Genomic DNA, 124,445 nt, shown 5'->3' on the forward strand with positions numbered 1-124,445 from the left:
AATCGTAATTTAAAGACTAAAAGGCAATGCACAAATCACCAGATATTAAATCATTGGATGACATAAAATTTTAAGATAATAGGTGATGGTCCAACAATAGTTTAATTTCGATATGCCCCCTACTGAAAAAAAATGATAACAACCATAACCAGTAATACAATCTGTTAGGCCTCTCAAGGTTTATATTAGAAGGAACAGAAGGATGTGTCATAGGAAAAAAAGGCAGCAAGCACAGCAAAGCAAAACAGTTATAGAATTGCAACATGGCTATTTTGGATTGGTGGAGAAAAGAATAAAAGGGGAAGGTGTGGAGAGTATGGGGAGGAGGAGAATACTATTCCAAGAAGTTCTGGGCAGCTATAGCTGAATTAGAAAGAGTGTCTAGCCTCTTGAAAGCTAGGAATTCAGGGAGAAATTAAATTGAGTTCTATAATTTTCTTTGTTGTGTACCGGGAGGGAATTGTTATTCTTGTAAACACATTAACATTCAACTATCATCTCTGGTTTTTTTTTTTTCAATTTCTAGAATTAATTGGTTGAGAATCGGAACAGTACAGGAATCTAACAAATTGATACTAGAGTCATTTTGATCTCTGAAGATGGGAAAATTTGACATGGTGCAAGATGAAATTGGGAATGGATTATGGTCCAATGATTTAAGGAAGAGGAGATTCAAGCTAAGCAGGTGGAGGGGATGTGTCTTGGTTGTGAAAAGGAATTTGGACTGAATCATCATTGCATATTCAAGTCCTTGGTTGTCTTGATCGAATGTGAGGACAGATTGAACGATTGTGACATCCTGATCAAAGGTGGAATTTCAAGAAAGAATGATGTAAATTGGACATACCATAGACAGTATATTAAACATCGTAACATATCAATGAAATGAATAGACAATAAAAGACCAACCTCAGGTGCAAGATAACAGAGCCTTCTTCCTCCAGTATCAAAAAAGAATGAGAAATCTGATGGGTCATCATAAGGAATGTATGTGGGTTTAAATGACGCAAAGTCAGCAAGATAAAGCCAATTCCAGGAAGTGACCAGCACATTCTCACACTTTATATCCCCTAGAAAAATAAAGTTCATCACCAATCTACCATCACAATAACATCATATAAATTTCCCCAACCAAACTCACCATGACAAATCCCCTTCTCATGGCACTGTTTTACTGCAATAAGTAACTGCATAATGATGAAAATGCAGGATTTTCAGTGGAATTGTGCTACTAATAGTCATAACTAACAAAGAAAGTGAGAGAAAAAACAGGTGATAAGTACCTGAAAAGCCAACCATTTCTTCTCTACATGAGTGAGAAAAGGTCTAGTGCTTAACCGATCATGAAGATTATTAAAAAAATACTGTCTCAGTAAGTACGCAGCTTTATCTGTTTCTTGCCAAAACTGCAAGAGCACACTAATTATAAGAAATTTAAACAAATATACTCCATTCAATTTTGCCTACAATAGACAATAACATGAATATCCACTAACTTATAGAATAAATAAAAAAAATAAAAGCAAGCAGCTATACTAATTCTTTAATTATTCATCAAATACTCTTAAAATTCTACTATCTTGGCTACACGCCGGTTCCACCAAGGCCTTGAAGTCAACAAAAGTAAAGTCTTTCAGTGCCACAGCCACAAATCTAAGATCCATAATACTTGACATGGCTCTTTTCTGAGTTCTTTTCAGAAACCAAACATAAAATTAAAAAGCTCTAGTTTAAAACTAGCACCATTACTCGACAGAATTTGCGAAAAAAAAGTTACCCAAAACCAAACAAAGTTAAATTAAATCCTCGTATTCTTTTTTCCTACGTTATCTCGGCAGAAAAATCAAACAGAGTGTTTTATTCCAAAACAAAAAGCAATAGATGCCAAAGAATTGGACCTGGAAGGGCCACACATGAGGGTGGTCAATAACACGGAAAGTTTCCCTGATGTAAGACAGCCGGCGTTCGTACTCTCTCAGATCGATGTAGTCACCACGCTTGAAATACACCTTCACCAGGACCAACCCTTCATCGTGCTTGCACAGAATCGACTTAAAGAATCGGCCACGTCCCAGCACCTCTTTCAGAACCAAATTGTATGAGGACGGCAGGTCGTGCAGGTAATACTCCGACGCCGATACTTGCGTCGTTCGCGCAATTTTGTTGCCCATTGTTTTTTTATTTTTTTTTCCCTCGATTAAATTTACATTTGCTTGCTTTCGTGTTTGAATCTTGTAAGGACTCGTCTGTCGAAAGAAAGACAAAGGGAAGCCTTTTGTGAAAACAGAAACGAATATCTAATTCCTTGTGGTTATTTACGAGATATTAACCAATATGAATATTTTCAAGAAAATTAATTATTATTTTACTCAATCTTTTTTACCTGTATTTTTTTTACTTACAATTTCAACCAAAAATTCACCTTTTAAGTGAACACATATTTTACATAACATTATTCTATGTATCATTTTTTATACTCAATTTATATATATATAGATAATATATTATTATATTATTATGTGTTATTTTATTTTTAATTTAAAATAAATTAATTATATGATAATACATCAATTATATATACAAATTATATAACAAATATAAGTACACATAATTTTATTATATTTTATATAGATAAAATCGTTATTTACATATACGTCTTCACCTCTGACAAAGATGGATGCTAGAGATAAGTTGACTATTGATAGTTCCAGGGGAAAATGTGATTCGTCATTAAAGGGAAGCTAACCCTCATAAGCGAAGAAGTGAAAATTTAAGAAAAAAATATAATTTTTTAAAATTTAATTATAAAAAAATAACATAAAATTTTATTTTATTTTATATATTATTAATTAAATAACTATTTTATCTTACTGATTTTATTAATTAATTTTATTAATTTTAATTATTTATAAGTAAAAATTTAATTTTTTAATAATTTGAGGATACCTGTTTGGGATTTCAACAAACCCTGCTGAGAGTTCAGCCAGAGGAGAAGGTAAAAGTTTTGTTTTATTTAACATTTTGTCGTTGTGCACCATGCTAACTTTTCAAGAGCATTCCTAGGTCCCCTAAAAACTTGTGCACTTATAAAGAAACTGTTGGAAATAATTAAACATATCATGATTAAATTCTATGAATTCTGTAAATAAAGATTTACGTACCCAAAGTAATTTTTGATAAAGTTTCTTCGTATATGACGTAAGGTATAGATGTTAGTCTATTTCCACGACGCCATTTGCCACGTATTGATTTTCAATTAGGGAGACAAAATTTGTGCATTATATTGGTAGGAGAAGAGGGGAGAGTTCTTTTCTCTGGAAAAATAATGTTATTCTCTTATAGGGAGGCAGTTTGGACAATTTATATATGTTCAACTATCTCTTATAACTGCCCTTGACAGTTATATTAAACCGGATCAGGTCAACCCGTCATAAGTAGACCCGGATCCAATAGAAACTATTCCGTTAGTGCCTAATGCTTTTGTATAAGCATGACCATTGTAGCTGGAAACTTGTTTTATTAATTAATTTGACATACCACTTTTGCTAAATGAGTTGAATTTCTACAGTCCCCCTAGCTTGAGTTATATTCTATGATTCTTTCTTTTAAGCTCTGCTAGCATGCTAGGGTTAGGGCAATTATTATGTGCCTTGAAGCTGTTAGTGGCATTAATATGTAAGTCTACAACCTTTTCAAGTTAATGAGCATAGCTTTAGTAACATTATGTTCCGAGTAACCTTTAGAAGAGGCAAATGTAGAATGTATATGATGATGTTGACTTGTAGTTTTTATATGACTTGAAAGCTTGAACAAAAAGAGAATTGGATATTTTGAATTGAAGTTATGTGCGAAATGCAAGCTGGGTTCTTTTCCAGATTGATTTATTGCATTTGTCTCTTCAAATTTTTTAGTAGATGTAGCTAATAATAAAAATGGGGTCATTTAGAACGTATCATATTGTTTTTCTTTGTTGGCAGGGGGAAAGCTTTTATAATCCATATATTCCTGGGGTGATTGAGGCATTGACGGAGCTAGGATTAGTTGAAGAAAGTCAGGGTGCTCCTGTGGTCTTTATTGATTGAAGGGGTCATCATCAAAGGCCGTGTCCTGTTTTCTGTTTTTGTGGTTTTCATGCATGTTGTCAAAAGACTCAAAGCTCTTCCCTTTTCCCCCCATTATTGAACCTCTAATGTTCTTTTGAGGCTAATTTCCTTAAGTGGTTGTCAGTTAAATTACATACTAGGAAACATTTCCTTGCAAAAAATTGTGGAGTGGTGCAAATAGCATTCTGTAATGGAATCATAAGGCAATACATGCCCATGATTCTATATTCAGGCCGCCAAACGTGCTGGTTGGCTTCCATCTGATGGTAGTACATATCCTAAAGCTAGCCATGTCGGTTTTGGCCTTGTTCTTGGAGAAGATGGCAAGCGTTTTCGGACTCGTAGCGGTGAAGTAGTTCGGTTAGTTGATTTACTTGATGAAGCCAAGAGTCGCAGTCAAACAGCCCTTATTGAGCGTGGTACAATATTGAATGATCTATTTTCTTTCTTTTTTTTTTTTCCCTGTAAGATAACATTGAATTTCATGTGCTTCTGTGAGGTACCTTTCAATTTCACAAAAGTGTGAAAATATTTCGTCCATCCCTGACCAGGTAAAGCTGAAGAATGGACTGAGGAGGAGCAGGAGCAAACAGCTGAGGCAGTGGGTTATGGCCCTACCCATTTTAATATTAATTCATCGTATAGTTGAATAGTTATATATGATTAATATATTACAACAATAGATTTTAGAACAGGGACATTTTAGGCATAGTCATAATTAAAGTTATTATAAATAATATATGAATATTTGTTATTTACTCTATCTACTCTAAAACAATGATTTTATTGCGCAGTTGAAATTAAATTTTATGACAAATAAATAAATAAATCTATAATTATAAATTCTCAATTTAAAAGATAATTAAATAATTTTTAAATGCCTTGGGTAAAAAAAATATTTATTATTTAAAAAAAAATTGTGAAATTAAGAGTAATTAACAATTGAGTGATGAATGAGGTGGTGGTGGGAAGGAAATATAATAGGTGGTTTCATGTGGTCTCAAGAAGAAGACCATAGGGGTAAGACATATGTCATTCTTACCCCTTTAAAGCCTATGGTTTCAAATTGTCATATATTTTGAAATTTTGAGTATTCATCTTCTGAAGTATGGGGGTTACTGGATTTGAAATTACTGCATGCTTATCATAATGTACAAGAAGTATAATGCACAGGAATATTCATTAGTTGGATGGCAAATAAGCAGTCAATATATTACTGCTGTGTAAGGGTGCAATTGAGTATAGCTAATTCTCGTTGGGCTTGAGCTTAGCTTAATTGAGTTTATGCAAGGTTCGAGTTTAAGATAGGAATTGTTAACTTAAGCTCGATTCAAAAAATTATAATTAAACTTTGTAGTTTATATAGTTATCAATTACTTTTCCATATTCAAAATTCATTGTTAGGTTAAATGTGTAAATTTAAAAAAAAAAATTGAGAAATCCAAAAAAAATTTTCATACAACTTTAGTGGTAAATATATGATTTTAGAGTGTAAATATAATATTTTAAATTTTTAGAAGTTTACTGATATTATATTTGAATGTTCATCGAATAGAGAAACAATTAACTCTAGTTCTAGTTCAATTTTGAGCTCGATTCAATAATAATTGAATTGAGTTTTACTAGCTATGAGTAGCCTACAAGTGGCCCAGTTTGTCAGCAGCTCTAATGTTGTTTATTCGTGCAGTTTTATTCTAAAATAAGATGGGAAAATTGTTCGCTGGCTATCTCATCATAATTGTTGAATAAAAAGAAATGGTTCAGCCATCTTTGTCAGCCAAAATAACTAAGCATAGAGGTTATTAGATGGCCCTTCTCAATTTATTATGATTGCAGCCATAAATTGATGTCTTGCTAGATGAAGATGTACTTAAAATTTACATGAATATTGTGGAAATGACTTTTGAAATTTCCGATTATGTAACTTCATTTTATTGAAAATTGGCAGAGGTTGTTGGGTCAGCTGAGGAAACCAGCAGACTTTTACTTTGTGAAGCAACAGCAACAATTATGAGGAAATGCTTTTATCTTCTTGGAATTGAATCTGTCTACAAGATATGACATTTTACTGTTTTGATTTCTGAACCGTTTGGAATTCCTTTGACTTCTGTATTACAGGTCATCCAGATGAACATACAAGAGGGGGATCCGCAGACAGATTGTGCAGGAGCTGAAAATAAATCAGGCGTCGCAAGCTCCAATGCTGTAGTTTGCAAGTTCTTTCTCCTCATCTATTTAGCCCTGAGGACTGCATTAGTAATTAATTAATTTCAATTTCAAGATCCAATATAAGCAGAAGAAGGCTACCAAGATTTTGAATTAACTTGTCTCACAGTTGAATGATTAAAGCACATAGAATTTGATATAATGTTTGCCATTATCGATTACTGATACACAGCTAAATTCATATTACAATCTAAATATTACTATAAGACAGACTAGACTACCTTGGAAAATTAACAGGAGGTTCCAAGCTACACCAACCAAAATGCCAAGATCAATGTCCTTGTCTTCAAACTTTCTGATAAATGGGTGACTCTGAAAGCACAAAAAATCATGCATATGAGACTCAACTCTTTCTTAAGAGAGAAAACCCATGACTTACAAAACAAGAATATGTAAACTGTACATTACAGTGAACCTGACTACTTACCAGGAGGTCCAGTGATGATGGCCTATCTCGAGGATCCTTCTGTATGCTGAAAGTGCAAAAGAAACTGGCAGTCAAAACACATAACTAAAAAATTCTGGTCCTGCGACAAATATTATACATATAATAGAATGATAATTATCAAGCCAATTCATGTTATTTTGTTTTTCCGAAGACAAACTGCAATGATTCAACAAAAGTTTCAGAAGGATTGAGAAACTTATTTAATCCATCATTCTGACTATTTCAACTCAATGACAAAGTGGCAGTAGATATAATTGTATAATTTATCAGGGTCTTCATATTTCAGAAGCAAACCTGTAGAAGTAAACTCAGGTTATGACACTCAAATTTCAATTGACTGAAACTGAATAATGGTATATCATCAGACCGAAATCCACAGGCTTACGCATCAGATCTTCTTGATGTGGTCCAAAAGGAAAAATATAATAATGGATTGGTAGCTAAAACTCTTAGCATAGATAATGACCGAAAAAGAAAAAGAAAAAGAAAAAGGAAACAAACAACTAAAAGAAAAGGACAACACATTTAGACAGTATTAATAAATGTAACAGGCATATGTTAAAGTTACCAGGATGATACAAATGAACAGAACTCCGGTGAGAATTGATCTGGCGGGGCAGTTGGTTGCGGGCTCTCCACAATTGCTTCCAACAGCTCATAAAAGCTAGGCCAGCTTTGCTGATCTTCAGATTGCATATAAGGGAAACGTCCAATAGCACACTCAAGTACTACCATGCCCAAACTCCATATATCACTGCTATAGTCATAAGTGCTCCGGCTAATTCTTTCTGGCTAGACAAGAGAAAATAAAGATTTCAAGTCAATATTCTGAATGAAACTTTACTGCATATGTGGTTGGATGGTTTTATGTCCCTGTGTATTATGTGTCTTTCATTGTGCAAATACACGAGACCTTGCAAAACCTGGATTATATACAAGAGTGAATATCCTATTTAGTATCAAACAGGGAACTTTTATACATATTGCATCTGAATTTTGTTCGGTCGGACAAGCTGTGGAACATTAAATTAAGAAGAAGGAAGCTAATAGACCTGCTTACACACAACAGCAAGATATGGTTCAAGAATTGTTTTAAGTTGTCGGATCACATCTGCCAGAGAACCACGATCCATATACTCTAGCACAAGAGAAATAACTCCATTGTGATAAAAGAGTGGCGACTCCTGATTTATTTTCAGTTCCTGCACAATTTGTTTGCGGATCTCCTCTTGTATGTTCATCTGGATGACCTGAAATACAGAAGTCAAAGGAATTCCAAATAATTCAGAAATCAAAATTCCTGATCCGCAGCAGTGACGCCTCACCAATTTGACATCTTTATGCATTGAGATTCTGTGAAGTAAAAAACTTGCAAATACCAACCGCAATAGTAAGACTTTTTTTGGGAAGATGTCACAAAGTTAAAACACCATAGGACCTCTTATTCCTTTAGAACCGAATAAGGAAAAATAGAAAGATACTAATGATCAGTACAAATAATTTTTGAACTCTTAATCAAGCAAATTGTTGAAGAATATATGTTAAATTACGAACGCAAACATGTCAATAGAGTTTATATATACAAGCCCAAAAGAAACCAAAAGCATATTAGGTTCTATTTTATAATGACTTTCAATGCAAAAAATCTACCAATCCATTTGTGGCGAACAAGTTGTACTACAACGCCACTTCCCTTTCCAATCACTTTAATTGTCTCGAGATCTTCTAAAGAGAACTCAAAATCAAGATCCTTGCAATCGGAAGCCTGTTCAAATTACAATGAAAAACGAAACTTGAGTCTTAAAGACATAAAATTCGAGAAAAAATATTCTGGACGTGGATAAAAATCTGATGTACATGCAAAAAGAGTTTGAAACATAAAAGATGAGAAGATCAATCATCGGGGATGTAGCGATTAATGTTTCCTATAAGCAGACGATTTTTAAGGACAACTTGTAGTTTACAGAGAATCCTTAAAATTCAAGAATGGCCAAACTTATATCTTTAACCTGAACAAGAAGCAAGATAAAATCCAGAATTAAATTCAAGAACTTACACGGGATTCTTTTTCTACAGAAATGAGGCGTAAACCTTTCTGATTCAAAAGCAAATCGCCGTCATGAAACGTGCCACTCGCAGTCCTGACAACACACAATCCAAAAAGATTCAGGGCGTTTCAATTTAATCTCATCAAATTAACCAAGAAAACTAACAATGAAACACCAGAGATAAAAAGTTTTCCTGCACTTGAATTGATAGGCAAAAACTGAAGACCCAAAACCCAATCAAGAAATATAAGCATAAATTAAAATCTTAAGATAATATACTTACAAGAAGGAAGTGATAGGAGTTTCCTGAACTGGAACTGCAAGCGTGAGTTGTTTCAATGGCTTCTTGGTCTTCATTGTACGTTATAGGGTTTTTAAGAGATTAAGAGAGCTGTTCTGGTTCTAGGGTTTAAATGGTGAGGGTGAGGGAGATTTGATTATTCTTCAATGGACAAAGTGAGCCGTTAACGTAAGATAAATTCAAAAGAGGAAGACCAGGGAATGTCATGTAATAATCAGATGTTTGCGCACGTGAAGTGCTACGGTGGAGTCACCAATCAAAATGGGGTGTTACTTGACAGACTACCGACCGCTAACGTCCATAACATATATTTCTAGAAATTTTTTGGGTGCTTCAAATGGCCAAAGAACTATTTCCCACCCAAGTTTTAATTCAAATGTAAAATGCACACCAACAGGATTTTAAAAACTCAAATATCCACCTATAAGTAAATTTTTGATAAAATTTTCTATTATGATTAAGGGTAAAATAATCATTTTAACCATAATATTAAAAAATAATAATTTTATGTCATTTTCTTTCCAAGATTTTAAAAACTAACAACTTTACCTTTACTTAAATATTTTCAATTTTGAAAAGTGTTTATTTCTTTCATCCCTGGTTTCTTTTCTCCCATTTTTGGCGACCTCTCCTTTTTCCTCTATCCAAATGGTTGTCACTCATTGTCGAAATGGTTGGCCGATATGTGTGTCTTTCTAAACATTACATGTCATTATCGTCAGAAGGTAGTTCGAGCACCAAAGAGAAGCAAAGGTCGACGTCGGCTCAATTAATGGAAGAAAAGGTTGTAGAAGTAATTTGAAGTTGAAGAAGGGGGTTAAACTAAAGTTTTCAAATGTTTGGTGGCAGCTGAAATGGGAAAAAGATGAAAACCTTAGGTATGAGAAGAAAATATAACTTTTCAAAGTTATAAAAACTTTAGATAGGGGTAAAATTGTTAGTTTTTAAAATTTGGAGGAGAAAATTTAATAAATTATATTTTTTTAATAATATTATTAAAATAACAGTTTTATATTTCACTTTAACTGAAAATATAATGAAATTTGACTAATAGAAATATGTTTGAGTTTTTTAAACTCTAAAGATATGTATTTGTCTTTGCATTGAAACATAAGTGGGAAACAGTTCTTTCTTCAAATTGGGTTTGATTTTTTTAAAGGCCAAACGACTATTTCCCACCCAAGGTTTAGCGTTTTCTCAAAAGTCCCCCCTTTAACTATGGAAACACCAAACACCCACCCATGGCCAGTTAAATTTAACCAAACCCTAACGGCTGAAAATTTTATCTCCTTTTGCCCCCCTAAACTTTAAAAACTGAAATTTTCCCCCCGCCTAAGTTTTAAAAAATGGCAGTTTCACCCTAGGGTTTGGTTTTGAAATCTCCGACGACCTCTCCGGCTCCGTTGCCGACGGCCGCTCCCTCCGGAAGCAACCTCTCCTTCCGACGATCTCTTTCCTCCCATTTGGAGGTCCGATCGACACCCGGAGACGCCGTAGGAGACGAAGTTCTTCGTCTTCCCAGACGAAGCCGACGCCGTCGTCTTCGTCTGGGAAGACGATCGTCTTCCCAGAAGAAGACCTCTGGGAAGACGACCGTCTTCCCAGACGAGGACGACGGCATCGGCTTCGTCTGGGAAGACGAAGAACTTCGTCTTCCCGACGAAGTCTTCGTCTCCCACGGCGTCTCTGGACGCCGATCGGACCTCCAAATGGGAGGAAAGAGATCGCCGAAGGAGAGTTGCTTCCGGAGGGAGCGGCCGTCGGCAACGGAGCGGAGAGGTCGCCGGAGATTTCAAAACCAAACCCTAGGGTGAAACTGTCATTTTTTAAAACTTAGGCGGGGGGAAAATTTCAGTTTTTAAAGTTTAGGGGGGCAAAAGGAGATAAAATTTTCAGCCGTTAGGGTTTGGTTAAATCTAACCGGCCATGGGTGGGTGTTTGGTGTTTCCATAGTTAAAGGGGGGACTTTTGAGAAAACGCTAAACCTTGGGTGGGAAATAGTCGTTTGGCCTTTTTTAAAGCCAAATGACTAGGTACAACCCAAAGTTTGATGAACTACTGATTTTTATGTTAAATTTGAAAAAACTAATTTTTCATTCATCTATTAAAGTCAATGATAGATTTTCATCTGTTAAAATTTAAAAAAACTAATTTTCCACTCATATTTTAACGGTTAAAGGTTTTCATTTCATTTTTTTCATATATTATAATTAAAATATATTGTAAGGTGTCCATGTTTTTTTTTTTTTTAATTTACATCAGCAAATGAATATTTCTCTATCTTTTTTTAGAAAGTATAATATTTATCTCATATATTTTAAAATTATAATATAATCTCAATAATTTATAATATAACATTACATCTTTATTTATTGTATATTTTAAAGATGTAATTGTCAATTTTGAACTATTAACAGAGGTATTTAAAATTTTAAAAAATCAAAAAACACCCCAAATTTGTTTCAAATTACAAAAATCCTTAAATTTTTCATTAATACATAATGTTTTAAAAAATTATAATGTATCCTCAAACATATGATTATATGTCATTAACACTCTTATCTATATTAGTATTAATAATTTTTTATTGTTTTTAATTGAAATTAGTATAAATTAAAATATAAAATTATTTATAAAATTTTGAAAGTAAAATGTTATTTAGTTCTAAGATTTTTTTAATCTTTTTAATAATTTTATAAAAAAGTTAATAAATTTTATTAAAAAATTTAATAGTGAAAAATTGATTTTTTTTTCAAATTTAATGAGTAGAAATATATCATTTTAGATAAGATAAGATTTGAACCAAATTGAATTTAAACTTATCTAAGTTTCAACTCAATTTGATTTGCATGAAACTGAACTAAAGCTCGATTTATTTTAAAAGAGTTAAATTTGAGTTCGGTTTGAATTTGAGTTATTATTTTAAAACATATTAAGCAAAACAATATTTTTTTATATTAAAATTTTTAAACTCGTGAGTTTAACGAATCAAACATATATAAAACTTAAGTTCAAGCTAAAAAATATTTAACTTTTGGATTTAAACTTATTTGAGTTAAATTTATTTAAATTAGATTTAAATTTAAATAAATTCAATTCAAATTTAACCTAATTTTAAGACTCTTAAATTATCAAACATGAAATTTCACAATTTATATCTCATTGTTCTTAGGGCTGAATTCGAGCAGAGCTGAGCTTGAGCTTGCTTGAGCTTGTTTGAGCTCGGTTCACATAGAGTTGACTTGAGTTCGAGCTCAAGCTCGATGGAGCTCAAGCTCGATGGAGCTCAAGCTCGATGGAGCTCAGTTAAGGCCAACTTAAATTCAGCTTAAATTTAAAATTCGATTCATTTTTCGTTATCAAAACGATATCGTTTTAATATATATTGATCAAAATGATGTCGTTTTGTATCAAAAATTTTAATTAAAAAATCTGACGAGTAGCTAAAAGTCAAGATCAACTAAGATCGACTCATTTCGGGTTTAAACTCAAACTTGAACTGATTCAATTTGAGTCTACGCCTAATTGTTTTTCACATAAAATTTAATAACATTAAGTTAATAAATAAATTTAAAGAATTTGGAAGGACAGGACAGAGATGCCAAAAAGCAATGATCAATCAAATGATAAAAAATGGCGCGTTTTGGTGCTTTATCGACAACAAGGACCGTTAAAACGGGTCATCCAGTATAAATAGTGGAAACAGACACGCTTACGCGCGGAATCCAGGCGCACTCTTTACTCTATTTAATTTAAATCGTTCTGAAATCCGGGCCGAGACCTGTCACTAAAACTGACGCCTGACGCACCAGCGAGCTCCCACAGAAGAAAAATCCAACGATATAAGGACACACACAGAGACAAGTTACTCTTCACTGGAAGAAAGTTGTAACTTCAAAAGCTCTGCAAGTGCAAGAGTAAAGTGAAGGTGAGTTGAAGATAAAAGCTTGTCTCTGAGAGAAGGGCGTTCTTAAGCAATGGCTGGAGGATTTCGTCTCAGTTTTGCCATTTCTTTGTTACTTCTGCTTTTGGGTATGTGTGTTTTTCCTTTATTATGTTTCTCTCCAACTTATTTTCTCTCCAACTGTTTGTACATCCATTTTTTCTTCCACTGCTGCTTGAGTTTTGTTTCTTTCTTTCTTTTTTCTTTTTAATCCCTTCATCTGACAAGATCTTTATTTTATGGGGCCTTTGATTTTGAAGAGTAACATCCTTTTCAATACTCAAATCCATGTGCCTTAAAGTGCTTTTCTTCTTTCTTTCTTTCTTTTTTTTTCAACCTCCCTCATTTTCTCTTATCTTTTTTTCCTACTTAATCTTCTTCTGTAATGCATTACAAATTGTTTTCTGGATTGGTGTTACATTTCTTCACTCTTTAACATGCTACCAAACGATAATACACTTCTTTTTCCAAAGAAAAAAACAGGTTGAAGTCGAAATGCAATGCGGCTAGAAGTTTCCTGCCATTAATTTGGTCAATGATTTTTTCTAAACATTGTACATGCATTTATTGTCATACCTATCTGTGGTAGATGGAGTTTCAAATTCAATATGATGGACAGCTAGATTGAAATAATCTAGCTTGTGGACCCTCTTGGGATTTTGTTTGATATATATGTTTTACTTACAACATTGTGATATGCTCTTCGACTTCACGTGTGTGATTCTAGTTATTGTAAGAGCAGTATGGTCTTTTACAAGCTTTTGTATTTCTAAAAGATTGAATGTATAACTCATTGTTTTAAAAACCAGATTGGATCAATTGGTTCGACCATGAACCGGTGACAACTCAGGTCTGTGTCATGGCTATAACCATTTTAACCGGTGGACCGAGATCGGTCCCAGTTCAACTGTAAGGAATGTTCGTTATGATGACATCAACATGACTAAATCCCTTATTGAGGACGAAGTGACTTGAATCAGGGTGCCCATGTATCTATTAGCATGAATGCTTCTTTGCTGGATGTTTGACAATTTTTGCCCCCAAAACCTTGCCACTTTACTCAAAATCCCTTCCCTTCTTCTCCTCTTCACATACACATGGGTTCTAACGGGCAACAAGGGCAATCACTTTGTACCTATCATTAAAATTGTAAATCACATCTTGTAGTTGCACAAATGAGAACTTTTCACATGTTGTCTTGTTAGTGTATGTGTGTGTATGCGTGCGTGCTTGTGTTTGCTTGTTTAAATTTCATCAACAGTTTAATCAGGATTATAAGTCTTCATATTGTGGCAGGTTTTTGCAGAGGGAGTACCATTGGAGTTTGCTATGGAAGAAATGCAGATGACCTCCCAACACCTGATAAAGTAGCACAGCTGGTTCAACAACATAACATAAAATATCTAAGGATCTATGACTCTAATATCCAGGTACTCAAAGCTTTTGAAGGGACTGGAGTTGAGCTCATGATAGGAGTTCCAAATTCAGATTTATTGCCTTTTTCCCAGTTCCAATCCAACGCAGACACCTGGCTAAAGAACAGCGTCCTTCCTTACTATCCGGCCACTAAGATCACATACATAATTGTCGGTGCTGAAGTCACAGAAATCCCGGGTAATACCTCTGCACTAGTTGTGCCTGCAATGCAAAATGTCCTCATGGCATTGAAAAAAGCTGGTCTGCATAAAAGGATTAAAGTCTCAACTACCCATTCCCTCGGGGTTTTGTCTCGATCATTCCCACCCTCTGCAGGGGCCTTTAATAGCAGCTTTGCATTTTTCCTGAAGCCTGTGCTGGAATTCCTTGCTGAGAACCAGTCACCTTTTATGGCAAATATATATCCATACTACGCATATAGAGATTCTGTCACCAATGTGTCTCTAGATTATGCTCTATTTCGGTCATCCTCAGAAGTCATAGATCCGAACACTGGCTTGCTTTACACAAACATGTTTGATGCACAGATTGATGCACTTTACTCTGCACTCATGGCTCTGAACTTTCGAACCATCAAGGTTATGGTAACTGAAACTGGCTGGCCCTCTAAGGGTTCACCAAAAGAGACAGCTGCAACCCCTGATAACGCACAGACTTATAACACCAATCTGATCCGACATGTCATCAATGACACAGGCACTCCTGCAAAGCCAGGAGAGGAGCTAGATGTGTACATTTTCTCATTGTTCAACGAGAACAGGAAACCAGGGTTGGAATCCGAGAGAAATTGGGGATTATTTTATCCGGACCAGACATCTGTCTATAACCTGGATTTTACTGGAAAAAGTGCTGTTGATATAACACCAGATTCAAATGTCAGTAGCCTGAATGGATCTACATGGTGCATAGCTTCTACTAAGGCTTCTGAAATGGATTTGCAGAGTGCATTAGATTGGGCATGCGGCCCTGGGAATGTCGACTGCTCTGCTATTCAGCCTAGTCAGCCTTGTTTTGAACCAGACACTCTACTCTCTCATGCATCTTACGCATTCAACAGTTATTACCAACAGAATGGAGCTTCTGATATTGCTTGCAGTTTTGGAGGAAACGGGGTCAAAGTCGACGAAAATCCAAGTATGTAATTCATCTTCCAACTTATTTATTCTTCAATAGTGTTTGGAGCCTCTTCTATCAAGTAATGTGCAATTTTTTCTATGCAGGCTATGACAATTGCTTGTATATGACTGCTGGGTAAGTTGAGCACCCGAGGGCTGCCTTATGTTTCAAATTTTGTGTTAATTCTATGACTGTTTTTCATGCGCCATGGACTAAACTTGTTTCACAATAATCTTACAGGGCAAACAAAACTGCAGCCAGTAATGCAAGAGCTATATCGACAACCTCTTCCTCTGCAGTTAATCTGGCCTTCGCATGGACTACAAGTTTTCTACTTGTGGCTTTTCTGTCAATCCTCTTGAACATAGAAGAATCTGTGAAGAGTTTGACATGGATATGAGAGTGGTGCCTTTTTGAGATATGCGGGGGAAGAGAAATACTGATCTGGAAAATCTGTGTTGAAGTTTAAAGGGAGAAAATGTAACTACTGTGGAGGGGCTTGGCCTCCGGTTTTGTATGATATTGTATGTTTTTGTACAAATCTCGCATAATTTGATTGTTGTATATTTTGCTTGTGTTGAAGGGACTGCAGTTGCAAGTATGCTGTTTCAGATTCAACAAAATCTAATGCTTTCTTAGGCCAACTGGAGTGGTTTTTATACGGGTGATTAGGATAGTGGTAACTGGGATTCTTCTTCAAAACCAAATCATTAGACATTTGAATTCTTCTTATCTTTCCAGTGCAGGGGCTATGATTGTTTCTTACTTGTCCGCCTGCCACTGCCAAAAAACGACTATTTTGTTAATGGGAGGTTATTTTGACCAATAAAAAAATTAATCATTGGCTCTTAAAAGCAGCCAGCCAGCCACCTATATTTACTCATTCTCATTTGTCGTGTATATATTAATTGGCGTTTCTTAAATCTTTAGAACTTAGGATTTGGGTTCAATTGTCATGTAATTTTTTATTTATCTGATATACTGATGTAGAGACTGTAAAATTAATCCTAAATTCAAAATTTTATTTGATTGTTATAATTAATTTGATTTCAAAAAAATAATCCAATTCGAATGAGATGTCATCACACAAAAAAATAAAAGAAAAAACTATGAAAAGGTGCCACTGATGTTTTGAGCTTCCGGTATTGCAGCCCATTCCGAAAATCTAAATATTTGTCTAATTGACAAAGTGCCACTATTCACTTTCATCATCTCCTTTAGCTTCTCCACGATAACAACTCAATAGTTCCTCAGCCTTTGTCCTAACAACCACTTGGAAATTTCCTCTATCTTCCGTTTCCTAAGAATACTGAGGATCTGAATCCGTTGAAATGGGCTCTGCTTTAAACAGAAGAAAAGATAGGAACCATTGTTCATGACCCAAAACATAAGGGTCAGTAAATATAACAAAGAAACGTTAAACATTCAACATGACAGTGGGTATCCAATCAAAATAAACACCTTGAAATGGAAATGCAAATTCCCAGGACCAAGATATATAGAAATAGAAAACAAGAATACTTGAAAATTTTATGACAATCAAATCAACACATCCCACTATAATGTTCATAAGGTAACTCACTTGACAACCACAATAATACATCAAAGTCAGCCATCATAACCATTAATTTCACAGGTACCAAACTATTTCATTCCACACAATAGTTCACATGACCTTGAATCCTCCTATAGTATATTTGCAGATCAAAAGATGCATAGTTTGTCGAGAAGCCAACAAGAATTGAAACAAATAACAGACATTCAAAACAACTAAAGACCTTGTTCCACAAGATAATCACCAAGCCTTTCGACAATCATGTTGCACTGTCCAGGAGTCATTGGCTCATCATAGATACCAATGACAAAGGCCATGCTGGTCTTTTTGACAGTAACACCACCAGGTCCCTGAAATTGCAGTGAAACAAAACCAAATGTCAGAGGCAGCTTATCGTTCCAACATAACAGCATCAGGTGAGAAAGAATCATTCTTCACCAAACTGTCTTTTTCTAGATTATTGTACTTCTAGGAAAAATGTGGTTCATGGTAGGCACAAGCTGATTACTCAAAAATCAAAACTCACTCATTTGGTTGCTTGGAATTATAAAAGTTTTAAAGAACTTGCAACTGCACATTAAGGCTTTCAGAAGCATTTTGAGGTGAACAAAGGAAAAAAAGATCAGATACAAGTTCACTACCTTCTTTCCTCGAATGACAGCTCCTGGCTCCCCTTGGATCACCATATACTTCGTACCACCAAGATATAGTCCAGTTGGTGCAAGTGTACCAGGTTCATTGAAGTCATTATTGATGCCAGTAACTTCTTCAGGCTTCAACTATAACAACATCAACACAAAAACAGTAAGTATTGGGTTTCTATGAAAACAGCAACATGCATAGCATTTTAAGCATACGATTCATCATGAGCTATTTTGAGCCCCTTTGGAGTCTTAAAAGCAAGCTTTAAAGATAAAAAAACAAAATAATGAATTATTGCGGAAATCACCGAATTAAACAGTAACAGCAAGATCTCTAACCCAATCAACTGACAATATTTTGGAAATTCCCCAGAATAAATATAGCATCAAAACAATGGAAACTAAATCCAATCAAGAATGGACACAATATTTATCTCATGAAAAAATCTCCTCAATCCAAGAAGACGAATAAATCATGCCAATTAATCTTTGACTATCACCCAAAATTATACACAACCAAGTTTCTCTCCAGATAAACCAGAAACATTTGCCAACAACTATTAATCAAACAATATCGGAAAAAGAAAAACAAGAGTTGTACAAGACAAAGGAAATATTACACCAAAACAATGGATTAATTTCAGGCTCAATATCTCTCCGTCCAAAACTCCAATATAGATCTTCACCATTTAGAATGAAGCACAATGAATCAAACATTCACATTAAATTTCAGCTCAATCAAACCACGGATCAATCTTGATCAGAGCAATTGATCATAATTGGTTGGAGCGCAAAAACCAATAAATTTTTTGCCTCCTTTTCCTTTTTGTCTTTCAAGTTCTTCACATTAATAAACCCAAAATAACTCTTAAACTTTTCCATATTCATGAACTAAATCTATATATGAGAGTTTTTGAAGAGCAGAAAGTTTTTGATAGGATGTTTGAAGGAAGAAGATAAAAAGGGCAACAAATATATTTTTGTTAAATTCAAATAAAATCTCTTGTTTTTTTTTTGTTTCATCCAACATATGGGTGGTGGGACCACCTCAACAAATCTCCCTTTCATGGCCAAATGAGGGAATCAACCATACCTACAACTCTTTTATAAACAACGAGCTTTTTCATATGTAAAGTCTTAGTCATTATACTGAATCCATTGTCATCAATATATATCTTTTCAATATAAAACTCCTTCACATCCAATGCATCTCAAATCCAATGATACCTCACCTCAATATGATTGGACATGATGTGGCACGTTGAGTTCTTGCTAAGATGGATGACACTTTGACTATCATAATACATGAGATACTTCAATTGCTAAATACCTAGCTTTTATAGGAAACTCTTAATCCACAAGAGCTTTTTGCCAACTTCAATATTTGTTACATATTTGGCCTCAGTGGAAGATAGAGAAAGCAATACATGTTTGCAACTTTGATTGCCAACACACAACTCTCCCCAGTAAAAGTCATCAAGACCCAGAAGTTGATTTTCTAGTATCAAAATCACCAACCATATTTGCACTTGTGTATCCCTCCAACACATGTTTACCATAACCAGAGCATAAACAAATTTTAGAAGTGCCTCTAAGATATCTAAGAATCCACTATAGCCCATTGTTCCCTACCCAAATATAAAAGAAACTGGCTCACTACACTAAGCTAGAGGCGCTTTATAATTAAAAAACAGGGAACAAGCTAGGAGTTTCATATTGAAAAGATCAAAATTGATGACAACGACTCCATTATGATAACTAAGATTTTACCAATTAAAAAGCTCATTGTTTGCAGAGGAATTACGTGTATGGTTAATTCCCCCACTTGAGGGTGAAGGAGAGATTGTTGAGGTGTACCACCTAAATTTTAGGACCTCTATGTTGGATGAAATTAAAAAAAAAAAAGGATAAAATTTTGAATATAACAAACTCTTATTTGCAGATTCACAAATTTGTTTTAAGGAGAAGTTTAAGAGTTATTCTAGGTTTCTTGATATGAAGAAATTGAAAGACTAAGAAGAAAAAATTTTATGGGTTTTAAAGCTCTGACCAATTTTAAGTAAATGCTCTGATCGAGATTGCTTCGTGGTTTGATTGAGTTGAATATGTGGATGTTCCTGACTCATTGTTCTTCATTCTAAATGGTGTAGATCTAGATCTTCTTTTGTTAAGATTGTTTGATTAAGAGTTGTTGATCAATGTTTTGTAGTTTATCTAGAAGGAAACTTGGTTGTTTATCATTGCCGGTGATAGTGGAAGATTGATTGTCGTGGTTTTTTCATCCCCTCAAATTAAGAAGATGTTTCCATGAGATAAATATTGTGTCCATTCTCAATTGTGTTTAATTTCCATTATTTTAATGTTGTACTTATTATTGTGGTGAAATTTAAAAACACTCACTTGATTTAGTTAGAGATCCTGCTATTGAGAATTTAATTGGTTGATCTCCACAGCATGAATAATAGTTACCATCAAAAGCAGTAGAAATCATCTTAAAAAAACCTCAAACAGGTATGCAGATTGCAGTTGCTTAAAAAAAGGGCAAGAAAGAAATATAATGACCTTAAAAAAGAGCATCTTTATTTCCTCATCGTTTAGAATAATTATCTTGTGCAATTAGGTAAGATCGATCTTAACGCATGAATCCATTTCATAACCTTCAAACCAGGAAGATACAAAGCACATCCTCCACAACTAAATCTACATGTTACTAGCTCAATCTTATACAAAAACACAAACATGCAGTACTCATTTCCATCAACTACGACCCTATTTTTGACAGGGCAACAAGAAACATGTTGATTAAATCAGCAAACATCATTGTCAAATAACCTAAAACAAGACCAAATCTGGATTCACCATTACTTAACATCGGGGATCCAATCAAAATCAATAATCAACATAGATCGGTAAACAGAAACAAGAAAGAAAGACAGAAAGAAAACAAATAAAGTAAACAAAGAGTGAATAAGATCAGACCCACAAAGAAAACCGAAAAAAATCAAAATCGAATTCTGAAAGTTGATAAACCTGAGGGAAGTTGGCGCTCTGGGCCCAAACGCTGCCGTCCTGGCCGAGGATGGCAGCAGCAGCGAGGTGGTTGCCCTCAATATCGCACATCAGATGGTCATCGACGTAAGCTTGCCAGGACATCTTCTTCTTTGGGAGTTTCCTAAATTTGATAGTTGAAGCTTTAATAAGCTACGTGTCGCGGCGGTGTGTTTGTTTGTTTGGTGACAAAAGACTGGCACCGCAGACGCATTTGATGTAGCGTTGAAACAAGAGCATGTGCTTCTGGTGAAGTGTTTTAATAAAATTAAAATTTGGTAATATTACGCCATTTTTTTAATTATTATTTTATTTTTAGCAACAATTATTTCTTCTTTTTTTGTTGATCATCGACCCTCACTTTGAAATAATAATAATAAATTATTATAAATAATATTTTTATTTTAATGGCTAATTATTTATATTTGTATTAAAATTAAATAAATTTATTAAAATAATATTTTTTTTCACTAAAAAATTTACCTATCTTTAAAATTACAATAAAATTATGTCAATATTTAAATGGTATTAAGAAAGGAACCAATAAACGATAACTATAAGGTGCAGATTTCTTAATCAATAAAATTATGTATATAGTTTTAATTATATAAAATAGATATATAGATGATATATTATTATATCATTAGATAATTTTAAATTAAAAATAAAATAAAAATCAATCATATGATGATATATCATTTATGTATCAATTTTGTGTACTTAAAATGTGTATGTGTAACATTGCTCAAAACCCCACCATGAATAAGCAAAAGTGGGAAAAAAACAAAAAATCTGACATAGTCAGGTAAATTCAAGTCAAACAGAACAATAAAACACCAAACAACCATTTAATCCTCACATGGTTACTGTCTGCATCTTAAGCAGAAGATGCAAACTTGGAACCAGAGAGTCCACAAAAATGGAAAAAAGAAAAAAAAGAGAGAGAGAGAGAGATTGTAATCTGAAAGAAATGCTAGAATAATTGATTGATAGACCTATGTCTACAGGCCCTGATCAATGAGGTAATCTCCCAACCTTTCCACAATCATGTTGCACTGCCCTGGAGTCACTGGTTCTTCATAGATCCCAAACACCAGAGCTTGACCTGTCTTCTTTATGGTGACCCCTCCAGATCCCTGCAACACCAAAAAAATGACCAAATGTTAGTAGCAGGATTGTTCTTGTGACTGTGACCTCTAACTCTTATGGCACGTCAGGGAGCTATGGTGAAGGAGTGGAGTAGGTGTAGTGCTGTAAAATGCAAATAGCAAATTACGGAAATAAGTTTTGGATGCCTTTATTCGAATAACCAGAACCCAGACATATAGGCTTACAAACATGAAAAGCTCAGCTAACTGCCCCTGTTAACTAGGTTCTAATAGGAAGATTATTAACAAACAAATAGATAATTCTTTGACCAGTTCTTTTGGCAAATTTGTTGGCCTTGATTTGGACGCCATATCGTAGCACCAAAGAAAATATGAATTACTACCTTTAGATTAGACAAAGAAAATAAGAAAAATCATGACTTGAAATTTGAAGTTTCAGATTTGCCAAACATTAAATGTTTATGGGTGTTAGCTTAAAAGCAAGAATTGTAAATTATACTGAATCCTAAAATGGGAAAAGAGACGCTTAGACACGTAAAAATGAATGAAAGGTAAATGCTCAATCATAATTCAATGCCATAATCTTAATACATCAATATAGATCATCACCTTCTTTCCACGAATGACAGCTCCAGGTTCTCCCTGGATCACCATGTACTTTGCTTCCCCTAGAAATAAGCCAGTTGGGGCAAGGTGACCCGGGTCTTCGAATTCTTTGTTGATATTTGTGATTTCGTCAGGCTTGCACTGCAAAACCCAAACAAAAACCATACAATTCAGCAAATCTCTGGAATCTGAAATTGAAAACACCAATAAAAAAAGAGTAACAAGGGAATCGTAAATAACAAAGAAGGAGATACCTTGGGGAAGGAAGAGCTCTGGGCCCAAACACTACCATCATGGCCAATGATAGCAGCAGCAGTGAGGTGCTGGCCGCCTCCGATGTCACACATCAAATGGTCATCTACGTAAGTTTGCCACGACATTTTGTGCTATTTTTCTCACTGAATGTTTGATTAAGATTGGTTTGAGATAGAAATAAAAGAGAGCAAGGCATGCGGATGATAGATGGATTTATTAATAGAATAGGCGTCTGTTAAGGTCTATTTGAGAAGTGTCATGCACATGCCATTCACTTCCGCATCCTACTCTTTTACCGTGCCTCGCAACCTGCACCACATTTTCTGTTAACCATTTTACGTCCCAACTTTTCCCACGGTCAAACCATTATTTTATGGCCAAAGGACTATTTCCCGTCTAAACTATATTGTTATTTCAAGTTTCCAACTGTTAATTTTGAAAATCTCATTTACTCACCTATAAACAATTAAAATTAATCATTTAAAGGGTAAAATCATTATTTACCTATAATATTAAAAATAAATTAAAATTTAATTTATTTTCCCTTCTAACTCCTAAATATTAACTATTTTCCCTTAGGCCAGGTTTTAAAAAATAACATTTCCCCCTTAGAATTTAGTTTTCAATTCTCGACATCAAATCCGACGTCATTGCCGACAATGAAACTTTTCCGACACGTCACCATACTCTGGTGGTCTCTCTTCCATCTTTTAGAACGTCAATTGACCGAAATCTAGCCTAAAAAGTCAAAGAGCTTTGTCGGGAGACAAAGACGAGGAGCTTCGTCTCTTTGACTTTCCAAGTCAAATCTTGGTTGATCAGGGTTCTAGAGGAGGGAAAAGAGACCATCGAAAGACGATGATGCGTTGAAAAAGATTCGTCGTTGACGATAGCACTGGGAATTGAAAACTAAACCCTAAGGGAAAATGTTATTTTCTAAAACTTGATCTAGAGAAAAAAATAGTTAGTTTTTAGGTGTTGAGAGAGGAAAAGAGATAAAATTTTAAGAGGTTAAAGTTTTGTTAATTTTAACCATTCATGAGTAGGTAAATAAGATTTTCAAAGTTAAAAGAGAAAACTTTGAGATAATAGCATACTTTGGGTGGGAATAAATCCTTTGGCCTTATTTTATAATCACCTCCTCCCTCTTGCCCCATCACATATAATATTTTTCATTATTATATTTATAATTACAAGTAGTCTTGGCCACGGTTCATGAACTGGCGAAACCACCGGTTCACGGTTCAAAAAATAAGGACCCTGAACCGAAACCGTAATAGGACGATTCGAAACCGACAATGAACCGTCAATTCTAATATATGATCTTGATTTAATACATTGAACCTCTACATATTGACTTTCACTTTTTGTATTAAAAAATCATCTATAAATTAATTTTCATTCACATTTGATATATGTGAATATTGACTAAATCTCCTATTACCAGAAGAATTTCTACTACTTGTCATTTTTTAATAATAAATAAAATTAATTATATAAATAAATTATATGATTAATTATGAAAGATAATAAAAAAATAATAAATAAAATTAATTATAAAAATAAATTCTATAATTAATTATGAATTGTATAATAAAAATAGAAATTAGAATTAATAAAAAATTAAGAAAGAATTTAATTAAATTTAAGAGAATTTGATTGAATTGAAAGATTGAGCGAGTATTAAGAGTTGAAAGAATGAGAATGATAGTTTGAAGGATTGAGTGAGAGAGTTGAGAGATTGAAATTTGAATGGGTATATATATAGAAAAAAATATTTAAAAATAGGGGGGTGAATTGTGATTTTAAAAATTGCAGGGGGAAGCTCCCCTGCAATTTTCTTCTGCAAGCCAATGGTTCCCTAGGGAACCGTTGGCTGTTTAATAAATTTTAAAAAAATAACAAAAATTCAAAAATTTTCGATTCAGTATAATAAACCACCGGTTTACCTGTCGATTCATAAACCGGATATGAACCGACGATTTTACGGTTCAAAATTAGCTAAACCAGAACCGAACCGCTAAAATCTAGTTTCAGTTCTGGTTTCATTCGGACCGGTTTCGGTCCGGTTCACGGGCCAAACCGGCCCGTGGCCAGGCTAATTACAAGCAATATTATACGTATTTATTTTTGAGTGTATAAATAAATAAATAAATAAATAAATATATATATATATATATATATATATATATATATATATATATATATATCATAATATAATTGTATATTAATTTATCTTTCATGTAAAATTATTCAATCATTTGATAATATACATAAATTATATATTTATTTATATACTTAATATAAATACGTATAGTTTTAATATATAATCACAAATAATTCCTTACAAAATGTACAACAATTTGTAAAAATTTAAAAAAGAAGTCAATACTTACAACTAATATTAGTGAAAAAAAAATCAGCCCACCCAAAATAATTTCAATTCCCAATATTGCATTATATTGTATTAAAGGGTGTTTGATTTAAATCTGTTAATCTATATTTTATTATTGATATTAATTTATTTAATTTATTTTTATTATTAATGATAATATCTTTATTAATTTTTTAAAATAAAAATACCTATTTCAAAATTATTATAGTAAAATAATATTTTTTATTATTCCGTCAAAAAAACAGAAATTTAACACGAGTGCTATCCATTGTCGGCTCTTGTTCCGTCGAAAATTTATTCCATTTGTTAGTAGGATCATCTTTGAAAAATTGGGAAGAGAGTTGCCATAGAATGTCAATATTCCGGTTCACTATGCGATTACTGAAAGTAACAACCATTGTGATTACCCATTAAGTCTGCAGTTTCTTCCCCTGAAGGCCACACCGGTTGTCCTTTCAGGCTGGGCAGTAGGCTGACCACGGTTGGTGGATGGAGCTCCGATTCTCCACCTTGCAACAAGTTTACGTCTATAAAAGGTAAGAAATAGCAGCAATCAACAAACATTATGCACTTGCGAATTATTTTTAGCTTTGCAGAGAGAATTATGAGATTATTGTAAGTTAATGGCCACAGGAAAAAAAAAATACGGGTAGCTGATTCACAGTCTCATTATGAACGGGAAAGAAACTTCGAATAATAAAATTTTGAAAATATGTTGTATGGTTATGCATGAGATAAATGGATTAGTGTTGGTAACTCTTCAGGTAATGACAGAAATAATTTTGCTAGTGCAGCAGAAAAGATGAGGCTGAATGTCCATGACTGCAACAATTCCCGTGGTGCAGTGGAAAAAGATTAGCAGAAACAAAAGATTGATAAACTGTGTGTGCAGGGTGTGGGCGTAAGAAAGAGATAAGATGGCTTTCATGATGGTTTCACATTCAGCAACATATGCTAAATAATACTCGAAACTGCATAACTTTTCACCCTAAGAAACCATGCAAAGTAAGGATACACACATTTTGGAGTCTTCAATAAGTTATTTCCAGTTGCAAGTGGATTCAATACTGTCAGAAAGAAATATAGATGTCCTGCAATGATTCCCAGCAGATCTGGTATCAGAGGTGTGCCAAAACATCCAAAGCCAGCATTGCCCAGGGTAGATAAAAGGCCTAAAAGTAATGAAAAATGAATATGGCATGCTTCAGATCAGTAAGGAGCTGGCCAAGCTAGCTTGTAAAACAAAAACAAGAAACCACTCCATTACATTTACCGTCAATACTATAGCCCAAATACCTTAAGTTCCACGAGGCCATATATATTAATTGGGGCATTTGGAAATTCTCTACTCCAGACATAGACAAGCATAAAAAAAAGGGATGTCCCTAAATACCCTGACTGAAATATAGGGATTGCTGACAACACCTTGAATCCAGAAGACAAGTACCACCAAAGAACGGTGTTAGAAAAGCAAAATAGTCAAAGATGCTCAGAATTGATAAAATACAAAGTCACACAAAGGCTGATCATTAAAATTACAGTCACCATATGTTCAAATTGTTCACACTAAACGCAAAAGATTAGAAAGGCATAGAATTCTTCCTTTTCTTGAAAAAAAGGTACTTATTTTTTTAGAACAAAAAATTATAATGATCACACAAAGGCTGATCATTACAATTACAGTCACCATATGATCATTAATTTTTTCTTTTTTGAAAAAATGGTATTTATATTTTTTGTTTTAGAACAAAAAATTTCAAGGCTTCCTAGCTCCTTTGAGCTTGTGCAACTTACCTAATAGGTCATCCACATAGTAAATCATCTTTAAGGAAAAAGAACACTTAAAACATTAAATCAGAAAGCTGACCAAGATGAAGGCACACATCAGCAATGATAAGGCTCCAAATATCATCATCTACAAAAAGTCTGCTGTAGGTCTGTCAAAAGGTCCCTTCTCTAGGTTAACTCCATATCTAGCTCTGTAAAGTTATTAAGAATTACCACAAGAGTTAATGCCAAGGAGAAAACTTAAAAGTCAACACACATGTTATCAAATTAGCCCATGGTTGTCACAGCAGAAAGCCATGGGAGTCGCACAATAAAAGGATTAAACTAATAAAAACTTGTCACTGAAACAATTTCAATTCTTAAAACAAAAATTATGTTAAAAAAACCCAGACCACCAACTCAAATGCATAGAAAGCAAAGGCCAAGAGCCCTGATATTTCATATACCGTCAGGCAAGTTAAGCACTGAACTAGAGGTTAACATCAGAGCACGCAGTATAGTTGAGATTCTGCACCACAGCAAGATATATTGTTCGATAAGGATATTCTTTTTGTATAGGCTTAGTCATTTCTTATTTTGTTTCTTTGGTTTTGCAATAACATTGAAGCAAGCAAACAATCACAAGTTCACTAAAAATTTTACATACAGAAAGCCATGTTTGTCAGCTTATCTGCCGCACCGCAAACTTATCTACCAACTGCAACGCTTTACTTAGACTTGCATAAGTAGAAACAAACACAAACAAAGCTGTAGTGTGAAGTTACCCAAGTCTATGTTGCAAAGCGGGGTTTAAGTCTTAGAATTAACTACATAGTAAAACAATAACGCTTGAATTTGAATCGGCGGTCCCTCAATTACAACCATTCTACAGCCAAATACCATAAACCATGTTTGAACTTCAGCATTAAATTAGGCAATGAATTATCCCCAAAAAAAAAAAAAAAGAATTATGAAAAAAAGAACCAAGTAAATAGTATTAATAAGGAGAGGAGAAGAGAAGAGTAGTAACCAGCAGGTGTAGACATTATCGGAACCGGAGGAAGCTAACTTAGCTGAACCCAGTTTCAGATCCTCCCTTTCAATTAAGCGGCGTTAATGGATTCCTTAACAGACATTGGACCTTGCTATGGAAAGTTTTTGGTCATTTTCTGATTGGGCCTTTGTGATGATGTGGAACTTACTGAATAAACCCCACAACTTTCTAAGTGCACAACATCCGAACAAAGTATGGAAGCCACCTGTCAGTGATTTCCCTCGGGTTTTCGGCGTGGGTAGATGGAAAATATTCATGTCGAAAATTACAGTAAATAAAAAGGTTTACAAGCCTGACTGATGATTAGATGGCGTGGTTTAGGAATGATTAGGAGGATTATAATGAAAAAGAAGCATAATAATAATACCGAAATCCATTGCATTTGCCTCGCCTGTCCGCCAACTTCATGTTTGCGTCAGCTCGGCGTTTACTTTTTGGCTTGCCTCAGATTCCTTATCCATACCATCAAGTAGAAAACTTTTCACCACACAAATAAGGATAAAACCGTAATTTTCTGTATAAATAAAGATGAATAATTTTATCGTTAAATATATTTTTTTGGATGAATCTAATTTATTTATTAAAAAATTCATATTAAAAAATATTTTTTTTTTATAATAAAACACCATTTCATTTATAATAATTGATTATTAAAGACTTTTTTTTGTGGGTATAACGCTTTAGTAACATATATTTTTTAAAATTTTGATATTTTGTCACAATTAACTTTTTGAAATGATTATTTTTATAACAAAAATATTATATTTATTTACTAATTTACTCTATATATATATTGTTAGATATATAAATAAAGTATATAATTTTATATATATTATATAAATAATTTTATACATAAATAATGTTATATCGTTATATATTTAAATAATTTTAAATTAAAAATAAAATAATATCTAATTATATAATAATATATTATTATTTATATACATAATTTTATTAAAAACATATTAATCTATTATATTTTAAGTCTTCCTTTTGTAACTTCATCATTAAATTTATTAATTTTCTCAAAATTTTAACATGTTTGAACATTTACAAATACATTTTACTGAAAAATGAAAAAAAATTTCCCATCAAATCATATTATAAATATATATCAAACAAATAAATTTATATCAGTTATTAATATTTAGGGAAAAAAAAAAAAACAAAGCCTGTAAACTGTCGGGACTGAATTGAGACATTGATGTAACATGTCTGACTTGGAAATGCTGAGGGTCCATCATTACACAGTGGCATGTTGCACATATCAACTTCAATATATTAATTTCCATTTCTTAGTAATAACCACTTTTTTTAATAAATATTTTTTTAGAAAAATAAAGAGAAAAGGGAAAAAAAAAATTTTAAAAGAAAATGACGATTCTCTACTACCATCCCAGTACCGTAAATAGGACAAAAGGGGGATGAAGGTTAAAGTATTGGATTTGGACACTTACTTGTCCGGTTATCATCTCTAGATGTGACCTAATTACTCATCAATTGTTGTAAATTGTAAAACCTATGCCTTTCATCGATCTCCCCAAAGAAATTGGAGAAAGCAAAGCACGTACGTAACTTCACTTTAGTTCTTTACTACCAATCAATTTGGAATCACCAACAGTAACAGAACAGTTACGTTCTTACGTCTGACTGCCAATCACATCACTCCACCTCACGTACGTACCATGCATGCATGCATGCATGTATCCTTCCCATCTTACATGGCCAACAAATTTACCTACCAACCCTTGTCCCACAGTAGCCACTAAATCACTTTCATCAATTAACTAATTATAATAGCTTTCCGTTTTCTCTTTTCTATTTATTGACTATAAATATTTAATTAAATAATTAAGGCAATAATAGAGGGCGTAAAGTGAGCGTCATGGGTTGGATTGACCTCGGTTTGAAATCAGAGTCTTCTGCAAAAAGTGTTTGGTAGCGTAGAAACCAAACAAACATAATGTCTGTAAATAAGATTTCGCAAGCAATAGGGATGGCCAGCCTACACGCTTGCTCCCCACGCTCCCGTCAATGTTAAATGGACGGCCAGGGTCCCCCCTTCCTGTGAACATTTCTACGCCTTCCCTGTTTAAAAGGTTCAAATAAATTTGATCCAAATCTAATTTTAATGAAACATTAGTTATGTTTCTGGATGGGTTTGTAGACTGCATGCATGTCTTCTTAATTCGCAAGAAGTGAAAAAGGAAGAAAAGTAGTTAACTGAACCAGATTAGGAAGGCGTCAACTAATGTCATGTCTGTTGTTCTTGTATTTGGAAACTTAGCAAAAATTCTCATCCAACCCAATCCAACTCCAGCTACTCACAGAACGTGCTGACAACCTTAACACAGCTGTACCCCTCCCCACTGTAGGACCCATCCTAAATACCATTTTAAACCCGGATAATATTTCGAAATGATAGTAGGATAAATTATTTAATTAAGAATTTCATCTGTTTGATATGATTGATTTAGTTTAGAAAACAGGGTAAGATAGCTGAGCCCATGCTCAATTTAGTCCATGAAGATAGATGTTTGTTTCTGAAGCTCCCCCGTCTTTCTCATAAACTCGTTACTCTTGTATTGTTTTTAAATCAAAACATACAGTCAACTGCTGCAATCACCAATGGATCCCTGCCCGTTCGTACGTTTGATTGTCGAATCTTTGGCTCTCAAGCTCCCACTCGCCGCCGCTAAACCTGCCGGTTCCGGGGTTCACCCATCGGCCACTCCATGTTTCTGCAAGCTAAAGATCAAGAATTTCCCTTCACAAACTGCTCTCTTACCTCTCTCCACCTCTCCCAATGATGCTCCACCCGAATCTTCCACCTGCGCCTTGGGTTTCCACCTCGACGCTGCTGCCATCCGCCGCCTCTCAGCCAAGCCCGTCACTCTTCGCGTCTCTGTCTACACGGGTCGCAATGGCAGCACGTGCGGAGTCAAATCCGGCAAGCAGCTAGGGCATGTGCATGTAATTATCGACCTTTCAGGAGCCGAATCTAAGCCAATTGTGTTCCGTAATGGGTGGCTGAAACTGGGCAGTGAGCCCCAAAAGCCTTCCACCAGGCTTCACTTACTGGTCCGGTCTGAGCCAGACCCCCGGTTCGTCTTCCAGTTCGGCGGCGAACCAGAGTGTAGCCCTGTGGTCTTTCAGATTCAAGGGAATAACAACATCAGGCAGCCTGTATTCAGCTGCAAATTCAGTTCTGACCGAAACTCAAGATCCAGGTAACAATTCTTTCTCAATATTTTCAGGTTATTAATACATAACTGTCTATAGATTGGCTTCTGGTGGTGATCTTCAGGAATCATTACTTCACTGAATTCTTTTTTTTTTTTTTTCTGAGAAATTATTGTTTGTCGCATTGATTCTGAGTGACAAGATAATTCCGTATTTGGATATGCTTTTTAGTCAAGTATGAATAATGTGGGCTGTCAATTATCTTTGCTTCGCTGGTATCTCGCATCACATGTCTTATTATGCTAAGTTGGCCAAAACCACCCCCTTATCCATCATTACTTTTTATTGTATTCGTTTGTTTGTTGTGTCACATCATTTCAACACTAGTCTTATTCGAACGAGAACCGAATTAAAAATTCTTAATCTTAACTTAAATATTTAATATTTGAATTTACTTGACTCAGTTAATTCAAAATTATTTATTATTTTCATTATTATATATATTTTTAACGTTGTGTTTTTTTTTTACTAAATAACTCTAATATATTATAAGGAAAACACACCATAGGTCATTTGTCTAATTTACAAATGGTCTAAAAATTATATACCAAAATCTTTCAAATTTGTCAATAATTTTAATGACTAAATCACATTCCCATTAACAAATAATAAAATAAAATAAAATATTTAAATAAAAATAAAAATAATATAGGTAATTACATTTATATGAAGATAATTATATGCAATAAGTAATATTTTTCTAAATATTTGAGTTATTTTGGATTAGTTCAAATTATTTTTGTATCAACTTCAATACTATTTAATTTTGTTTGAATAGTATGGGTTAATTTAAAATAAATTTTGTGGTAAAAGATCTGAACTCAAACCTTATTTTTCTGGTGTTGTGCCATGTGAGAAAGGGATAGCGATGAAAATTGGCCGCCTAAGTTTGGTCTAACCAACAGAAGTTGAAATCTATTTTTTATGTCTATCAGAAAACTACTTTTGATTTCGGCCATGTGCGAGGATATTTGGTCGTTACGTACTTCATGTTAATTTATTTTCCTGTCAACTGCTGCCATTTCTATGTTTGAAGTCAGCTGGGTTTTAAGATTTTGTTGTTTTTGATTGGTGAAACTAGATCTCTGCTATCAGATTACACCACCAATGACACCAACAATCGACGATGGATGAGAACATTTTCCGGCGAAAGAGAGCGACAAGGAAGAGTGAGGGAGCGAAAAGGGTGGATGATAATGATACACGATTTATCGGGCTCTCCCGTGGCAGCCGCCTCAATGATAACTCCATTTGTTCCTTCACCAGGATCCGACCGTGTCTCCCGTTCAAACCACGGCGCATGGCTGATCCTCCGCCCTCACGGGTTCTCCGTAAGCAGTTGGAAACCCTGGGGCCGTCTCGAAGCGTGGCGTGAGAGAGGCCCCATTGATGGGTTAGGTTACAAGTTTGAGCTCGTTACAGATGGTGGCCCCAGCAACGGAATCTCCATTGCTGAAGGGACGATGAATGTCAAAATGGGAGGCCAGTTTTGCATTGATAGTAGAATTATAAGGGATTCTTTGGGGAGTTTAAGGTCTCCGGTTAAAGGATTCGTCATGGGTTCAACTGTAGAAGGCGAAGGAAAGATTAGCAAACCAGTGGTTCAAGTTGGGGTACAGCACGTCACTTGCATGGCTGATGCTGCATTGTTTATAGCTCTTTCGGCTGCCATTGATCTCAGCATGGATGCTTGCAGACTCTTCTCACATAAACTTCGAAAAGAGCTTTGCCCAGATGAACAAGATGTCTTCTCTTAAAACTGATTCTTTCATGTGCAGTGATAACCAGTTATGAGTAAAGCACTAATGGTTGGAGCATAGAAGATATGTCTTCTGGATTTTGGGAGAGACTCTTCCCCATGATCTTGGTCCTTTTAAGTTTGATATATAAATTCATAAGTTTATGGTATGTACACACTTTTGGTATGCAATTAGGGATACAGATGATGAATCATTATATGATTGGATATTACTTAATCTTTAATTTAAAATTATCCAATCAAATAATGACGTATCATTTATGTATTTAGATTTTGATTTTGAAATTAGTTTTGGGTTTTGTCAGACGATTAATTTACAGAGGTTTTGCTCTTATTACTCCACGTTTCTGAGTTTATGCTAAGAAATTGGAAGTTTAAACTGTACAGAAAATCAAAGGAGAATGTTTGCTGCAATTTTTTAATGAAATTTTAATTGGTTTATTATGTATATATTAAGTAATTAGCGAATTACGATTTTGCCATTTGCTGCCCTGATTTATTTTTTATTTTTGAAGATTCAGTAACTTATTTAGATATTGGGGAGGTTTGTTTGAAGCCTTCATCTTGATCGGCTTTAAGCTCCAAAAGTTCTTAAGAATTTGGGAATCCTATTCATTCTCAGGAGCGATGTCACAACGGGCTTGTGTGGTGAGTGTATGGACAATTTGTTGTCACAGGCTGGCCGTTCCGTCGTCAAACCTGCACGTCAGGTAGTGGTAATACTCGAAATCAGCTGGTCAAGTGTTGTATGCTTGAATGAAAGGTTGTACGAGGTCTTTATATAAAAAGGTTTTACAAACGTGATAAAAATTCACATTAAAAATTCTAATAATCCATCTGTTTTACTAATAATCCCTCTTTTTCTAACATTTTTATTATATTTTTGTTAAATACTTTAAATCAAGGTTTTATAATTACAGCGGATTGGAATTCAAACTTTTCTCTAAAAAATCTACTTTAAATTAAATGGTTTTCCCTTCCCAATGCCCAACTAACTTTGACTGGTTGTTCAAGGTGATAGAGGATAAAGATTCATGTTACAAGTGGCTGTCACAACCATTGGAATCCTTTGGCTTTACTTGTTGGAATATTGTAGAATTGGGTTGAAACTTTGGTTGTTTTCTCCTTCGGCTTGGACCCTTCCTTGGCTGCTGGAAATTGGGCTGAACACAACCCATTGCTGCAGCATACATGCTAGAACCTGGGTTGGACTAGCGTTCACATTGTTGGGTGCCTGCGAGTTGCGTCGCGACCCGCTGTCACGCTCGCACCTATCAGCTTATGACATCATTTCCCATACAAGTGGATAACTCATACTTGTTAGGTACCAATAATTTGGAATCGCTATGAGGACTAAGCTAAAGATATCATTCAGTCGCTAGATGTTGGGTTTTCGTCCAAATGATAAATGACAAGGCATGTTGTCAGGATGAGTAATATCCCAAAGTTTATGGATGCGAGCTCTAATTTGCGTGCATCAAGTAAGGAATTCTCACCTCAAATAATTAGAAAGTTCGGCTGCTCGATGTGGCCACGAAACCCCAGTTGACTAATATGCTTGAGTTGCCACTTGTTCATTTATCGAGAAAGGGTTGTCACCGTGATGATTTTGTGCACCACATCGCAATAAAAAGAAATGCCTAAAGGCAAGCCTATGAAAGGAGGTCACACCATGAAAGGAGAATATTTTTCTTTCAACCTTTGTGGTAATCTTTTATGATCTGACTCTCATAAAACACTCTTTAGGATAATTCTAAACAAGAAAGTAATATCATTACAATCAACATAGGTATTACCTAAACAATCTAATCATTTAATTTTTATTTTTTAACCAAAAGATTTACTCAAATATATTTTTTCTAATTTTTAAAAATTCAAACATTCATTTATCACTAAACTTTTGTTAAAATTTTTTATTATGATTAAGGATAAAATTATTATTTTACCAATAATATTAAAAAAAATTGTAATTTTATTCTTTTTTCTCTCAGATTTGGAAAACTAATAATTTCACCTCATTTTCAAAACTTTTTCAGTTTTGAAAAGTAGCGTCCTCCCAATCCCTAGGTTTCATCCCTCCCTCTTTGGTCACCATTTGATGATGACAGCAGCTAAGAAGAGATGACGAAGACGCGTCAACAAAGAGATGAAGAGATGTCTGTTGATGTCTCTTTTCAATAATCGTCATGTCAAATGGTTGCCGAAGAAGGAGGGAAGAAACCTTGGGATTTAGGGGTGAAAAAATTACTTTTCAAAACTAGAAAAGTTTTGAAAATTAGATGAAATTGTTAGTTTTCAAAATCTAGAAAGGAAAAAAAATGAAATTATATATTTTTTAATATTACTGATAAAATGATAATTTTACCTTTAATTCTAAGAACAAATTCTAATAGAAGTTTGAGTGTTTGGAGTTTAAAAAATTGGCAAGTATGTGTTTGAAATTTCACTATACCTTGGGTGGGAACAAGTGTTTTGGCCTTTTTTTTTTTTTTCTCCACTAATGATTGAATGTTTTGTGTTTCATACCTCGGAGGACTTTTTTAATTACAATTTCATCACATTCGCAGGTAACATGTCCAGATAACTTCATCATCATGTTGGTATAAATTCATACATAAAACGTATCAAGAAGATTAAAAAGAAAAATCAATCAGAATGGAAACTTGGCATGTAGCACGTATTTAATTAGTTTAAATTAAAAAAAAAAAAAACACTACCGCCTAGCTATACCTATCATTAAAGACACAGAGAAGGGGGAAAAGCTAGAAAGGCCGTCCCCCCATGGATTTCCGCCTGGCTATACCCATCAACCATGGGCTTTCGATAACAATGTGAATGTCTCAGATGATGGAAGGGACTCTTTTGGATATCGATGAGACCTTTCTCTCTATCTTGTCTTACTATAAGCCCAATGGATTCAGCTTGACGTGTTTTTGCTTGTCGATTTAAATATTAGGTCGAGTGCAAATGATTAGTAACCGACTGAGCAATTATCAAATGGGTGCTCTACCTCATTGTAACTTCTGGTTGGTGATCGTAGATTTTAATGGAGTATACGTTTTGGTTTGCACCTATCTTTAGTATTTATAGTGTTGAAATAATATGAGCACACATTGATTAAATTTTTTTAATTATTTAATAAAACCAAATGAATATTTAGTATAGAAAAAAAAATTTTTATAAATCTGATATGATCATTCAGATATGAGTTAATACACTTCATATTGTGATTATTAATTTGAATCTTACGTATGAGTCAATAAAAGTTATTGGGTTTTTAATAAAAAAACCCAATTAATATTTTTAATTGAAATATAAAGAAAGGGTCAGGTCCCTTTTCGACTTAAAACGTGAAAATTTTTTATATTTTATCCTGCAACGTATTCTATAAATTATAATTTCTGCATCAATTCTCTATAACAAAATGGTACAAACAGGTTTGTTTATATCCTTAATATTCAAATTACAGTGTTTTATACCAATTGTGATTAAATCAAGATTGAGCAAAATTGTTGTGGCCTGTAATTGGCAATGGGGTGTGTGATTTTGATTTTGCTTACATAAAGGAGTGTTTTGACTTTACGTGGATGGCAAAACAGTGCATGTGCATTTATATTGAAATCATTGACCGAGTCCCCCTAAGAGTTGTCCAATTGGAAGCCCATCAGCTTTAATGGCGGATCCTTTCCAAGACTTGTTTCTATACATGAACATGTATACGGGTAGCTAGTAGGATGTGAGTTGATCTCTTACCAGGTTCTTTTTGGGCATTAAATATTGAATTATTCGCTTTGTTATACAAATCTTAAACTATAGGAAGAACTTTGTACACAAGTAATTAAATTTGTTTGTTTTCTTAACCTATTATTTACATCCCTAGTTATGAAGTGCCGATACATAATTTAGGGGTACACTGGTTAAAACAGTTACAATATAAGAAACAAACCGGTCTTACTCCAATTCTAAGTATGCTATTTCAATTTAAAACCAATAGTAATTTAAGTAATAAAAAAGTAAGATTTCAAATATAAAAATAAGGGTTTAAATCTTGTTCGATGATATTTCAAAATTAATGTCATTTTTCTTTGAAAAATGACCTAAAAGGCCAACGCCAATTTACCCAATAATTTCAAATAAATCCTAATCTGCTCATGTTTATGTCATTGAGCTTTTGAAAAGCAAAGAGCAGTTGCAGGCATGAAATTTACCTGGGTAGTTCTGGGACAGACCAAGTGTAAGTGGTCAACCTACGACTTTACCTCTATTGAAAAACAGGCTTATCTTCCGATGAGCGACAATGGAATTCATCATAAATTATATAAAGCAAACAATGTCCAAATGGGCAACTATGTTGACATAATCGAATTTCTAAGTAGAGGTGACAATTACTGGGATCTGGGTTGAGTCAACTAGAACAATGTAGCACAAAATTACAACCACAAAGATGGCCGAAAGACTTGTTCCCACCCAAGGATATGTGTAATCATAAACTCATACTCTTTAACTTTTAAAAATCCAAACTCTCACTCACAAGTAAAATTTTGTTAAAAAATTCAGTTAATGTTAAGGGCAAAATTATCAATAAACAAAAAAAATTTAAAAAACTCAAGTTTTATTGTATTTTCTCTCTTCAATTTAAAAATATAAATTTCCCCTACCCAAACTTTGAAAAGTAGCAATTTCAACCCTAGGATTCTGAAATCATCATCGGATACGGTGAAGTTCATCATCTCTGGCCACGTTAGCTCTCTCTCCCAGCTTATCTCCTCTTGCCGACTTGTTCCAACCCACAGATGATAGGGATTTCCTCCGACGAAAACAAAATTGTTTTTGTTGAAATGTCTTCATCCAAGATCATCTTCGTCTTGAACGAGACAAAATCGTTTTCATCCAAGATGAAAACACTCCGACAAAAACGATTTTATCTTCATTGGAGTTAATCACTTTAATTGGTGGGTGGGATCAAGTCTGCATGGAGAGATAACCCAGGGAGGAGGACGAACACGAGTGAAACTGTTACTTTTCAAACTTTTGATGCGGAGAAATTGTTTGATTTTCAAACTAAGGAGGAAAATGTGGTAAAATTTTAATTTTTAAAATTATTTTGTTAAATGACAGTTTTACCTTTAACTTTATATAAGAATTTTAATAGAATTTTATTTATAGGTAAAATTTTAGATTTTTGAAAATTAAAAGATAGGAGTTTGATATTACACCTAACATTGGGTGGGAACAAGTCTTTTGGCCCCACAAAGATTGATCACACTCAGAGGTCATGTCATAGCTAGCGAAACCATATTAATGACTTCTGATTAAATTAGGACACGTGGAAGGTGAGATTGGAATCTTGTTCTTACCTATCGATCCTGTTGTCATCATTCTTGCATTATCATCAACCAATCTTGCAATTTTTATCCACCCAATATTAGTATCAATGTCGTCAATTTGAACGACCTCTTAATGTGTCGTTAAATCTCAATCCTTTGATTGTTATGCAGTTACAATACCCATATCTACTATTAGTTGCTTCTAAATATGGTTGTCGGTTGGCATTTTTTCCCAACTCATTGATATGAGAAGCAAAGTGTTGTATGGAGAAATCAAAATCTCGACATAAGCCAAGAGGCAAATCTTATGCCACTCCACTTGGTTGTATAGAACATGCATGCATCCTGGCTCTCGAGACTTTCATAGATTCTAACGATTTCCCCCACTCCTCTTAAGACATAATACTATTATATAAGAAACACCCAACTCTTACTCCAATAAAGAGTATGACTCGTCTTTCCTTTAATCCATAGCTCCTGTCATATGTTTAGAAGCTATCACTTTCTGATACGTTGGCTCCAATCTTGAGTGTTTTTTTATGACTAAGAAATGAGAAATGAGAAGAAAGGGAAAAAAATATAAAATAAATAGGGTAGAAATATAATTTGTTTTTACTATTTCGGATGCAAGTATATCACCGATATTATATATTGTATAAAGTAGTAAAAAAAATCATTGGAAAGTAAAAAAATAATGTCTAACTTTAATGAATGAGTAGGAAAATAAAATTTTCTAATTTAGAAAGAAAAAAATGTTATTTCATCAAAGTTTGGATGAAAAATTTGTGATTTTTCTTTTTTTTTTTAACGAAGAATCAATCTGAATCAAACTGTGTTTTTAGAGTTAATCCAATCACATCAAATAGAATAATTCTGAATCTAATAATTGATTTTACAACTATTATTAAGATATATCAAAAGTTTAATTTTAATATTTAATTAAAAAAAAGCTTAATCCTAAACTACAGCAATTTGGGGTTAACCATTTGGGTTGTGAGTACTTCTGCTGTCATTTCTGGGCGTGTAATCACTGCTGAAAGCATTAATAATGATGACTTACAGAGTCCATAAGAAATTAAATTAAGAAGCTACAAAATCGTAAATTCTATATTAATTAAAGACAGCCATGACCATTCTGTTATACAATACAGCTGAAAGTAACTCTCTCTCTCTCTCTCTCTCTGGGGCGTTCATGGAGTTTGATGAGCTGAGTTACCAAGTAATGACCCACAAACAAGAGGCTGTACAGAAGGAACTCTCAGACAGCTCAGTCCTCCTCCAGGAATGGAGGAGCAGTCTGGCTGAGGTCTCTGCAGGTCTCTTCCAGGAATGCAATTTGATGCAAAATCAAACCCCACATTTCTGAAAAACAATTTGGCACATTGCTGGCTAAACCCAGAAAAGAAATTGAAAGCCACCGTCAGATTCATCAGGCTTTTAAGAGAACAAACTAAGTCCGGCAGTTCTCCAGAAAGCTCATTGTGAGCCAAATTAAGAACCTCAATCCCATTTAAACAAGATATAGAATCTGGCAAATGACCCATCAATGAGTTATAACTTACATCAAAAACTTGCAAATCAGAAAACAGCCCAATTCCCTGTGGAATGCAACCTGTTAACTGGTTATTGAGCAACAGAATCTCCTTTAATCTGGAATTGGTGAAGGCAAGACCAGCTGGGATACTTCCAGTGAACCTGTTATTGGCTAAATTGATGACAGAGGCAGGGGAACTAGGCAAATTTTGTGGAAGCTCACCAGTAAATTGGTTATTGTTGACAAAGATTGCATCAAGTCCCTTGGTGAAGAGATCTTCAGGGAGATTTCCAGAGAAGCTATTGAATCTAAGGTCTAGATAAACAAGGTTTGGCATGTAGAGAGTGACAGTAGGAAAAAAACCAGAGAAATTGTTATTACTGATGTCTAATTCCTGGAGAGATGTGAGATCTTTGAAAGTTTCAGGAATTGTGCCTGAAAATCTATTGCTATTGAGGTGAAGCAAAGTCATGTCTGTGAGTACAGAGAGTTCATTGACAAGAGTACCTTGAAGATTTGCATGATTGAGATCTATTCCTGAGACAAATTGGGTAGGTGTTGCTGAACAAAATACTCCTTTGTAAGAACAAACATCTGAGCCAACCCATGTCTGCAGAATCCCGAATGGGTCATCAACAATTGCAGATTTCCATGCCTGGAGAGCAGTGTAAGCAGCATTGAGATCACTTGAACCACTTGGGCTTGCAGTACCAATCCAAACGCCTGTTCCTCCGCCGCCGCCGCCGCCGCCACCAGCATTGCCAAAACCGATGCCAATACCAACGCCAACACCAAAGCCAGCTTCTGTGGAGATCAGCTGGAGCAGGAGAAAAGCTAGCACCCAGCTTTTCTCCATTTTTTGTAGCTTAACTATGAGTGTGGTTTTTTGATGGGCTTGTTTGTTTACTTGTCCAAAACAAGGCTTCTACCACTTCAATGGCAAAAATGGTGGGGTCTGTGGCCCCCTTCGGCTCTATTGTTATTATTATTATTATTATTATTATTATTATTTATAATTAAATTATTCATATCAAATAAAATAAATTTTAAATTTAATAATTAATTTAATAATTAATAAATCAAAATTTTAATTTTAATATATCATCTATTAAGATTCAAACTCATACCCTATAGGAATTATTCTTTTGTCATCCAAAGTTACTTGATTCCTTTGGGTCCTATTATTATTATTGTTACAGTTAACTTTCTTTACTGCACATGTTGACTTGTGTGAACAAAATGTTCACGGTGGATCAGACGGGTTGGTGGGTTGGGAATTAATTACTCACCAAACCTACAGCTGCCTCTGGATGAATAATATAAAAGCTCTGCAACTTCAATACATTTCTCATTGGCCTTTCATATTCATTTACTACTAAAACAAAACTGAAACGCTTTGAAAGTGACTCTTGAATAAGTTTCTGTATCTCAAGTTTTAATTGATTTAATCCGAAGAAATAATCTAACTCAAATGGAGTTATTGTTTGAAAAAAAAAAAAAACTTTTAAATGAGATTAATATACCAGTGAAGCCACAAAAATCATAACCAATGCAAATGATTCTAAACTGTTCCAATCGAATGCAAAGATTAGTGAGGTAGCTGATACTATTTTACCTTTTGATGAAAAATAAAGAAAAATAGAAGTGAAGAATGTAGCTTGAATCTTTCATAAGGAACTGTATAATTAACATATGATCGAAATTGGAATCTCAGAATCAGAAACACAGAGAAAAGAAAAGAGGAACCTTGTTGCTGGACAGTAATTGTGAATAAATATAGGGAAGGAGTACATTAAAATTGGGGATTGCTTTTGTAGTACAAAAAGGTGGAACTAGAATTTTTGTTAAGAATGGGTCTCTATAGTAGAGTTGAATTATCTCAAACTTAATCTACATTTAGCTTGAATAGGTTGAACTCAATTTGGATATCTAGCTTGACAGTTTGGCTCGAATTTGAATGAGACTAAATTCAAACTTGAGTTTGATACTATAAATTTAAAGCGAGCTCGAATCAACCTTTGTTTGGGTTTGACTTAGTTCGAATTCGCCTTTACCTTTGAAACATCCCTATTACTTATCAATCAACACATATATTGCTTTGGTGTTTTGATGTAATTTTGAATTAGGGAACCTTTTGTTTCATTACCTTATGTATGTTAGACATAGGATTGATTTTGTTTAAATTTCAGGTTTTATGCAAGTTTGTACATCTGTGTTGATGATGAACGCAATCCAATTAGTGATCCAAGGTTTCAATGTTAGTCATTTCCATAATGCAATTGGCATTCCGACACTACCATTCTATTTTGCATAATCTAAAAGACATGGTTTCTGTGTTTTGGTTCCAGAGAGAAAAAGAAAAAACTCTTCTTCTATAAATTATGTTTACATATTTTAAAAAGATAATTTTTGAATATATTTATAAGTGTTTAACTGTTTTTCAATTAATTATTCTTGGCAATTTAATGAATCTAAATTGGGTCGATATGTTATAAGTAGACTTAAACCCGATAATAGAAAACCAGTTTTTTTTAAAATCAAAATTAATTGATGGTGTTTGGTTTTGGGTGAAAAGATATTGTTATACCGATTGGAGGTAAAAAAATGTTCTTCGGTCAAATCTTGGGTGGGAAAATGTTATCTACTCATTCTAGAATGATGAGTGGGGGGGAGGGTCAGCAGTGGAATGTCTTGGAGCGATTGCCGAAGAATCATGTGAGTAACGTGCAATGTTCCCGAATCTCAATGAAGGTAAAAGGCTCCATCTATTTAAAGGAAAAACAGAAGCAGAAGCCTCATGTGAACATTTCACGAATAAAGGTAAATAAGGGTAAGGATAGAATATAATATAATATGTATTATTTTGTTATTAAATAATTAAAAATTAAATAATATTTAATTATTTATATATAAAATTATATATAAATATTATACACATAAATTTATTATAAAGGTCATACCATGTGCGCATGCAATATTACTTTGATGTATCAATTGGATGGCACCACTAGCTAAAACCATTGCTTTTGCCTGTCCTCTTTTCAGCAAAAACTTGAAAAAGACTCCGCTTGTGTCAAAATTTAAAAGAAAAAAAAAAAATCAATTTTAAAAAACAGAAATAGATTCCTCGTCATTCCTCTGTTCTTATAATCAATTTAATTGCCTCTAAAAAGTAATTTGAATTACAATAGAAGATATTCAATTATAAGAGAGTAAAAGTTTATAATTCTTCTAATTATATTTTAAAATTAAAATTTTAAATTATTTAATATAATAATTATGAGATTGATTATTAAATCTATAATTTTATTTGTTTAATATCATCGTATTTACTTCAAAAACATTATATTACTCAAATAGAGTTTTCTAAAAAAAAAAAAGGAAAAAGACTATTTTCCATCAATTTTTTAGGCCAATCTCAAACTTATACCTATGGGAGATCAAAAACTTTTTTTCTCACCAATGACCGAACTGTCATCCAATTTTTCAGTTAGGGGCAGGGGTAAAATCGATATTTTATTTTTTAAAACTTTAAAATTTCACCATTTCCCCCCTCCAGGTTTTAAAAACTAACAACTAACCTATCTTCAAAGTTTGAAACGTTAGATTTCACCCCTAGGATTTGCTTCCTTCTCCGGCCACCACCGATGACCAATGTATTCGACCGATCTCCTATCTTTGACTACAAAGAACGACGAAGGACGATCCTTCGTCACCCAGATCTAGACGATGAAGTCTTTTTATTGCACCACCATCGTCGCACTAAGAGAAGGAAGAGGTCAGTGATGACGTCGGAAGATGAAGTTAAAGAATGGAGGTGAAATTGCTAGTTTTGAAAGTTATGGGGGGGTGACTGCATTTTGAAAAATATGAAAACCCTAGGTTTGGGGGTGAAAATGTTAGTTTTCAAAGTTTAAAAACTTTAGATAAAGGTGAAATGTTAGTTTTTAAAACTTAAGAGGGGTGAAAAGTAATAAATTTTATAACTTTTTAATATAAACAATAAAATAATGATTTTACCCCTATCTCTAACTAAAAAATTGGACGATAGTTTGGTCATAGGTGAAAAAAAAAGTTTTTGATCTTTTGTGGGTATAGGTTTGCGAATGGCCTAAACAATGGGTGGGACATAGTGCTTCTCCCAAAAAAAACAATCAATTGCCCACCAGACGATAAGTGGCAGTCCACTAAGCCCTTCAATTAGCAAAGGTTTCCATAATTTTAGTTGCCCATCTACAAATGCTTAATTTGCTATCCACCCAAACCCACTTAAATTTCTTTTCGAAAAATAAAATAAATTAGAATTGGGGATGCATAAGATATAGATGTCAAACATGGGTTTTGACCCTCGTAACTGATAGATTAAATGATTAAACGTAGAATCTTCATATACTCTTAAAAGAGTTTAGATTTAAGATTCGTAAACATTATATTAAGATCAAAATTTTGAATTATCCAATACAACTAGACTCAAGGTTTTATTTACTTAATATAATTAATTCAGTTTTAAAAAGATAATTGAATTCGAATAAGATTTTTTCGGTTATAAAAAATAAATATATATGAGTTTTGATGCAATTGCTTTAGATGATGAGGATAGAAGTGGCATTAAGAAAAAAAACAAATGCATGTGACTTCAATCACTGTCGATCGTTTGTGCTGGTACTGCACCAAATAAATAAAATATTATTATTTATTACCACTGGGCAGAAAAACCACAAAAGGCATTCAATATGTGTTGAAAAATAAAAGTGAAAAGGACTCCTACTTCTTTAACTTAATCATATCCTCCCAAGGTGGACCATTTTCACAACCAACGGTCCTTTCATTCCTATAATAAATATCACCACATATTAATTGCTCTATTAAATCCTGATCCCCCCACTAATTACTCTAATCTATTAATTTGAAATGATATAATAGAATATAAAGTTTTTTCACAAATTGCAACATGACATTTTCCTAATTGGTTTAGTAAATAATTTTTTTTATCCAGTTTGGTTCCATTTTTACCCCTCAACAACTTTCATCCATTCACTGTTAATGGTTAAAAGCAATGATTTTAAAAATGAATTGGATTGGCCGGTTCAACTAATTGAATCAAGAATCAACTCTACACTCAATCTGGTTAATATAAAAAGTTGATTTTATTATTAACTCGATCAAATATGATAAAAAACCTAGTTTGAACAGATTTTATCTTTAATTCAAAATTATTCAATCAATTAATTATACACATCAAATGTATACTTATTTAGTATACTCAAAATAAGCACGTATGGTTTTATTGTTATAAATAAGGTTGAAGAAACCTAAATTGAAATAGTAAATTGAGACAAAGTATACATACAAACTAGCAAGAAAACCAATTTTTTCAAAGGTCCTTCCTATATTTGTAATATTATGAACTGATCCTCCTAAATATACCTAATAAATTAATGGTTCAACTCCAAGGGGTAGTTTGAGTAACAACTGAAGGGCTTTATGTATAAAATAATATGAGTTCAAATCTCTCATGTTTTAAAATGAAACTTTACATTTATTTGATACAGTGGTTAAAAGATTAGATTTGAAATTTTATTTGTTTGATGTAATCATTTTGATCAAATCACAATTTGGTTGAGTAAGAAAGGAGATGGGGATGGTTAAAGAGCATGAAAGAGTAAGCTTCCACATTTAAGCCTCTTAATTCAAATAGGCCCATAAGTGTATGGTTATCACCATGCTAGTTGAATTTCATATTGTGTATCAGAAATTTAATTTTTTGTGTATCCTTTATTGTATTGTAAAATACGCCTTTTAAAATAAAAAATTTTAATTGATACGTCATTATTTTGAAAACTATCACAAACATCTTTAAAAATTTATAATTCCCATATACACTTCTTTAATATCCCAATTTTCTCTAAAAAGAAATATTAATTCATATCAATAATGATATATTTATTGTATCGTATTAATTCAATACACTTTAAAATATATATTATTTTTCATTTATATCTATCGTATCGTAAGATACAAATAACCGTGATCATCACTCACTATTCCAACATAAGGTTTTGTAAAGTTTCACTCAAATCTTTTCTCTCATTTTTCATCTAAAGAACCACTAAAACCCTCATATATGTAGATCTACTTATTCAACAAATGAAAATTCAAAAGCCAAAAGAGGTAAAATAAAATAAAATCTAAATCTAAATTGTTGTCCCATTTTCATATCCAGTCGTCCCTTAGACCTATTTCAAAATTTCTGTTGCATTTTTGAAAGTCTTCTGCCTTATTTCTCTTAATAGCTCTCTTTCTATACACACACATCAATAACATGCACTTAAAATAACTTTACCTTACTCTAAAAACTCAAAACTCCTTCATAACACTCAAACTCAAAAAACCCATAAACCTCAAAAGCCCAATTAGGGATGGCAATGGGGAGGGGATATCAATCCCCGTCCTCGTCCCGTCCCCATAAGGGATATCAATCATCGTCTTTGGCTCGTCCTTGTTATGGGGATAATAAAGAATCTCCGTCCCCTCTCCGATTACGGGGAGGGGAGAGGCGGGGACATATGTATCCTCATCCCCGGTCTATCTCGATTACAGAGATTTTTTAAATCCCCATCCTGACCCTTTTCCCCTTTTTTTTGGGGAATCCTCTCCCCGTTAGGGTTGGAGCCTCTAAAATCGAGCCCAAATTGTTATCCCTAAGCCCAATTATACCTTATTATTAGTCACTATCTATTGGTGTTTATATATTTTAGGTAACACAACATGAAACAAAACAATTTACGAGAGAAAGTCTTCTTACAAATCTAGTAAACAAACAAAGTGGGATAAAGATTCGAGAAAATATTTTAGTAAATACTCCGACAACTTGAATCCTTAACCAATTTGATAGCTTTTACACACTTAATTTGTTTATCAATCTTCTTTCATGATAGAATTTGAGTGTCTTTTATCTCCAGTCATCCCTCGAATTGAGTATTCATTAATCATATAATTGTGATTGTTAATCCTTTTTTTTCCTCAAAAAATCACACTATCATTCTTATACATTTTACATGAATCACTTTGTCTAATCATAATGTATGTATACCCATGAGAAACTACCCTAAAACAATTAAATTATAGTTAGAACTCTGTGCATACCTCACAAGTGGAGGAGTCTTAACATCGCTAAAGACCATTGGGTCTTGTTTAAAAAAAACGTTTGTGTTTGTACCATTACTCTCGTAATTGAAATTTCACTTTTTAATCTTTGATTAATATTATATCTTTAATTTAAAATCATTCAATTATTTTATACTACATATAAGTATATATATTTTTGTATACGTAAAATAGATCCACATAATTTTATTATTTACAAATTATACGTTATATCACTCTTCAATAAATATTATAAACAATAAAATTATATATACTCATTTTGAATATATAAATATGTATAAATTTATATATATTTTTATATGATTAAATAATTTTAAATTAAAAATAAAATTATATCAATTATATAATAATATATATAAATATATCTATAATTATTTATTTAAAATATATATATATATAATATCTGTAAATCAATCACATTTGTCTAGCCACCGAGCAGACAACAACCAATTGAATCCAACCTAAATGGGCCCGTCTAATCTTTGTTTAAAATTTTCATATTATTTGAAGTTTTCAAAGTAAAATGAAAACTTCTGCCAAGGATTCTGAGTTTCTTTCAGATGAAGAAATTGCATTCGTGTGTGGGTTATTTTATTTCTCCTTTTTACAAAAACACAAATTGAATCCATAGATACTTAATTCATCAGAAATATATTCTATTAGTCTTGAAGATGACTGCAATCCCCTCGAATTTTAATTTCTAACGTTGGACCTAACTCCTACCATATCTACCTCTGTGTTGTGTTTCAATTTCATTGACTATTGGGTTTCACAAAAGTCTTCATAATCTATCTCCCTCAGCTTCACTCTCCACTCCCAAAATCCCTACTATTGCTTCCAGTTTTATGTGCTCCTCCTTCCCCTTCCTTCCAATACCCATTCTTCTAATTTTGGAAATTTACAGAGATTTGAGATGAAGATCGAGGAATTGGACGACGTGGGTTTTGAGCGAAACGACGATGCTTGTAAGAGAAAGCAGATTGCGGGGGTTGACGCCAAGAGAGCGTTGGTGGGAGCGGGTGCTCGGATCCTCTTTTATCCGACCCTTTTGTATAATGTATTTCGTAACAAAATTCAGGCTGAATTCAGATGGTGGGACGAAGTTGATCAGGTCACTTTTATATTTCTTTTTCAATTTTTATTACTTTCATTTAGGTTGTTTTACTTGTTTCGTCAATACGACTTTTATTGTTATTTCAGTTTGTTCTGTTGGGTGCGGTTCCGTTCCCTAAGGACGTTCCCCGGTTGAAGCAACTGGGTGTTGGTGGAGTCATCACTCTCAATGAACCTTATGAAACTCTCGTTCCCACGTCCTTGTATCATGTCAGTGAATTTTAATTTGTTTTAATTTTATATGCCTATGTTGTAAAAAAAATCTTTTTTGCTGGTTGCTTGTATGGCGTTTGAATGGCTTGAGTCCTTGTTTATGATGAATTAAAAGTGAAGCAATTTGTTTACCAGTTTGAAGAATGTTTTATTGTTTACAGGCCCATGGGATTGACCACCTAGTAATTCCTACAAGAGATTATCTCTTTGCTCCTTCGATTGTCGATATTAGGAGAGCTGTTGATTTCATTCACAGTAAGTATATAAGCTTTGTTGGTCTCTGATATTTTGGCTCTTCTGAGTATATATAAATTGTGTTGTAATTCCACTGTTGTTGTTCTCTCCTTTTCATTTGGGTTCAGGGAATTCATCTTCTGGTAGAACTACTTATGTTCATTGTAAAGCTGGCCGAGGAAGAAGTACCACCATTGTGCTTTGCTATTTGGTAAGGTTTTGTTTTGTTGATGCAAGGTTATTCGTCTATTTGAAATGTGAGGTTTTCAATTAGCGTAAGATTTCTTTATCTTTCATTTAATCTCCACTTCACCCCTTATAGTACTGAAGAATTCGGTCAGTATATCTTCTGCAGGTAGAGTGTAAGCACATGACACCAGCTGCTGCCTTGGAATACGTACGATCTAGAAGACCTAGAGTGTTGCTGGCCCCATCACAGTGGAAGGTAAGAAATCATTGGTGTGAATTTTTTAATTGAGAAGAAAAAATATAACCTTTCAAAAGTTTTAATTGTATTATGTTTCTTTAACCCGCTATATGAATGGTAAACATGAGGTTAGACAGTTTGGTTGTACTTACTCTTTCCATGGATAGCATTCTTTGTAGGTTTGTGAATGCTTTCACCTCTCTCGGATTACACGCTTTGTGGGGCTAAGAACTTAGAATAATTTATCCTCGGTTTTAAATAACACAGAACTGTTCTTGCAAATAGTAAATTGGTCTCTTCATGGTAATGCTTCTTTTGTCCTTTGGAACATGACATTATTTTGGTCTCCAACTAGTAATTGAAGTTTCCCTACTGATTACATGCTTGCACTTATGGTCTCTGGCTAGAAAATGCATTATTGTGTTAAATGCATAAAAGCGTTCGTTTGAACTGTTATTCCGCTATTTCTTCCTGTGACAGTACTTGCTATTCTCTAACAACCCTTGCTTGTTGCTTGTGGATGATTATAATAAGCAGGCAGTTCAGGAATTCAGCAGGCAAAGACCTACTGCTACCGCATATTCTACCTCAGGTGATGCAGTTCTAATAACAAAAGCAGATCTTGAGGGGTATCATGGCCCTTCTGATAATAATGATCGAAAGGAGCTGGTCGTTGTATCCAGAACAACGAGGACGCGGCCCATGATGACTATATTGTCATGCCTCTTTGCATCTTGGAAAGTTTCTGCTGTTAGTGGACCTGTCACTGGGAGGCGGCCTGAGACACGCGTTTACTAAATGCCCAATCCTTTGCCAGATCCTATGAAGTTGTTCGTACAGGAAAGTACTAGGAAATAAAGTTCAGAGCTCTGATCATTACCCTGTATTCAGGTAACTTTGTGTTCATGAAAGAGGCAAGGAAAATGAAAAGTAAGAGAGATGGGAGAGTTTTTCATTGTGTATAATCTATTTCTGTATCCGCGTGTCATTCTATGGTATATATTTATGCCTAAAAGGATATTTTACTCTCTAATTGCATCTCCTGGTTGAGCCATTATATTCTTGTCACTGAATGTGGCCTTTGTCCAGGCTAAGGCTAATACTCATATTGGTGGGTTTGGGCAACTGTTCCTGCAATTCATGTGAATAGCCTTTTCTCTCTATGGGTCTCTGGGTAGCACGGCTGGCAGATGTGGATGTACAGTTCAAAGATTTCTAGTCGTTTGCCAAAAAACGACTGGTAAGTATGAATTATGCGACACAGCACTTTTATCAACTGGTGGTTTGATCTGCAGTAACTAGTTTACTTACCAACTGTGTATTCCAAACAGGGCTTACCATCCACTTCATGCAATAACCCATTAACAAAAAAAGGCTTCTTAGAGTGTTGTTTTTATACTTGAGCAATTATTGCTTTTGTGACTGTTAGTTATGGACAAGTATTTGTATATCAAAGGTAAGATATTGACAAATTAATCAATTAAAATTCGTGTCACAAAGTATTTCAAAGTTAATGCAAGTTCAAATCTGGAAAAAAGAGAGAGAGAGAGAGAGAGAGAGAGAGAGAGAGAGATCAAAATTTATGATAAAAAAAATGTGTCGGCTTCTTTTGTCTCCATGGATGATAGACCTCTGAAAAGAAAAGTGATAAGATGATGAGAAAATTCAAAAAACAGTGGCGAGTATTGTCTACTCATTCGGTAAGCAGGTTAGCTTTATTATTTTATTCATGGGATTAAGATAACTTAATATTCATCTTGACTTATTCAAGATGAAATCTGATAATATCAATTAAAATAATTAGACGGCGACCGGTTAACAAATTTGATAAATAATCAAAAACCTTTTAAAAAGATGTTTGATTTAAGTTTTTATTATATTTATAAAATTTTGATTTATTTAATATAATAATTATGAATTTGATTATTGTATTTTAGTTTATCTGTTTAATTAATATAGTCAAATTTACCCCCAAAAAAATCATCCTAATAATATCATTTAATAATTGGATGGCGTTTAATCTTGAATGGAAAGAGGTGGGTGAAGCGGTGGACGGGGCCATCTGACCCCTTCCAACGGAAGCAAGAATCGAAGTGGTTCTTTAGTTCACCAACTCGTGGTAGAAGCCCAGATGGCAAAAAAGGCCAAAATTTATATATACTTATTGGATTATTCGGGTTATAATTCTTTTCTCATTTCTTTCTTAATTTGTATGTTATTTTAAAAATATATTGACTGAAATGAAATTTGTAATAATAACATGGAAAGCTTCAATGCTATACATATCTATTTATATAATTTATTTATACGTATAATCAAAATCTATTGTATGCTCAATAAGCAGGGGAATGTTCACCAAATTCTGCCAGCCACAAAGCAAAACGAACTTCAAAGAAGAATAGTTGGCTCCACGAAGTTTCCGCCATGGCCAATACTCACCAGGCGATGTTATATGTATTCCATCACAAAAATTAGAAAATAAGAAAATAAAGATCTGGGTGGAGAATTTCAATTTATTAATTTACTTCTTTCACGATTTTCATAGGAAGGAAAGCAAACAATTAAAATGGAGGGATATTTTAACAACTTTCTTTCGTATTTATTAATTTCTTATAATATATAATATATATCTTATAATATAATATGATATAGATAAAAAATAATATATAATATATAATATAAGATATATTGAATTAATATAATACAATAAACGTATTGTATAATATGATGCATATCTTATGATATAATATATTTTATTAATATAAATCAATTCAGTTGAATTTTTTTCCTCAAAAATCTGAATGGTGATTGGACAAGCAATTACCGAGCCTCATCTTGGCTTGAAACCATCATTTTGGTTCTCTCCATCTCTTTAGCTAGACTTATTGTTATAACCATATGTATTAATATTTTATGATATATAATACGTATTTAAAGATATGATATGATATATATTAAAACATATATGTATTATAAAGTATATCGAATTAATACAATATAATGAATGTATCATACGATACGATATATATTACTGATACAAATTGTTATATCTTATTAAAAAAGTGATGACGTAACATAGATGAATCTAAAATATTTTTAAATTTTAGATAATGTTTGTAATATTTTCTAAGATGATGATACGATATTTAGAATATTTATTATTTAATTATTATTTTTAATGTGTATCCTATGATATTCAATACAAAAAATTAGATTTTTAATATTAAATACTATACATGATTCGACTATCAGAAATAATTTGATTTGACTTAATTCTCGATAAAATACTAAAGGAATCAATAGTAAAATCTTCTAAGAGTATGTACAAAATTTGCATGAATTTTGGTGAGTAAAATGAGAGGTGGGCTAATATGTTTGTGAGAATAAGGAGAGACTTTGAAGAATCTTAAAAAGGTGGGGGTATGGCCATGTTGTAAGATTCGCCATTGCACTACACAATTCCTTCTGCAACTTCTTTATGGGACCAAATCTCTCAACGCTAAGAGAAACCCTAAATTTGCTAACTAATAGTACTTTAAAGTAAAGCATCCAAAATATTCCATTAAGTGAAAGAATTGAATATCACCTTTTAGCTAGGTTGAACAAGACATCTGGAAAGAGACACCTCCCCTCCCATATACCAATATCTCTACAACAGTGTTTAGATTCTCTTGCTAACTCCATTTTTAAATTTACCAAAACCCCTTTCAATTTTCTGTGCATTTGTTGAAGAGTTTATACCACACCTGCAAATCATAACTTAACTATGAAGTTTCCAGCATCTACAAAAGGGTATTCTCTGAATCTCCTCTTAAGATTATAGCAACTAGCTTTGTCTGTTTATCGTCGTACAAACCAAATTATTAGCAGCAGATCTAGTCCTGATCTGAGAATTTAGATAATTCCTTTCTGATGAAAAATTCAGGTTCTCTCTCAGTTATGTCTGCTGTATTTATAATTATTCAGAAAGCTGATAAATCCTAGTCAGACTCTTGAATCTATTATAGTAAAAACTTTGATAGGCCTTCCAGAGAGGGTAACTTTTGTTTTTGCTGAATTGAATTGGTTGCAACCTAGTAAAGTATTCTACGGTACGATCGGATTTTACTTTCTTATTAACTTGTGGCTTTTTATATAGAGTTTCGCTATCTCTACTATTTCGACAGAGATGAGCGTAGGTTATTTTCTAGAGTTTCTTGTTTCGAAACCTCATTTTTGTTTCTTTTATTAATACATACTTTCCCAAGAAAAAAAAAAGTTTTATAGAGGGTATGAGATCTATCGATATTACGTATGGAAGTAAGAATATCTAATAAATATATTAAATGGAAAGTTGGAAGTGTCCTACCCAAACTTAAAGGTTATTCTTGTCTGCTTATTCTTTCTTCCGTCTTTATTCTCTGAGAAACTACTCTGAAGCTGCCTAATTTATCTTTATTTCATGCATGTCCCATGATAGCCTGCACGTTACTCTTTCCCTTTCCCTTCATGGGATAAGTTCAGATCTCTACTCTCTATATACATTTGTAACTGCAGAAAAAGCTCGAATCTGGAAAACAAATAAAGCAATAAAGAAGTTTCCTGACAAACAAAGACGCCCAAACTTTAAATATTAGTAAATTTGCTAGTCACTACTATAGAAGATTCCATAATTCCAATCAGAGATACATCTTGATCATGGTAGCTCGCTTCGTTTTCATTTGATAGCTAAATCCAAGAAACAGTCAATCATGGATGGTGATATATATGTATATTGATAAGTTTACGCAGAAACTAAGGGTATGAATTTAGTTCATATGGCAAAGTTAGCTAGTTGTCATTTATTTGATACTTTTTAGAGAGTTTTAACCTCCTCGATATACAGGTGGCCACAGGAGGCTTCGGGGAAATCACTTCACTTGGTAAGTAGTGAGGACCCATCAAATTACAAATTTATTTCTTTCCAACAACTTATCAAAAGTATGTTTCCTTTTCATTGCAGAAACATCGAACTACTCATATACGAAGCACTCCCATCACTCCATTATTAAAGCTAAGGATTCTACATATAATGTGATACCTTACGTAAATCTTATATTGTTAAAATATAAAAGAGAGGTTAGATTTATATATTTATCTTATATCGTTTGGAAATATTAAAATAAGACTGATTAAATAATTTATAAACTTCTTAACATAATAAAATGTGTTTTGTGATATCCTTAGACTTATCTCATATTGACAAAACACGAAATAAATACTCATACTGGACATATGCACATCCCACATCACTTAGGGATGAAAAGATATATCTGGTTAAATAATCTGTGAGTTCTTTAAAATATCAAGAACTATAATAGACTATGTATTCAAGTGGATAATATTTTAATAATGAGTCAGATTATTAGATGTGCAAAAAATTAAACAATTATAAGTCACAATGAATACGGTGTATAGTTTTATATATGTATGTGTGTGTCTCTATTCTATAATCTATGTCAAGATGAATTATGACTATATAAAGTTAATATCAAAATTTGGATTGAAAAGACAATACATCAGCACAAACCTACCAAGAGAATTTTATAAGGAAGAAAAGAAACCTGTGTATTTCTTAATAATATATAGGTGCTATATTTAGATATACATGTATGAATTGCTTCAGAAAGATTCAAATAGTTATTTGTTTCTCCCATAATTTCACATACTGAACATATTCAATGATCATAATTAGAAATAGCAATACTATGTATACACACTTTGGATATATAAATGTATATACACTCATATGTGTCATCATATGATTGGTTATTGTTTTATTCTTAATTCGTAATCATCCAATCACATAATGACACATATAAATATGTATATATTTATGTACCTAAAGTGGGTACATATAGTTTTATTGAATTAGAAAACATCTAAATAAAACTCTCCTTCAGTTACATAAAGAATGTTAAATTAATATCATATTTTTCATAAAGGGGTCTGGAAAATTGATCTGATGATCTTGCGATTAGGACTGTGATAAAATTGTTAATCAAATTAACTAAAGTCATTAACAGATTTTACACCTTTTGAACCAGAAAAAAATGGATAATTATTTCAATAATAAGACAAGGAAAGTTCATATTTTTAATAAAATTATGGGAACCTATTTAAAGTACACAAATGAATCTACACTTGTTGTACACTTTTTTTTTTTAATTTTTTGAAGTGAGGAAAACACAGAATGAAAGTAAATGAACAATTGGACAATACATAATTTAACGGGAAATCATCATATAATTATATATTTTAGTTAATAAAGTGAATACAAACTACAAACATCACAATTAACAAAGCTTTCTTTGCAATTTGCGCAGACTCTTGGGTATTTTTCTTTCAAAGAACAGTAAAAAAAGAAGAAAAAAATATACAACCACCTTGAAATAATAAAATAATAAGAATAGGCATATGTAAAGACGATATTACAATGACGATGGGCATGATTTCCACGCATGATTATCGATGGATTTACTTTGTGTCTTTGGTTTTCCTTCCATTTTGTCAGTAGAGAGCAGCCTTTTTTGGCTTCTTCTTTTTTCCTCTTTTTCCTTTCTTCTTTTTCTCTTCTCTCTTTCAACAGTTAGTTCAGTTTGAGAGTGAGAGCCATCAAACATAAGCCAGGGAGACACTCCAAAGAAAAGAAAGAAAGGAAAAAGCAAAAGTATAGATGGAAACTCCTGGTTTCTTCTAAATAACAACTTCAGAAAGGGCTTCAAAGTACTAATGATGGTGATAATCATGCTGTCTGTAATGGTATCTTTTGATTATTTTTATTTATATTTGCTCCTACCCATGATGATCCTGGTTGTCAGGATCAGGCCAGAAGGAAGAGTACTTCAGCCATTCAGCTTCTTGCGGGTTTGTGATTGATGACTCCTGCAATAGGGCACAGCCATGTGAACAAAATATTAGCTAGGGTTAGGGTTAGGGTTCAAACATACACATAAAAGTTGCCTCTTTTTCCCTTTTAACCTCCCCACAATCAAATTGTCTGATAATGTGTTTTTCCTCTTCATCCCACGCATGAAAAAAGATTTTATGCGCTATCATCCAATTCCCTTTCAAACCCCTTAAATATTGTTATTAGTTTCCTATAATATAATACGATACTGATGAAAAACGATATATATTCTAAGTAATATTAAATTAATGCAATATTATAGACATATTATATAATACAATATGTATCCTATAATACAATACATATTATTGATACGAATCCATATATAAAAATTAGTATGAGTGTATGTGAAAATTTTTAAATTTTTAGGTGTATATATATATATATATGTGTCTGTGTGCGCGAGGGAGAATCATATATTCAAAATTCTCTTTCTGCATATTATTGTAACAAAACACACTACTATTAGCAGTCAGGAAAAAGGGATTTAGCCCTTCATAAATTCTTGTTGGAGAATAGTTTTAAATAAAAGTTGGTGAGAAGAAAGTTTTGGGGTTTGTCTTAGATTCCTGTTGTCGTTCAAAAGAGGAAGAAAAAAAAAATGATTTTACTTCTACAATTGGGACTTCTGGTTTCACATTACTCCATTCAGATTCTTATATTTGCTGATCCAATAAAAAATTATACCAGTTTGAAATACAAAACCATCTGTCAATTTGTTGAAAGAAAAAAATATAAAAGAGAGAAAAAAGAAGAAGAAGAAGAAAAATAAAGTAAATGTTCAAAAGCAAAATCTGGTTGTCGTTTATTTGATTTTATTTGTGAGGAAACCAAAAGACAGTAGAGTGTAGACATGATAGATATATATCTACACTTCTTTACAGGATACTGTCTGGAATATTAATATCATACAAAATCACAGAAACTTAAAAATGAAAAAGAAGAACAAAAGAGATAAAGAGAAAAAAAAAAAAAAGAAAAGGTTTCTGATTTCTCTCTTTAATTTAAATCAATAATAATATATAGTAATAAAGAAGAATTTGATATACTAAAACTTTAGTCCTTCTAAATACTTAGAGAGTCGTGGATTTCAGGGTCAAAAAGTTCATACTCACTTCTTTGATATCACTTGAGGTACAACCCATTATGAGTTCCTCCAAACCAGACGCAGACCTTCCTCCCAATTTATGATGTTGCTGCTGCTGCTGTTTTATAAGATTGACCAAAATGATTAGAGAAAAAATACTAATCATCATGTTTTCAACAAGGATTAAAAGCTCAAAAGACCATTTCATTGTTCCCAACTTAGCTGGCACTAATTAACATGACATGTTAACGATTTCCTCCTTTCTTTTTCGGGTTTGTATGATAAAATATATATACTTCAGAAACTAAAGAGAAGAGATATCGGTCACTAATCTAGCGTGGTAATGTTTATTTCTGGTAACAATGAATGAATGGGGCTTAGATTAGCTTCTGAATTCACCTGGAAATTATCATTTTGAAGCATTATTCTGGGAACATGGTAAGAGTCATCGTCAAGAATGAGAGAAGTGTGATGGAGTGGAGGTGGGGAGATGATGGTAGAGATGGGATGTGAAGGCCTGGCGATGTGGAAGGCTGTGGTGGCAATATTCTGATGATGATGCACATGGTGTTGGTGGTGTTGTTGGTGGTGGTGTTGCTGTTGTTGACGGTGATGATCATGGGCCACATGATGTGGCTGCCGCTGCTGCTCCGTTATGTCCTCGCACGTGCCTGGTGGAGCTTCACTTGCAGTTGAAGCTTCTCCTATCCCCACCTGCATGCAATAGACATATCCATGAAGCGGTTTGATAGCTAGCTAGTCGATTTTCAACATTGTTTAATTAGCTTTAATATCTTTTTCTTTTATTATTGAATTTCCTTTGTTTACCTATCGGTTTTAATATTAATATTAATTTTAATTCCTGCTAGCGGGTAAACGAAGTTTAGTTAGATGACAAAGATAATCAAGTGAGGTCCATATATAGAGTCTGCATGCCGTATCTGCAAGCAACCCTAGAACTTTTTCGAGTCCTTCCTTTATCTTATCTATTTAAATTTCAAACAGTTAAATTATTACGTTTTAAGCAGAAAGTTAATTTGTAATTTAAATACAGATGGATTTGGTAGACAAATTATCCGTAAGAAAAAAGATTTGCTAAAACAGACAAATTTTTTTCGTTCATAAAACTTTTAATGACAAAAAATAGATTTTTAATAACTATTTTTCTTTTGTTAAAATCATAAATAATTAATAATTAAAATCATTAAAATAATATTTATAACAAATAAATTATTGTCCTCTCACTTATGCCAATTTTTTTTAATTGACGGTAAAACATGGGATTATATAGAATTTCATGCCATCTACAAAATGTTCATATCTCTACTAATGTATGAAGAATTGGTTAGTGAAATGAACGAACAAGAAGATATGTGGAATTTGAAGATATAGATATACCTCATCGAAGCTTTTCTTAAATGGGTCGAAGCTGAAATGGTGATCATGAGACTTTAACTGTGGCATATCCATAGCAACAAAACTTGACATTGCAGCAGCAACCACAGGTGCAGGCATTTCATCCCTAAGTGGAATTAATTCTTTTGATGAACAACTTCCACTTCCATGGTCTCTTCTACTATTAGGATCACTGCTTCCTTCACCAGTTGTTACACTTCTATCGGACCAGTTACATTGCCGTGGCTGCGTCTGGTAGAATATCTTTGAAACCGCAAGCTCTCCTTCTTTCTCTTCTTCATTCTGCCCAAGGTGGTATTGGTGCATGACCCAGTTGGTCTTTTCGGGTTTTCGGTTCTTGCCAAAATTTGTATAGAGCACCAAGATTTTCTTGCACCCTTTTTGCTTACCATTCACCATAACTGGTCTTGTCTTACCAGTTTTATGCCATCTTGTTTCTCCACCTTGCAAGTCACATTCGGTTTGAATTTTCCTCCTCTTTCTTGTGCCAGTGGTGTAAGCCTTTGAAGGCCTGTGGAAGAAGTGTCTACTCAAGCCATCTCTTGTAACCCCTGAAAGTAAGAAACGTGAAGAGAAGCCATTATCCCCATATTCAAAGTTAGGTTGACTTAGGTGTAACAAACAGAAAGACTAATGAAGTTCATAGCTTTTACTCAAGACTGGAAATTTATAAGATGAGAGATAAAAAGTAAAACCAGGAAGTTTCTCAGGATGGGTATAACAAATCCCATCTTCCCCTTCAATAGTAGGAATAAATTCATCTATCAAAGGGTGAGATTTCATGTCTTTGGCTTCTACTTTTGCTTCCAGGTGCTCTATCAGTTCTGGGTCCGTTGGATCAAATTTCACCCCTGCTGGTAGACCTAACCAATCCTGCAAAGTACAATCAAATTCAAATGGTTTTTTTCTTTTTGAAATGCTATTAGATAATATTGGCACCCAGAATAAAACAGGAAGAATAAAAAGATTCTACTTTTGATTAAGAAAATGATTTTGTTATGGAAGAGCTAAGAATATTGGGGTACTATGCGTCCCCTACCGGCTTTGCTTCTAGTTTATGTCCGCAGCTAGGGCACTGTTTAGATCCACACAACTGATGTTCTTCAAGCTTGGCGTCAATGAGATCAGAGCTGCGGATATTGGAGCTTAAATTACTCGTATTCATGGCTTATTTGGCGGCGAAAGGGGATGCTATCTTCTTCCTCTCAAACTCTGCAAATATTCTTTGAAATTATACACTCTATATAGCACCCACCTACTCATTTCTTATCATATCCAGTTAACTCTCTGCACAACACATATCATCAGTCTGTTTGAGATCCCAGCTTCAGCCCTCAAAAAATTGACCCAAAAAAAATAATTAATCAATCAGAAAGCACAGATCACTCGAAAAAATTGTAGAAATACATAAAATTTGATCTAAGTCTTATACAAGTTTGTACCAAATGAAATCTAAAAAGAAAGAAAATTGAGGGAAGCCCAGATGAGAAATAAGAAATAACTGAAAGACGAGATATAGATGACAAATATTAACTGTTAAAATGATGGAGAGAAGAGAGAAGGGGGAGGAGACAAAGAGAAACAAGAAGGAGGAAAAAAGAAAACTGTGACAGTAGGATTGAACTATAAACCTGCTTTAACCCAAGAAAACACCAGAATTTGCTCCCTTAGTTTACTTTAACTGAAGCCACTGAAGAAAAAGGAAAAGTTGCCCTCAACCATATATACCACTTTTAAGCCACAGCTTCCACAAGCAAGCGGTTTATATTTGAGAAAGAGAAAGAAAACAGGATAGAAAGGGAAAAAAATCTCCCAGTTGGTTTTTCTGTCTTTCTTTCTCTTTCTAAGGCAAGGTGAAGCTGTTGTCTACAAAAGCAAAAGCGATGAAAGGCCTGTTACTTAAGGTTCACATTCAAAAACATAGCAAACAAACACAAACACGAAACACCCATCTCAATAAAAAAATATTTATAGTTATAGAGAACTGCAGCCATAGAAAAGTGGTGGTTAGGTTAGAAATTTTGATAGTGAAAAGGTGGTGATATACGAATGAAAGTGAGAAAATAATCTTGAGGTTGGACGTGGCAGTAAGAAACTTTGAGTAATGAAGACGATAAGGGAGGAAATTACAGTTTTTGCACAAGAAATTCTGGTTAAAAGGCAGAATTTTTCTGAAAGAGTGAGATAGAGAGAGAGAGAAGGAAGAGATTGTGGAAAAAATACAATTAACAAACAGAGAGAGAAGTGAAAAAAATTGTCACAAACTCACATGGGTTTTGAGCTGGAGTGGTGATCATGATACTTTTGCCATGAATGAATGTTAGAGAGAGAGAGAGAGAGATGGAATTAAGAAATTGCTTGATAAGCAAGGCAAATGAGCAGTGTGCATGATGGACCACCACCATTGTAATATATTTTTACAATTGGGTGCTTTTGGCCGGGAGTACTTTGTTTGGTTTGTTGCTTAATAAATAATAAAATTATAATTTTATTCTTAAATAATAATATATTATCGTATAATTAAATGTTATTTTAATTATAATTATTAATATCTTATAATATATGATATAATATGATATAGCTAGACAATGATATATATCATAATGTGTATCAAATTAATATGATACAATAGATGTATCATACAATACAATACATATTATTGATACAGATCAATATATTTTTTAAAGAAAATAATGATATAGTAGGATTTTATATATATATATATGAGAAATCTTAAGTTTTCAATGGTGTTTATGATATTTTAAAAAAAAATAATATGTCACTTATATTTTTTATTTTATTTTTTAAAAATTATATTATACGATACGATACGATGCTCGATACATAATATAGAAAATTAGATTTTCGATATATGATATGATACGTGATTCAATTACCATAGTTCTTCCTCTAATTTAAAATTATCTAACACATAGTGGCATATCATTATTTATGCACAAAGTTGTATACATTATTTATGCACATAATATTACTATTTAATAAAAGATTTGGTTTACTAATGGTAATATGTCAGTTAATAAAAATTAATCTAATTATCCTTCATCTTATATATTAAAAAATTATTAAAGTAATACTGATTTTATTACAATTATATTTTTACTTATTAACTTTATAAGATAAAAATACCTTATTTTTAATTAATATAATAAAGAATATAAAGAATAGTTTTAAATAATTATATCAATGGACATTTAACTAAAATAATTTCTTAGTATTCGTTTTTTACACCAAACTAAACATAATAATTATTATACCTACTCATTTTTATTAAATATAGTAATAATTTATATATAATAATTTTATAAATAATCTATTTTTATATTAATTTTAATAATAAAAAAACTCAAATCAAATGCACCTTAATACCTACAAATATCTTGGGAAAAAAATTTCAACAATGATATTTCATAACTAAACTCTTAATCTATCTAATCTAGTGGTTGTGGAATTGATCACTGAATTCAAAATTTCGCTTACTTGGATTAGCGGATTCTTGCCCTAGTATAAATCCAACCCTAATAAAATAAATCTGTACTAAACTTCAAGAACAAGCAGCACAGGCATTATTATGAATAAAAGATAAAACAGTCGTTTTCTTTCAATTACCAATATCTTTTTGCCTTCTCTTTTGCTCTACTAAGGGGGAAATCTATTGTGTGTGTCGTTCGTACAATTATGTGGTGCACTGGACCCACCTAATATGTGGGCCCAGATTGTAACATGAAGCATATTGATGAGTGATGGCTTGTGTCCACATTCATAACATTACATGGAGGAGTCAAGATTGTAAATGATGAAGGTTCCTTTTGCACAACACATAGATACATAGATGGCTATGCAGCTATGTCCACATGTATCTCTTTTTTTTTTGGGCAATTGAGATCGGATTTTTTTTTTTTAATTTTAATATTTCATTAATTTTATTAATTTTTAGAATTTTTCACATATTATTTAAGTTAAATTGTGAACAAACTTTGATCAGGGTTCTCTTGTCCTATCCATAAGAATAAAATTTATCAAATCTATCCAATTTTTTTTTTTTTTTGTATGACACTTTCCCACCCTCAAACTTAAAAAACAAAAATTTCCCACCTTCCATAAACGTTATTGACCAACTTTGTTAAATTTTAGGGTAAAAACATGAAATAGAAATACTCTAAGTAGTTACTTTTGAGGTCCAAATATTAACGTTAGAAGTTTCGTTACTTATCACATTAATATTTAAATCTTAATTCGACTTTTATTCCATTTCCATTTCTGTCCTAAATCTTTATCTTTTATTAAGATCTCGTTTCCTGTTGTGGCTTCAATGATCCTGTCAAAAATCTCCAATCAGACACATCGCTTCAATGACCACATACTTTCCCCACAACCTCCAATGAACGTCCCTGCAATGCTTCGTTTCCTCCAAAATGTCTCATATCGTTTGTTTGGGTTGAGTATCTTGGCTAGTAAAGTGGAGCCATCTAATTATGTTCAAGAGTGAGATTTGCACATAAGGCTTTTCATTGGTTTCAGAGGTTGAATTCTGAGAAACACTTGGCTTCGACTTGAATCTTGAGCTATAAAAGTATAAATATTAGGTTAAGATTGCGGCTTATTGTCAAATTCAATGAAATCCACATCTGGAGTTTGGCTTCAAATTTAAATAAGGGTAAGTGTTGAAGCAATTTATGAGGAATCAAAACTAGAAGCTTGTGAACTTAAACAATAATCGTACACAAAAGTCGAACCTACATATTCGGCTTCGTGTATCCATTGATTAATAATAAAATTCTAGTTAACACAAAATTTCAAGAGCGACACCTAAACAAACACTCCAATCAACATAATCAAAACAACCCAAACACACAAAATAGGGTATATATCAAAATAGGAAATGTGTAAGAGATGCACAACGGTGGTGCATTGTTGGCTTGTTTTGAAAAATGAAAATAATCAAAATTGGGATCATACTTTCATTTATATCAAGGCCAATGGACTATTTTTCATCCAAATTTTAATGCAAAGACAAATATACATATGTAATATTTCAAAAATCTAAATATCCACTCATAAGCTAATTTTCGTTAAAATTTTCAGTTAAGGTGAAGGATGAAATCGTCATTTTAATAATATTATTAAAAATTTAGTTGGCCCCCAAACTTTTGAAAACTTCAGTTTATCCTCTTCTTTAACTTTAGATTACTTCAATGGCCTCTCCCTCTGTCGACCAAACCAATGTTAACCTTTGCTTCTCTCTGACGCTTGAGCTACCCTTTGGCCACAACGCGACACAATGGCTGGGAGATGGGTGGAGATTCTTCATCTCTGCAAAGAGACAATCTCTTCATCGATGAAGAGATGTGGAGATCTCCACCCGTGTCTCTTCATCACTGGCCAACTATTTTGATTATGAGAGACAGTCGATTGAATAGAGGAAAAAGGAGGAATCATTGGATACATGTAGTGACCAGAGAGGGAGAAAAAAAAATAGGGATGGGTGGAAATAGACAATTTTCAAAACTGAAAATGTTTAGATAGTAGTGAAATTATTAACTTCTAAAATTTTGGGGAAAGAGAAAATGAGGTGAAATTATTAATTTCTAAAATTTTGGGGAAGGAGAAAATGAGATAAAATTATATAGTTTTTAATATTATTGTTAAAATGATAATCTTAACATTAACCATAAAAGAAAATTTTAATGAAAATTAACTCATGGATGGGTATTTAGATTTTTGAAACCCATGGATGTATATTTGCCTTTATATTAAAACTTATATGGAAAATAGTCTTTGCCCTTATATCAATATTAAACGTAAAAAAGTACTATAAATGGAGATGCAATAAGGGATTATTAAAGGGTGGATGCGTCCAATAACAATAAAATTATACATACATTTTTTTATATAATTTAAATATATATATATATCATATGTTTTCATATAATTAAAAAATTATAAATTAAAGATAAAATAATATTTATTTATATGATAATATATCATCTGTTATTATATAATTAAAAAATTATAAATTAAAAATAAAATAATATTTATTTATATAATAATATGTCATTAATATGTTTAAATTATATATCAAAATTATATATATATATATACACACACACACGCACACTCTTGCTCGCCGGGTAATATATTAGTGGTGGTGAGAAAGTCTGTGATGTCGGTGACGTAGACTAGTAATCAGACATGTAATGGAACCAGCGTATGCATATCTTAATTAAGACTACTCTGGATTCTCACCATGTGACACATAAATTTCTTGGCATTTTGCGATCTTATTTATATTATATTTATTTCTTTATCTATTGATGTTGTTCTTTTCATATATATATATATATATGGGAAAAAAGTTATGGCTTATCAGCTTATAGCTCTATCTGGCTGCAAGGAGTGAAATTCTGTAGTACTTGCAGAAATATTCCTCTGTTTAAAACTTAATTGGTAGGTGCAATGAGAGAAGCATCTTTCTCTTATAATTTATCCATGTATCAGAATATGTCTTACTGGGACATAAAATTTTTTTTTTTTCTAGTAAGTGGGATCCTGCCTATCTTGATTACATCAGATCCGTAATAACTCGAACTTAAACCTTTTTTCTGACACTTACAATATTTTATCAGTTTTACTAACCCTTGAGTCAGGGTATAAAAATTTTATCATCCTTGGTTTATTTATTTCAGATAATTAAGCTGCTTAGGGCTTCTGGAATCCCCAGCATCCTTTGGAATTTATTATATAATAATATATAGAATTCTTTCTTGAATTTTGGATCTTTAAAAAGATATGGAATATGGATCCTAAGTCCTCTGTTAGAGAATATCATAGTGGCAAACTGCTGTTGATTTTCAGAGAATTTTTAATCTCAATACACCACTCATTTGTTTTAAGGTGTAAATAAGTTAAAGTAATTGTGGGGGTTCTAAATCCAATAAGAAACTAAATGACATTGCATCTTGACTTTCAGTGACTGGGATTTATCTTAATATTCAGGAATTAGATTGTGAAGGATTTTAAATTATCATTTTGTTATCTGTAATTTTAGTTATTATCATACAAGAAAGTTCAGTCGCCAACCAAACTTGAGAAGATATGGGCCTGAGAAAAAAAGAGTTGGTCAACTAAGAATTGTGGAAATTTGTATCTTCCATCCATGGTACAATTAATATAGAACCTTAATCCTACACAAAATATATATATATATGGTCTTCATAACAAGGAATACACATACCGTACTAATAAATAATTTGAGTGATAAAAAAGAGATCCATATGAAAAAGAGAGTAGATTCAAGCCTCCTCCAACCGAAGTTTAACCTGTTTCCTATGAGTTTCTCATTATTTAAAAAAAAAAAAGTCTTAAATACACTAAAGATCCAATTTTATAAACTGAATTATTGTTTCTAATATTCATTATTATGCATAACAATATTAACTAGATTTAATTTTGAATTTAAAATCATGTATTTACATACTTAATGGGGTACTCATGATAGTTTTATTATACAAGGAAAACCCCAATGTTTCAAAAGTGAGAACTGATTTGCCTATTAGCTTTGATAATCACACCATACAGCCACCAATTAATCCACAAATTACATTAAAATAAGCCACAAGAAAGCTGTCTTTACTCTCAACAAGTCTTCAGTGGTTCATCCAGAATACAAGGCGATGAGGAAGTCAAAACTAGCCTTGATCTTGGCATGGTAAACAACATAATTAATGAAATAAATTATGCAAGAGGAACATTAACCGCAATTCCATCAACTTCTGCCGCCATTCAAAAATTTGTTTTGTCTACCAGCCATATGAAATTATTTCCCATTTGGGGTTAATTGTAGAACCAACCTACAAAAAGAATATGAGCTTCGACAATAATGGACACACCAACATACATCAAAATGATCTGATTGCTCCATGCTTAGCACACCAAATTATTCAAAAAAAAAAAAAAAAATGGGAATGTCTAAAATTTCTCTTATTGTCAACTGCATTGGCCATAAAGTGCTTCAAGGTATGCAGATGCAAAGTATTATAGACAACAGGTATGGTGCCTGCCTGGTTCAATACAGGAAGCAATTTAATTTATGACTTGAACTTGTTGCTGACAGAATCATAGCTTGGGACATTAATAACTGCAAAACAAGAGAACAAAAAATATAGATAATCACGCAAGGAAAACCAATCAACCAGAATAGAGTACTTTGAATAAACCCATAAAATACCGTCTCCATATGATGCCATTGTCAGTGGGGATGAAAGAAGCTTCTGGGCAATTGAAGTAATATCCTTCATTGTGATATCATCCACAGCCTTCAAGAAATGGTCCAGGGGTTTCCTAATAAACAATTAATTTAAGAGGAAAACATCATATTACAGTCCCATGTGAAGAAAATGGAATATTAATCAAAGAAAAGGTGTTAAGACTGAAGTCAGTCATTATCGTAACAAAGGCTAAAGCAAAAATCAGTCCGCTCCTTTGGTCATCAACAGATAGAAAATATCTTTCTAATCAAATGTTCCTACATCTACTGGGTTCTGCTTAGAGATAAAATGAACATGGATTACAGAATTTCATCAGCTATGAACCGAAAGCAACAGAGGAAGCTGCAAATACACACTATCGACATTGAAAAGTCGGAAAAGTTCATTGTCTAAACTAGACCTTCTTTTAAATTTGAGACTGTAGCCCTTACATTACACTTATGAAAACTGTCATAACCTGTACAAAGCAACATTCTTATGCCCTCACAAGTTTCAAAAAGTTTCTCTAACACTGACATGATCACATAATCGATAATAAATGACATCTCATGTGCCGATTCCCTGAATTCTCCTCCTCATAGTTAATGTCAGGTAAAATATATCTTACCGATCTCTCTCGCAGATGCTGAATACTGCCTATCAATATACATGATGAAGTACATGACACATACAAGAGAGAGGTAATATGCAAAACAGATCCTTGTGTGTTTATTGTATTAGTTTATCACAGCATATACCCAAGTCAACAAAAAATTTATATCATGACTTTAGTCGTACCTGTCACCATATGTCAAAACTTGTCTGCCTATATCTTCAGATACAACCATCTGCAGAATAAGAAAAAAGAAAAAGAAAAGAACTTCAGAATCTTGAGAAGAATGAAATCAACTAAAAATGTACGATTTATATCCAAAATTAAGAACTGAAGAAAAAATTAGAATACTCTGGATTCCAAATTCATCAAAATTGCAGACTTGGTTGATTGTTTAGCACGATCTAGTTGTACTTGATCAACTTCACCGAAAAGAGAATGCAAAAGTATGTCAGTATTGGGCTAATGAATCAAATGTTTTAGTAAGAAATTTTATGGAACAAGATAAAGGTTGGCAAGAAACCTTCTCCAGGAGTGGCGACTGCAATAAGCTCCTTCACTGCTATGTCAATGGCTTTTGATACAAAATCAGAACCCTGAATCCAGAGACAAGCGTCTTTAACTGAAATGGCTTATCCAAAACAAATTTCATGACTAAACAATGATGTAAAATTCCTAGAGCTTAAATTTTGATAAGTTTAACAATCACTGGGTGCTTTCATATCCCCATTCTGGAGAAAGGGATGATTTGGTGTCTTCCCCCTTCCCTCTCCTCTGTAATTAGGTCCCTAGGCTAGTGGTTAGCATAATACAAGTTCATAGAGAGATAGGAGGATAGCTGTAAAAAAGTTTGGCATAATGTTGAAGTAAATAAATAAACCAAAATAGTTGAAGTTCAGAATAGTGGCTTACAGTGGTAGCCTGAATACCAAATATGCCAGTATGATTGTAGATGTTGTTGAATGCCGAAAATGACTGAACTTGTGTATACTCATTCAAGACACGAAGATCTGCCCATCAGATTTAGCACAAATGATTATATGTGAATGACATAGTTGCAGATGCGTGACTCAACTGTCATATAATCGAAGTGCTGCTCATATGAAAAACTCCAACTAACAGAAGTAAACAATATTCCTTAAAAATAACATTTTTCTTTGTAACAAATTATAGAAGTGTAGTAATAAAAAAGAGGTATAAGAAAGCAAACAAGCCGAATACTGAAACGCACACCAAACATAACTTCAAATTTATGCATCCCATTGTTGCTACTTAAAATCCAATAGTACAATGATAAGGGATAAAGGATAATAGGAACAACTTACATAGCCTTGAGTACATTCCTTTTCCAGGCCCCCCTGCTGAGAATGATCCACCTCCTCCCATTAGCATCTACAATACATTATATTTAACATTGCTTGTAGACTTAAATTTTTAAAATAAGCATCATGAAAGATATAGATGCAAATGAAAGGAACCACCATGATAACAAAACCCTAAACATGTGCTTGTTAATGTTCAAAAGTTATGAAAGGCAAATTCACTAAGATTAAATGATATGGAAGTCCACTATCAAAACCTGAAGAACAGTCAAAGTCATAGCTTCCTTCTCATTATGCCAACCACCAGGAAGTTCAAATGCAAGAGCAAAATGGGTTCTCTGGTCCTGGAAGGCAAAATCACACTTAAAAACGTTGTAGAAGGCTAAATAAATTCAGAAGAATAAGTTTTAATGCGTGATATCTACAATATATACCCCTGAGCCTGCTTGACAACGATAATCACCTCCAATGTACACAGATTTTGGTTCTTGTGGACAAGGAACACTGGGTAGGTCAGATAAAAGAGGTTCAGCTACAGATAGCAGCTGCTCATGTTCAACACCAGAAGCTGCGAGTACCAACCGAGGAGCAGTATAATTTTCCTGAAATTCTCATGCATAACCTCAGAGTAAGAATGCAAAAAGTTGCAATCTAATGGAAATTACAATAAACTCAAACAAATAAAATTTGCATGATAAATATCTTATTCGCATTTTAGACTTACAGCAACAAATTCCTCCAAAATTGTACTATTCAATCTATTTATGGCAGATTCTGGGGCTAGAAGAGGATTAGCCAATGCACCAGAATAACCAGTAGAGTGAATTGCTTCCAAAAGCAAGCCTTGGGGATTGTTGGAAGCATCGCTGATCTCAGATTTCACCTTCAGCAGCTGCAGAAGGAAAATATCACTTTAGAGCAGGTAAAAATCTAAATTGGCATAAGAAATTTAAGAAAGTACAAACAAAAAAGGAAAATACCTGCTCATTAACCTCCCAATCCAAGAAAACAGGGTTCCTCACACAGTCAATAAGCAACTCTACCATTTCAGGAACATAAGTTTTCAGAGCATCAAAAGTGTATCCCATCTGTTCTCTAGAGGCTGAGGCTTGGACATTGCCACCGATTGCCTCCACTTCCCGCACAACACGCAGCTGGCTCCGGTTTCTTGTGCTTCTAAAGGCCATACGCTCAAGTAAGTGTGTGGCCCCAAAAGAGACCGGTGACTCATAGATAGAGCCACAATCAACATATAAACCTATTGAGGCAGCAGGGCTCTGATAGGCAAAGAAAAAAATATTATCTTGATAAAATGTAAAATAATTTCCTTCAAGAACATAGGGCCTTAAAGAAGAAAACAAGTTGTCCATGAAAAGGTATTTGCATACATACCACTGATGCTTCTGAGGCAATTTTGACACCATTCGGGAGAGTTGTAATCTTGGTTTTAGCTGGTTCAACATAATCCGGTAATGAAGGGGGAAGAGAGACACCTGGAAGTGGAAAATCCAGAGGAGGTGTAGAATTGGATCGCAGCCCAGTCAACCAGCCAAAGAGGCCACCTGAAGAGTATGAACTTGTGGCAACAGCGCTAGAACTGGCAAATCTTGTGGCTGCAGGTATCCTACTACACACATGACCCTATTTTCACAGTTTAGTGTAACATTAAACATTTCCACCAAGTAAGATAACCATCATATGTTGATCTACACAAGTGTGTAGCCTTGGATAAACCATGATTGAAAGAGAAAATCCATTTAAAATGATTTCACATGCAACTAAAACACCCTACATGAAACTATCCTGTTACAATGGTACTTTTCCATTACAATATCTCTTCTAAAATTATTGAGTCACTTCAGATAAAAGTTTAATGTTACAATTCCTTAATTTTCAATCTATTTCCCACCAGGAAGCAAGAAGCAAATATTTACCCTACATTGTTATTACAAATTTATCTAAATTCCTAATAAAGCGCGCAAGGAAATATGCCTAATAGCAACCAATTTCATCACAATATATATGTATATGAACAGCGATCAAATTACTGGATCCTCCAATTTCAGTTCCAGTTCTTCCATTAGTTGATTTACTGATACATAATGTAACATAATATACAATTCACACAGTTAGACCGTGAGGAAAGTAATGTGTTTTCATTTCATGGAAACAAAAATTTAGCGTGAATATACTTTCTTTCACAAAAGCTAGTAAATTTTCCAATTTTTCACATTTCGCCAAAGACAAAACTCACAAATAACATAACTATTATAACAGGAAAGAAGCATAAAATTCCAGCGACTTACGCACAGATCTACCAGCTAAACATACGAGCAAACATAGATTCAACTATCAATTAACATACAAGCAGCGAATCCAAGTAGCTTTTACTCCAATACGATGAGTGATGAAAATGAATTTAAAATGCAACCAATGGGTTTAATTAAGGTCTCAGAAGGATCGGTAAGCGAGTATTGACCTTGAGAGAGCGAACGCGAGAGGCAGCTGTTCTGTACATTGTGATTGTCGATCACTGTGAAACCCTAGTTCGTACGGACGAGTGATGAACACTGATTGGCTCAACAGAAAGAGGGAGTCTCGGCAGTATTAGGGTTAAGGAGCCGAGAGACGTAATTACCCGATGAAATGATAGACCTGTGTGACGTAGTCCGTCTAATTGTTGTGTTGCCTGATTTAACCTTAGCCTTTTAATTCATTATAGTCTTCTCCTTCCTCTCTCTCTCTCTCTCTCTCTCTCTTTTTTCCCTCCAAATGACTAATTTTCACTCTAGGTTTGGTATAACTTCAACTTTTATGCGTTAATTTTCAAAAATTTAAAATTTCACCTATCAACAATAAAAATTAATGCAATCAATTAATTTTCTTTTAAATTACTAATTTATCCATGTTAAAACTTATATACAAATACCCATAGAAAATAAGAATTTTGAAGGAGCATGTTATTTAGAAAAATGACATTTTTTTCCCTTTTTTAAGGTTTCATCTCTTTTCAAAATTTTTATTTACTGCAGTTACCTCTCGAAGTTTAAAAATATCACACTTGCATCCTTTTTTCACCATTAGTAAAATAATTACTGTTTATATTATATATCACATTATCACTAATAATAAAATATTATTAGAATTTGTTATTATTTATAAATAAAACAAAGTAAGATAATTAATAAAAGATATATTAACAAATTAATATTTTTCCATCCCTAATCAAACGCGCTCTTAAAGTTAAAACTTTTTAAACATCAGTTCATATGCTAGAATGTTGGAAGATATTGCACTAGTGGCTTAACAATGCACACTAGATGTAGTATGTTTGAATTAAACTGTCAAGTTGAAAATCATAATTCACCAGATGGAATTAAAACTAGTAAGAAAGAATAGTACCAAGGCCAACATCTCTTGAAGGATAGCAACTGGAGAAAATCCACAAGCCTCTGCAACTGCAATCACAAATTATAACAGAATAAGTATTTCAAAATGGAATATTAAAATCCGGAAAATGCTAAATATTCCCTTATAAACAACATGCTACAAACTGATAGGTGTAGAGGGAGTCCATGTTGTGGTGACATGAAGAGAATTATTCTCATCCTCCTGCAACAGGTATCTGGGTGACCAAATCTTTGTTCTACATCTCTTTCTTTCGAGCTACTTGTGCTGTTGGATGCTTATTCCCTTCAAATATTCACCCAATATATATTCATTGTGTATATGCCGACGGAACAGAGTCACTCATAATTTGTTTTTAACAGCAAAGATGATGGCATTGGCAACAGTGTTGGATGGCTCAAGGGTGGCAGGATGTTATTGCCGGAGTTATGTAAGGGACGCTAGAATGCCATGCCCAAAAGCCTTTGCTTTCTCAAGGCTGTCAAAAGGTATGTAATGTTCAAGCTAAGCGATCATCATGCTATATTAGGATTGTCTTAAGGGGCGTTTGCTGAGAAAGTAATAAAAAGTTGCTCTGTCAACCTATTTTTTATTATTTATATTATTTTATTTTATTTAAAGTTAATAAACTATTCTAATAATATTTTATTATCAATAATAATATAATAAGCAAAATAGAGAATAATCAAATTATCATTTCATCTTAAATGTTAAAATATTAATAAAATTATTTATAATTATTTTAAATAAACAAATAAATATATATTTAATATATATCATTATAAGATTGAGTAACAATTATTTATGAGTAATTATTTACTTTTATAATAATCTTACATTTTTGTACAGGTTTCTCGCACAAGTCCTTGATGTCGCCCACGCCATTTCTTGGGGTTGGCTGTATCATCAAGAAAAGGGGTATTAATGTTGTGTCACCAGACGTGTCAACACAGAATTTGGCTCCGGAATTTCTTTGCGCAAGCGATGATGAATACGATGGAATTGTTGTTGACCCAGAAAGCTTACCTTCCAGTGCAAATGCATTTGTGTCTGCTCTTCGTGCTTCTCTGTGCAATTGGAAACTGCAGGTTTGAGCAAACAGACATTCTTTTAACTATCCCAGATGTGAATTCACAGCTCAAAATATGTGTAAATTTTCTGCGGAATGCAGGGGAAGAAGGGAGTGTGGCTCAAGATACTAGCACAGCAAGCTGATCTTGTACCAATAGCAATTCGGGTAAATATTCTAAGTTTTCTCAAGAAAGTTTCCTTTGTAATTGTATGATACGTTTAGGCAAACCTTACATTGGTAAAACATGAAAAAGATGTTAGTTATGTGTGTTCATCTTACATCGCTTGAATATGTTAAGATATAAATAGATAAATAGATCATGAACTCTTTAAATTGTCAGCAAACGTTTTAGCTTATAAAACCCAGAAATAAAATTATGATGGATTGAGTGTCTAAAATAAATAATATCTTAATAGTATATTAGATTTTTGGAATAGGAATGCACAACACATAAAAGGTATGAATATGATACCCTAAACAAATCTCATTCTCCCCCAAGGGGAGAGTCGAAGTGGGCAAATCCCTACACTCTCATAATGGGAGATTTGAAGCACATGATGGATGAATGTGTGTTTAAAATAGATAATATTTTGATAGTAAACCAGTCAATTCGACCAATGATATTACATACTGAAGGGAGCTTTTTTTTTTTTTTTGTCTTTTTCAATCTCTTGAAATTTTAATTAGCCAAAACTAATTTTTCAGGAAGGTTTTTCATACCACCATGCTGAACCAAGCTACGTAATGTTAACATACTGGATTCCTGATGAGCCATGCATGCTTCCTGCTACTCCTTCGCATCAAATTGGCGTGGCAGGATTCGTGATGAATGACAAAAGAGAGGTTCTCTATCAACAGCAATTTGTCATATTTCTTTTTCCCTATTTGTTCAACTCATAAGCCATCTCTTTTTTTCCCAAATTTACAACATTTAGGTCCTTGCGGTTAAAGAAAAATGTCCATGCAGTTGCTCCGGATTGTGGAAGCTGCCCACTGGTTATATCAATAAGGTGATAGCTCTGAAGTTTCATCTATTATGTAGTGTGTCAATTCTTTAGCCTATTATGTTGAAATTTAATATTTCCTTCTCTTGGTTTGCATCAGTCTGAAGATATATTCTCAGGGGCTATAAGAGAAGTGAAGGAAGAAACCGGTGTAAGAAAACAGGAATAATTATCATTTTCGGTATTTCTGGTAGTATTAATTGCATAAATTCATCCACAATATCCATGTAATTAATCAATTGAATCATAGTTACATAATTCTTAAGCATACATATAATAAAATACTAGACATTAAAAATTGTAAGGATTCAGACAAACTTAATACGTCATAATTGACCCATAATCTATTTCAAATTCGATCAATTATTGAAATAATAAAACCAATCTTTTTTTATCATATGCTTTCAAAATAATGATATTTTAATGAGTGTTAAAGAGAATCTAACCGTTTTTATAAAAGTTTATTAAACCCCCTCATACAAAATCTAAATAAACTCAATAATCAACACTCTTATCATCATAACCCAGATTTTATTTATAAAAATACATGAGGCATTTAACAAAACTGATCATACACCCACAAAATATAATTCACTAGAATATATATTTACTTGAGTTTTATTAAATTAAAATAATATTAATATTTGCCCACGTTCGAAAAATTTTCTAGCATCTCTAGCCTGATTTGCCCACTTTTAAATTGAATTCTCTCTGTGCAGGTTGACACAATTTTTCTGGAAATGGTTGCTTTTCGGTAAAGTATTCATAAATCACCTCAATATAAACATTAACAAACTAAATATCCATTGAAATTTGATTTTAACTCTTATCTTCTTCTGTTTCTGTGTGTGCGAGGGACTTGATAGACACGCTCACCTTGTAGCTTTTGAGAAGTCAGATATACTCTTCATGTGCATGCTGAAGCCAGTGTCCTCTGCAATCACCATTGATGAAAAGGAGCTTCAAGCTGCGAAGGTAAACTCGGGGCTCAGTTTCAAACCTGCTTTCTCCATTGATGGTGATGTTTTCTTTCTGTAGCTGACTGTCTTGCCTTCAGTGGATGCCCATTGATGAATTTGTGGAGCAGCCATTTTATCTGGAAGACCAAATGTCCAGAAAAGTCATCGACATCTGCATTAAAGCGCACGAAGATCAGTACAAGGGATTTATTGCTCGTCAATTGAACTCTAAATTAGATGGAAAATTATCATACTTGTATTACAATGAACTTAACAATATTTCGCCTATTGTTATGTAAGCTTTAATCTGTTACAAAAATAAAAATTAAAACTATAATAACAATACTTCGGACTTTGAATTCCTCAGCGAATTAAAAAATTGAACTCAAGCAAACCAATTCAAATTTATTTTGACTCGAAGGGTAATGTTAGGATCTAAGTATAAAGTATAAGACTTAAATCTCATATTAGAAAGTATGAACTTCTAATATAGAGTTTATACAACTTTAGGCTCTGCAATCTTAATAGTTAGCTTTTAAAATTTGTTTTTCCTAAGGTTCATGTTATTTGGTATTAGAGTTATCACTATATCTCTCAATTACAATGCATTTAATATGGGTAATGACTCTGACGTTGCATTGTCCCCCCCGGGGCTAAACATTCTTGAGGCGTGGTTTTCTCAAATTTTGTATCAAGTAACTTGACTAATAGTAGAAAAGATTATAAATTTGGTGTAATTGTTGGACTTGTTTAAATAAAGTTTTCAAAATCTAAATATATTTTAATAAATATAAAACTGAGAAAAACTCCCAACTAGCATATTCTTTTTTGGGCTCAGCTCATACTCATTCTGTCTCTCCTGCCCTGCACCCAGCAGCCCTTTACAAGCCCCCTACAATACAAGTATCATATGTGTTAAGGACAACTGAAAAATTAAGCCCAAACCAATAGTACTGCTTGCACAAACGAGTGCAACTATAAGGTCATCCCCCATTTAAGACCCCTTCTAAAAATGTTGTCTACCCTTTCGGAGAATGTAATACGAGCACTCCATTACTGTCAACACTAACTAAAGTTGTATTTGCACAATGCATCAATCAATAAGACATTCTCTTAAACTTGTTGTCCTCTAAGTACAACTTTGCCAAATTAAACCTATATAATTTGACTAACAATCTAGACAGCCATAAAACAATTGGGTGGTCATCTTAATCTCAAGAAGTGATGAATGTTGTCATCAAATCCAAATGACATGATACAATGTCATGGAATCAATAGATTTATAAAAAATGATTGATTCTCATAACAAGGAAACAAATTCAATCATAAATAAAAAATAATGATAATAAAACAAAATATTGAATGCACATTGAAAATTTTAGTTGACTCAAGATTTTACATAGCTCCGGTATTAGCACAACAATGGCAAATTATAAACCTTTTCTAAGATGAAATTTTTACACTTACCCTATTGCATTCACCCGTTATGCGTGTGAAATTCTTACACTTACCCCCTACATGGTGCGACTAGACCAAATTAATTCGATACCCAAAATTTTACGCTCTTCACTTATAAATAAATACACCAAGTGCAAATCCGTTCATATGCGAATGTTTCTCAAATCAACTAAAAGTAAATTCGATCTCATGCTAATAAATTTGTATTATCTTCCGTCGCAACCACATTCATAAATCAATTACAAAAATATCAATCAAATTCAATGCTATACCCTAAAACCTTATCATAATAAATAATTGCATTTAACACTAACATGTATCAAAAATGTTATGTGTCACATTTTTTCGTATACAATTTGATATGTCATTATGTGATTAAATATTATTTTATTTTCAATTCAGAATTACTTAATTATATGATAACATATAATTTGTATATTTAAATTATATATAAAAATATATATACATAATTTTATTGTATTTATTTCTTATTTTTAAAAGTGAAAATCATAAATGATAAGAAGAATAACTGTTTATTTTCATGACAATAAAGAACAATAATAAAAAGGCCAAAAGACTTATTCCCATCCAAAGTTTAGTTTATTCCAAAACCCACAAGATTGAAGTGTTAAAAACTTAAATACTTACTCATTATCAAACATATGTTAAATTTTTTTATTATATACAAAGGTAAAATCATTATTGCAATATTAATATTAAAAAATATATAAATTTTCTCAGTTCTTCCTATATTTTAAAAAATAATAATTTTATCTTTACCTAAACTTTTCTAATTTTAAAAAGTAACTATTTCCTTCTACTTAAATTTTTTTTTCTCCCTTTTCTGGCCATTGCTCCATCTTGAGTGATCTCTTTTTCCTTCCCTAACTGTTAGTTGGCTCTTTCCTGCCATCAGTAGACAAAGAGATGAGGATGATTCATCTTTCTCTATCGACAGACGGAGAAACGAAGACTTTTTTTTTCATCTACTCATCTACTTTTTTGACATTTCATCATCTGTCGACAACGAAGAAGAGCTAGCTAATGGTCAAGTAGGAAAGAAAAGGCCACCAAAGATAGTACTGTGGTTGAATAGAAGAGGAAAAAAAATCTAGGTGGAAGAGGGAGAAGGGAAAATATTTATTTTTCCAAATTAAACAAAAAAATTAAATAATAGTAAAGTTATTATTTTCAAAATATGAAATAAATTGAAATAAATTGAAATAAATTTATATATTTTTTAATATTAATATTAAAATAATAACAAATATTTGATAATAAATTAGTAATTAGGTTTTAAAACTCCGGCGAAGTTGATTTTTGGTATGGAGTAAACCTTGGGAACTCTTTTGGCCCAATAAAAAACAATAAAGTCAATGAAGAATGACTGAATTTTCTAGATCTGGTTGGTTTCTTTCAAGGATGATGATGGCAGAATGATCTACTAAACACTCATTACATGAAAATAATGTGAAACAAAACACGCCACGGTGTCCATGTGATGTGACACACTTGTTTGCCAGTCTAGATGGTTCGTATGACCTCGACGCTCCACCACAAATTAAAATATATAATAATAATATATTATTATATATTTAAATAATTTTAAATTAAAAATAAAATAATATTTAATTATATAATAATATATTATTATTTATGTATAAAATTATATATATTATTTATACATATAATTTTATCAATACTAAATAATATTTTTTTAAAAATATTAAATAATATTTAATTAAATAATAATATATTATTATATAATTAAATAATTTTAAATTATAAATAATATTTAATTATATAATAATTTTTATTGACGCCGCTGAATGATGTTCCTTCGTAAGCTGCATTTGCAATTAAATGCGCATCGTGCCTCTAAAATAATAAACTCTTTTATCATTTTTAATCTCCTTTTAACTGTATCTTTCCACATGAGTAAACGGAGTTGAAGAGAATGATTGTAAATTGACTTTTGTCAGTGGATCATTTTCATAAGATGTCGATCACCTTTAACAAAATTTTTATGGCCAAATAATTTATTCCCACCCTAGGATTTTCTTCCTCAAGTTTTTATTTATTAATTTTTAAAAATTAAATATTTATTTATTTTTATAATTATTATTAAAAATAAAAATATTATTTAATAAAAATATTTAAAAAATTAAAAATTTATCATATTTCTCTTTATAGGTTTAAAAATATAATTTTTTTTCTTACTACGGTTTAATAAGTGACAAATTTTTCTCTAAGATTTCGATCTCCTTCTCTTCGATAAATATTTCTTTTCCAGTCATTTTTGATCGTTTATCTCTCCCTCTCAATCTTTATGTTGCCCTTTATAATATTTTTAGATGAAGATGCATTCAAATCTTTGTTCACCAACCTAGGTTTTCGTTTAAGAATCATAACGCATTCAAATGAAGATATGTTCAAATCTTCATTCATTGATCTGGGTGAATGTCGTTCACTGATATGAATGAACATTGTTCATAAAAAACAAAACATCTTCATCTATGACAAAACTGTTTCATCTCGTCTCTGATTAAAATGATTTCATCTTCGCCAGAGACTATGATAACAGGGAAGAGCAACAAAGAATGTTGACAGTTGGAAAAGAGATGTTCATCTAAGAGGAAGGGATCGAAACCCTAGGGAACCTTGGGTGGGAATTGAGGAGAAATTGTTATATTTTTAAATTTAAGGAAAAAATATGATAAATTTTAAGTTTTTTAATATTTTTACTAAATTATGATTTTATCTTACAGTAACTATAAAAATTAATAGATATATGAGTATTTAAGTTTTTTAAAGTTAATAAATAAAAGCTTAGAAAAAGATTAATCTTTGTAAGGGAATAAATCTTTTGGACAATTTTTATTTGCATATTCTAATTTTTAAAATAAATTGAATAAAATTTAATTAGCTTAGGTTAATAAATTTCGTTGAATTTAATTTTTTTATACAATTTATTTTATTAATATATTATATAATTATAGTTTTCCCCCTTCATGAATAAAGTATTTTTAATAAAATTTCATAAATATTATATTTTTTCGTTTATTTTATGTATTATAAATTATTAGTTTAAAAAATAAAAATATATATTATTATGTATTAAGTATTATTTTATTTTAATTAAAAATTATTAAATGAGACACCAATCTTTATTTTTTTTAACAGTATTACTGGATATATAACAGAATAAAGTCCGGGCTGAATCAAGATAATCCAAGAATAAATGAATAATTATTTCACAGAACAAAAGCATCCTGTTTTCTCATGTTCGTCAAAACCGCGACGCAAGCTGGAACATCAAGAAGCCGCTGGTTTCGTTTCTAACAGTAGCATTTATTCTTACATAAAGCCATCCAAACACCCAGAAAAGAAGAAAAAAGCAACAAAACTTGTGCGTACTTGGATGGTTTCAGTTTTGTTAAACGCTGTCTGTGTTGTTTAGTTTCCTAGAAATATGGATTCATCTCTCTCTTTCACTTGTAACACGTTTTCTCCTGTATTTAATGGATTCAGTTCTCTGAAATTGCTTCTGGGATTTTAAGTTTCGCCGGTGAGTTTTAGTTCAAGTTCGTTTTCCAGTTTTAGTAGCGGATCTCCGAGGAAAGGTATTTTGATGGCGTCGTCTACTGAGAACTTCAAACCGAAGATCGTCAATGGCCCTGCTGGTTATGTTCTTGAAGATGTTCCTCATTTATCTGATTATATTCCTGATCTTCCTGTAAGCTGTCTTCTTTCTCTTTTTTCTTTTATCTTCTTCGTTTCTGTTAATTCTGTTATTAGTTCTGATCTCTAGTAGAGAGATCTATTTTGCTTTTTAAATAATAAATGCGCCTCTGTATTTTGTCGTCAAGTGTTTGAGTTTTGTGATTTGCCAAAAGAATTGGTCAAATTATTGTATTTCTTTTGTGCAGACATATGGCAATCCCCTGCAAGACAATCCTGCGTACTCGGTTGTTAAGTAAGTTGATGATTCCGGTATATAAATTATATTTGCCCCTTTGGGGTTTTATTATTTCTCAGGTAACTGGATCAATTGTTCATTTTGCCAGGCAGTATTTTGTTCATGTGGATGACACCGTCCCACAAAAGGTCAGATTTCTTGTATTTCTTGACTTCCCCCCTCTTTTTTTGGTTTTTTAATTCTTAATCTTTATGTACAAGTGAAGGATTTCTTCATACTAATTGCTTAGATAGTGGAATTTTGTCTTAGTTATTTGTAATATGAATATGGTGGTTCGTTTTTAAGAGTTGAAAGAGACTACCCGTCATTAATCCTCACATAGTTTGGCTTAGAGAGACGGATCTTGCAATAGTATACTTGCTGGCTAATTCTCTTCAGAAAGTCCGTGCTCACATTTGCAAAAGCTGAAAATGCTTTCTCTTTGATCCATTTGTGTGGGAATGAAAATTGTTGTATTTTCTAAGGCTGAAGTCAGTAGGGTGTATGTGTTTTAAGACAAGAGATTGAAAGACGAAAATGTTTTAAATTTGATGTGATTGTTTTCTTTCCTTCCTATGCAGGTTGTTGTTCATAAGGATTCTCCAAGAGGAATTCATTTCCGGCGAGCTGGACCTCGTCAAAAGGTATGCATGTGCTTGTGACTTGTGGGGTGAGGCCCTGAAACTGAAATGAAGGACCAACTCTGAGTTTGAATATTCTTTTGGATGGTTGATGTTTCTCTCAGGTGTATTTTGAGTCTGATGAAGTTCATGCTTGTATTGTGACCTGTGGTGGTCTATGCCCTGGACTAAACACAGTGATCAGAGAAATAGTGTGTGGCCTCTACCATATGTATGGGGTAAAGAAAGTGCTGGGAATAGATGTAAGTGATTAAATATCCATATCCCCTCAGCTCTTAGAAGGAGACTGCCTAATTATTTGTTGTGATTGTACCTCTGCTATGATTCTTGTTAATATTGAACTGCATGCCTGGTGAACATGTACAGTTATTTACGGGTGAACTTGTGCAAAAAATATGTTAGCGTACCTGTTGCCTATATATGATGATATAGTACCCCTGATTTGAAGGCTTGACAAAATTGTTTTCTTCATATCAACTGGAAGTTATAAACTTTTGGTGTTTTTTTTCCTTTTATATTATTGTTTGTAAAAGACCAATTTTTTGGCTATGCTGATTTGGGTTTGAAACTTAAGAAGAGTTCCTTTTTAAAGCCATTGTATATTTGTTAGTTAAAAGTGGTATTTTGATCTGTGTAACTGGTCTTATTGTCAACTGATGAAGTAATGGATTCTGTAGGGAGGATACAGAGGCTTCTATGCTAAGAATACAGTTCCTCTAACCCCCAAGGTTGTGAATGACATCCATAAACGAGGTGGAACTATTCTTGGCACTTCAAGAGGTGGATATGATACCTCCAAGATAGTCGACAGCATTCAGGATAGAGGAATCAATCAGGTATGTTGGGAAGTTATTATTCATTTTCTTAGTTGATCTTCACTGAAGATTTATACGTATTTATCATAACCTAGGTACACCTTTGCTAAAAAATGGACTCTGATCTTTTGTTATTTGGCCACTCAGGTTTACATAATTGGAGGAGATGGTACCCAGAAAGGAGCGTCTGTTATATATGAGGTAGTCTTCATTCTGTCAATTATTAATTGCTCAGAAGTTGATATATATGAACTCATCAGTTACTTGCTATTTTTCTTTAGGGTCTTGCTGGCTGTGACGTTTCCCTTTTTCCTTTTTTTGTTTTGTGGTTTTGATGAAAGTATTAATGTTATCTAGAATCCTTTGAAGTTACTGCAATCAATGTATATATTGAAATAAAATTACCTGTTCTTTTCATTCAGGAAGTCAGAAAACGTGGTCTCAAAGTTGTAGTTGCTGGGATCCCCAAAACCATTGATAATGACATTCCGGTACCCTTCTTGCCTGTTACAACTACTGGAGTGTTGCTGAGATAAATATGTCACCTCATACGTCAGATTGTGTAATTATGAAAACTGTTCTTTATGTGACAGGTTATTGACAGGTCTTTTGGCTTTGACACTGCTGTTGAGGAAGCTCAACGTGCTATTAATGCAGCACATGTTGAAGCTGAAAGTATTGAGAACGGTATTGGAGTTGTGAAGTTGATGGGTCGCTATAGTGGTAAGCTCCTGTTTTGTTAGAAATCTTAATCAATGTGTATAAGTATGTATATATTTGGTTGACTGGAAATTACATGATAGAAATCATTTAACTATTGCTCCTTAAAATTGGTTATGCATACATTTCCAACATTGGCTCTCTGGATTACATCTTTCTATTGCATTGACCTGTGGCTTTTTAGTGATATAAAAAGTTGATACATCTTGTCTTAGTGTTTCTGACTTTCATATTTATAATGCTATAGAGCATAAAGCCCTATATAAACATGATGTTTCTATTTCTATGACAATGTCATTTACCCCATCTTTATTTATCATTGATCTTTTTAATATTTCATTACCCTTGGCTATCTGCTTCTTGATGAGTTTTTGTCAGTGCAAATATCTTATAAGCAAATGCCTAACCTTTACAATTGGGTAGTTATTATTTCTACTAATAAAGCTATCTTGTGCTTATCAAAATTTCCCCTTTACCATTTACTGACTTTTTGTGGTTCATTTCTTAATTGAATGTAACTTGTAAAAATTCCATGATATTTAATCTAAAAATAGGCCATCATGTAACCTAAGTTCATTTCTTAATCTAAACTCAATAAATGGTGCAGGGTTTATTGCAATGTATGCTACTCTTGCAAGCCGCGATGTAGACTGTTGCTTAATTCCTGAGTCACCCTTTTATCTTGAAGGGGAGGGTGGACTTTTTGAATTTATCCAGAAACGACTCAAAGAAAGTGGACACATGGTTATTGTGATAGCTGAAGGTGCAGGACAAGACTTGGTTGCTGAGAGCATCAATTCAATGTCCCAGCAGGATGCTTCAGGAAACAAACTTCTCGAAGATGTTGGGCTGTGGATATCACATAAAATCAAGGTATCTATCATGCATTCTTCTTCTTTTGACATTACCAACTTAGAAATGAGTCATTCAGGTGTTTGCAGCATTTTTTTTTCTTTTCTTGTTTCATGACCGTACTATTGTTAGATTCTGTATGATTCACAACACACAAATCATAATATCGTGTTACTGTCACAGGACTCCATCTTTCTAGCCCCAAGATACTAACTTTTCGTTTGTTAATTAATTGGTCATATTCTGGTGTTTTGCAGGATCATTTTTCAAAGCACAATAAGATGGCCATAAACCTTAAATATATTGGTTGGTACTTCTTAAATTCCATGATATTACATCTTGTTTTTAGAAGATTGTCAGTTCCTGGTATGTTAAAGCGTTATACATGATTCATTGGGAATTGACTGGCAGATCCTACTTACATGATTCGTGCAATTCCAAGTAACGCAGCCGATAATGTTTACTGCACACTTCTTGCTCAAAGTGTTGTACATGGAGCCATGGCTGGGTATACTGGCTATACCAGCGGTCTTGTGAATGGCAGGCAAACTTATATACCCTTCTATGTGAGTTCACCTGATAATCATTCACATATGTTAAATTTGGCAATTTTCAACCTTTCTATAATCCTGATGTTATGAAAGTAAAAGTTTTGCTTTTTTCACTGATTAATATTTGAACTGCTGATATGCAGCGAATCAATGAAAAACAGAATAAGGTGGTGATTACAGATAGGATGTGGGCAAGACTACTGTCCTCCACAAATCAGCCAAGCTTTTTGAGTCCCAAGGATGTGATTGAAGACAAGAAAGAGGAAGTGTCACCAACCCAATTGTTGGAGGATGGGATTTGTAGTGATGACAGTTCGGTGAACAAATAGGTTAGTCTATGAAATATGAGTATTAGAATATTAAGAAAATGGTAAGTGAAAACTTCCTTATAATTCCTCATCTTGATTCAGTTTTGCAGTAGTGTTGCAAGAATGCACTATTTAATAGTGGGATCAAGATTCTAAAATAAGATTCTAGTCTTGTTTTAATTTCTTGAAGTAATGATTTTATGAAGCTTAAAACTTTTCATATCTTCTTTGGTGTGATTTATGTTTTACATGCCAAAATATGCTTAATTGATGAGTTTAGTCTTGGCATGTGGTAGACTATGTAACTCTGTAATCATGTTGAAAAGGGCTTACAGAATTGCATTCAATATGTATAACCTAACTAAGAATGAAAGTTTGTGAAATTTTTAATAATAAAATATGCTTAATGGATGAGCACTTAGTAATTCATGTTGTTTCTAAGACATCACAAAGAAAGAAATCAAAGACAATATTTTAGCCTAAATATCTTGACAAAACCACCCATGCTATCAAGTAATAGTAAAATTATACGTATATGTTTTTATACATAATTTAAATATATAGATAATATGTTATCATATGATTGAGTAATTTTAAATTAAAGATAAAATAATATATAATCATATAACTATTCATCATTTTTGTGTACAAATTATATATCGAAAAGTGCATATATATAATATTGCTCTAGGGTAATAATTAATTAGGGGGAAAAGTTGTATGAGGTTTCTGATACCCATAGGAGAAACTTTCGGAGGAGTGACACCTCTTGATATCAACATTGATTGAGTAGATTTCTATAAAATTGGTGCCGGAGTGGTGACATGTTAGCATCCCTTGTTACCAACGTTGATGTATAGGTTCTATCAAATTGGTATTCAAATAGTGAATTTAAAACAACGAAAATAGGCCTAAAAACTGGAAGAAGTTGCTTCTGAAGTCACCGTCATTGTTGCTTAAGGAGGAAGCTGTTAAAAGAGAGGAGATTGAGGCTAAACCAAAGGTTTTTTTAAGAAGTTAACGTGATTGAACTTAAGGATACTAGTTTTGAAAAAAAAAAGCTAATTCTGGTGATGAAGGTGAACAAGCATGATCCATAAGTGGTTGGGGTAACGCCAGAAGTTGAGGGAGATGACAAAATCAAGATTAGATATAAAGTTTTTGGTGTATTCCCGACAATAGTGGATGTTGTATCTAGTAAAATAATAGTCGTAAGTAGGGTTAGATTCGAATCGAGTTTATTCGAATTTGAACGAGTTCGAATTCGAGTCTAAAAGTTCAACATTTCAGAGCTCAAACTTTGGGGTGTTTAGCGCGTTAAACTCGCGAACTTAAAAATTTTAATACAAAACGATGTTATTTTGATCAATATACATTAAAACGATATTATTTTAATAATGATCGAGCTCATTTGAAGTGAGTTCGAGCTTAGTTTTATGCAAATTGAGTCAAGCTTAAGCTCAAACGAGTTTGCGCTCAATTCAATTCAAATTCAACTCTAGTCGTGAGATAAGAGTTTAGAGTATATGTAACAAAGCTTAAGGCAAATAACGTTAGAGTGCCATTTTCGACAATGGCAAAGAGCACAAGGTGATTTCGTGACCACCAATGACAATTGGTCTAATGTCAAAATAGATGAAAATTTTTCAAATTGAGTAGAAAAAGATGTAAAGATTAAAAAATAATAATAAAATTATGCACATAGATACTAACTTTATACACAAACAATTATGTGTCATCATATGATTAGATATTAATTTATCTTTAATGCTAAACTATCAGATCGTATGATAATACATCGTTATTTGTGTACAAAATTATACACATAACACTACTTTTTATTGCTATGTTTAAGTACTTAATCCTACATCATCTTTAACATAATTAATCGACTTAGAAGTCTCCTATAAAATCACCCCAATTGTGAGATTGACCAATCCCTTTGCTCTGTAAATCTTGGTCATGCTGAAATTAATCTTGTAGACTTTGCCACTCACCATTGATTTCTCTATGATGGTTTCCTTAAATTAATTGGCACACCATGGAGCACTGGCCTCTTCAACAAGTGAAAAACAAACTGATTCAGTTGAATGCAAAAACTTTGCAATTCAGCAAATAAGTTTTTTGGGGTTAATCAAGAAAACCTAATTTCAGCCTGACTGTGTTAAGAAGTCACGTCCTTCATTACCATGTAAATGCTTCAACATTCTTCCCATAAGTGTATTCTAAGTTCCATCATTTGATGACTGAAGAAAACCTTATGATACATTGTCGTAAGTTCTCTCATTTCAAAATCACTAAATTAAATACACTTATATCAATTTGTATAAATAATTAGTAAGATTTTTTTTATATTTGTTGTATAATTTTACAAATAATTTTATTCATAGATCGGTGCAATAGTATATAAAATTAAGGTAATAAAACTACATATATATTTTTTATACATAATTTAGACACATAGATGGTATGTCATCACGTGATTAAATAATTTTAAATTAAAATTAAAATAATATCTAATTACAAAATAATATATCATCTGCGTATTTAAATTATATATTAAAAGTATATTATAAGGAAAAAATCTGAGTTCAAATCTTTGTTATGCTTATGGGGTTTCTTGATTAATAAAAAAAAAATATGTATATATAACATTACTCAATCGGGCGGTGTGTGAATAATAACGAAATTAGTGAGTACTCTGTAAAATCTATTATGGGGTTTATTCAATACAACACAATTACAATAGTAAAAACGAGAAGGAAAAACGTCAACAGTTTCCAACTTAACGATATCAGGAGGAGGAAAGAGTAATTTCTGTTTCGTATATAAAATTAAAGAGGGCGTGAGGCGTGGCATCAGAATCAGAAGTTGGGTAGATCAAGGAAGAAGATGGGGATCAGATTCATCTTGATGGTCAACAAACAAGGCCAGACACGTCTCGCCCAGTATTACGAATGGCTCACCCTCGAAGAACGACGCGCCCTTGAGGGCGAAATTGTTCGCAAATGTCTCGCTCGCACCGAGCAACAGGTTTAGATCCCTACAATTCTGATTCAACTTCAAGTTTTACATTTTCTGCTTCTGGATTTCATAATTAAGGCTTCTTTCTACCTAATTTATATCTGTGTATGTGAGACAGTGCTCTTTCGTTGAGCATCGCAACTATAAAATCGTTTACCGGCGCTATGCATCGCTGTTTTTCTTAGTCGGAGTTGATAATGATGAAGTAAGTTTTAACGCTTTATTTACCTGTTTTAAGATAATTGTGGCACCAAATTTATGGAATTAATTTGAAATTTGAAAGTATTTTTGAATTGAAGACCCTGTTCACTTACACCATCTAATTCATTCGCCTGCAACTGGCTGGTGTCTTTGTTTATATGCTATCAAAGCTTTCTTGCATTACATTGTCTTTGGATATAGCTTTCAAATTTATTTGGGAGATAGATTCTTTTTTTTTTTTTAAATTTTTGGAGATCATATCTTCAGCCGGTGGTTTCTATTGATATTATGTGAACTACTTTGTTTTAAGATCAAGTTATACCATCCACACACATTGAGGTGGCAGTTCAATTGTTGTGACTTGTGAATGCATTTGAAGGTGCCTGATTGTCATCTATGGAGTTTTTTATTCTTTTTAGAAAGTCTAGTTGTCTTGTATCTGATGTGTCAGTAAATTACTTATTTATCAGATTTGAGTCTAAATGGTTCGTTATTAGTTTGCCATTTTGATCCTTTTGACTGATATTAGAGTTGTGGTTCTGATTCATGAAGAATATAGAAATCCTGATTCCTATCATAGTTGTTACATTATCTCATCATCCATATGTGAGCTTAATTCAATCTCTATCTCTGTTGGATACAAGTCTTTAGATAAGAATTTAGGATTTGTAGCATTACTCTTTCAATTTGCTACAGATCTCTGTTACAGTTAGTTTTGTCCATTAAAAGAATTAATGAAATGAGGTGTAAGACTAAATATTAACTAATCAAAAGTTTCAGTAGTGGATATCTGTGCGGAATTCCTGAAGCTGAGGTTCTTTGTGATGAACAAAATAATAAGAATGATCAGTGAAGATTGATGATATAGCTCTATTTGTCTTTTTTTTGAGGAAATAGGTGTCTTTTATCTAAAATTAAAATAAAGAGAATGTTTGGAGATGTTTATGTTATATATTAATTTAATTGAAGCTTAGTGCTTATTTATTTTTGTTGATCTGACACTTGCCTGGTGACCAGCACTCACCACCGAACATTTCTTTTTCTATGTTTCAGTATCCTTTTTTTCTTTTTTGATAGTTTTTTAAAACTGTCTTCCATGTTGCAGAATGAGCTCGCTATCTTGGAGTTCATACACTTATTAGTAGAAACCATGGATCGACATTTTGGCAACGTGGTAAGATCTCTCATGAGATGAATTTTTTTTATGACTGAGATACCAAGCTTGTCAATTTGGTTTTCATAAAGGCCAAACGACTATTTCCTACCCAAGGTATGCTGTAATGACAAGTTTTCACCCTTTAACTATAGAAACACCAAACATCCACCCATGGCCGGTTAAATTTAACAGAACCCTAACGCCTGAAAATTTTATCTCTTTTTGCTCCTTTTAACTTTCAAAACTAAAATTTTTCCTCAGCCTAAGTTTTAAAAAATGACAGTTTCACCCTAGGGTTTGGTTTTGAAATCTCCAACGACCGCTCCGGCTCCGTTGTCGACGGCCTCTCTCTCCCGAAGAGTCCTCTTCTTCCGGCGATCCCTTTCCTCCCATTTGGAGGCCCGATCGGCGTCGGAGACGTCTTGGGAGACGAAGTTCTTCGTCTTCCCAAACGAAGACGACGGCTTCGTCTTCGTTTGGGAAGACGAACCCGACGAAGTTCTTCGTCTCCCAAGGCGTCTCTGACGCCGATCGGGCCTCCAAATGGGAGGAAAGGGATCGTCGGAAGGAGAGGACTCTTCGGGAGAGAGAGGCCGTCGGCAACGGAGCCGGAGAGATCGCCGGAGATTTCAAAACCAAACCCTAGGGTGAAACTGTCATTTTTTAAAACTTAGGCTAGGGGAAAATTTTTGTTTTCAAACTTTAGGGGGGCAAAAAGAAATTATATTTTAGTTTATTTTTTAATATTATAGAGAAAATGACAATTTTACCTTTACCTCCGTTAATTTTAACTGCTTATGGGTGAGTGTTTGGTGTTTTCATAGTTAAAAAGGGGACATTTGAGAAAACATCAAACCTTGGGTGGGAAATAGTCGTTTGGCCTTTCATAAATGTATCGTCTGCTATTTACGATTTTAAGAACTGATTTAGCTCTTATAATTATGTAGTGTGAATTAGACATCATGTTCCATTTAGAGAAAGCACATTTCATGTTGGAAGAAATGGTCATGAATGGGTGTATTGTCGAGACAAGCAAGTCAATCATTCTGACACCGATACAACTGATGGACAAGTCATCCTGAAATAGCTATATGCAGTAGGTTTTTGTACGAGTTTGATGATGGGTTGATGGCTTGTTTTTGTTTCCTTTTATACAATGAAGTTCAAACAGTGTCAAATTCTTTGGAAGTTAACATAAAAGATTGTTCTTTATCGATAAAAATCTGATTAGTGCATATTGTGTGAAGTATACAGATGCATTCGTCACTCCTAACAATGAGCCCATTGCAGTCTTCATGCCATCTGAAAGGTTTTTCAATCTTAGAACAAACATAACATCTAGGCTGCTGGCTTCATTTTTCTGCTTCACATCTTTCATAAACCTTAATTAGATTCATTCTTGTGCAAACTATATATGGTCATTGGTAATAGCTAAGATTGAATCAAGCCAATTAGGGTGTGTTTGGTTGAGGAGGATTAAAGATTATTCTAGTACTCTATTTTTTGTTATTTACATTATTTTATTTGGTTTATAAGTAATAAAAAATTTCGGTAATATTTTATTATCAATGATGATGTAACAGGTAATATAAGAGGTAATCTAAAAACTATATTCACCTTAGGTATTAAAAAATTATTAAAGTATTTGTAATTTTATTATAATATATAATTTATTTATTGATTTTTTTGGACAAAAATAATCTTATTTTTAATTAATATAATAAATAACATAAACAATATTTTAGAATAATTATATCTAAGGGTATTTAAGTAAAATAATATATTAATATTTTTTATTATCTTTAATCGAATACAATAATTATTTATATATATTTATTTTTGTCAAATTTTATCAAATATAGTAATAATTTTTGCCCAATAATATTTAAGGTAATTTATTTTTAAGATAATATTTTAATTTTAGTAATAAAGTATTTCAAAAATCAAACACTCTCTTATTGACCGAGTATTATAATAAGGTGTCCGTATATTTATGAAGTTAAAGACCCTGAAACAGACCCTTTTGAATATCAATTCTGAATTGCAGCTAGAGGCCGCAAATTTTGTTGAAGAAAATTAACATTATAAGCTTATGAGCAAAGCCATAACTATAATTATACAACAAAGCTTCTGAGCAGAGCCAGCTAATTGCCTTTCTCCTTCTGTTAAGTGTTTCTACCTGCGGTGAAATCAAATGATTGCTGGCTTCCCGTTCTTTCTACGGTCGCTTACTGCAGGAGTGTTCCATGGAATATTTGGGCATGAATTTCTTTTCCATTTTTTCTGCTTATATTGATGGGGTTTTGCAGGTTTTCAACAAGAAGTTGAACAATAGCTCCCCCTGCTCCAGCCTCCAGTTGGTGACCCCCCTCTTCCAACAAAAGCTTTCTTTCATCAGCAAGCTCAATGTGATTACCATCAATTACAGCCCAGTTTTCATACAGAACCATACTTGGTGTTAGCTGTAGAAAAGTAAGGTATACTCAAAAAGTGTTTAGGAAATCAATAAAACTATATGTATATATTTTTTAGTACACAATTGATACGTCATCATGTGATTGAATGATTTTGAATTAAAGATAAAATAACACTTAATCACATGATGACACATTTGTATACTAAAAAATGTGTTTGCATTGCTCTTATGAAATTGGTAAGATCCATGTTAGTAGGAGACAGTTCATCCATCCCCAAGATAAAATGGTTAAAAGAAAACTTGGGTTACTGCTGGAATAAAGTACATTCCACCGCCTCCTCCAATAACCCCGGCCAGTTGATTATCCTGCCATGGGTGGACATCAAAGTAGTGTTTCCTTCAAAGCAAGACTTGAAGACAATAAAGCAATTGAGTTTCTTAACATCTTCTATACGAAGGACAGCACAGTTTAGTCATTTTCTACCTTTTTTGGAAGGTACAAGCTCTGAGTAAGAAGAAATATGAACTGGGTTACATATTTGTGCCCCGGTAACAATTTACTGGTACCATGGAAGACAACGGTCTTTTTTTGGGTTTCCAAGTAAAAATATGATTATTTTTAGTTTGTTATTCTGCTTGGATGTTGTAAGACACGTGCACTTAGAAGAGTTATGTAGGCAGAAAAAAAAAATTTAATACTAATAATAAAATTACAGAACATTAAACTTTTGTCTAAATTTATAATTTAAATACATCTGGTTATGAATCATTGTAATTGAAAGATTAAGAATATAGAAAAACATATTTGTGCTATCTTATTGATATAGAGAAGAGTGAATATCAATCTTAAAACAAAATCTTCCTCCCAGGTCTGTAGAACGATAGTGCCAAATAAACTTACACATTTTTTTTATTAAACTAGGGAGGGGACTTTGTCTATTTCTTTTTATTGCTCAGAGGGTAAAAAGGCCAATTAAACTCTCTCATCATCAAAAGCTTAATAACCTTATGTCACGTATCAATCTATTTCTGAATGCTCACTTTGGACCCATAATATTAAATTTTTCTAAAGTACACATTTACCCTACTTTATTTATCTGTCACGTGTTCCCAACTTTGCTCTCCTGGAAAAAATAGTAGAGAGAAAGGAAGATTTTCGTTGACTTGTAAGATTTCAGTTGTTCGATATGCAAGGACTTGAAACATTCCAAATGCCAAGGAAAAGAGTTTTACAATTACTACAAATACTCTCCATCACTAACTCGCATTCGCCACGGCCACTGCCAGTGGTGTATATTGTTCTGCCTAGTCGTTTAAAAGCGTTTCTCCTCCTAAGGCGAAGATGACTATCCCCACCGAGCAGCCTGCTATCGGTATTTGTTTTCTGTCTTTTCAGATTTTCCTTATCTTTTTCTTCTGGTTTTCTTTTCGAAATCACCTGCACTTTTCTTTTACTTCCAGTTTCGCAAGTTGAAGAGAAGGGTATGAATGATGGTTTGTTGCGCCAGAGATGAATTCTTTTGGCCAAACTTTCTGGTTCTAATTTCTTTTTTATTTCCATATCCCATTTTCTTTTTGAAAGAAATCTGACATATGGCCTTGTAGGAATTATGAAGAAAGTGAAAGGCAAAAGAGTGTCGAAGAATTTTATCGGTTGCAGCACATTAACCATATGACTTGGTAAGCATAAGGGACCTGATTAAATAATATAAATGGGTATTGATATATTCTTAATCATCTGATTTGATTTGATGTAAAAATTAATAGGTTAAAAGAATGACGAAAGAGCATGAGAAATTGGACAAAGCTGAGATGAGCATCTAGGAATGCTGTGAACTCTTGAATGAAGTAGTGATGAAAGTGATCCTGACTTAGATAAACCTCAAATTCAGCACTTGTTGCAAATCTGCTGAAGCCATTAGAAAGGATTATCCTGATGAAGATTGGTTGCACTTGACCGCTCCCATTCATGGTATATGAAAAAAAAATCATTTTTTTTAATTTTATTTTCTAAGTGGGATTAAAAGTTAAGTTATTGATGAATTGAATCCTGTGTTATTTCAGATCTAGGAAAGGTTCTTACCCTTCCTGAATTTGGGAAGCTTCCTCAATAGGCTGTTGTTGGTAAGCACTAAATTCTAACCCCCTAATCTATCAGCTTTATAATTTCCCAGTTATTTTGAGCTTATTTAAATATATTGTAGGAGATACTTTCCCTCTTGGATGCGCTTTTGACGAAGCCAACGTTCACCACAAGGTATTCAGTTACTTCTTCAACTTAAACTCAATAAACTAATGGTTTCAAATATTAAAACATATCTTCTGATGGAAAATTGTAAATATTTGTACAGTATTTCAAGGGAAACCCAGACCCAGATTACGACAACCCAGCTTATCAAACCAAGAATGGAATTTACTCTGAGGGATGTGGATTAGACAATGTTATGATCTCATGGGCCATGATGATTACATGTACATGTCTTGTTCATGTCAAATTCAGATTAGTACGCATAGTTTTATTGAATTTAGATAGGGATTTTGATAAGTAGATTTTATGTAATACATAGGTGGCCAAGAAGAATGGAACATCTTTCTCTTCTGCAGGACTGTTTATCATCCGATGTCACTCTTTTTACCATAGGCATCAGTTATTTGATTCTTCTTAGCCCTGCATTGTTTACTTTCAGGTTTTTCAAACTGATCAGAAGCTTTTTTGTTTTTTTTAATATTTATTTCAGCCTTACACAAGGAGGGTGCATACACCTACTTCATGAACGACGAGGACAAGGAAAATCTAAAGTGGCTCCATATTTTCAAGTAAGTTTGATCATTTTTTATAATCGATTCAGTTCAATGCCCATTAGATGAATCTAACTTCTGGGTTTGCAGCAAATATGATTTATACACTAAGAGCAAAGTTCTTGTTGATGTTGAAGCAGTGAAGCCACACTATCTTTCCCTCATTGCGAAAGTGAGTTAATTTGCTTTATTTCTTCTGAGACTTTGTGGTTTTCATCTATCAATATTTATATTTAATTTGAATTCTAAATTTGTTGCAGTATTTCCCTGCCAAGCTGAGATGGTGAAACGTACAGGATTTGGATGCAGCCCTGTGACTTATGTTATCTATTAGATTAGATTTTTAGTTATAATTAAGAATTTTGTTCTGTCTTTTCGGTTTATTAAATATCCTCTTCTATTTTGCCATAATTTTATAAAACAAGTACCTGAAAAAGGGTAATCTGAGCATGAATATTTTATGTTATTGCCGTCAAGAGCAAAGTTGTCAAAATTCAGTCGGACTGGTTGGTTTAGTTGGTTCAACTGGGAATCGGTCTTTAATACATGCTTCATTTAACCATTCACTAATTAAAAGTTAAACCAAATAAAAACCGGGAAAATTTCTTTGAACCCAAAAAACCTAGTTTAAATCAACCTATACTTGAAAGTTTGGTCTGATCCATGCCAAAAAATGTGATTATTCCATATATTCAGGTGTTGGTTTTTTTTAACTTTTTGATAATCGATGTCCCGCCTATATTTGTTGGATGACTAAACTCATAACACAATGAAAAGACCCACAATTATTACATCATATAAATCAAAATTTCACAAACGTGATAGAAGTTTAAACCCGAAGTTTTATCTTAGAAATTCTAATATTGCACTAGTTTTACTAATCTTTAGAAGCAGGTGTTGATATCCCATTTGATTATTGAAAAATGTGTGCAGAATCTTTATAGCTCTGAAAATGGTTACTCTTCAATCCTTTTTCTCGGATTTGAAAATTTTTTTGGCCGGCTAGGGACTTTATCTCTACCCTAACCCGAAATGCTATAAATTTAAAAAATTCCACATACTTTATAGAATTTGTGTTAAACTTTCAAAGCTGAAAGTGGGAAGTTCTAACTGTTTTTAAAATTAGATCAAATCCGTTGGTTTAACTGATTAAACCGTAAATTAGTTTATAATACATTTTGATTTATATATAAATATTAACTTATTTAAAATTCAATCAAACTCAATAAATCCGTTGATCCTAAAAAACTATGTAAAACTAATAAAATTTGATTTATCCAATACTACACAATTTATGTCATAACAAAATTTGTTTAATAGCAAAATTTAACAAAATAAATAAGTATTTGAATTTTTAAAATTTTACGGATAGAAATTTGAGAATGAATTAAAACTTACGTGGGAATAAGTCTTTTGGCATTTCAGTTAATAAGATATTATCGCAGAAGTAAAGTCGTTGCCGCATTATTTAGATTTTAAGTCTGTGGATAAAGATGTTACAAATAAATCTTAAATATTATCCATAAATCAACCGTAACGTATAAGTACTCTAGGAAGAAATTTCTACGGTTCTAGCAATAGAATTCTTGAAAAAAAGAGTAATACTATGTGTATCTATTTTTGATACATAATTTATGTACACAATAATGTGTCATTATGTAATTAAATGATTTTAAAACATATGTCATCATATAATAAAGAAACATCTAAACACATGATAATACCTCATATGTGTATATAAATTGTGTATCAAAAATAAGCAAACATAATTTTATTGTTAAAAAAATGTTATCTACTTAACATAATATTCGTGTTCAGATTACCCTTTTTTCACGTACTTCTTGTTTCAATTATTTTCTAAAATTATGGCACAATAAACGACTAAATAGATTTTAATAATATTACGGATAAGTGTCATCAAAATCGACATGGGAAACCAATCCTTAATCCAGTTTTAGTTGTTGATCAGTCAAAGAGTTGGTCAAATCCAATGACAAACGGTTAGCCGAAATCTGATTTTATACGGTTTGTGTACTATTTTATTTAATATTAAAATTTAAAAAAAAAATTGAACTTTCAAATTTAAAATCAAACTTAAAATTTGAAAGTTTTAAATCCTGTAACTACAATCAAACTTCTTCCAATTATCTCTCAAGTTAATTGTTTTATTAAAATTTGAAGTCAATAATTTATAATAAATCAAATCTATTAAAATTAAAATTCTCAAGTTAATTCATAATGAATTTTATTAAAATTAAAATTTGAATTATCCTCGGCACCATCATCGCATTATCCGTCTCCTCGATGTCTCTTTCATCTCACAATTTGTCTCTCTAACGTCTCTTTCGTAGAGCAATTCATCTCCCCGACGTTTGGAGGGAGAGGGAGTGCCAGTGAGAGAGAGAGTACTGGGAGAAAGAGATTGACAGAGATGGAAATGATGACAAAGAAGCTCGTAAAAAAAAACCTAGAAAAAAATTCCACACCCTAGGGGGGAATGGCAAATTTTCAAACCTTGGGTGGGGGGAGAAATGTTAGTTTTTAAACCTATAGGGGAGAAATGTGAAAAAATTTAATTTTTAATATGTTTAGTTAAATGACCATTTTACCCTTAATTTCAATAGTAAATTTAAACTGATGGATGGATATTTGAGTTTTTGAAAGTTAACCAATAGGAATCTGTCTTTTTACTAAACCTTGGGTGGAAAATAGTGTTTTGGCCCTTATGTTAAATATGTTTAAAACACTTGAAATAATTATATAATATTACAAAGTTTTAATTCTATCATTCGTTCAATATAATAACTTATATTGAAATTAGTTTATTGGGTAATCATACTGTTTAATCACTAAAATAACTAGTTTACTATTATAGAGATATATTATAATGTTTCATCGCATGTAATTTTCAAACCTTAAGTATTGTTAAACCAAGTTCGAGATAACAAGTGACATCATCTCTAAAAATGAACTAGTAAAATAATCGATTCAACAATCAATTCTTAGTATATTTAACAAACCGAAACAACACTGCAAAATTCTTAATCATGAAGGAAAGGAACAAGTAGTACACAACTCACAAAATAATTAACCCCGCAAACTCCTTCTGTTATTTTACAAGATAGAAATTTCAGATTACTCTTAAAATCTAAAAGATAATGAAAATCACAAGGCTGCATCCAAATCCTGACTGCTTCTCACCATCTCAGCTTGGCAGGGAAATACTGCGACAAATTTACATTTCAAGTTAAATAGAAATATTGATTGATGAAAACCACAAAGTGACATAAGAAATTATGAGCAAACTCACTTTCTCAATGAGGGAAAGATAGTATGGCTTTACTGCTTCAACATCAACAAGAACTTTGCTCTTACTGTACAAATCATATTTGCTGCAAATTTACAAACACATGAGTTAGGTTCATCAAATGGGTATTGAACTGAATGGATGATAGAAGATGATCATACTTACTTGAAAATTTGGAGCCACTTGAGATTTTCCTTGTCCTCGTCGTTCATGAGATGGGTGTATGCACCCTCCTTGTGCAAGGCTGAAATTTAAAAAAAAAAAAAAAATTCTATTCAGTTTGAAAAACCTGAAAATAAACAAATGCAAGTATAAGAAGAATCAAATAACTGATGCTTACGGTAAAAGGAGTGATATCGGATGATAAACAGTCCTGCAGAAGGGAGAGTTGTTCCATTCTCCTTGGCCACCTATGTATCATACAAAATCTTCTTATCAAAATCCCTATCTAAATTCAATAAAACTATACGTACTAATCTGAATTTGACATGTACAAGATTAGTAGGAAGATTTGAATATATATATATATACCATGTACATGTAATCATCGTGGCCCCATGAGATCATAACGTTGTCTAATCCACATCCCTCAGAGTAAATTCCATTCTTGGTTTGATAGGTTGGGTTGTCATAATCTGGGTTTCCCTTGAAATACTGCACAAATATTTACAATTTTCCATCAGAAGATATATTTTAATATTTCACCATTAGTTTATTGAGTTTAAGTTGAAGAAGTAACTGAATACCGTGTGGTGAACATTGGCTTCGTCAAAAGCGCATCCAAGAGGGAAAGTATCTCCTACGAGACATTTAAATAAGCTCAAAATAACTGGGAAATTATAAAGCTGATATATTAGGGGGTTAGAATTTAGTACTTACCAACAACAGCCCATTGAGGAAGCTTCCCAAATTCAGGAAGAGTAAGAACCTTTCCTAGATCTGAAATAACACATGATTCAATTCATCAATAACTTAACTTTTAATCCCACTTAGAAGAACAAAATTTTAAAAAAAATGAAATTTTTTTTCATATACCATGAATGAGAGCGGTCAAGTGCAACCAATCTTCATCAGGATAATCCTTTCTAATGGCTTCAGCAGATTGCAACAAGTGCTGAATTTGAGGTTCATCCAAATCAGGATCACTTTCATCCACTACTTCATTCAAGAGTTCACAGCATTCCCAGATGCTCATCTCAGCTTTGTCCAATTTCTCATAATCTTCCCTCATTCTCTTAACCTATTTTTACATCAAACAAGATAAGAATATGTTTATTTATATCATCAGGCCCCTTGTTAAGATAATGGAGTGTATGTATATATGCTTACGAAGTCATATGTTTGGTTAATGTGCTGCAACCGATAGAATTCTTCGACAGTCTTTTGCCGTTCACTTTCTGCATTATAATCCCTACAAGGCGTTTCCATTATCCTATGTCAGATTTCTTCAATGCAAACCAAAAAGAAAATAGGATATGGAAAAAAGAATTTAGAACCTGAAAGTTTGGCCAAAAGAATTTATCTCTGGCGCAACAAAGCCTTCACTCGTCAAAGTTTTTGGCAACGCGAATTCGCCATCTAATATCAACTCATCCGTGCCGTTCTCCAGATCCTTCTCCTCAACTTGTGAAACTGGAATCAATAAAACGAAAACGAACATAAACACAAAAGTGCTGGTGATTTCGAAGAGCAAGAACTGGCTAAGAAAACCAGAAGAAAAAGACAAGAAAAGCTTGAAAAGAAAGAAAACAATACCGACGGCAGGCTGCTCAATGAGGATCGTCATCTTCGCCGGACGAGGAAAAACGCTTTTAAATGACTACACAAAACGAAATATACAAGCGGCTGTGGTGAATGATTGTGAGTGATAGAGACCATTTATAGTAATCCAAAAAGTCCTTCCTTGGAATTTGGAATGTTTCAAGTCCTTGAGTATCGAAAAGGGAAAATCTTATAAGTCCTTCAACGAAAATCTTAGTTTTTGTAATGAAGATAATAATGGTAAAATTATCACTAAATCTATTTGATTTAATACGAATTAAATTTCTAGATTATTTGGATAATAACTAATTATTCCATCAAAATAATACAGCCAATCAAAAACTAGTATAAGTGGAGTCGGAGCTGAGTCAGCTTTACGTGGCTGTCACATCTTATTAAAAATAAAATTTGAAGTCACTGACGCAGCATCTACTCATCTCCAACCAACCAATGGTTGACTTTCTTGATGTCTGCCATAGATTAAATCATTACACATCCCTGGTTAATCAGGAGAAAAGGACGATGCACATGGTGCCACGTCATCAAATACACATGTTATTGCAATATTTTAAAAAACAGACCGATAACCAAATAAGAGGTATTATTAGTTTATAGTTTATAGTTTGATCGATTTAATTAAATAGTTAAATTGGTTTTTAAACTATAAAATGTTTCTTAAATACTATTAATTATTTATCATATTTTTTAAATATAAATAATATATATTTAAACAGAATAATTTAATAACACTTATCTAACTTTTTTTTATTAAAAACATCTGTATAAATAATTAATTTATTTTAATCCACCAAAATTAATTTAATTTAATCATTTTTTAATTAATTTTTATTTATTTTCAATAACTCTTCTCTCTAAATTTAATATTTATTTATTTTTAATTACAACTATTTAACTTTCAATCACGTAGTGAGTCTTACTATTTTAACATTATCTATTATCATTTTGATTTTTTTTTTACAAATATATATATATAAAGATAAAATTCGATCGTTTAAGTGAATTGAATCGATTGAACAGATCAATATGATCTAATTTTAATAACACTGTATTATTGTAATTCTATTTTTAACCATAAATCCTTATAAATTGGATTATATTAATCATATTAAATAAAATAAATTTCGAATTAAATAATTAATTTTATAATTATTTAATCAAATAAATTATAAATTTAAATTTGATACGTCACAGAAAAAAATATTTAAATTCATAATTTTTTATATATAAAATTTTTGTTTGCCGTTCAAATTTCCACTGGCAGATAAAAATATAAATTAAAGGCGTGTTATTGGAAGTTGCTGGTGTGAGAGGGAGCCAGAGGAGATATTTGTTAGTTTATTGCATGTTGGCTATTGTATATTAGAACCGACGACACATCGGTCGCTGAAGTGACAGGGTGCGCATTTACATATTTGTCCAATCAGACACGTTTTTTTTTTTTTTCTTCTTTTCTTTTTAATGTGAAATTATATACAAGTACAAGTTGATGATTGAGACAATGGTTAATGAACAGCAGGACACATCAATAGCATGTGCATGTATGTGATACAGGCTAAACGGCTTAACCTTTCTCAAATTTTCACTCCATTTTTTTTTTTTTTAATCTCGTATGTTCACAAACCAATGGTTAAAATTAATAAAATTTTATTAGTTTTGAAATTTTTTATTTTTTAATTTTAAAAATTAATACTTTTATTTATTTAAAAATTTAAAAAACTATATTTCTCTTGTTAGGATTTGTAATTTTTTCTTTGTTTCTTTGACAATGAAAACAAGATAAAACCCTATTCAGCCCATCCCTTTTATTTGTTATTGACAATCATAATTGAAGAAAGAAAAAAAGATGACGAATCAAAGGAAAACCAAACACATATACAAACCATCGATTGAACAATCGATCACGATTTAGTCATGATTCAATCCACCTCTGAATCTGACCTAATAGTGGTCAATTCATTCATCAATGGTCTTTATGGATGTATACAATCCTTCTATCAATTTGTCATATTTTTGTCTTTCTTCGATCAAACTCGACAACAACAAATAAAGAAGATGGGCTAAAGAGAGTCTTAACTGACGCCGATAGTAAAAGAAACAAGGTAAAAAATTACAAACCTAAGCAGGGAGAAATATAACTTTTTAAACTTTTAAGTGAAAAAAATTATTAGTTTTTTACGATTTTGAAAGAAAAATAAGATAAAATTTTAATTTTTTTAATATTATTAATTAATAATAATTTTACTCTTCAAACTAATAGGTTTTGTTAACTTTATAATATAAGATAAATTTCTTATCTCATTCTATAATATGTGTAACGCAGAGATTTAAGACTAAACAGAATGTGCAATATTATTTTCGTAACTAAGCAAATATAAGATATGATAAAATTTAAAATGTGGTCTAGAACAAGAACAAAAAGTGATGTAATTTCAAAAATTATTACTTATTTTGTATATTTTTTAGAAATGGACTGCAAGTTGATTTTGTTGAGATATTTCTGAAGTAAAATTGGGTTGACAAACCGGCCGTACAGATAATTTTATGCATAAATAATTATATGTCATTATATAATTATATATACATAAATAATAATATATTATCATATAATTAAGATATTATTTTATTTCTAATTTAAAACTAATCAATCACATAATGATGTATTATTATTTATACGTAAAATTATATATATTATTTATACATATAATTTTATTAATAGTATTATAGTTGTCCAAAACATTTTCAAAAATTATATTTATGGGTATCCAAAACACCTTCCAAAATAGCATATTATAGTTATACAAAACACATTCAAAATAGTTTACTAGATCCAAGGCACCTTCTATCATTTGAAAAATAGAAGAAAAAAAAATCATTGTGAGTAAAACCCAATGTAGTTCATATTTAGTGAGGTTTGAGGGCTTTCTATGTCATCTCATTTTATGGCTCAAGGTATTTCCAAGATGGGAGGATCGAAGATATTGCAAGGATGTCTCACCCCTAAAGATTTTTACGTTTTTTTTCAATATCCATATGACTATAATATGTATAATGATTAAATAATATTATATATACGTATTTTTTATACATATTTTTGATATATAAATTATGTATCATTATAAGATTAGATGTTACTTTATCTTTAATTTCAAATTATTTAATTATATAATGACATATTATTTATATACTAAAATTGTGTATGTATAATTATATTCATATTAATATTGCAAATTTTGAAAAAAAAATATTAATAATAGAAAAACTACAAAGGTTAATGTGTTGAAAAGAATTGATGTATTATTTGTAAACATTGATGGAAAAAATAATTATAAGATATCTTAATTTCTGAAAAAAAAAAAAAAAAGAGTATTTCTTATATCATTTTTGTATAACAAACAACACACATTTTCTTCCTAATTCCATTCAAATCTTCTTCTTCTTTATACTTACATTTTACCCCTTTTTCTTTCTTGGAGTAATGCCATCACTGAAAAAATTTATTATATAGACATGTAACTTGTAAGAGATTCCAATCCAAGAAATATTTCTCGATTTCATGACATATTCACCCTGTGTTTATAAATTTTGCAGAGAAGTTAAAAATTTAATTTTAAAATATTGCTATAAAAAATTTAAATTTAAATTTTTTAGAAAGATAGACATGTGAGATTATTATAAAAATAAATTATTTAGAATATGATTTTAGTATAATTATCATATGTATAATAAAATTTGATAAATATAAATAATTATTATATTTCATTAACGGTAATAAAATAATATTAATTTATTGTTTTATTTAAAAGTTTTCGAATTTAATTATTTAAAAATATTCGTGTTAATTGTGTTATTAATTGAAAGTACAGGTATTTTAATCTTAAAAAATTAATAAATACAATTATCTTAATATCATATTATAAGATATATATCATATATTATAGGATATTAATATTCAGTGATAATAGAGAAAAATATATATATATTATATGTTTTTTTAATGCTTATGGACTTGTCTATCTTTCACTTCTCTCTTGACATTTATACGGCTCGATTCAAGTTGAATTGAGCTTCAGCTCAACTCAATTTGCAATAATTGAGCTCGAGTTAGGGCTCATTTCAAGCTCAAGTTTAAGTTTTAACTAACTCGTTATTAAAATGTTGTTTTAATAAATATTGGTCAAAACGACATCGTGTTGTATCAAAATATTTAGTTTACGAGTTTGACAAGCAGCACAAGCTCGTTTGGGGCTGGTTCAGTTTGAATCCAACCCTATTTATAGATCAATAATCTTTCCATCTGTTCCATCATAATATCAATATAATTATGTGTATAAATAATATATATAATTTTATATACAAACAATAATATATCATCACATGATTGAATATTATTTTATCTTTAATTTTAAATGATTTAATTATATAGTAATATTTATTATTTATACAAAAAAAAAAATTATATATTATTTGAACTGATAACACAATTGCCATCATATTCACGACGCCGCTGTCATAAACAGCTTGTAAATACCAACACTTTTGCATACTGCATTACACACACGTGAGTATATTTGAATCTGAAAACAATTTTCATAGATTAAACTTAAAATCTGAACCTAGACATGGCCCAAATCACAAGGGTGTTTGTACATTTAATGAAGCCAGCTCAGACTAATGAGAGGGCTTACAAGAAGCAAAAACTCGGGCTCCGGAGAGAGCCCATTACATTTCAGCGATTAGGCAATACCCTGATGGGCCTAGAGTTCAAGGCTGAAGTTTCAGATACACTACATCTCACTCAGCATAAGAATAGAGACGACAATTCCGATCTCTAAATCAGGTCCACAGCCCACCCCTCCCCAAACTGCGGAAAAATTTTCCAATAAAAATAAGGATAGAAACGGAGATAAATGTATCTCTGACATGTCTCTTCCTCAATTTATCCCCTCCTTTATACATCTCTTAAACGTATATATATTGAATTACATTTAATGTTTTTTTATTATTACAAATATACTCAAATACTAATGAATATTTTATTAGTTTTTAGCAGAGATGAGAAAGGAAAGAGGAGGGGAGAGGACGAGGAGAAAAAATTTTCTTACAAAGAAATAATAAGAATTTTTTGTTTTTCTTGTATCAAAAATAGACAGAGACAGAGAAAGATTTTCTCTACAAGGACAAAGATAGGATTAGAATATTTATCCCCCGCCTAAGACATTTGTATAAGAATGTGCAATTGAGCCTACAAATCAGAGATATAGTAAGGTAGAAAATTATTGAATTAATTATGTAGTTGAATAAAATATTGGGAACATGAAAAGGTGAATTAATTTGTAGTAGCTAGTAGCTTAAGTTGAATCAATACCCTTCATCAAGGAGTTAATCATTTATCAAATTAGAGAAAAGATAGCTTTAAAATATCCACTCCCCCCATCACTTGGGTCCCAAAAAACATCCCAATCCAAAAGTGTCACTCATGATAGTGAAATTATATATGTATCGAAAATCTATTTTTTTTATATTATATTATATATTATGTATTTTAAAAAATAAATAATAAAATATTAATAAAATTATAATTAGTACTATATCATTTTAAAAAAATCACAAAAACCCTTAAAATTTTTATATAGACTTTACGATATATATATATTTTCAAAGACATATCATTTTGTATTGATAATATGTATCGTATGTATGATATATTCACTATATCATATTAATTTGAAATATCTTATAATATATATCATTTTTTTCTTATATCATATTGTATAATAAAATACTAATAATTATAGTATCTTTTTATAATTAAATTCCAAAAATTAAAAAAAGGCAAAAAAATTCAACCATTGATTTAAAAAAACAAACACACACAAAAAAAAAAAAAAAAAAAAAAAAAACAGCATCTATCAAACATCCATCTCAATTAATGTCAAACCTAGGACACACATTGCCAAATGCCAACCTAAAAGAGATACTTATTCATGATTGTGACAATCGAATGGTGCCAAATCTTTCACTAATTGCTTTTCTCATTTCTTGCCGATCTCAAATGTTCAACCTCAGTATTATTTCCATGTCTCTTGTCATATGTTAGTCATTCAGTTGGAATTTAACTGCTCAAATTATATATATATTATTGTTTAATGTGAAATGGATGCGATAAAGTTTATTTATTTGTTAAAATGGACCAACTTTTTCTACGATTTATTTGTCAAATAACATGCATCTATTTTAAATATATAAATAAAATAAATATTTATATATATATTATTATTAAAATAAAATTCAAACTAAGTTTATTTAAACTTAAACTCAACTAAAACGAACTTGAAATAAGTTTAGCTTAAGCACTCTTGAATTTGAAAATATTTTTTAGTTTGAACTTTAGAGTGCTTAGTTCATCAAGCTTGCGAGTTTTAAAAATTTGATATAAAACGATATTGTTTTGACTAATATGAATTAAAATGACATTGTTTTAGTAATGAACTAAACTAAAAACTTTATTCGAACTGGAGTTAGGTTCTTTTAAAATAAGTTGAACTTGAGTTTCTTTAAAATGAGCTCATATAATTCGGGCTGAGTTTGAACTCCAATTCAGTTCAACTCAACCCCCTTCCTCATATTGACAATGACAGATATTAGGGTATTTATCGACTAATTAACTGTTGACATTTCTATATGAGAATGAACAATTGAACCTGCAAATCAGAGTTATAGGAAGGTAAGAAATGATTGAATTAATCAGCTGGTTGGATAAAATATTGGGATCATAAAATGGTAAATTAATCTGTAGTAGCTTAAATTGAATCAATACCCTCCATCAAGGACTTAATCATTTATCAAATTAGAGAAAAGATACCTTTAAAAGATCCTCTTCCCCCTTCACTTTGGGTGCCAATAAACATTCCATTCCAAAAGTGTCTCTCATATTAATCGAATTGTATACATATCATATATTAAAAATTTAATTTTTTATTACATATTATATATTATATTGTATCATATGTTATACTTTTAAAAAAATAAAAAAATAAAAAAATTTATATACACTTTTACTTTATTTTTCTTTTTAAAAGTGTAATATTCTATATTGATAACATATATTATATTATAGAATATTGATAACTATCATGTCACTCTCAATTTAAGTTTAGATAAATGAAAAAGTGGCAAAAAAATTCAACCATCATTTGAAAAAAAAAAAAAAGGATCTATCAAACATCCATCTCAATTGATATCAAACCTAGGACGCACGCTAATTTCTTTTCTCATTTCTTATTGATCTCAAATATTCAACATCAATTCAAGTGGAATATATATATATAGATAGAGAGAGAGAGAGAGAGAGAGAGAGATTATTTATTTGTTACAATGAACCAATTTATTCAATTATTTATTTATCAAATAAATATATATTTACTTTAAATACATAAATAGATAAATATTTATATATAATATCATTAAAGTCAAATTTATTTAAATTTGAATTTAAATTTAACTCAAATTAGTTCAAAATATACTTAGTTTAAGTTTTATGGTATTCAAACTCATAAGCTAAAAAATTTAATATAAAATAATATCGTTTTAATAAATATATACTAAAATAAAATTATTTTAATAATGAATTAAGATAAAAGCTCAAACTCGAGCTAAATTAGAACTCAAATTCAAATTTAGCTCTTCAAATATAATTTAATCTTGATATAATTAAATATTATTTTACTTTTAAATTATATAATAATATTTTTATTTATTTATTTATATATTCAAAATATATAGATATAATTTTGTCCGGCTTCTAGTTAAATTGATGAATCATGCTAAATAACATATTTAAAGCTGATTCCTGCAATCTTTTTTTTGTTTTTTTAAAGTTGAAATAAGATCCTTTTTCTATTTTCTATAGAATCGTAGTGCAAGGCTGTCAATATCAGATTGTTCTCACTGTTCAATTTGTCAGCCCCCTCTGGACTTCATCTCATTGTATTCATAATCAAACAGAATATTACTCTAATAAAAAAGCATAGTTTAGTCTAATTAGTAATCAAATCAATTGATTGATAGTTGGATTAATTAATTATTAAAAAATAATATTTTAAATAATTTATTATTAAATATATAATTAAAAATATTTTTTATTAAAATAAATTTAATTTAATATTATATATGTTGAAAATTGATCAATGAGATGAGATTTTAGATTCAATTAATAATAAATTTTTTATAAAAATATTATTTTTATATTAACTAGATTAGATACGGTCTCTTACGTGATCTAATAAGATGTGACTCAAACAGTTTAACTCACTTGACAACAATTTAACTCCGTAAAATAATTTTTAAATAAACTAAAATCGTTTTGAATATTGAGTTTCAATTCAGCCAATCAAATCAGTTGGTCCAATCCAATTTTTAGAAGCATGTGTCATCTTCCATAATGGGGCAAAAGTGGGCCCAACCGGGCCCAACCATTCCCCAACCGGGTTAATTGTATTTCCTGTGGCCTCATTTTTTTTTTTTTTTTTTTTAAAGTTAAGTTTTTTTAATGACAGTTATTAATAACAGCTATTCAAAGTTGGATCCAGTGAGAATTGTGGTTGAAGCTGTGGAAATATTCATAAGGGAAAATTGTGATCTCATAATTGTTGATATCAGTGGATGCCATTGACATGAAGCTGTCCTTCTTGAAGAAATGCAATGCAAGCACTTTCTCAAGTTCAAAGTGGTATTGACTATAAGAGTTAATAAAACTAGTAAAATATTAGAATTTTCAGAAAAATTATCTAAATTTGAGTCTCTATAATATTTGTAAAATTCTAACTTATCGGGTATAATGATTGTATATCCAAGATTTATGCATCCAATTAATTCAGATAAAATTTTTTAGTTTTAAAAAAGAAAAGTAAAATCGTAGTGTATTGTGCTAATTGGTTACCTTTATATCTTACATATACTTGTTTGCATCGATAACTGTGTATCTAAAATTTATCCGTTCAACTAATTCAGGCGAAATTCCCTGGTCAAAAAAAGAAAAAAAGTGGCATAGTATTAGTGTGTTGTGCTAATTTAATGCCTTCTTATCATGCATGTACTCGTTTACATCAGTGCTAATATTTCCTTTGCACCAAGCTGGATGTTCCAGAAACCATATCTTACTGTTTTTGTTGCGGACAATAGTATTGGTCAAGTTCTCTTTTATCATGCTCAAGCATTAATTCATTCAAACTGTTGTTGTGGGTTTTCCGGCGGCGGCAAGACGTCGTCCACCTATTTGCTCTGCCTATGTCAAACCAAATTGTCCTTCCCTCGCTTTGGCGAAACCGAAACATCAACTTCTTGTTACATCGTCCTCACCCGCCACATCAAACCAACTGTGACTTGGTTGGATCTTTTGGATCCTATCAAGTCGCGATGCTTGGTCTTGCCATCGTGTGAAGGATTACCTGTTTTCTTCCATATTGTTTTTCACATAATTGTCCATCTCTAAGATTTGTATCTTTTGGCGACACCCAGACAAAGGCAGAACTCTCCTGCTTTCTCAGAGACAAATAAACATTAAACAATCGATTTTTATGAGATTCAATTAAAAAGTTCAATAATTTACAGTCTACAGTGTTATTATTACCTCAATAACTTGCTCCTCTCTAGACTTTGGCATTATTGAAGAGTAAAACCCCACGTTTAATAAAAATAATATAAGTGAGTCATATATAAATATGATATATTAGACTTTAGCATAAATCAATTGATTTTGTGTAATATAGGTTTCAATCTCTACACTTATAAACTCAATATATTTTTATATGATATTAAAGTCTAAAACCAAATGGGTAGATCTAAAATATTTCGATATGATATTAGAGTTCAAAATTAAATGGTAGGCCCAATATATTTCAATATGACAATAATGTCTAAAACCAAATGAATAGACCTAATATATTCTTATATAGTATTAAAATCTAAAACCAAATAGATGGACTTAACAACCGAAAGTGATCTGGGCTTAATAGTCTAATTTCTCTTTTAAGACTTAAGTTTCGTTTTTACCTTATAATTTATCAAACCAAATGGGTGAACTAACAGTCTAAAGTGATCTAAACCTGACATTCTAATTCCTCTCTTAAGACTTAAGTTTCGCTTTCACTTTAAAAATCATCAAGATCTTCTAGATCTCAAGAATATTCGCAGTTCCTTGGTAATATTATAGATTGTTACATTCACTCCGCCTCAATTTTCCCATTTCATTGAATTTAGATGCACGCCCATTTACTTTATAACATGATTTTCATGAACTTTGAAAAATTTTCCCACTAATCAATACAACATCCTCCACTTTCAAAAGTTGCCCAAAACAGATAACAATATTTCAATGAAAATCTCCCAAATTCAATGGTAGTAATAGGCATTAAAGGCTACTAGATTTTTTACAAAATTAAAGTTTACTTTAGGGACAAAATTATTATCATCCCTTTGTATTCACGTGAAGGGGTAGTCATGTTCAGTTGCTTTGCATGCAATGCAGGGCAATAAACAGTCGTTTATCTTAGTTAATTGGAATGTAATAGCCAAACCTTATATTTGATTTTACGTAATTGTCAATATTAACAACACGAATGACAAGGCCATATCTAAAAAGAACGGCTAATCCCTATCTTAGCTTTGGTCAATCTTTGAATGTTGTAGCCGGCAACATTGAAAAAATTGGATTCCCATTAAGTAGTTTGAATGATAAAAATAAAAATGATAGAGAGACTATAAGTTTAAGTTTTCTCTAATGATATATCAAAATCAAACTTTTGATTTACTTGATTTAGTGGTTTTACGATCAATCACTAGATTCGATATTTATCCTGTTCGATATAATTAATTCAACTCTAAAAAGATTATCTAACTTGAGCGAGATTCGTAGTTGTAAAAAAGAAAAGTATTGAAAAATGAGTAAACCCTAATTACATTCAAATTTCGTATGAATTAGGTAAACTAGAGCCCCCAATTTAGCAAAAGTAAATTAATACTACCCCTCAATATGAAGGATGTTTCACTTGCTCCCTAGTATAAGTGGAGGAAAATTAAATAATCCCCTATTTTTTTAAGAATGTTTACACTTACCCTCTAGTGTACATGCGCTTAGGTCTATAATAGAAATTATACACAAATTCCATACAAATTAGGCTAATTGAATCCCTAATTTTGCAAAGGTAAATTACAATCAGACCGTTTTCACAACGATTGTTTCACTTACACCTAGTATACTTAAAGGAAAGTTATACAACCCCACTCTTACTGAAGAACATATAAACTTACCCTAGTGTATCCTAACTATGGTCCACACGAGATTGCATGCGAATGGCATAAAAATTACACAAACTAGATCCTCTAGTTTGATGTTTCCTAATTTCACGTAATATGTTATAGGCTGAATTTTTCTGATCTACCTATGTGACATCCCTGATGTGTCGTCTCAAAGATCAGTCTTGCATGCACTCACATTTTGGCTTAGAATCACTGATTTTGTCTTGCCTTGAACTTATCAGGGAAGTAGTTCTAGCTCCCAATTAGTTTGTAAAGGGTTGGTTTAGTTCTCTCTTCAATTCGTTACCATAGCAATATTTAGGGCTAGATTCGAGCCGAGTCGAGCTTGGCTCGGCTCGGTTTTTTTATGGCCGACTCGGCTGGAATTCAGCTCGGCTCATTTACGGCTCAGTTCGGCTCGTTTTTTATATCAAAACGACATCGTTTTGTATATATATAAATCAAAAAGACGTCATTTTGTATAAAAAAATTTTAAAAAAATCAGCCCAGCCAAGCCAACCCCAGCCAGCTCGAGCTCGATCGAGCTGAGCCGAGAGCTGGAAGACTAAATCTATCAAATTCGATTTATCAACCTCAACCTGAAACCCTAGTTTTTTCAAAAACATTTAATAATTATGTAACACAAGTTTTTTTTTTTTTAGTAAAATGTATACAATTTAGAAAAGAAAAATCACAATGAACCTGTTACTCATTTTGTAATTATTAAATGTTTAAAATAGTGAATAGAACAAAATAAAGCATTGACCAACAATGAGCAACAACGAAGAAGAGCAGTCAAATCTTCAAATACACACTTTATCTTTGATGCTTTATTAGATTTGCTGAATGTGGTCAGATTTTGGCCAAAAACAAAGTTAGAGAGGTTGAAACTATTTTTTGAAACGAAAGAGATCAATTTCGAACAAAGCGGCGATTATATAAAATAATAGATGTAGTTATTTTTTTACAAACTCTTTCAAAAGCAATGTTATTTTAATTAATATTTGGTGGCCAAATCACTAATTTCAACCCAAACTATAATAAAATGATTTTTTTCATCTTATAGTTTAATAAAATTCATTTATACCCTTATTATTTACTTCTATTCATGAAAAAACATCTATTAAATATGATAGTATAATGGTAATTTTACTTAGTTTTAATAAATATTCCCTTACTCCTCATTTTTCTTCGCCTGTTGTTTTCCTCCTCCTCTTTTTATTCTTTTTCGTCCTCCTTTCTTTCAATTCCTTTACGGCTTTATTTCTTTGAGCTTTACTTGAGTCAGATTATTCCATTGGACAAGAATCAATTACTCTAAATAGAATAAACTCCAGATTCAAAGATTCTTTTTCCTCTTTCTGCTACATCATCTCTTTCTTCCTCCATTTTTTTGCCGACGCTTTGTTCTCTTAGATCTACCACAGTGCCATTTTGTTTTCCTTCTCTGTAGCTCTGAACTGACTTGAATCAGTCACTTCATATCTTTGGCATCGACCGTAAAAAAGTGTCAATTTTGTTTCTGATTTGACTCCTCGCTCGATTCTAATTGCCTTTACAAGTCACATCCTCTACCATTACAAAAAAGGTCAACAAATCCGCGGTCACTCTCAAAAGGTTCTATTTGTAACCAATTCAAGACTACAATTTCAATAGAACAGTAGCCCATTTGAACGCACAAGCAATTCTTTCAGAAACGATGAAATTTTGGAGGCGGAGGCGGAGGTGGAGACGGTGAACTTGATTTTGTGTGTGGGTGATAGACTGTTGGCGGTGGAAGAATGTGTCGGCGCAAAAGATGAGGTATGTAATCATGGGGAGAAGATGAAATAAAAACAATATAATCAGATTTAAAATTAGTTTAAAGTATTTTTTATTATTTTGATAAAAAATTAAGATAAATTAATAATTAATAATTGTATTCAGTATATAATATAATTATTCTATTTCAATCGGATTTTTGGTTATCTTCTTATTAAAAAAAACACTAAAAAGAGAGAAAGTATATTGTTAATAATGGGTTGACGATCCATTGAAATAAATTATTGAGGAAAACAATTGGTAAAAAAGTAATAGTAAATTTGTTGAATGTAAATATAATATTTTAAAGTTTGAAAAAAAATTATTAATTTTAAAATATAAATATTTTAAATAATTAAGTTGAAAAAATAATTTTTAAAAATTGTGATTAAAATTAAAAAAGGGATAAAATTTTTTTAAATAGAAATTTTAAATTATAATTTTAATCTTATTTCAAAAACAAAATTTATCAAATAAGTAATTAAGTTTTCCGAATTTAATACTAAACCTTCGGAGGGAAGAAATCTTGTGACCTAAAATAAATTAAATAATTGAATGAGATAAAGAGACTTCAAATTTCACCGATCTCTAAACAATAAAGACAAGGAGATAAAGCCACGTATTGAATATAAAAATATGGCAGTGAAGGGCACTGTTCGGTCAAAGAAGTAAAAGAGGGGCACGTCAGATAGTCCGTACAAAATGGATCATATGGGGAAGATTTTTTAGTACGACGAGATCTGATGTGTCGCTTTAGACATGTGTCTTGTAATTTTGCATTTGTGGTTGTGGAATCGCCTCAACCGCTCATCCTTTCACTGTTCACGTGACCCCATCATTACCCATCTATTTAGACATGTCAACAGTAATAAGTTGGCCGAGCTTATCCGAATGATATTAAAAAATAATCCTTTATGATATAATTAAATAATTTTAAATTAATAAAATATTATTATTAAAATAATAATTATATTTTTATATTAATAATTATTATTTTTTAATTCTTAATGAATAAATACTTAAATTTTTCGAAGTGGGTAAAGATATTTAAATTTATAATAAACTAAACCTTTGGATGGGTATAAATCTTTTTGGCCTAAATTAATTTGTGAAGGTACCATCGAGAAGAGGGATGTGGACAGACAGGGAAGGGAAATACTTTTGGAGACAAGTGTACCTAAAACGCGGATGGTCGCACATTCTGAGACCATTAACTTAATATTTTTCACTGTGGGCTCCGTACACATTAAGTCACACAATCTTATCCCAATCCCATTTATTATGTTTATCAACTTTGGTGGATCCCTAGGTGGAATCTCCAATTGTCACAGATTTTGATGTATTCCTTCAAAATCTTACACCCTACATTTTCTTTTTCATTTAATGATTTTCTATATGGGTGCTTTGGTAGGTAGTCATAATGTGCAGAACATTTATCCCTCCCTAGCGGATCTAGGGATGTATACTAATCGGTTTTATATAATTTTAATATTTTTTAAATTAAATTAAAAAATAATTAAAATCAAATTAAAATAATATGACTTAGTCTTATGATCAGATGTAATGTGTAAGATTTACTTCTACAGGAACAAAATATAATAATCAATCTTAATTCTGCAAAGTTTACGTAAATCTTAAAATATATTAAAATAAAATTCTTTAGATTATAAAAATATTTAATATGTTATAAAATTTGAAACTCTAAGGCTGCTAAAATTACTTTGTTTTGAAGTGATAAGCTTCCTTCCTTGAAACCTTCGTGAATGATACTCTTTATTTGGTAAAATTGTTATGTTATGGATTTAAACAGGAATTTAGCTCTTAAGTTATTAAATTTCATTAAATATCTAATAAATTTTAATATTCATATTAATATTTTTATTTAAATTATAACTTTTGAGTGTATTAAATTTATATTTATTTAAGGATAGAAACGTGATGAGAAGACGAATCGACTTTTTTATCTTTGAATGCAACTGAATTATAAGATGAAGGAGAGTTCATTCATCTTCTTTTTCATCTCACTATTCAACCAAATTCAAAGAGAGAGAACACCAACCTCGTGGTAGGAGAGAGAGAGAGCGAGGGTCTATAGGTCGATTCCAATCATTGAAGAAACAAGGGAAAAAATTTCAAATCTTAAGAGAACGGAAAATATAATTTTTTAAACTTTTTGATTAAAAAAATTGTTAGTTTTTAAAATTAAATAGAGAAATAAGATATAATTTTATTTTTTTAATATTATTAGTTAAATAATAATTTTATTCTTAGATTTAATAATTTTTTTATTTTAAAAATTAATAAATAAATATTTGAGTTTGTAAAACTTAGCCAGTAAAAGTGTGTGAATACACTAAAACGCCTTGGGTGGGAATAAGTCTTTTGGCCTAAACAAAAACTATTGAATTGACAGATGTTAATTGGGAAAGCTCTCTTCATTCTATAAATAGAACAAATACATAAGTGGTGGAATTCCAATTTCCATCTATGTAGTCATCGTAGTGCTTGAAATTTTTCTTGCTCAAAGTAAAGAAGGACCAGCCGCTAATCACGGTCAATAATACTTTAGAATCATAGTCTATATTGAATTTGGAAAGAAAAGGGTTCATATTTTAATTCCAATTTCAATGATATTAATTGTAATGGAAATGTTACAAAATTTTTCGAATAATATTATATATATTTTTTAATTATATAATTGATATATTATTATGTGATTTAACATAATTTGATTATTAATTTTAAATTATCTTATGATATAATGATAAATAAAATATGTATTTAATTATATATTTAAAATAATTTTATTTAATATTTTTATATTATAATTATTATAATATAATTAAATAATTTTAAAATAAAAGTAAATAGTCAAGTACACAGAAAATTTCCACCAATGATGGTAGCAAAGTTAACGTGTTGCAAGGAAAGGGGTCAATTACTGTTAAGTTAGGTAAGGGTGCAGTCGAGACTGCCAGGTGTTTGGAGCAAAACTCCTCCATCGTTTGTGGCATACTCTTACATTAATGTACACGTGTATCACACTTGCAGATATAATTTGAATAGTAAACGAAAGAAATTTATATATAAAAAAAATATAAATATAAATTTTTTTATAATATATTAAAATCAAAATTTTGATTTATTTAATTAAATAATTATAAAAAATATACACGTGTATCATTCCATATTTTTAATAAATGAATAATAAATAGTATGCTTTGATTTTCATTATTCAACATGGAATTCACACAAGTTTTTAACAAAGTCTGTTGAAAATCATTTGTGGTAGATGTTAAAGGTGGTATGATTCTGATAAAGTTTTATTATAAAAATGAAAAATAATTAGATATAAATGGTTATTATATTTAATAAAAATTAATAAATATAAATAATTATTTTACTTAATTAAAAATAAAAAATTATTTTATTTATGAATAATGAAATAATTTAATTTTAAAGAGAGAGAAGGTCGTTGAATGATTAGAATAGTGAAGCATAATTTGGCGAGACAATTGGGAAGGACAAAACTTATTATGGAGTTGTAAAATCAAAGGAAATTGGATGTGACATTCCATTTGTAAGTGCTAATAAAAATCAATTGCAAATTATTATTCCTTGCAGTGAAATTCCTGTAATATTTCCTAAACAGGAATATTTTATTTTCTAAATATATAAGTTTGTTTGTCGAGAATATTTAAAGGTTGTTTTGATAATTTAATTTTTATTATTTTATTTAATTTATAAAATAATAAATAATTTATTATTATTAATAATGATATAATAGATAATATAAAAAATAATAATTTGATTATTTTTTTACCTTAAGTATTAAAAGATTATTATAATAATCTTAATCTTAATTAAATTTTTATGATAAAATTATCCTAAATTTTTAATTAAAATAATAAGTAATTTAAAAAATATTTTTTTTACATATATTAGTCTTTTATATAATAAATAAAATAATATATTAATATAATTTTATTATTTATGATTAAATATAATAATTATTTATGCATATTAATTTTATTAAATATAATAATAAATTTATATCCAATAATTTTTAAAATAATCTTTTAATTTTAGTAATAAAATATTTCTTAAATCAAATGTCTCCTAAAAATTATATTCAATGTTCATAAAACATTATTTTTAAGCAAAGCCTTTTTTTTCACATTGAAATATTCAATAAACCTCCTCTGTAATAATTTAAGGCTAAAAGCTTATTCTCACCCAAGATTCAGTCTAAGTCCAATATTTTGAGGTGTTAGTATAATATTTAAATATTAAAAAATAATTATTAATTTTAAAACATGAAAATCTTAAATAATAGTGGTAAAAAAATAATTTTTTAAAATTAAAGTGAGAAATTAAGATAATTTTTTTAAAAATAAAATTTTTAAACAATAAATTTACTCTTAATAATAACAATAAAATTTAATAAATGAATAAATATTTGAAATTTTAAAATTGAATAGATGAAAGTTTGAAAATGCCCTAAATTTTAGTGGAAATAAGTCTTTTGGCCATAAGTTAATTGCAAAATTAATTGTTCCATTAGAAGATGTATGTGACATTTACATTTAGATAATCCCATGTGTTATTATATCAAATATTGATACAAATTCAAATATAAAAGTGAAATAAAATATTGTTTATTAATATAATTTTATAAATAAAATTATATGTATAATTTTATATATAAATAATAAAATATTATTAAAAATTATAAATGTTTTAATAAATTATTTATTTATTAATTTGTATAAATCATCGTATATCTTTTTTGGCAAAGAATTTGTCTTCTTAGACTTATTGATTTCATCTTTATCCTGCGCATTTATATTTTCACCGACTTTGGTAAGCAGAATAAATATTCCAAGCCGACAATTTTAGAACGACGCTCTGTGACACAACGATTTTCTCACGTTAGAATCAAAATTTGCCACACGGCGACCTTCCTAGCCCACACAATAACAGCCTTGTAAAACAAACTTTTCCCTCTGTTTCAAGTTTTTAACCGCAGTACAAAAAGCCACTCCTAGGTGAATGCTTAACCATGATTAAAATTTAACTTAACTACAGTTAAACTGCACTTCCTTACTCTTTATAAACACAAGCAAAGCCGGCTTGTGTTTCCTTAAACAACAGCATCGACAACCGAAAATCAAAAAAACAAACTGAAAATGATGGTCGGAGAGCGCCACCGTCTGAATCCGACAGTCCACGTCCCGCCATGGCCTCCACTTCAAGATCCAACGTCTGATGTCATCTGTCTCCACTCCAATGCAAGCAGCTTCTCTGATGTCAACTGCCCGTACTATCTACAGGAAGCCTTAGCTGCACTCCAACCTTTTCTGCCGACTAAGGATCCGGATTTGGATTCGGATACCGATATTTTAGGTCTGGATGCTGACTCTCCCGTGGACGCTAACTCATGCGATCATTTTCGCATGTTTGAGTTCAAGGTGAGGAAGTGTGCACGTGGCAGGTCTCATGACTGGACGGAATGTCCGTATGCTCATCCAGGGGAGAAGGCACGACGGCGTGACCCGAGAAAGTATCACTATTCGGGTGCGGCGTGCCCCGAGTTTCGTAGGGGAAGCTGTAAGAAAGGTGACTCCTGTGAGTTCGCTCACGGTGTGTTCGAGTGCTGGCTTCATCCGGCTCGTTACCGAACTCAGCCATGCAAAGACGGACTGGGTTGTCGGAGGCGGGTTTGTTTCTTTGCCCATACACCAGAGCAGCTTAGAATTTTACCTCAGATGAGCCCGGGAAGTATTGATACTTCTTCCTGTGCCCAGACGCTGTCGTTTTTGTCCTCTCCAGAGTCTATTTCTCCTCCTATGAGTCCATCTCTGAGTCGGTCAGTAGGCTCGAGTTCAATGAGTGAATTGGTGCCGTCCCTCAAGAATCTGCAGTTGGGAAAGGTGAAGTCTTTGCCATCTTCATGGAATATTCATATGGGTGGTTCTCCCGGGTACGGATCTCCGCGCGGGTCCAGGATCCGCCCCAACTGTTTTAGCCTTCCTTCAACGCCGACCCGACCCGGAAGGTGTTACTGGGATCCGTCCGAAAATTTGTGCGAGGACGAGCCTGTGATGGAGAGGGTTGAGTCAGGGAGGGATTTGCGTGCAAGGATGTTTCAGAAATTGTGCGAGGAAAATTCTCTGGAACGGGTCGATCTGTATCCATATAATGGGGCTCCTGATGTTGATTGGGTATCCGACTTGGTGAATGGTGCAAACTGATCTGATTTCTTTCCTGAATCATCATTTCGGGTTTTAAGTCGGTAGGCTTTCGGGTTTCCTCTTATGTGAATAGTACCTGAAAAAGAAGAGGAATAGAAAGGTGAATAATTTTGGAGGCAACAGATTGAAGATGGTGTAAATATTATTATAAATTATTAGAAGCTATGGTTGAAGGTCTCATTTTTGTAAAATTTTCTGGGAAGCTCAGAAGACTAATTTGAAGGGAAGAAATTGCATAGGTAAAGGACTTCGATGATCCGACGTTGTTTTCGGCTGTTATTATTAATATTATTAATATTATTATCATCAAATTCTCGCTGATCTTAATTATTGTTCAAGTTAAAACTTGAGAAGCATGTATGGTGTTGTTCATGTAAGCTCAATTTCAATTTGTATGAATGTAATTTTAAAAATATTATATTTTTTCTTTATTTGTATGCCAAAGGACTTACTTTTTTGAATTCCTGAAATGGAATCTATTCATTATTAAAAATTTAAGTATTTATTTGTGGGTAATTAAAATTAATTATTTTTAAAAAATAAATTAAAAATAATAAAATGTTATTTTTTTAAATAAAAGATTAATAATTTTGTTTAGTATTAAATTTTAATGTGTTATATTTTTTAAAATTTTTTTTTCTTTTTTGGTGTTATTATTAATCAGTTTCTTTTTCTCTTTCGTTTTTTTAGTATTGTTTTTGTCAATGGATAAGAATGATTTATTTTAGTTTAAAGATTGAGATAATATTTTCATTTGGAGATGATCTTAAAAAATAAGAGAAAGAGGCAAATGGATTTGTGATAACATTGAAAAAAGAAAGGGGGAGAGAAATCCTCTAGTGAAGTGATGATGTCAAAAAAAAAAAGGAAAAAATATTTTAAAATTTAATTAAAAAATAATATTAATCGATTATATTAATTTTAATTATTTATAAGGTAATGTTAAAGAACCATGGCCCATGAGTGGGAATTAGTCTTTCAGCGTTATTTTTATTTTGAAATATAACTAAAATTATTAATAAAAATATACCATTTTTATCATTTTTTAGCTTTAAAAGGGATAACTTATTTGAGCAAAATTTGAAAAATGGTCAATCCACCCTTATGATTAAAATATTTTACCCTTCCAACACGGAACATCATGCGCACTCAAAAGTCGTTCAATCTATTTGCTAATAAAAGGTTGAATTACGTCCTTTTTGACTAGGGACGGCACAGGCGGATCCTCCACCGTTGGATTACTTTTTTTCTCATTTTCACAAAGACTATCTAAAGCTGCAACTGAGGGAGAGGTGATAGACCTGACCTGATGGCGGCAGATGGATTTAGACGTGTATATTATTATTAGGGCTAAAGTACTATGTCCCACCCAGGTTTTACTTTAATCTCAAAAAACACTGCATGACAGTTAAAAACTCTAAATACATATTTATGAGTTAACTTTTGTTAAAATTATTGGTTAAATAAAGGGGTAAAATTATTATTTTTTCTAAATCTTAAAACCTTAAAAATTTAAAATATTTTCTTTTTAGGATTAAGTTTATAGAAAGTGATATTTTTCCCCCTTTTAAGTTTTTTGATAAACTATTACGGCTCTCTTTCTCTTGACGATAACTCTCCTTTCAACATCTTTACTTCATCCGAAGCCCTCTCTCTGACTAAATTTTATTTGGGCGATGAAGACGTTGTCGTTTGGATGACAACAATGCATCTAGAGTAAGGTTAGACATTGAAGAAGACGAACCTCGGTCTAAACACGTCGTCATCATACACACAAAAGGGTTTCGTCTAGATAAAAAAATCTAGTCAGCTAGAAAATTTTAAAAAAATGGAAAAATATCACTTTTCAAAATTTAATCCTAGATAAAGAAATATTAGTTTTTCAAATTAAGAGAAAAAATATTATAAATTTTTAGGGTTTTAAGATTTAGGAGAAAAATGATTATTTTACCTTTCTTTTTAATAAAAAATTTTAACAAAAATAAATCGATAAACAAGTGTTTAAAATTTTCAACTATTGTAAGTAAGTTTTTGAGATTGAATTAAAATTTGATTGGAAAATAGTCCTTTGCCCTTATCATTATTATTACTATTACTGTTCCTTAAAAAAAATTAACTTTATGTTTTTTTAATAAAAAATAAACCTAAGGCTACTTGGATTTACATGTATTATCCTTAATTAGCAGGTACACGAACAATATACAAATATATAAAAGAAAATTATATAGATATAAATATAATAAATGATAATAAAAAATATATTTATAAAAAAAATAGTCATAAAATTTGAATATAAATAAGACAAAAATATGTATATATAGATTTAATATGATATATTACCAATAATACGTATTTAAAAATACGATAATATCAATCATAATTTTAATATTTTTTATAAATTTTCTAGTTAAAATCAATATAATAATCATGATTTTATGAATTTCTTATCAAATCATCACTAAAATATTATGATTTATCAATATTTGTGTTAAAAAAATTAAACATGTATGAAAGATCCATAAAATACTTTCATAGTGGTGTTGAAAATATAAAATTAAAATATAATATGAGATATTTTTATTATTTGAAAATTAATAAAAAATTAAAAACGTTTAAAATGGTAAAAATAAACATTTCATATATTTTTGGTTCAAAAATTTAAAACAACATGTTTAATACACGAATTAAACATTAAGAATATATTTTTATAGTGATTATGTACAGTCTTTAGGGTTGGATCTGAACTGAGTTGGCTCAGGCAAAAAAGTCAGCTCAGTTCAATTCAGCTCAGTTTAAATTCGTTTATTTTGAATATGAACCGAATTCGAGTTAAAAGATTTCAGTTGTTTTAAAATCGACCCAAACTTGAGTTATAAAGAGTTTGACTCGTGAGCTGGATGAATGGTTCAATTCAGTTCAAACTTGACTCTTGACTTGATTTGAATTATGTTAAATAATTATTAAATGATATCGTTTTATTAATGAACTATGAATTCATACCACGAATTTAAATAATAAATTTAAGTTAAACTCAATTTGAATTTAGATCGAATCATTTTTATTCAAACTAAACTTGAATCACATTTATTATTGACTCTACAAATTTGAATCAAACTTGATCAAAGGGATGTTTAACCTTAGTTCGATTTGTATTCGCCCTTAACTGTCTCTCATCGGCCAAGTCATTTATGAACGTTCTAGTTACTCCTTATAGCACTTTACTTGCATAATTCAAACAAGGTAATTGTTATGTCATCCTCAAACAATTTGAAGGTTATGGGCCATGGCATGGCCCCCATGCTTCAATCTTGAATTCTCGGACGGTTGTGTGCAAATTTATGAATGTCTCTTTATATTAAAAACCTATTTTTTCCATTTAAAGCGACATTGCTGGCTGGTTCAACCGACGACATGGCTTTCTAACTTCCAAGGCAAGTCATATGGTCAGTCTTTAACTCATTTAATTGGATTCCTCTATAAGTACAAACTACTTGAATTCATGGATGGTTGTGTTTTTTTTTTTTTTTTCATTTTCATTGTCTTCTAAATTATTTAAACAACTTAAACGACGCCGTATCTTTCAATAAGTTTTTTCAGTTGACCTTAAAATGAAAGACTACAGTTAACAAAATATGAGACAATCAACTCCTAAAACATTTATTAATCTAGGTAATACATAAATCATACTTTATTAACACCATTAACTGAAATAAGTTAATAAAAAGACAAAATTGTCATTTTACATAGAGCATAATAGGTAGAAACAATGTCATCGGATGTTTTATTACTCCTTTTCAACTTCGTTTTCACATGATAAATTATTAATTAAATGACTTGTTGTGTAATTCCTCTACAAATCCTTAAGAGTTTAATTGAAACATGTGAAGATGACGTTAATTCATCATCAGAGGATGAAAACGATGTCGTTGAAACACGTTATGAAGAAAGATATGGAAGTAAATGAAATATAAAATATAACAAATACAAGGAAGATCTGTTGGAGAGGATGATAGAAGACAATGAGAAGATGACGGATATGATGACACAATTATGATTTGAGAGAGGAAAGAAATGCATATGAAGAAAGGATTTCGTAAAAGGTTGATTTGTTGATATGAGAAATCACACAAATGTGATGACGTAATTATCTGTAAATGTTATACGAGAATTACGATGAAATTGTGACAAAAAATTTACGTGTGAAAAATGAAAAGTAATAGAATAATTTTATAAGAGAGAGTTTTTGATAATGATTCGGTTGCTTAAGCAAAATTTACGCTATGTTGTTACTACTTTTCTCTATTTTACACAATGTGTTCACATTAAACTATCACAAAGAATACTTTTAAGAGACTTTAAGAAGAATTTTAAAGGGAATTTAGGGAATATCTCTCTCGCTTAAAGAATAATTGAAAAAAATTCAAAAGAAGAATCCTTTGCCTTGACTTTTCTAATGGTTTTTGTACCTAAGTAAAATAGGACTTCATCATCACAAAGGGTCACGTAGTCCTTAAAGGTTTTCTTTGGTTTCCGTGTCTATCTGATTGAAGAGATAAGTGTTGTAATTAAAGTTGGATTTGAAACAAGCTTATTTGAATTCGAAATGAATTTTACTCAAACGAGCTTAAAACAAACTTAGAGAAAACAATCACGAATGAGATTAAAATATAAAAAACAAATGCAAACCCAAACTCGAACAAAGTCATACTCAGCGTACGAGCCAAGCATGGCTTGCTTTAAGATTATTCAGAACTAAACCATGTTGCTTACAAGACAAAGGGAAATTCCCTCTTTCATTGGAAATTGTTTTCGTGTTGTTCAATAAAATTTACGGACCAAACCAATAAACATTGGAAATTATTGAACCAATAAATATTGAAAATTATTAAACAAACAAATAAACCTACGTCATCCCAAATTTGACCTATAAACCAATAAAGCAAGGTGCAATCCCTTCTTCCATGGAAACCCCCAATATACATTGGAAATTATTTTCTTTGTTTTTCAACATTAGAAATTATTTATTGAACAAACCAATAAACCCACGCCATTTGAAAATTGACCAGCAAACCAATAAAGCAGCTGCAATCCCTTCTTCCTTGGAAATCCACAATAAACATTGGAAATTATTTTCTCCATTCGTTGCAATCCATTTTAGTTTCTTCTGATTGAAGTCTTTAGCGTTTCAGACTTTAGTTCCTCTTCTGACGTTTCTCCAACAAGTTTCTTCTCTTTGAAAGTCTCCAGTGTTTTAGACTTCAGTTCCTCCTCTCATGTTTCTCTAGCAAGTTTCTCCGCTATTTCTGTAGCAACCTTTAATTGTTCGACAATGTCAACAAAAACTCGTGTATTGTGCAAGTTGATCATAAACTCTTGATCTATGAAAAGAGTCGAACATGAACAAGTATTTTCCATGGCTTAGCAAGCCCTAGCTGAGCCAGAAGCTCACCCAAATGCAAACGAGCCAACTCTTGCTCGAATTTGGCTTGACTCATACCTACCCCTAGTTGTAACACCCCTATCCAAAATATTACACTCCATAAAAAAATTTTACTTTCACTTAGACTTAATAATGGTCATACATCCTTGAATGTCATCACTATTGTTCATTCAATGAATGAGACATTATTCATCATCTTCTTCCTTATGAATGAATGGCTATTTCACACACCTTCATTTGCGTCTATAATTCTAATTTTTGAATTTCAACATTCGTCACTACACCTTGAATCATGAAATCTTAATCTCAAGGTACCTATGCCATGAATAATTTGCCATTATCATTTTTTTTTTCTCAAACATATACATCCATTGAATTTTCACAGCGATGATTCTATGTGCGATTCTCTAACTTCATTACTTCTCATCAAGTATTTTCATTTTGGTTTGTCATATAGTCGACCACAATCAATATTTTAAAACACATTATAGACAAAACATGCTATTTTCACCCGTAAATCATATAA

General features: G+C 31.8%; 14 protein-coding genes, 1 long non-coding RNA gene and 3 pseudogenes across 24 annotated transcripts in view; 9 read left to right on the forward strand and 9 right to left on the reverse strand.

Annotated features, from left to right (window-relative positions):
* LOC123200417 (serine/threonine-protein kinase VPS15-like) overlaps positions 1 to 2,291 on the reverse strand; it is a 10,315-nt gene extending 8,024 nt beyond the window's left edge. Inside the window, exons 1-4 of the mRNA XM_044615582.1 lie at positions 1,899 to 2,291; positions 1,284 to 1,406; positions 1,142 to 1,187; positions 910 to 1,070 (exon numbers count right to left, since the gene is read on the reverse strand). Coding sequence (XP_044471517.1) covers positions 910 to 1,070; positions 1,142 to 1,187; positions 1,284 to 1,406; positions 1,899 to 2,171 — 603 coding nt within the window. The 5' untranslated portion in view covers positions 2,172 to 2,291. The remainder of the gene's footprint in view (positions 1 to 909; positions 1,071 to 1,141; positions 1,188 to 1,283; positions 1,407 to 1,898) is intronic.
* Positions 2,292 to 6,546: 4,255 nt separating this feature from the next.
* LOC123200988 lies at positions 6,547 to 9,265 on the reverse strand (annotated as a pseudogene).
* Positions 9,266 to 12,903: 3,638 nt separating this feature from the next.
* On the forward strand, positions 12,904 to 16,266 carry LOC123200020 (glucan endo-1,3-beta-glucosidase 13-like). The gene is made up of 4 exons (XM_044615100.1): positions 12,904 to 13,158; positions 14,366 to 15,640; positions 15,727 to 15,757; positions 15,863 to 16,266. The coding sequence occupies exons 1-4, from the start codon at positions 13,104 to 13,106 to the stop codon at positions 16,020 to 16,022; spliced, it is 1,521 nt and encodes a 506-aa protein (XP_044471035.1). The 5' UTR covers positions 12,904 to 13,103; the 3' UTR covers positions 16,023 to 16,266.
* Positions 16,267 to 17,090: 824 nt separating this feature from the next.
* LOC123200816 (profilin) lies at positions 17,091 to 21,102 on the reverse strand. The gene is made up of 3 exons (XM_044616209.1): positions 20,849 to 21,102; positions 17,819 to 17,956; positions 17,091 to 17,527 (listed from the first exon to the last, which is right to left on the reverse strand). The coding sequence occupies exons 1-3, from the start codon at positions 20,969 to 20,971 to the stop codon at positions 17,393 to 17,395; spliced, it is 396 nt and encodes a 131-aa protein (XP_044472144.1). The 5' UTR covers positions 20,972 to 21,102; the 3' UTR covers positions 17,091 to 17,392.
* A 537-nt stretch (positions 21,103 to 21,639) lies between these two features.
* LOC123200097 (profilin-4-like) lies at positions 21,640 to 22,977 on the reverse strand. Its single transcript, XM_044615209.1, has 3 exons — positions 22,836 to 22,977; positions 22,585 to 22,722; positions 21,640 to 22,002 (listed from the first exon to the last, which is right to left on the reverse strand). Exons 1-3 carry the CDS (start codon positions 22,959 to 22,961, stop codon positions 21,868 to 21,870), a joined length of 399 nt encoding a protein of 132 aa, XP_044471144.1. The 5' UTR covers positions 22,962 to 22,977; the 3' UTR covers positions 21,640 to 21,867.
* Positions 22,978 to 23,018: 41 nt separating this feature from the next.
* On the reverse strand, positions 23,019 to 28,460 carry LOC123200868 (annotated as a pseudogene).
* Positions 28,461 to 30,479: 2,019 nt separating this feature from the next.
* LOC123200114 lies at positions 30,480 to 33,504 on the forward strand. Its single transcript, XM_044615244.1, has 2 exons — positions 30,480 to 31,282; positions 32,377 to 33,504. The coding sequence occupies exons 1-2, from the start codon at positions 30,681 to 30,683 to the stop codon at positions 33,050 to 33,052; spliced, it is 1,278 nt and encodes a 425-aa protein (XP_044471179.1). The 5' UTR covers positions 30,480 to 30,680; the 3' UTR covers positions 33,053 to 33,504.
* A 5,957-nt stretch (positions 33,505 to 39,461) lies between these two features.
* Positions 39,462 to 40,816, reverse strand: LOC123200118 (leucine-rich repeat extensin-like protein 4). Its single transcript, XM_044615249.1, has one exon. It carries the CDS (start codon positions 40,769 to 40,771, stop codon positions 39,572 to 39,574), a length of 1,200 nt encoding a protein of 399 aa, XP_044471184.1. The 5' UTR covers positions 40,772 to 40,816; the 3' UTR covers positions 39,462 to 39,571.
* Positions 40,817 to 47,538: 6,722 nt separating this feature from the next.
* Positions 47,539 to 50,564, forward strand: LOC123201158 (phosphatidylglycerophosphate phosphatase PTPMT2-like). 4 transcript variants are annotated; one of them, XR_006498744.1, is made up of 8 exons: positions 47,539 to 48,193; positions 48,283 to 48,405; positions 48,570 to 48,663; positions 48,771 to 48,899; positions 48,984 to 49,087; positions 49,607 to 49,960; positions 50,159 to 50,309; positions 50,401 to 50,564. XR_006498744.1 is itself a non-coding variant. In XM_044616621.1 (6 exons), the coding sequence occupies exons 1-6, from the start codon at positions 47,996 to 47,998 to the stop codon at positions 49,865 to 49,867; spliced, it is 909 nt and encodes a 302-aa protein (XP_044472556.1). In that variant the 5' UTR covers positions 47,540 to 47,995; the 3' UTR covers positions 49,868 to 50,102. The 4 variants fall into 4 exon arrangements, 2 of the variants coding, with proteins under 2 accessions (XP_044472556.1, XP_044472557.1); XR_006498743.1 differs by having other exon boundaries at positions 50,159 to 50,564; XM_044616621.1 differs by lacking the exons at positions 50,159 to 50,309; positions 50,401 to 50,564 and having other exon boundaries at positions 47,540 to 48,193; positions 49,607 to 50,102.
* Positions 50,565 to 55,313: 4,749 nt separating this feature from the next.
* LOC123200180 (NAC domain-containing protein 75-like) lies at positions 55,314 to 60,706 on the reverse strand. 4 transcript variants are annotated; one of them, XM_044615326.1, is made up of 7 exons: positions 60,132 to 60,705; positions 59,540 to 59,787; positions 59,196 to 59,373; positions 58,483 to 59,051; positions 57,484 to 57,798; positions 57,113 to 57,202; positions 55,314 to 55,972 (listed from the first exon to the last, which is right to left on the reverse strand). In XM_044615326.1, the coding sequence occupies exons 2-7, from the start codon at positions 59,663 to 59,665 to the stop codon at positions 55,883 to 55,885; spliced, it is 1,368 nt and encodes a 455-aa protein (XP_044471261.1). In that variant the 5' UTR covers positions 59,666 to 59,787; positions 60,132 to 60,705; the 3' UTR covers positions 55,314 to 55,882. The 4 variants fall into 4 exon arrangements, with proteins under 4 accessions (XP_044471261.1, XP_044471260.1, XP_044471258.1 ...); XM_044615325.1 differs by having other exon boundaries at positions 59,540 to 59,833; XM_044615323.1 differs by having other exon boundaries at positions 59,540 to 59,833; positions 59,943 to 60,705.
* A 5,337-nt stretch (positions 60,707 to 66,043) lies between these two features.
* LOC123200802 (mitochondrial-processing peptidase subunit alpha-like) lies at positions 66,044 to 71,438 on the reverse strand. The gene is made up of 13 exons (XM_044616188.1): positions 71,179 to 71,438; positions 70,092 to 70,340; positions 69,680 to 69,976; positions 69,424 to 69,591; positions 69,134 to 69,301; positions 68,957 to 69,043; positions 68,703 to 68,769; positions 68,290 to 68,387; positions 67,901 to 67,973; positions 67,729 to 67,799; positions 67,563 to 67,612; positions 66,746 to 66,858; positions 66,044 to 66,655 (listed from the first exon to the last, which is right to left on the reverse strand). The coding sequence occupies exons 1-13, from the start codon at positions 71,215 to 71,217 to the stop codon at positions 66,606 to 66,608; spliced, it is 1,530 nt and encodes a 509-aa protein (XP_044472123.1). The 5' UTR covers positions 71,218 to 71,438; the 3' UTR covers positions 66,044 to 66,605.
* Positions 71,439 to 72,448: 1,010 nt separating this feature from the next.
* LOC123201095 (nudix hydrolase 8-like) lies at positions 72,449 to 75,503 on the forward strand. Its single transcript, XM_044616552.1, has 9 exons — positions 72,449 to 72,595; positions 72,957 to 73,195; positions 73,279 to 73,344; positions 73,885 to 74,022; positions 74,115 to 74,189; positions 74,284 to 74,334; positions 74,903 to 74,937; positions 75,050 to 75,158; positions 75,241 to 75,503. The coding sequence occupies exons 1-9, from the start codon at positions 72,475 to 72,477 to the stop codon at positions 75,439 to 75,441; spliced, it is 1,035 nt and encodes a 344-aa protein (XP_044472487.1). The 5' UTR covers positions 72,449 to 72,474; the 3' UTR covers positions 75,442 to 75,503.
* Positions 75,504 to 79,810: 4,307 nt separating this feature from the next.
* Positions 79,811 to 84,667, forward strand: LOC123200527 (ATP-dependent 6-phosphofructokinase 3-like). 4 transcript variants are annotated; one of them, XM_044615722.1, is made up of 14 exons: positions 79,811 to 80,009; positions 80,132 to 80,336; positions 80,530 to 80,576; positions 80,668 to 80,707; positions 81,140 to 81,202; positions 81,304 to 81,441; positions 81,877 to 82,035; positions 82,162 to 82,215; positions 82,437 to 82,505; positions 82,608 to 82,737; positions 83,342 to 83,607; positions 83,844 to 83,892; positions 83,998 to 84,152; positions 84,281 to 84,667. In XM_044615722.1, the coding sequence occupies exons 2-14, from the start codon at positions 80,232 to 80,234 to the stop codon at positions 84,464 to 84,466; spliced, it is 1,461 nt and encodes a 486-aa protein (XP_044471657.1). In that variant the 5' UTR covers positions 79,811 to 80,009; positions 80,132 to 80,231; the 3' UTR covers positions 84,467 to 84,667. The 4 variants fall into 4 exon arrangements, with proteins under 4 accessions (XP_044471657.1, XP_044471658.1, XP_044471656.1 ...); XM_044615724.1 differs by lacking the exon at positions 79,811 to 80,009 and adding an exon at positions 80,030 to 80,045; XM_044615723.1 differs by having other exon boundaries at positions 80,003 to 80,336.
* Positions 84,668 to 87,282: 2,615 nt separating this feature from the next.
* LOC123200529 (AP-4 complex subunit sigma) lies at positions 87,283 to 90,061 on the forward strand. The gene is made up of 4 exons (XM_044615725.1): positions 87,283 to 87,478; positions 87,588 to 87,674; positions 88,776 to 88,844; positions 89,774 to 90,061. The coding sequence occupies exons 1-4, from the start codon at positions 87,338 to 87,340 to the stop codon at positions 89,906 to 89,908; spliced, it is 432 nt and encodes a 143-aa protein (XP_044471660.1). The 5' UTR covers positions 87,283 to 87,337; the 3' UTR covers positions 89,909 to 90,061.
* A 2,523-nt stretch (positions 90,062 to 92,584) lies between these two features.
* LOC123200869 lies at positions 92,585 to 93,538 on the forward strand (annotated as a pseudogene).
* Positions 93,539 to 93,618: 80 nt separating this feature from the next.
* LOC123201034 lies at positions 93,619 to 94,508 on the forward strand. The gene is made up of 4 exons (XR_006498699.1): positions 93,619 to 93,714; positions 93,981 to 94,059; positions 94,132 to 94,213; positions 94,302 to 94,508. It is a non-coding gene; the product is annotated as an uncharacterized LOC123201034 (long non-coding RNA).
* Positions 94,509 to 97,021: 2,513 nt separating this feature from the next.
* Positions 97,022 to 99,257, reverse strand: LOC123200951 (inositol oxygenase 2-like). Its single transcript, XM_044616373.1, has 11 exons — positions 99,104 to 99,257; positions 98,845 to 98,980; positions 98,678 to 98,759; positions 98,384 to 98,588; positions 98,228 to 98,287; positions 98,095 to 98,147; positions 97,880 to 98,002; positions 97,689 to 97,758; positions 97,514 to 97,592; positions 97,352 to 97,433; positions 97,022 to 97,265 (listed from the first exon to the last, which is right to left on the reverse strand). Exons 1-11 carry the CDS (start codon positions 99,132 to 99,134, stop codon positions 97,239 to 97,241), a joined length of 948 nt encoding a protein of 315 aa, XP_044472308.1. The 5' UTR covers positions 99,135 to 99,257; the 3' UTR covers positions 97,022 to 97,238.
* Positions 99,258 to 117,351: 18,094 nt separating this feature from the next.
* Positions 117,352 to 118,910, forward strand: LOC123200160 (zinc finger CCCH domain-containing protein 20-like). The gene has a single exon (XM_044615305.1). It carries the CDS (start codon positions 117,415 to 117,417, stop codon positions 118,477 to 118,479), a length of 1,065 nt encoding a protein of 354 aa, XP_044471240.1. The 5' UTR covers positions 117,352 to 117,414; the 3' UTR covers positions 118,480 to 118,910.
* The last annotated feature ends 5,535 nt before the right edge of the window (positions 118,911 to 124,445 follow it).

The sequence above is a fragment of the Mangifera indica genome, chromosome 17, assembly GCF_011075055.1.
Source record: "Mangifera indica cultivar Alphonso chromosome 17, CATAS_Mindica_2.1, whole genome shotgun sequence".
In the NCBI taxonomy this organism is placed as follows: Eukaryota; Viridiplantae; Streptophyta; class Magnoliopsida; order Sapindales; family Anacardiaceae; genus Mangifera; species Mangifera indica.

Coding starts and splice junctions, on each gene's coding strand:
- LOC123200020 (XM_044615100.1), top strand. CDS start 13,104: ATGGCTGGAGGATTTCGTCTCAGTTTTGCCATTTCTTTGTTACTTCTG. Junction 13,159..14,365: donor TTTGTTACTTCTGCTTTTGG/GTATGTGTGTTT, acceptor ATATTGTGGCAG/GTTTTTGCAGAGGGAGTACC. Junction 15,641..15,726: donor CAAAGTCGACGAAAATCCAA/GTATGTAATTCA, acceptor TTTTCTATGCAG/GCTATGACAATTGCTTGTAT.
- LOC123200816 (XM_044616209.1), bottom strand. CDS start 20,971: ATGTCCTGGCAAGCTTACGTCGATGACCATCTGATGTGCGATATTGAG. Junction 17,957..20,848: donor AGAGCGCCAACTTCCCTCAG/GTTTATCAACTT, acceptor ATGTTGTTATAG/TTGAAGCCTGAAGAAGTTAC. Junction 17,528..17,818: donor CTGTCATTCGAGGAAAGAAG/GTAGTGAACTTG, acceptor CTGCAATTTCAG/GGACCTGGTGGTGTTACTGT.
- LOC123200097 (XM_044615209.1), bottom strand. CDS start 22,961: ATGTCGTGGCAAACTTACGTAGATGACCATTTGATGTGTGACATCGGA. Junction 22,723..22,835: donor AGAGCTCTTCCTTCCCCAAG/GTATCTCCTTCT, acceptor TGGGTTTTGCAG/TGCAAGCCTGACGAAATCAC. Junction 22,003..22,584: donor CTGTCATTCGTGGAAAGAAG/GTGATGATCTAT, acceptor TTGGTGTTGCAG/GGATCTGGAGGGGTCACCAT.
- LOC123200114 (XM_044615244.1), top strand. CDS start 30,681: ATGGATCCCTGCCCGTTCGTACGTTTGATTGTCGAATCTTTGGCTCTC. Junction 31,283..32,376: donor GACCGAAACTCAAGATCCAG/GTAACAATTCTT, acceptor TGGTGAAACTAG/ATCTCTGCTATCAGATTACA.
- LOC123200118 (XM_044615249.1), bottom strand. CDS start 40,771: ATGGAGAAAAGCTGGGTGCTAGCTTTTCTCCTGCTCCAGCTGATCTCC.
- LOC123201158 (XM_044616621.1), top strand. CDS start 47,996: ATGAAGATCGAGGAATTGGACGACGTGGGTTTTGAGCGAAACGACGAT. Junction 48,900..48,983: donor GTTATTCGTCTATTTGAAAT/GTGAGGTTTTCA, acceptor GAATTCGGTCAG/TATATCTTCTGCAGGTAGAG. Junction 49,088..49,606: donor TGGCCCCATCACAGTGGAAG/GTAAGAAATCAT, acceptor TATAATAAGCAG/GCAGTTCAGGAATTCAGCAG.
- LOC123200180 (XM_044615326.1), bottom strand. CDS start 59,665: ATGAATACGAGTAATTTAAGCTCCAATATCCGCAGCTCTGATCTCATT. Junction 57,799..58,482: donor TTAAGAAAAGCTTCGATGAG/GTATATCTATAT, acceptor TATTGCATGCAG/GTGGGGATAGGAGAAGCTTC. Junction 55,973..57,112: donor CCTCAAGTGATATCAAAGAA/GTGAGTATGAAC, acceptor GCCCTATTGCAG/GAGTCATCAATCACAAACCC.
- LOC123200802 (XM_044616188.1), bottom strand. CDS start 71,217: ATGTACAGAACAGCTGCCTCTCGCGTTCGCTCTCTCAAG. Junction 69,302..69,423: donor TTTTGGAGGAATTTGTTGCT/GTAAGTCTAAAA, acceptor TGAGAATTTCAG/GAAAATTATACTGCTCCTCG. Junction 68,388..68,702: donor AGGAATGTACTCAAGGCTAT/GTAAGTTGTTCC, acceptor TCTGATGGGCAG/ATCTTCGTGTCTTGAATGAG.
- LOC123201095 (XM_044616552.1), top strand. CDS start 72,475: ATGATGGCATTGGCAACAGTGTTGGATGGCTCAAGGGTGGCAGGATGT. Junction 72,596..72,956: donor TTTCTCAAGGCTGTCAAAAG/GTATGTAATGTT, acceptor ATTTTTGTACAG/GTTTCTCGCACAAGTCCTTG. Junction 73,196..73,278: donor TGTGCAATTGGAAACTGCAG/GTTTGAGCAAAC, acceptor TGCGGAATGCAG/GGGAAGAAGGGAGTGTGGCT.
- LOC123200527 (XM_044615721.1), top strand. CDS start 80,272: ATGGCCCTGCTGGTTATGTTCTTGAAGATGTTCCTCATTTATCTGATT. Junction 80,708..81,139: donor ATGACACCGTCCCACAAAAG/GTCAGATTTCTT, acceptor CTTCCTATGCAG/GTTGTTGTTCATAAGGATTC. Junction 82,738..83,341: donor GTTGATGGGTCGCTATAGTG/GTAAGCTCCTGT, acceptor TAAATGGTGCAG/GGTTTATTGCAATGTATGCT.
- LOC123200529 (XM_044615725.1), top strand. CDS start 87,338: ATGGGGATCAGATTCATCTTGATGGTCAACAAACAAGGCCAGACACGT. Junction 87,675..88,775: donor TCGGAGTTGATAATGATGAA/GTAAGTTTTAAC, acceptor TCCATGTTGCAG/AATGAGCTCGCTATCTTGGA. Junction 88,845..89,773: donor ATCGACATTTTGGCAACGTG/GTAAGATCTCTC, acceptor ATAATTATGTAG/TGTGAATTAGACATCATGTT.
- LOC123200951 (XM_044616373.1), bottom strand. CDS start 99,134: ATGACGATCCTCATTGAGCAGCCTGCCGTCG. Junction 98,003..98,094: donor AAGCCAATGTTCACCACACG/GTATTCAGTTAC, acceptor ATATTTGTGCAG/TATTTCAAGGGAAACCCAGA. Junction 97,759..97,879: donor ACGATGATTACATGTACATG/GTATATATATAT, acceptor TATGATACATAG/GTGGCCAAGGAGAATGGAAC.
- LOC123200160 (XM_044615305.1), top strand. CDS start 117,415: ATGATGGTCGGAGAGCGCCACCGTCTGAATCCGACAGTCCACGTCCCG.